The sequence below is a fragment of the Alosa sapidissima genome, chromosome 19 (genome assembly GCF_018492685.1).
Source record: "Alosa sapidissima isolate fAloSap1 chromosome 19, fAloSap1.pri, whole genome shotgun sequence".
NCBI lineage: Eukaryota > Metazoa > Chordata > Actinopteri > Clupeiformes > Clupeidae > Alosa > Alosa sapidissima.
The window spans coordinates 26,892,854-27,037,032 of record NC_055975.1 but is presented as its reverse complement, the minus strand read 5'-3'; the positions used below and the strand labels follow the sequence as shown (position 1 = coordinate 27,037,032).

Sequence of the window (144,179 nt, the reverse complement as noted above, 5' to 3'; positions counted from 1 at the left end):
AGAAACACCACCGTAGTCAGCACGGTGATCAGGAAGTAGGCATCAAATGCCTTCAGGAGTGCTGCCGCACGCTGAAACCCAACCCTGGCAACGTTGACCACGCTGAGGTGGCACAAAGCTCTTCCTGGATACGCGGCGTAGGATACCTAGCGCACCTGAGCGCCCGTCAGTGGACATAAAACAACCCTGAGCCTCCATCCTGACTCAGCTAATCAAGGGCCCGCATGGCATCTGATGAGCAGAGTGGAGTTTAACCTGGAGATTAGCCTGGAACTGGAGCCTCAGGGCTGGGACTCGGGGCAACGGGGGGGGATGGGGTTGCACTGAGGCTGAAAGAGAGTGGACGAGAGACAAGAGGCATGTGTGGATGTGTGTGTGTTTTAGTGTGTGTGTGTGTGAGAGAGAAAGAGAGAGAGAGAGAGAGAGAGAGAGAGAGAAGTGTGTGTGTTTGAAAGCGTTTGAGAGACGTGTAAGAGAGAGAGAGAAAGAGAGAGAGAGAGAAGTGTGTGTGTGTGTTTGAAAGCGTTTGAGAGACGTGTGAGTGTGTGTGTCATTAAAAGTCCAAGAAAAGACGACAAGGCTGAAGAGACTATGGACTAATAAACTGTGTGTGTGTGTGTTTATAACAGAGAGACAGAGGGGGGGGGGGGTTCTCTTACCCCTGACTTGAGGTCTTTGAGGGTGTGTGTGAGGATGATGTTGAACACGGCGTGGGACCGACTGCTCTCCTCGTTCATGTTGGTGGCGGCCACCGTGCGAGATTTGTTCCCCTCCGACATCAGGGACTCGATGTCCTGAAAGTGAAAGAAAAAGAAAGCCAAAGGGGATTTACATCTGCATCTGACCGTCAGAGTTCCTCCTTACAAGGCACCACTTCCAGAAAGAACCCTCTATAACCTGATATGAGCACGATGACGAGCATCTGGGGACAGCACAGAGATTACTCCTTAGGCACTACTACAGAAGTAGTCACTGGTGAGTTTTGATGATCTACGACCAATTAAAAATATCATCATGCGAGTGTTACCTTGTAACTGGCTACAGCAAGACGAGAAAGCCCATCCACGTACGGCCCCAACACTTTGTGTTCCCTCACTCTGAGGGCCTGTCGACTCCTGAAAGACAAATAAACCACATACAGTCAAACACACACACACACACACACACACACACACCTCTTAAGAGCACGGGTGTCATTTCATGGACTAGGTCAGGGTGCTCTATCAAATCGAACACTTTCATTCTTATTGGCTCACAAGAACCACAAATCATAGAAATCATCAAATCAACAGTCAAAACGATTAAACAACTGTTGGTAATTTTTTTTTTTTTTTTACAAGTACATTTATGTTAATTTATTTAGCAAATGCTTTTATCCAAAGCAACTTACGTCAGTGATATTACAAGGGCCATTGTCCTCGGAGCAACTCCGGGTTAAGTGCCTTGCTCAAGGGCACAACAGTGGAAGCTGGGAATTAAACCCTCAACTTTTCAGGCTACTGCATGCTAGCCCAGCTCCTTAGCCACTACGCTACCACCACCAAAATAGAGGAAATAAAGCGTTGAATAGAGAATTGAGTGATATAAGATACACAGTGTAACGCAGGTCAGGTTGTGCACAGTGGGTTTAAGAGGTGTTGTGGTGGCCAAGCTCCTAATCCTTTAGGCTCTCGGCTCTCTGTGTGGGGACATGTGTGTATGGGCAGGGTTTTGGTGTGTGTGATGGTAATCAGTTTTTACTAGCAGGAATAAAGGGGGAATTGGGCGACAGGTCACACAGAGTAACACGGGTCAGTATTGGCGTGTCCGAAGGTGTCCGTCTCCGCGTCAGTGCTGATTCCGATTGTAGTTTCTCACCCTTTGAGGTCAAGCAGATCTCACAGAGCAATACGGGTCAGTATTGGGCGGTTTCTCACCCATTGGGGTCGAGCAGGTCAGTATTGGGAGGTTTCTCACCCTTTGGGGTCGAGCAGGTCAGTATTGGGAAGTTTCTCACCCTTTGGGGTCGAGCAGGTCTCGGACCTTCTCGTTGTAGATCTCCATGTAGGACACCTCCACGGTGAAGCTCTCCTCCTCACGCTGCTCCTTCAGCGTCCGCTCAAACAGCGTGCTGCACAGCCGTGGGATCAGGCCAGGCTGGTCCACCGAGCCCATCATGGTGTACGACTTCCCCGAACCTACGCGCACACAGGCACACACGTTTGTTGTCATGTTCGACTTGGTAACTTGTTACATTCTACTTACTATCAGATAAACAAAAACGTTAATTGAGTGCAGTCTATGTTGGTGAGTCTGACGTAGGGAAAAGTATGTCTGTGGGTCACGGCCACATCCAACAACTTCTTCACGCGCTGCAGCACAGCTGGGTTCATCACCCCAGGTAGGGATATTCCCATCCAGCCAGATCACGGTCCACACTAAACCACAACTTGGTGAGGTAGGCTTAGGGAAAGTCCCTCTGCAGGGTGTCAGGTTACCCATGGCAATCTCCCTTCAACACACACCCGTCACACAGTCCATTTGATTGTTTTATACATTATTTATTCATTTATTTATTCATCAAACACACAGTACTTTTAATAGCATATTTATAGAATGCGTGTTGGAATGGACAAAAATGTTTGACGGAAAACCTAAATTAGTGGTTAAATTTCACATCTATATCAGTTATGATGATTTTCCAATTGTATCTGGAAATTGTGTTGCTGTTAGACTAAGTTTGATACATATCTGAAATGTTGCCTCAACTAAATATGTTCAACCAGGTCGGCTCTATTTTTTAACTTTGAAACTTAGAAATGTGGCCTATATTTCAAATACCGGCCATTTCCACTAGACTTCCGTTAAACATGGTAATTCTGCATTCCAGTAACATATCACAGAATGGCCTACTTTGGTCTAGTTTTTATGCCCACAGTAAAAGTGTGTTAATATGATATGTTGTACTTGAATGAAACGTGTTGAAGTGGTGTAATTTTGGATGAAAATGGTGCTTTTGCACTTTTTTCTATCGGCTAGGTGCTGCTAAGTCTAGTCTAAGTCTAGTCTGGTCAGCCTAGCCGATATTATCCAATATAGTCACATATTTCAAGGTACACAAATAATGCATTTGCAGATAATAGGCATGGGCCGGTTTCCGCTGTAAGGTATACCCCGGGTTGTAAGTCACGGTTTCAAAACCACTAAAGTTTTCGGTCATACCGTTCCTGCGGTATGAGCTGATTTTTTTAATGACTCGTCAAAGACAGAAAGTGCAGGAATCCCTCAAGCCTTGTGCAGCGTAGAGCACGACCCCTCCCCCTCAGGTTGGTGTGAGAAGTGAGTGAGCTGTGTATGACAAAAAGTTGCTGTGTTTTGTTTTTTACCCAGACATTTCAAAATAATACATTTTAGAGCTGTAATCGCTATATCCTGAAACCGTGATATGTTTGCTTAAGGTTATCATACCGTCAGAATCTTATACCAGCACGCACCCCTGGCGGATAATGTCAAGCACTTACCCCGAACACGGAACTACCCCTACAACACATAAACTATGACATATGCTGAACTGGATCACTAGCATTGACTTGTGTAGTAAAACTGAACTTGTCCCAAGAGTTACTAGTTATTGTCTATGTGTGTGTGTGTGTGTGTGTGTGTATTGCAGTGGCTAGCAAAAGTACCACGTTACCTAACTTAACTTTAGATTAAAAAGTTGTTATGGCCATAAAACGACGCTCCCAACTGCATTATGTAACAAATGCTACCCATGCTAACACAGACCAGCAAGACTGCACACACCAGCCCTGTCCCATCAGCCCATGGGTATAGCACAGCATCTGACCATTGAGCAGGTGGCACCACGTCAGCAGAAAGCAGGCAGGTATTCACACTACCTATCTGAGCGTGACTGCCATCTCTTCACAGTCCAAAGGCCATGAGAACAGGCAGAGAACAGGCCTCTATGTGACCTGGCTGTGATGGAGTACTGTGGCTACAGTAGAGTTAGGGTTCTCACTGTCCACAGTAACCAGCCCTTTTGGTGTGGCGGTCAGTTTGGTGTTTGTCGGTCTGTGAGCAGAGGATGGCGCAACGTTTTTTAATGATTTTTCATGAAACTGAAAAGTGGAAAGGTGTCGTAACATGAGCCACAGAAGAAGCTGTTAGATGTTGGAGCAGACCCCCCAGCAGACCCCAATCACAAGGCAGGATCACAAATTCAGTTTCAGATTTGCCGACGTGGCCAGATCGAGTATGTGGCCTTTGAGTTCCCTTTTAATTATCTCTGGAACTCGGATCAAGGGGTCAGATGGAGTGAATACGCTCACTCTCACACACTCTTTGGCCCACTAAGAGGACTCACCTGTCTGACCGTAGGCAAAGATGCAGGCGTTGTATCCCTGGAAGGCATTGTCCAGAAGGCTTTCACCGAGGCACTGAAACACCACATCTTGACCTGTGACACAGTCACACACACACACACACACAATCAGCGGTCATCTCTAAAAGTCGAGGTCACTCGAATGGCATTCCATGTGTACGGTACAACAACTCCTGTATACTGTATGTCACATGCCGTGACTCGGCTTCCAAAGCATAAAAAAGGCGGCAAATGGCTCCCACTCTAGGAATGTGTACCGAAGCTTTCTTAATCCTCGCTCACCTTCTTAACCTGCCTTCAGCTGGAGGGCATTTTTTAAAGGGCAAACTAAAGGTGTCTGCACATTCCACTCATTTAGAGTATCTAGTCACAGTAGCTACCGTGGCAACTGGAGGCAAGCCCCGCCTTCTCATGCTTTGTAAACATGCATATCAGGAAAGCTTAGCATCGGGTACAGAGAGAAAGGAATCTCAACTGCACGATTAGGCTTTCATACGCCAACGAAAGAACAGAAAACAAAAAGATTAGCACACGACACTCACCAGCGAATTTGTCTTTTTCTGACTCGTCCATCGACCAGAAGCAGTAATCATAGGCAAAGACCTGCAGGAGAGAGATCAGCACATGATGTAGTTTAATACAGTTTGCATGACCTGAACAAATAATAATGTAGTTGCAGAAACAGACACTCAATTGAATTGAATTGAATTGAATTGAATGTTTATCGTCATTGTATATGTATAATGAAATCTGAAAGTGCATACCCTTTATCTGAGCAAAAAAAATAAAGTTCAATAAAGAGAATTATATATTCTATCAATAAATATTAATCTTAAAAATATATAATATTAGGAGGCATCTAAAATAAATAATACATAATAATAGAGAGAACCACACATTTGCTTTAAGAACAGAACACATAGACACACAAAATCACACACACAAAGAACAATAATGCATGCATGAGGACATGTCCTACCTTTGGCTGAGCTCTGATGTAGTGGTTCACAATGAGGACATATGCCAGAGAGGGGGAACAAAGGAAACACAAATATGGGGATATTTAGGATCGTTCGCAAGATTCGAAGTTGCAACAAAACAAATGACTTCACAGAATCATTGATATTTCGGTTGAATAAAGAACAAGACATCTGTAAATAATATTTAATAGTCAGTCGTTTTTTTTGTGAGGGCTTTGTTTTAGACGAGGATGCCTTTGACACTGTTAGTGGGGCCAGTTTCATTTCACTACAGCACTGGCTTTCAGAAACGATGCCGAAGGCCAACTGACTAGTACTGAAATGACAACCACTCAAGGCTACATGCAAAATACCAGAGCATGATTATGACTTCATCGCAGAGAGAGAGAGAGAGGAACAGAGAGAGAGCAAGTGAGAGAGAGAGAGTGAGTGAGAGAGGAAAAGAGAGGGAGCAAGAGAGAGAGAGAGGAACAGAGAGAGAGCAAGTGAGAGAGGAAAAGCGAGGGAGCAAGAGAGAGAGAGGAACAGAGAGAGAGCAAGTGAGAGAGGAAAAGCGAGGGAGCAAGAGAGAGAGAGAGAGAGAGAGAGAGTGTGAGTGAGAGAGGAAAAGAGAGGGAGCAAGAGAGAGAGAGAGTGAGAGAGAGTGAGAGTGAGAAATGGCCTGACAGAGATGTGAGGGAGGAGGGAGGGAGGAGGGGGGCAAGGACATAGAGACAAAGAGAGAGAGATACAGAGAGTACCGGTAACAGATATAGAACGATAGAAGTGAGAAAGAGAGAGAGAGGTGGAAAGAGTGTGTGAGTAACAGAGGAGTGTGTGAGAACAGAGGAGGGAGGAAGCTAGGACCCTGCAGCTTAGCAGCAAAGCGCTTCCACTCTCCAACTCCAAGTCATCAGTTGTACTTTGCTCAGTGGACCTGAACACAAACAGACTATCAGTCAGAAAGAGGCAGGGAACGCACCGAGCAAACATGCACTTGCAGAGCAGACTCACGCTCTCTCTCTCTCAATGCCATCTCTCTCTCTCCCTCTTTCATTTGCTCTCTCTCTGGCTCTTGCTCTCATGTTCACTCTTCCTCTCTCTCTCCCTCTCTTTCATTTGCTCTCTCTCGTTTGCTCTCTCTCTCTGGCCCTCATGTTCACTTTTCCTCTCTCTCTCTCTCTCTCTCTCTCTCTCTCTCTCTCCCCCTCTTTCATTTTCCTCTCTCTCTCTGGCTCTTGCTCTCATTCACTCTCTCTCTCTCTCCCTCTCGAAGTAGTCCTACACAGGCAGGGCCAGCGCGAACACATTGACCCATATACATGACTCTTATTGACCAACTGCAGGAGGTAACCAGGTCAGGGAAGGAGTGTAATTATTTACAGACGGCTGTCCATTTCGCTGCCTGATTAACTCAAAAGTGAATCTCAATCTTAACAAGCCCCAGAGATGGACTACAGTCAGCCCATTCCATTTCAACTGAAGCCAATCAGACTGAGCCATAGGCCCCTCGAGGTCACAGTCTATGGATCGGAGATCCAAGAAATGGCAGTGGATGATGATGTCTAATTATATGCATTTTAATTCTGCTTTCTTAGTCATGTAAAAGATGACCATGAGAGCTGCATAGATGCACACACACATAGAAAAACAAACTCACCCATACAAATGCTCACACACATACACTCACTGACTCAAACACAGGCACAGGCACAGGCACGCACAGTTCATGTGGTGCTATTCCATCTGGTGAGCATACGTCTTTCTGTGAGTGCATGAAGGAGCTACTGAGGCATAGCAGCAGACCGACCACACTACAACCACATCACTGAGAGAGAGAGAGTGTGTGAGAGTGTGTGTGATTGTGTGTGATTGTGTGTCAAGGAGACAAGGAGCAGTAGAGAGAATGAGCAAGAGAGGGAGAGATAGACAGATAGAGATGATAGAGAGTGATAACGAGAGGAATAGAAATAACAGAGAAAGAGTAGAGTGTGTGAGAGAGAGAGAGAGAGAGAGAGAGAGAGAGAGAGAGTGAGAGTGAGAGTGAGAGTGAGAGTGAGAGTGAGAGTGAGAGTGAGAGTGAGAGTGAGAGTGAGAGTGAGAGTGAGAGAGAGAGAGAGAGCAGAATAGGGGGAGATGGAGTGACAGCACAGAACACAGAGGGGAGGATGAGTGTAGCAAAAAACAAAAGCTCCAGCTTCAGTCCCAATGACCCCGGGGCCGAGCCTGTCGTCTAAAATCAGGCCATACCACACAAAGCTCCCACTGTATAATAAGCACAACGGCAAAGACTCCCATCACATTCCAGAAATAGTAGTGTAGGATTCAACCCCCCACACACACTCACACTGGCCCCAACCACACACACATTACCCACCACACACACACTCTCCCCCGCAGCAAGTGTCAGAATGAACTTCATCTTGGGAAGCAGAGGCTTGGAGGGGGGTAGAGGGACTAGTGGTGTGTGTGTGTGTGTGTGTGTGTGGTGGTGTAGTGTCTTGATGAGGAACATGCGTTCATGTATGTGCATGTGTAAGCCAGATTCATTTCCACAATAGTGTTTGTTGTAATGGCTAAATATTTCGCTAGTACCACATGTTTGTGTATGTTTGTGTGTGTGTGTATGTGTGTGTGTGTGTGTAATGGCTAAATATTTCGCTAGTACCACATGTTTGTGTATGTATGTTTGTGTGTGTGTGTGTCTAACAATCTAACACTGGCGTGATGTGCTGGAATCTCTGAGGGTGGAGTAGGGAGGACAGGGCTACTTCATCACAGACACAGTATCAACTCTACACGATTACTGAACACACCTAGCATCTCTTTCCCACACACACACAGATTAACGTCACAAATCTCACCTGCTCATGTGCACCCAGGTGCTGGAGCAGAGCATTTTGGGACCAATTCCCACTCTCTTCTCTCCTCTCTCTCCCTCCATCTCTCATACCCTCTCTCTCCCTCCATTCTCATACCCCCTCTCTCTCCTTCCATCTCTCATACCCTCCCTCTCTACATCTCTCATACCCTCTCTCTCTCCCTCCCTGTCTGTCTGTGTGTCTCATACTTCCATGATCCTGAGAAATATTTTCTTTTCTTTGCCGGCCTGCTTGACTAATTCTCATTGGCCTGGCCTTTGATCAGAGCACAGTGTGGGCCTGGTGGTGAGGGGAAGGAATGCAGTGAGGCCTGTTGGAGGAGAGGAGAGGAGGAAGAGGAGGAGAGGCCTCAGGGTGAAACGATAGACACAGGCACAGGGTGAAGTAGAGGCATTAGGCAGCATGTTCCCAGACAGACACACACACACCTGAGGGCCAGGTTGTTTACTGTTGAAGTCAAAGGCAGTGTGTGTGTGTGTAAGAGAGAGAATGTAGAGCAAAGAAAAAAAAGAAGAGGTAGTCACACAGAGAGCAACGGAAGATCCAGGATGAGTGACAGACAAGTGTAGAGTCTAGAGTAGGGTGTAGCCAACAACAAGCAGCAGGCAGATACAGCAAGAGAGAGAGAGAGAGAGAGAGAGAGAGAGAGAGAGAGAGAGAGAGAGAGTGTGTGTGTGTGTGTGTGTGTGTGTGTGTGTGTGAGAGAGAGAGAGAGAGAAAGAAAGAAAGAAAGAGAGAAAGAAATGCAGATGCAGACACAAAGCCCAAAGGATAAGCAGAGCCCAAACCACATCAAAAGGTTTGAGACGAGACAAGTCGCAACATTCTTTAAACCAGCAACTTGCTGCAACGCTCATTCCAGGAAGCTGAAGGGGTTCACACCAGCACTACGATTCACATCACCAGTGTTTCCATAACAACGCCTTTGTCACACCACTGCTAGCCAGATGTGAATTAGATGGCTAGCCAGCAAAGCTAACCAACTAGCTGATATGGCACCAGCAAGTCAAATGATGCTTCTTTTTGTGACTTAATTGGCATGATGTGTTTTGACTGATGTTGTGCGGACACTGGAGTTCTTCAAAACCAAGTCTTTCTCTCCTTTCTCTTTGGCCAAAACTCTGACATCACGCCTCTGCTGGACTGACTGAGTAAGAACACTGAGGTAAACGTGTTCTAAAACCTTGAAAGTGCAATTTGATGACAAATCTTTTTAAAACGTCTTGCTACAGCTAGGCAACGTCTTGCAACAGCTAGGCAATGTCTTGCGACGTTTGATTCACACCACTGCAATGGTTTTGTCTCTTCGCAAATGATTGGTGTGAATTTGAACCACAGATGCAGAAGCAGAATGAGTGAGTGGAACATCTCGAGAGCGGGAGAGATGAGATGTACTGAGAACTGTCTTGGGGAGTGTGGAGTACGAGTACACACACACACACACACACACACACACACACAGAGAGAGCGGGAGAGATGAGAGATGGACTGAGAACTGTCTTGGGGAGTGTGGAGTACGAGTACGAGCACACACACACACACAAACACACAGAGAGAGAGCGGGAGAGATGAGCGATGGACTGAGAACTGTCTTGGGGAGTGTGGAGTACAGGTGAAGCAGACAGAGATAGAGACTTAAAAGGCCACGAGGAGACTCTGAGTCAGGTCCAAAGAGAGCAGGACAGTGAGGAGGAGACACTGAGTCAGGTCCAAAGAGAGCAGGACAGTGAGGAGGAGACACTGAGTCAGGTCCAAAGAGAGCAGGACAGTGAGGAGGAGACACTGAGTCAGGTCCAAAGAGAGCAGGACAGTGAGGAGGAGACACTGAGTCAGGTCCAAAGAGAGCAGGACAGTGAGGAGGAGACACTGAGTCAGGTCCAAAGAGAGCAGGACAGTGAGGAGGAGAGAGATATGAGTAAGAGCAAGAGTGCAGGACACACACACACAGGCGCACACACACACACGCACACACACACACACAGGCACAGGCGCGCACACACACAGGCACAGGCGCGCACACACACACACATACAGGCACAGGCGCGCGCACACACACACACACAGACGCGCGCACACACACACACACACAGGCACACACATGCGCTAACACACACAAAGGCACAGGCACACATACAGACACACGCACACAAACACACATACACTGAGTGAGCTATGAGCTCATGTTCCTCCTGCCTTGGCTATTTTGGCAACTCCCGTCCCAAACACAGGCAGGTTCCAGCTCCTGTGACCTCGTCCTATCACGTTAAGCCTCCTGAGAGCACGGCCAATCGGCCGGTCCCATCTCACCGTCCGCACACGCAGAACACAACACACAACACCGCTGAGACACGAGAGGCAGGACTGAAGGAAACACTGAGCAGTCCGCCAGGGCCAGGCTCATTAGAGGGTTGTGTGTGTGTGTGTGTGTGTGTGTGTGTCTCAGGGGGCTGCTGTGTGCTTTGTGCACAAGGCTTTGTTTAGAGTTAAGGCGCAGAACATACACTTTTAGGAAAGAGAAACAAACACACACACACACACACACACACACACACACAGACAGACTTCCTATCCGTGCATGGCTTAGCTGGGTGTGTGCAGCTACAGATTGCGCTGCTGTTGCTGCGGTCTTCCTGTCCTTGAGTGCATTGGCGACACCCTTCACGGAAACCTCCAGGCTCAAGTGCAGAGCATGGGGGCAGCTGCTCATCCCCCAACACACACACACATGCACGCGCACACACACACACACACACACACACACACACAACTGCTCATCCCCCAACACACACACACACACACACGCGCACACACACATGTGCGCACACACAACTGCTCATCCCCCAACACACACACGCACGCACGCTCACAGACAAACACACACACACACAGACACAACTGCTCATCCCCAAACACACACACAGACACCCAACTGCGCATCACCCCCCTCATCCATTTTAACGCATTGCTGAGAGCGAAATGTTTCGATGTTTTTGTGTGAGTGTGTACTGTGTGTGTGTGTGTTCATGTTCTGATCCTGGGCCTGCTGCTTGTACCCTGCCTGGACATGCCTGTGCCAACTGCACAAATAAAGAATGCACATCTGAGCTCACCAGAGAGAGAGAGAGAGAGAGACAAAGAGATGAGCGATCGGAGAGTGATGAGCGAGCGCAAGGGAGAGAGAGTGAGAGAAAAGGAAGAGAAATATATAGAGACAGCTCTCCTCACCAAGTACAGGCTGAGTGACCACAGTCTAGCCATAGAGAAAGGCAGGCACAAGAAGTCATGGCTGCCCAAAGAGCAAAGGACATGTGGTCACTGTATGACAGGGGAGGTGGAGTCAGAGGTGCACTTTCTGCTACACTGTGACAAATATCGGTCCCAAAGAGACAAATATTTCACCATTTTGAACAACATCATTCCCAACTTCACAAAACTGGAGGAACAGAAAAAACTTGCTGTAGTTTTGGGTGAGGACACCAGCACATGCATACTGGCAGCCAGTTATGTGTCCTCACTCCATAACCTGAGAGAAGGCATTACTTAAGATAATCACCCCACTACCTCCACCCTTCAACACAACACTGCTCCCCAGCCCCAGTCTGTTACACCATGTCTCCTGTTTGTTTTGTTTTGTTTTGTCCTGTCTTGGTTTTCCTATGCACGTGTACAGACAATGGTCTTGCATGGTTGTGATGTGCTGTGTGTGTGTGTGTGTGTGTGTGTGTGTATACAGTATGTGTGTGTGTGTGTGACGAAGTGATTTGATGTTTGTACATGTGAAGTGAAGATGTTTGTACATGTTTACATCATTTTGTATTTGTATTTTCTTTAATTATTATTATTCCTGTGAACGCTTTGGCAATGCATCATATGGTTTGTCGTGCCAATAAAGCATATTTGAATTTGAATTTGACAGCTAAATACAGAGAGAGAGGGGGGGGGGGGGAGAGAGAGAGAGGGAAAGAGAGAGAGGGACTGAAATCTGTGTGTTTTTGTGTCTGAGAGTGTGAAAGAGAGAGCATGGATGTGTAACAGAGAGAGTAAGATAGCAAAAGTGTGTGCGTGCATGTGCGTGTGTGTATGTGTGTGTGTGCATGTGTGCGTGTGCGTGTGCGTGTGCATGTGTGTGTGTGCATGTGTGTGTGTGCACACAGGCAGCATGTGAGACCCCTGACAGGCCCGTGTGTTGAGTTATGGGCCCTAATCCTCGCCAGAGTGCAAACATGTGGTTGTTTTTACCCCCAAATGCCAGCTAGACAGGTGAGACCAATCACTGAGAGATGACCCAGATCTTACAAGACGCGCAGAGCTCTGCCACAGCACTCCACTTCCCTCTTTCTCTCTATCTCCATCTCCCTCTCTTCCTCCATCTTCTCTCTCTCTCTCACTCTTGCTCCCACCATCTTCCTCTCTTCCTTCAGCCTTCACTCTCTCCCTCTATCTTCCTCCATCTTCCTCTCTTCAGCCTTCTCTCTCTCCCTTCCTCTCTTTCTTCTTAATGACGGAGTGAGAGAGCGGGCCTTATCTCCTGCGGGGGAATTTGAAGCGGCAGGCAGCATGCCAGGCTCGCATGTCGTTAACGACGGGGTTGCGTTTAAAGCAGACCCCTAAATCACGGAGGAGGGAGAGAGACGAGTCCAGAGAGAGAGAGAGAGAGAGAGAGAGAGAGAGAGAGAGAGAGAGAGAGAGAGAGAAGAGAGAGAGAGAGAGAGAGAGAGAGAGAGGAAGAGAGAGAAAAAGAGGGAGAAGGAGGGAGAGAAAAAGAGGGAGAGAGAGGCTGGATTATTTCAGATCTCTCTGCACCGCTCTCACCCATCCTCCAATCCTCTCTCTCTCTCTCTCTCTCTCTCTCTCTCTCTCTCTCAACTTCACTCGCTTTCTTTACCGCTTTCTTTCTTTCTCTCTGTCTCTCTCTCTATCTATCTATCCCTCCCTCCCTCCCTTCTTCATAGGGGCCTGGTTGCCAGCTGCTACACCTCCCTCCCCCTCCACCCACCAGCGCCCCCACCTCTCCAGAGGGGCCACACTACAGCCATTCAGCATTCAGCAGCGCCAGGAACGCTTGGCATTGCCAGGGGGGAGAGGCACCGGCTTCAGTCTTCCTCAGTGTTTCTCAAGGGCCGCTAGACCACTGCAGGTCTAATGTTTATGTTTAGTTCTTAGCAGACACTTTTGTCCAAAGCCACTCACAATGACATCTGCTAACATTCATTGTTCATTGTTTGTGTGCAACCCACAATATACCACCCCAATTTTCATGAGACTTGGTGCAAACTTCAAAAGGTGTAGCACAGACCATGAACCAATTAAAAATAAAGAGCAGCTGCTGCCACTACAGCTAACGGAGCTGCTCGGCAAATTTAGTTTCACTTTCGCTGATGTTGCGAGACACAAGATTTGGCCGTTGGTCTTGAATTAGGAGTGGAGTGGTTTCACATCGTTTCAGCTATTATCCATAACAAAACCTTACAATGTGTACATTATCAATATATATCTCTCATAGTTTAGGACCATAGGGTAAACTAAACGCTGTGCCTGGTTATGTTACGTATGATCATAGATGTTTATTGTATATTGTAAAGGGTCTTCAACCAAATCAAAAGGTAGGAGTCAGTCTGCTCTCGATTAGCTGCACAAACCAGATTCAGCCAATTAAGGGCTTTAATGGTATTCTGATGTGTTCAATCATGCAAATCACGCTGCGCTGGACAGCTCTGAGAGCAGGATAAGCCTATTTCACAGTGTCAAGGTGTCCGGCCTAGTTGATGTTAATGATGCCTTAATTGGCAGGGTAAAACGTCTTCCTGCTTTTGTCTTTCCTGTGGACTTTTCTTTTGCTGTCTATGGGACAGTGCTGTTCCACAGGAAGTTGATTTACACAGCGGCCCCATCTTGTGAAATGGGCTAATCGAGAAACACACAGAGATGGACAGAGACAGAGGGCCGCTTCTGTGAACCTCAGAATGCCCCTCCCCCAATGGGGTTCTCCTGGCCAGCAGCCAAATAGCCTAGTTGCAGCTTCGCCCATGACATTTCTGTCATTCTCCTCTGAATGCTGTAGTCGTCCCAGAAGGAAACACATGGCATTTCGGAGGGCATGATATTAAGGGGGGGTGGTGGGGGTGGATCAACGCAAGCGTGTGCCCACAACTCAGCGCCCACACATATGTTGAAGGACTGTCTAATTATCTGAAGCACATTATGTGGCCTGCCGTGAATAAACTTGGTGGTATTTCCACAGCCGAACTCCCTCCCGGACGGAAAACCCTCCCCCATTCCCCGGAGCGCTTCTGACCAATCACATGGTCAAGTCCCACGGCAAGGAATAGTAACCAGACACGGCATGTGCCAGGGGGGGGGGGCCATACCCAACCCTTCCCAATGGCACGGAGAGGGCACCAGGCTCCTGTGTGTGTGTGTGTGTGTGTGTGTGTGTGTGTGTCTACAGCCAACCAAGCCGCAGGAGCCGTTTCCATCCTCTTTACACATCTTTCCATGAGTCCTGCACATTCAAAACCAGCACAGCAAGCCCCCCCATCATCAGGAAGACAAGCGTCAGTGTTTGTAGAGAATCAAATCCGTCTGCCCCCAGCTTGATTCAGCTGTTATTGTCCGCCCTCTTCAAATCCATCTGAGCATCTCGATTCAGCTGTTATGGTCTGCTCTCCGCAAATCTCATCTGAACAGTTATTGATTTAGCTGTTTTTCTCTTGGTTCTCTCCTCAGAGAGTATGTGCGGATATTTAGGCAACACATCTTAATGACCTGCGGATTTGAAGGACTGGATCTACTGTTGAGCCCCATCTAATTACTTGTCAGTGTTGACAGGAAGACATGCCAGCCTGGGCAGTGGGGCTGTTATTCCCAGCGTGGCACAGCAGCAGCGTGTGGGCATCTGCGGCCTGAGGTTTTTGCCCGCATTCCTGCGCTGAAGCAAGAGCAAAAACAAACGGGGGGGGGGGGGGGGAGAAAATGAAAGAAAGGAAAAAAGAAAGAAAGAAAGAAAGAAAGAAAGAAACATCCACTCCTGCAGTATGACCTCTTTGTTGCCTTCTTGACATGTGCCACAGTGACAGCTGTCAACATGAGTCAAGGAGTGATCAGTGTGCATGTGTGTGTATGTGTGTGATGATGATGATGATGATGATGATGATGATGCTTCCTGTCTGACACCTCACGATCATGCCCCATGTGCCGTGACAGACGTACCAGCTGGAGGAGGGCATGGGGGTCTGGCGTGGGTACGGGGGGGATACGAGTGGCGAACAGTGATGAACATCAGCAGTAGGGCCACAGTCACCCACGCCCTCTCTCCCTCCGTCCGCCCCCCTCTCCTCCTCCTCAGCGTCCGCCCCGATCGGCATCATTTAAAAAATGTCTTTCCGCATCGGTGGGTCGAGATCTCGCCGCAGCCACCCACCCCTTGGCCCGCCTGCCCGGGCCATGATCAAGATGACGTCCTGCACACTTGACCTAAATAAGGCCGCCTCTGCCAGAGACTGCTCTCTCTCTCTCTCTCTTATGGCCCTCATGGAGGAGAGGGAGGTCACATGGTCTTGTTTTTGAACCCGGTCCCAGACCCGTAAATGGGACCGCGTTAAAAACCTGACCAAGCCATATGTTGTTCCAGCCGATGAACACAGTACTTCAGGAGCACGAAATGGATGCTTCAGGTCAGGAGAGAAGCACAGAATGGAGGTGTGACCTTTACCACTGCTGAGATCAAATGTCTACAGAATCGGCACCTTTAATTCGTTAGAAAGAGGCCCCAGTCAGAGGGTGAGTCAGAACAGTAATACCCAGGGGGTTAACACTTCACGGTACATATTATTCCCAAAATTAGCATACGCTTGGGACTCCACAAAAAACGCTTGGGACTCCACAAGAAAACCTTAATCTATTCTGTAGACCTGACCATTACCAAGTTAGCTGCATACTAGGCTTAGCTCAAACCAATTGGAGTCTCAAAACTTAAAGAATACAAGCCTCTGCCTGAAACCCCTTCATACCGAAGGGTGATGTCCAAACCATGAAACACCATGAACCAAACGGTCACTTCTACGTACAGTTCCAGCCTTGTAGTGCCGCAGAGCAAGTGGGATTTGTGTCTGTCACACGGTGTAGTGTCTACCCAAGAGCTACCGGTCCTGGAGAGGTGTCAGCCTACTGGGTCTGTCTTTCGCAACGCATGACGACTGACCCGCCACTGGTAGGCTACACCTGCATTGACATCGCTAAATTTTCAATCCAAATTTATTTAAAAATCACTCAAGACACTCTCATTTGCAGTGATTTACAGGAGAGTGAATGCACAGCCTGGATTTGCAAAAAAACAAAAGGCTAGTCACTGAAATTTAAATTTGTACTATGTCGTGTGCGTGTGTCGAGTTTCTAACATCTATATGTGTACACTTCTGTGACCTACATTAGGTTCTGCGTTTAACATGTAACTTATTAAAAGCTACATGTACCCAGTACTTCAATAAATTACCATGAGACTACTTTTCCTTTCCCTTTTCCCAGCATGCTCTTTGTTTCACCTGACACACTGCCATTTTTTACAACCGCCACAGAAGAGTCTATTGCTCCTAACAACACATATCTGCAACGTTAATGACACCCAGTAAATATGACCCCATCGCCTGCACCCAGACAACCAATGGGTCAATAAATGGACTGTTGGCACAGAGCTTCTGTGGGTAAATATCAACAGGTGTGTGTCTGACCTGCCCTTCAACAGGTACCACTGGTGGAGCCAAGACATTAATCCCCAATCTAATGTTCGTTATGAGGTAACTCATAGGTGAAAGGTTGCCGGCCCCTCCCCATCTTTTTGTGTGTGTGTGTGTGTGTTCACTTCCTGTCTGTTCCTGTGAAACAGCAGCTTAATGCTCATCATTCATATTTAAATACCTGAACAACACCCTGCCGACTCACCAATACACCATGACTCATCGCTGAGAGGGTAAAGGATTACAGCCATATTAGTGCTTAGAGACTTGTTGGACTATCAGCCAAACCTTTGGTACACAAAGCATGACTAAAAAAAAATTTAAAAATTAAAAAACATTTCATCAGACGCAAATAATTTCTGACCTGCTAGCTATGAAGAGCAACGCCCACAGAAAGCTGACTCAGAGGGCAGGATATTGGAATGCTCAAGCTTGCATGGCCACAGGGTAAGGATTTAGGGAAAAGAACAAGGATCCCTGCAACCCATCCCATAATAAGTAAGGTCACAAGGAGCGGTCAATGGGGCTCACACTGGGATTGTAAAACAGTTGGCAAGTCATGTTCCACTCGGGCACTCCACAAATATGTTCCATTGTCTTCCAATCCGGAATCCGAGGGGCACTAAGACCCATGTGGGCAGCAGAGTCTCTCAGCGGGTTCTGAGAAAGTCGGATCCAGTCACACACAGAGTGCATTCTAAGAGGAGAGCAATCTCTTCCATTGACAGACAAACATGGCATTGATATTTGTAAGAAATGTAACCATTATTTTAGGCTTCTGCAACAGTGCGTTTTCGCGTTCACTGTCTCTGTGCCAAACACAATTAAACATCAAAAGTTCAGAGCAGGCATTTCTCGCCATGCTGAACCAGAGAATTAAGAAGGAGAGAGAGAGAGAGAGAGAGGAGGAGGAGGGAGAGAGAGAGAAAGAATAGGAGACAGACAGTGAGAGAGATAGAAAGGGGGAGAGAGAGGGTATAGAAAAACCAAGAGAAAAGGGGAGAGAGAGAGAGAGAGAGAGAGAAGAGGGTATTAATAGAGAGAAGAGAGAAAATGAGGGTAGGCGAAAAAAATGGGAGACAGTGGTATAAGAAGAGAGAGATGGAAGGTTGAGAAAGAGACAGAAAGAGGAGAGATGGAGATAGGGATGGAAGGAGGGAGAGATGGATGGAAGGAGGGAGATGGGGATGGAAGGAGGGAGATAGGGAGAGCTAATCTCTCCGTGGCCGATGTGAACTGCGTCTCTCGGGGCATCTGGGTTTGCCGAGGCCATGGGCTCTGCAGGACTCATGAACTCCACGCTGCAATTAAAGTGTCTGTTGTGAGCGAGCAGCAGGCGGCAGGGGCCTTTCACTTCCAAGTTTAAAACCTGTTGTGCCCGGCTCCTTTGAGTGCCCCCTCCTGCTTCACACACACCCACAAAGAGAGAAGAAAAGAGCCAATGCACCCCGAAAAACACATAATTGTGCTACGCACGTTTGGCCCATAAAAGTCACCAGAGATGTTTATGACCGTCGACAGATGCTGAGGCAGGGCCCTGTACCCCGCTTCACTCAGCCCCTAGAGCCCTCGCCCCTCTGTCTCACACACACACAGACACACACACCCCTCTCTCTAGACCGCTCTTCCCCTGTCACACACACACACACACCTCTAGACCCCACAGAAAAGGCTTCCTTGACCACGGGTGACCTGGGGTTAACCTCCGCCCGGCGTTGCCATGCCGACGGAGCGAAGAGAAAAGGGAGGAAAGTCAGACAGGGGAGAGTTATGTCCTGACGCTGGGAAGGACAGACAGCAGGGAAGCAGGCCCTGGCCCGGCAGGCAACAGGAGGCAAGCCGGCTGGGAAGGAAAGCGACTGCATGACTTCACACTGAACAAAGACGCTGCATAACACAATACAGCAACAACACCACCACATCACAGCACAGCACACAGGCATTTCACTGCCGCTTGCCTGCCGAGTCTAAATCAGGTCTGGCCCAGTTCTGGCCTGGGTTTGGTTAGATACTGCTCCGCTACAGTCGGCCGTCATGCGGGAATGCGCTCACCGAACCGGCGCAGTTTCTCTGGCGCAGCGCAATTGCACCCAAAGAGCCGCAAATCCACCCGACGACTTCATCAGACCTACGCAAAACCGACAGGAAACCACAACTACAAAACAGATTAGCCACAGCAAATAGCATGGCCTACTCCCACAATGCAACAGATTTGTCTCAATGGAAAACATCTTCAGAGACACACAGCATAAGACTACACAACAGCACACACAGTTTCACAAACACCCCTGAAGCTATAAAACTGCAAAACACAAAATGCAACACATCAAACTGTAGCCAACCATAGCGGCCCTACAGTCCCTGGAAAACCATGCCAACTCCCTTTCGAATCATCCCAAACTCTCCACAACTAGCCAAAACAACAACAAATCGGAAAAAACAACAACATCTGTTCAAATGGCAAAAGCTTTCATTACACACTCGTAGACCCAAAACTATGAACAGCAGCAGCAACAATAGTTTCCTGCAGCCTGGACGCCATGCTGGCTTCCTCTCCAGGCCTACACCCTCCCTCTTACGACTAGTCAAAACAACAACAAATCACATTCCAGCGAACCCCTCACCTCTGACCTTCAACACAACTCTTACCTTTGACCTGAGATACTGAGCCAAAGCCCTGATTAAGCCACTCAGTGGGATTTCTGGTTGTGAAAACGAGAAGGGGGGGGGGGGGGGCTATGGCGCAACTGACTACAGTATCTGTACCCCATTCAGGTGCAAGTGCCCCCGAGGACCAGGGTTCGAGTCCGACACGGGCCATTTCCTGATCCCACACCATCTCTCTCCCCCACTCCCTTCCGGTCAGTCTCTTCCCCGTCCTATCTGAATAATGACAAAAAATATGCTTTACGAAACGAGACAGCAGGAAGGGAGAGTGATCCTCTCCTGACACAGCACAACTCTCTGGCTGTGACCATGCGAGAGCAGGAAGAGAGAGATCACTCCCTGACACAGCAGTATGAGAGTCCGAGCGTTCCGAACACTCGCTCACTCAATCACCATGCCACGCCAGGCGGACATGAGGATATGAAACCTGAACTCAGACAGGAAGGAGCGGGCAGGAACAGAGGGACCACATCTCCACAAACACCCAACCTGCTGACTGAGCTCGCCCAGGTTTGGGCTGCTGTGCCCACATTCGGACTGCAGTCTGCTACTCCGATGTGCCCACAATTAGACAAACACTCTGCAAGAGCAGTGTGTGTGTGTGTGTGTGTGTGTGTGTTTCACCCAGGTTTGTCAAATACTTAAACAATATATATATATATATTTTTTTTTTTAAAAGGCTAAAATGGGCTCCTCTTCAACCCATACCCACAAACTCCCTCACTTTGTCCCATACCTGAACATTCTAGGTCCACATCACCGTAGACCATCTACCAGCTGATGGAACGGGTTCATCCAGGTTTGTCCATACCCAAGTACTACTGACTACTCAGTTCACAAGTCTCTGCTGCTGCTGCCCATAGACTACCTGCAGTCTGCCTCCCCAGTCTGCACTGTACAGCTGTCCATGTTCCCCCAGGGCTGACCCTCATCTCTAATGGCTGCTTTTTAACCCAAACAACAACAGCCCCTTCTACATCTGGACATCAGGCTTCAACCCCTCTGTGTGTGTGTGTGTGTGTGTGTGTGTTTCTCCAGTCTGTACGGCCCTAGATAGTCTACTGCTGTGTGTTTTCCCCCAGGTCTGTGTTGCCTGGGTGCAGGAGCGCCTAACCCCGATGCAGATCTACTGCACCACTGCTTCTCTACTGCGTAACCCAGATTCCTGCTGCGTCAACCAGCTCACCTGCTGGGTGCATTCCCCATGGTTTCTGTTGCCCCAGAAAGCCTACGTCGCTGTCTGTTAGCCAGGTCTGTGCTGCTCCATGTAGCCTACCTGCTGTCTGTTATCCAGCTCTGTGTGGTTCTAGCTGATGTCTGTTACCCAGGTCTGCGCTATTCCAGACAGATTACCTGGTCTCTGTTACCCAGGTGTGTGCTGTTCAAGGACGCCTACCTGCTGTCTGATTTCCCCAGGTTCGTGCCGGCGGGTTGCAGGACCGTCTGGTTGCCCTCCATGTCCACTACACATTTTGTGTTCAGGTCCTTTTCTGAAAGGGGAGAAAGGAAAGGAGGGAGAGGGAGAGGGGGGGGAGAGAGAGAGAGAGAGGATTGAAAACACATGAATCAAACCTCAAAGCATTAGCATTTCCCTGACTGCTTAGCAAACTACATTTCCTTCCAGTTCAAACAGAAATTTATTAGGCGGCTTGTGGAAGACAAGGGCAATCGGTTCAGAGAGAGAGAGAGAGAGAGAGAGAGAGAGAGAGAGAGAGAGAGAGAGAGAGAGAGAGAGAGAGAGAGAGAGAGAGAGAGAGAGAGAGAGAGAGAGAGAGAGAGAGAGAGAGAGAGAGAGAGAGAGAGAGAGAGAGAGAGAATAAAGTGCGTGTTCTCTGCACGGTCATCTTTCTGAAGACCTGCCCAGATTCTGGCAGAGTTGGTGCCTCTTCCCAAGTGCAACCACCATCCTTGACTCACTCCTTGGCCACCATGTTTATGTATATTTAAAACAACACTGTCAAAACAACCTCTCGTATGACACAGCATGTATGCCTATAGGGAGTTCAAGTATTTGGTGAATCTGTATTTAGAAATACCAATGACTGTGTATTCCTCAACAACAACAAACAAAAAAAAAAAAAACATCCCTGTGTTGTTCAGTGTTTTTCCCTCTAAATGTGAAACTTCCTGTGTGCTGTGCTGTGGAAGATAATCCCATGTTTCATTCCCGAGAGCTGGTGGTGATGAGGGCAGGCAGGCAGACAAAGCGATCTCAATTCATTTACCAAATCTTCCTAATTGGAGCAGTGATTTCATCGCCGCGCCTAAGCACCCGTCTGCACACTGCACAGCCACTTCCACCATATGGGGAGGGTTCTAATAATAGCCGCGTTAATCACCGTGGTGTCCAGCTGCAGCTGCAGACCTAAACATGGCTTCCACTCATCGTCCCTTCCTTGGAGCAATCACAAGAGGATTTGACATCCGCGACAGCATGCCGTGCATGGCAGCGTCAGTGGCATTAAAAGGGGGCAATTGCGGCTGTTACACTGTAAAGCCCATTAAGTAGTCATTGTGATGTGTGCACTAATTAGGCCCGAGTGGGAGGAAACTAAAGAAATGCCACTGGAACAGGAGAGCAGGCCAGGCACTTCACCCTGGAGCACAGATGCATGTGTGTGTGTGTGTGTGTGTGTGTGTGAGAGAGAAAGAGAGGACCGGGAGTGTGTGTGTGTGTGTGTACAAAAAAAAAAGTCCTGCCATGTGCTTAGCAATTGGCTTACTAATGGGGGAGTGAGCCAGTGAGCAAATGAGAGAGAGAGAGATATAGAGAGGGAGAGAAAGTGAGGAAGATAAAGGAAGAGAGAGAGAGTGAAGAGAGAGAGGCTGGGAAAAGAGGGAGAAAGGATGTGACAGAGGGAAAACAGTGCTCATGACAAAGACAAAAAGCCTCAGTGAAACAGAGAGCAATAGAGGGAGAGAGAGGGAGAAAGAGAGAGAGAGGGAAAGGGGCAGAAGGATGGAAGAGGAGAAAGAGAAAGAAGGAAAGAAGTGGGAGTTCTATCTGCCGCTACGGAGAATGAAAGACAGCGGCTGGGAAAAGGGGGAGAAAATGGAGAGTACAAATTCTTACAGAGAGAGAGGGAAAGAAAGACAAAGAGAAAGAAAGAGAGATGGAGAGAGAGAGAAAGAGAGGTAGGGAGGGAGAGACGCCAGAGGAAGCCCTGCTGAAGGAGTTAACCCTTTAAGAGGGTGCATCCTGCCTGTGGAGAACCTCAGACCAGCCTTTGGGCTGGGAGGAAACACAGGCTTCCTGTTGCCTCCTACGTGACTGAACCGCGAGGATCCGCAACGCAGGCCGAGAGCAAGCCCTCTATGCGTGCGTGCGTGCGTGTGTGTGTGTGTGTGTGTGGATCAAACCGCAACGTGTGAAAGTGTGAATTAGCCACAATGAGAGCTCCGTGGTTTCCTGCCAGGCCTTGGCAGGATGATGAGAGAGGAGGAAGCAGACAGGCACGAAAATGAACCTCGTTGCCATGGTGATGGGATGAGCGAGGGTGAACCTCTCTAAAAGACCCGGCGAAGGCACAGCACGCAGACCACATCGCCATCGTCAACACATCAACCGTCTCTCGGCTCATTACATAACGTTACATACCACTTTCCGGGACACATCACATCACACCACAGTGTCTTGAGAGCAGCAAAGGCTCTGATAAAAGGCCATAATTATTGTGAGCCTAAGCGCGGTTTCCCCAATGCAGTTAGTGTAAAAATACAAAGGCGACACTTTGCAAGCTACTGTGGGAATTAAGGCTGTGTAATTGAATGCTTCTGAGGATGCCAAACATGACATCATGCTGTTATGCGAGATTAAACATCAACAATAACTTTTCCTACAGCCATCCCAATGCACTGTGTGAATTACTGTCAAACTGGAACAGAGCAGGTCTGTGCTTTAGTTTATATCAAGTGTGATTAAGCTTGGCCTACTTCGTGATGGCCCTCATTCTGGCAGTACCACACACACACAATTTCTGTAATGTCAAAGTGACAATGTGTGTGTGAGAGCAAGAGAGTGAGAGAGAGAGAGAACAAAAACACAAGAGTGTTTTCACTTTCCAAAGCCCTTTCAAGTTGGCCAGACATATTAATGTCAGTAGCTGGGGAACGCATCTGTGCATGTTTCTTCGAAGGTTCGCCGGCTCTGGTGGGCCTGGGAACATGCTCCGTTATGCAACGTTGGCAAATAGTCCATTCAGACCCCTTTCCTGCCTTTGTCTAAGGCAGTGCACACACAGAGCGCTGACGAGAGGTCAGAGGTAGCCGAGCCAGCGAAAGCAAACTAAAAAGTCGACAGGGATGGTCCACGTTAAACAAGGGTAATGCGAGAGCTCCGTGGTGAATAGAAGAATCTATGTGGCTCAAATGAATACATTACCTTACATGGGATTAAGAGTCATTTGCTTTGACAGTTGACAGTGGAGTCGTTTTTTTAAGGATGAACAAATTCACCCATCAAGAATGGTTTCTGTTCACACACGTCTTTGTTATGAAGGGCAGGGAGAGGACAAGGTTTGGTTTGGGCTTATGTCGTGGCAGACTAACCGGCAAGAGTTCATTCTGACAGATGAAAGAGTAGGCTACGGGTGACAGCATAACCCTCCGCCGTGGCAGTCTTGTGACTGAATTTTACGCTCAAGTCCGACACGTGACTTCTTTGGCTACACTGAGGCCAATATTTTCCGCTTCACGGGCAGCCTTTTCAAGGCACATGTTCTCCCACGGCAAAGACCCACTAAACACATTGGCTGTAATATAACGGTTCTTGTATATAGTCGGTTCTTTTTAAAGTGAAAATAGTTTTAACATCTTGGTATGATGACCATCACTGATTTTCAATAAAGTCAGGCTAGCATATGTTTAGGCTACACTCAATCTCAATGATTCCCACAATCTTGTTTTGTCACATAAAACGCCCCACCCAAAGTGTGCACATACCTTTCCAAGCACTAATTTATGGTGGGTTAATGTAAAACTGCTGTTGGTGACTGATAATGTCTTGTTGAGTGTAACACGATGCCAGCTAACCCTCACACTTCTGAAAGGTAGCCTACACAAGGCTGGATCAAGACAATGTGCCCCAATGAACTCAAATGACGCACACATGACTTGAAAACACCACCAAGAAACTGAAAAACAGTAGATTTCGTTCATTTAGCTAGGGCACTAATGTTTGTTTGCGATGTAAAGACACTGACTTCCAAAGTTCAATCACTCACCCCTCCTGTTCATAGGTCGGACCCTTACAGCGACCTTCACATTGGAGTCGCTCAGGCTGCTCTCGCCCATGGTGACCGACTGTGTGTTTCCGTGCTATTGTGGCTGAAATTAAACCGGCTGACAGGCTGCTTTTAATTGAGTCCAATATATGCAGGTCCAAGACACGTTAGAATCCATCCAGATATAGATTGTCCCCAAGTCTGGCAGCCATTGTCCTTCCAAAAAGCTCAGTATTTGGCTTCAGCTTGCGTTAGTTGAAATGGTTCGAAGCACAACCACATTGCATATTCCCGCTGAGTTGCCGTCCTCGACGGACTCAATGAAATCAATAATGATAAAGGTTGACGCACCTAATGTTACAGAGCGAAAACTGAGCTTCTAACACCCGAGTTGAAAATCGTAAAATGTTCAGTAAAATTATTACACAAATAATGTTAACTTCTATGATCTGAATATAGCATCAACGTTACCCCAAGTCCAGGCTATCGGTGTATTGGGTTAACGTTACCAAGTAAAATACGTTCCATTAGGCAACACAAAATATCTGTTTACGTTACCCAACACGCTACTTTCTTCAAATTACTTGCAAGACGTCATGTTAAAACTTGGATCTTTCTATCCAACATAACGTACTTGAGGAGACCAGCAATAAATGATAGCCAGTAACGTTACGATTGTCTTCACTCAGACTAAACCCAACACCAGACCATGGACAACGCGCTCTGAGACAGCGCGGCTTATTATATATTTATGGATGGCAACAAGTTTCTTTGTCATATTGTGGCACTACAATAACTCATACAGGCTATATGAACAACATGACATTAGCGGCATTGTTTTTCTAATTAAAAACAAAACTCAGATTTGCAGACTAAGCTAACAAGCTGTCTAGCCACCTTTAGCCAACGATACCTGCATGTCTCAAACAAGTAACGTTAGCTTGTTACCAAAATTGCTACAAAATACTTAAAAGTATACAGGAAGAAATGCACGCCGATTGAAAATATCAACTGTCTAGTGATGCTACTGTAAACCGACCAGCTGAAATGTGATGCACCTCTCCCCTTTCTGGTAGAAAACTAGCTATCTAATTAGCTTGGCTACCGCTAATGTTAGCAAACTAACGGGTTGGGTCAATATAGAAGTTCAGTCTCGCAAGCCTCTTGGCTGACGGTTCCAGCGACGACTCTCACAGGCGTTCTTGACAAATCCAAGGTGTGGGTCGGTGCCAATCCAACGTTCCCCCAGATTCCAAAGAATGACCGCGGAGTTTTCTCCAAACAATGAAAAAATGTCATTCCCTGAATCAGCAGCACCGCTCTCACACACTGGCAGTGGCTAGTCCTAGCATACTGCTAGCTCCCAGTAACCTGGAATAACCCTCTCCCCGCCTCTTCCGATAGAGCAGGACACCCCAAACTTGAGTCGGATAACGGGTTACGCCATTGAGATGAGGTCTTTACCCATTTTTTAAATAGATTAAAGTTAGTTGTTAATTGACTCAGAGGGTAATGAACATATGCCGCCTTCACAACAGTGCATTCGTCAGTGTCTTATTCACCAGAATAAATTGATTTAGCCTAATAGATTTCTTACGTTTGGGTTTCTTTTAAATGGTCGGATACTGCTCCCCATTATTTGTCAGTAGTAGGCCTAGGCCTATATGCTAAACTGCGAGTGGACAGTCGACATCTTTTCACGTGTATCATATTTTCTGAAGAACATATAGACAGCCCGCTTGAGTTAAGACAAATGGTGATACCTGTTCGTTTGTTTCTGAGTTTTTTTTGTTATTGCATAAAGTAAATCACTGACAACTCTTTGATTTGGTTTAGTGGTGACATCTACTGGTAGGCCAATGTAGGAGTAGCCTATATGTCAGGCCTGTACCACACTGCCTATGCTACATGTGGTAGATGTCTCGACGAAAGTAGGCTCTAGCCTACAAATCAGCGTTATCAAAAGTATGGTCTTGTTATTTACAAGATCTTTGTTATTTCTGACAGAATAATGTGACCTTTCCCCCGTTTTAAGATGCAAGAAGCAAGTGGTAACCATTTGATTGACACACTAGAGGTCGCTAGACTGCCAGTGATTTCGTGGTAAACATCAATTCCGCAGAGAGCAGACTCCGAATGAAAAGCAGTTGTTGGATATGTTCAGTTGAGCAGTGGGGCAAACAAGTTTAAATGTATTGTCATAAAAGGATTGATCAGTACTGAAATTCCTTGTGCTCAAGAGCCAGCTCAACTTTAGAGAATACATTAAATAGTTGTGATGAAAAAAGTTATATTCATTGTGTTTGTGTGCATGTGTCTGTGTGTGGAGGGGGGGGGGGGGGTATGTTGTGTGTTTTTCTTTGGGGAGGGGGGGGGGGGGGTGATGAAATGGTGTGTGTATGGGGTGTGGGGCTGTATGGTGTGTGTGTTTGGGGGTGTGTAATGGTGTGTGTGTGTGTGTGTGTGTTTGCTCCACACTGTGTGTGTGTGTTCGCTCCTGAGTATGTGCGCACGTTCATGTGTGTGTTTGTGTTCAGTTTATGAATGCATGTGTGTGTGGGGGTAATGGTATGTGTATGTGTGAGGGCAAAGTGGCAAGTGCATAAAAAGAGAGAGAGAGAGAAAAAAGGAAAAAACCTGATGAAGTGTGAGGTTGATTAAATTATTCTCTCACATTGCTGCCTGTCCCAACTATCTCTAGGATCTGTTCAGACAGTGCTCAGCAATAAATCACTCAGAGATTGTCATCAAAGTGATATTATTTTCTTCATTTTCTTTTTCACTCACCATATCACTAAAGCTCATATGTTTCTTTCTTGTCCCATCTTTTGTCACTATAACAAGACATTCATGGAATAAAGTTGATGCATTCTCTGATGTAAGAATATAATTTAAAGTGATAGTTGGATCAGCTGGTGCATTTGTTTCATTCTATGGGTGATAGATCACACACCATCACAAGAAAGACCACTATCATCTTCATCACAACAATCATCATCATCACTACCATCATCATCATCACGACTCATCATCACGACTCATCATAAGGTTGAGGCCAACCTTTCAGGTGAGGCACTTGCATAAGCAATATAAATCCATAATTCAGTGCCCCTATAACCCGATTCCTTGGAGAGATGGGTGGTCTTCTCTCTAATGTGCATGTGGTCACCAGCGCCTTAATCAGTGGCAGGCGGCGAGTGGTCTTTGAAGCTGGGTAATTTAGAGTAAATGTTACAGCCCCTCCTGTGGTCCGGCGTCATGTTTGGGTCCTGCCACAGGCCAGAGTGGGCGAGCACCAGTAGGGGTATCCCAGAGGAAAGGGCAGCAGGCTTTGAAGTCAGCACGACATCCAGTCAGCGCCCTGCAGCTTGGCACACATTTCCCACCAGCACCGAGTGCCAGCCGACCACATGGAGGATGAAGACACAGTATTAGTTTTGGGTCGTTTAAGAAGGGTCTAAAGACATTCCTATTCAACATATACTTAGTTGTTTAAGCGCTTATGTGTTATGGTTTGTATAATGTTGTTTTATTTCAATTGGGCTGTTAATTAATTTGACATTATTGTTTATTATTGATATTCTCCTTAATGCAGTCTTTGCATGTCATTGTTTGTATATTATTGATTGAATGGACATTATTGTTTTATTATTGCCTTTCCCCTTTTTTTCCATTGCTTTTTATTAGGCTATTGATTGAATTGATATTATTGTGTATTATAACTATTCTCCTTATTATATTTGACCTACATTCTAATCTGTTCCCTGTTCAATTTTAAATATTATTATGTTGTTTGTATTTATGTGTCGCTTTGGACAAAGGCGTCTGCTAAATCCATAACTATAACCATAACCATATAGGCATATGACAGTCATAGAATGAAATGTCCATCTATACATTTGGCTGTCTGGCTCTGTATCTATTCGTCAATGATCAAGATCAAAATACATCTGTTTTGGCCCCAGCAGTGGCGCCACTGGCCGGGGCACCTGCATCGTACGCCGGCGACCCGGGTTCGATTCCCGCCCCGTGGTCCTTTCTGGATCCCACCCCGACTCTCTCTCCCACTCACTTCCTGTCGATATCTACTAACCTGTCTGAAGGCATAAAAAGCCCCCCCCCCCCCCAAAAAAAAATAAAAAATATATATATGTCTGTTTTGACTTTGATCCTGTTAAAATAATTCTGGTCCAAGCCATTCTGTCTGTCTGTCCGGCTTTCCTGTCTTTCTATATTTGTCAAGTAATTGCGTCAAATTCAGTCCTCCCTTAAACAGATATACTCAACACTATATAACACCTCTTGTCAAGTACACCTTGAAAGCACAAGTTGCCGTTTCCTTTTTTACTCAATACTAGGTGCAACCTCAGAGCAAAACACTGAGAGAAGATTGGCCAATAGAAGACATTTTCTACCAAGAGCATTGTGAAGTTTCCAGCGTCCACACGACGGGCCACAGGAAGCCTGTGGAAGGTGATTTGTACACATTACCAGTGATGATGGGGGACAAAACTCCGCAGTGGCGTGGGCGCCAGGCTGTTGCTTATCATTCATTCTTTCATAGCTTGTCATTGGGTTCGTTAAGATGACATGATTAGGGTAATTGTTCCGGCCCCTGTAATCGGGAGGAAGCGTGCCAGGCAGAGGGTTCGATTTCAGGAACGACCCTTATCTTTAGCGAACCGGCCCAGCGAGGGGTGGGAGGCGGGTGAAGAGAGGGGCAGGGCGTGGGCAGGAGGGCCAGAAGTGCTTATTGGTAATCAATTGGCCCTCCCTTGCAGGAAGAGGACTGAGTGATGGTCCCTTCTGAACCATGCCAAAAAATACAGATGATCTATAGTTCCTCCACACACAAACACACACACACACACCTCACACCCTCAGGTCAATCCCAGTCTGATGTTCAGATCCAGATAGCTTCTCTCCTCGTCAGGGCCTGACATGATCCACTTCTGGACCACACGCCCCCGATTCACTCGCTGTTTAAACTCTACCCAGTTGCAGCAAAGCAAGAAGCAAACAGCACTATCCGTCTTCCAATGTATACCTGCCTATGTGCCTCTAACACAGCACAGGGAAGTCTATTAAATCTGCAGTGCTGCATTGGCTAAAAGTCTGTCACGGCGAATCTAACGGGAAGCTTTGTCGTCAGCAGTATGTGCGGAGAGGGGATACGGGGGACGCAGCGAGTGAGCGACTGGCAGCGTGTCCTTTCTGGCCCTGTTAGCCGGGCAGTGAGCGCGAGCGTGGCAGCATCTGTGTTCATGTGTTGCCGGCCGGGATGAGTCACGCCGACGCGGATTAGCGCTTTGGCAACGAGAGGCAGCAGAGGATAGTCAGGGGTGAGAGTCCATCATCTCTTCGCTGCCAGGGAAGGACTTTTTCTTTTTCACTTTTCTTCCTCGCCTCACACTCTGTTTCGTCTTCTTTTCTCCTCTTCCTGGAACACTCTCAAGAAAACAATCAGAAGTCACATTTATTGGTTGCGTAAGGATTTGTGTGGTGCAGGAACACAGAAGGGAATGTAATTGTTGCGTAATGGTCAATGTGTTCTAACACTTCTAATGGGGATGACCTTTGGCTGTGACATCTCCAGCTAAGTCCAGTTAAAAAAAAACTAAAAAAAAACAAAGTCCATACTATTGCACATACTGTACATCCACCCATTCTCCTCTTTTACAATTAACAAACCTATATTCTTCTAAAGATTGGCAATGTATTTTGGGCATAGTGTATGTATTCATTAAAAATGGACGACCAGAGATAGCATCTATGCAGAGTGGTGCATTGTGCTGGGTATTTATTGCGCTCTCTAAGTAGGCTGTGGTATTGTCTCCCATTATAGGGAATCCTATCAAGTCAAATGAATTGAAAGGGTTTATGAAGGGGAGGGGGGTACCATTACTTAGGCAGCCAAATCGAATCTGTGGTTTTTATTGTGGTTATGGCCACCTCAGCTGTGATTGAACTCGGTGCAAACCCCTCTGTAGCCGGTGAGTAGCCTCTTTGGCTTTCTCTGGGAAGTATGCATAGGTAAAGGAGAGGTTAATGTTTGCTGTCACTGAGGCATGGGTATATGCGTCACTCTCTCTCTCTTTTTCTCTCTCTCTCTCTCTCTCTCTCTCTCTCTCTTTTCTCTCTATCCAGCCACCCTGCGCAACGCAACGGAAAATCCCCACAAAGACGACATAAAGCTATAGATAGGAATGGTTGTAGGCCTGTGGGACAGCAAAAGTACAGGGTGGGTGAGGAAGGAGGGGAGGGGTATTACATTAGATTGGCAGTCACCGGGACAGTTTGTCCAATAAATACTTGGTCTGCCTTATCTCCTGGCTGCAAAGCACGGCCTTTACTTGAGATTTGTCATTCTGTGTATTTCTGCTGGTTATCGGACGCCTGCCTGAGCTGCCTTTGGTTGAAGGGCCACTGCTCACCTGGACGCCACTGCGCCCGGGTTGCTCCCCTCTATCGCTGGAGTCCAGTCCGCAACACCGGCGAGCAAGTGAGGTGGTGCCGCCCGATAAAGAAATCCTATTAGGCGCTCGCTAGTTTTCCTTAGCCATTTATCTTGTGCGGGAATGCTGAACAGGGAATGCAGTGTCAGAGGAAAAATGCAGCTCAGACCAGAGGCTTCACCAGAGAGAGAGAGAGAGAGAGAGCAACAAATTCCCTGGTTTTCTTGCTCTCGTGACAGACCTGGCCTAAGAGTGGTGTGTGTCCATCTGTTTTGCAACACTCCGTCCAGGTTGAAAGAAAGACAGAGAAAGACAGAGAAAAAAAGCATGGCGCACTCATAAGAGATTTGTGATGAATAAGAGAGATGAATGATCACTTGTGACTAATGATTCCTTTGAATTCATTTATGGTGACATAAGCAAAGGGAGAAATACATTCATTATTTTTTATTTATATTTATTATTTTTTTATATCAATATACTAATTCAGCAATTCAGCTATGAAAGAACACACAGTACATGGAACACTTACCTAACAGTAAGAGGAACTAAACACATGGAAAACAAATGTCCATAATCATTTGTTAGTTTTCTCATTCAAGATTGATGTTTGGGATTTTGTGGAAAGTTTAAAGTTAGCTGTTGTGAGTGTGGGTTTTGTGCGTCAACAAAGTAGAGCTTTGTCACGAAGCTCTACTATCGACAAAAGCCAACAAAGATGGTCTGGTATAAAATTAGTTACATGACCAAGTAAAAAGAAGACATCACTCTCGATTAACGGAATATCAAAGATTTCATCATATGACTGTGGTACGGAACCAGATAAGAGGCCAGTGTTTTTCAACTTGTAATTATGATTAATGCAAAACAATTACCCCCATAATTACTTTATTGGCAATTAGCTATGGAAAATAAACACTGGTCATTAAATGATAAATGAGAACAGCAAAAACATGAAATATGTGAATTCAGAAGAGGACGTGGGCTCAATGGCTTTAGGCCATGAAATCCACTGTGAGGAGAAACAGGGACAAGAAATTAGCACAGCAAAAAAAAAGATCAAAATAAAACCAATGGAATGAAACCAATGGAATGAAACAGGAGACAAAGTAGAAGAAGCAGATCTGAACCTTGAATGTACATATTTGCACTATAGTACACTTTCATTGATTGAAACAGTCGAAACAGTCTGACATGAAAATACCTTGAATGTACATATTTGCACTAGTGTATTTTCATTGATTGGAAGAAACAGTCGAAACAATCTGACAATATGGCATGAAAATACTGCAGTGAATGAAGTAGTGAATGTTCACAGTGAGTTTGATATGGTCATCAAAGCCATTTGTCAATCGAGTCGATTGGCATCTCTGTCCCTCCAACTGCCCTGCACTATACTCAACCATCACTGCACAACAGAATGGAATATGTAGAGTGAGACTGCAGTTATCTCTTGAATGGGTGCTATTTGGGTTGGCCAGACACACACACACACACACACACACACACACACACACACACACAGACACACACACACAGAGAGACCCACAAAGGGATGTGGAGGGAAACCCAGCGTGATGCAGAAGATGCAACAGTCGCTAGCAGGCAGCGCTGACATCCCATTGATCAGCCTTATTGATCCAACGCTATTGCTTGTGCGTCAGACCCCTAGAGGGGGTTGGGGGTTCGGTGTGTGTGTGTGTTGGGTGGGGTATCTTATGATCACCCCAGGTGCCATCCTGTGTCTCCACTTACCATGGCAGGAGGCTGTTATTGAGCTTAAATCTCCTGGTAATTCATTTCCAAATAATTACAAAGCATTGATCACAGTGGTTAAGACACACATAACTCTTCGACAGCAATCTCGCTCTTGAAATATTTATTCTTTCAGAAGCCCCGTGGTTGAGCAGATAATGTTTAACAACACAAAGGTTTAGATGGAGTTAGTCGTCAAGCCCATGAATAGGAGTGTGTGCTGGTTCCTCTCCCTGAATGAGAGTCTGCTGACTCGTGCTTCATTCAGTAACCCCAGACTTGTGCTCATGAGAGAATGGACAAGACATCCGTCAACACACACTTCTCCTTAATGAAGCAGTTTAAATGGAACAACCCACACTTCAATAAAACTGAAGAATTGAAACAATGTCCTTAATTGAATTCTAGATCCCCCTCCTCCCTATATCTTTAATACTTTATTATGGCTGCTGTGCAGATTTAGTTTGCAGGTTTAATTTAGCATGTTCTGTGTTACAGCACATGGGTCTCCCAGCAGATACCTCCTGTGTGAACTGAGAGGGATGGGGTGGCTGGGTGGGCGTTATCACAAATGGAAGTTGGGAGCCTCTTGTAGTTAAGGCTAAATTTAATTAAAAATATTCATCTTAATCCCTAGTATCAGATACGTTCAGGAACAATAGTTAAAATCCTTGAATGACTCCTTCTATCAGATAGCACAAGTTTTCACTTGAAAAGTAAAAATGACAATTAGAATTGGCTCCCTGATGTGTGACATGCCTTTGATGAAAAATGTTCCATCACAATATGTCGCATTCTGGCGTACACACACACACACACAGACGCACACACACAGGCGCGGTGGTACTTTAAATAAATATACAATTGTTTTTCTTTAAGCTGACAGCCATCGACATGCTGCACGGGGGTGCCACCCACGCTCAGGGTGAACCCGCTCGAAAGTGCCCCAGTCGTGGTGGAGGAGACTCGGGGAGATAAGAGGACTTGTCTGCCTCCCGCTCCCTCCACTGGAGCTTGTCTGACGCGCTCGGACTGATAACAGCACGGCAGCACGACACAGCGGACAGTGGCGGGGGAGGAGGGGAGAGTAATGATGACCGGCCACAGCACCAGCTCTGGGTCCGCTCTCTAACCTGACCCGCTCCGTCGGGGGGTAAATTCCATCTAATCGAGGGGCATTTTCTCTCAGGCGTTGTCCTGATGCCACGTTTAGTTTCAAGGCCACACTGTCAGGCAGATGATAAAAAGGAATCTCTCTGATCCTCCAAATTTAGTGTATTAACCCACCCAAATTGGAAACACACACACAGCATCCGTGAACAACGCTTATTCTGTTTAGGACAGCACTAGAGGGCTGTGTGCTGTCACATAAAAATGCAAAGATGCATAAAAAGATGCAGTTTCCTTGAGCGGTTGTCCTTGGATAGACCCCCCCGCCCCCTTTCTCATCAGTGTAATCCAAGGCCGAGTTCTGACCCTTCCCTGTGACGTCCAGGTCCCAACAGCCCCAGTCTGCCTCCAGCTCCCAAACCTGCGGAAACGCTTTTGACCTCAATTACCACCCCTCTCCAGCTACTGCCCCGTTACAAGTGTGACAATCCCCTCTCTCTCTCTCTCTCTCTCTCTCTCTCTCTCTCTCTCTCTCTTTCTCTCTCTCTCTCTCTCTCTCTCTTTCTTTCTTTCTCTCTCTCCCTTTCTCCTCCAAACCCTCCCTAAGAGAGGACACAGGCCAGATACAGAAATCCTCTCCTTTCCTCTTTCGTGTCCTCATTCATCTCTTTCTATTTTTGCTTTTCTTTAAATCTTTTCTTTCACCAGTTTCTGTTGTTGTCGTTTTTCAACCTCACACATCCAACAGAGTCTAGGCATAATTTATTGTGTATTCAAAGACCCAGACAAGGATTATCAGAGTAGTTTCCACTTTTATACCTTATGATATTTTATGATGTTTTGACTAGTCGATGAATCGATTTCTCTTCTATATCCATCAAACGCACAATGGTGGCTAGTGGCCAGCAGCGCCTGGCGCACTCAGAGTGTGTGTCCATAACGTGGCCCATAACACATCTGTGCCTCACCGGTTTCAATCCTCACCTCCTCTGGGTTGCACACCTGTCCTACATCTGCGCTGCTTTCTAACCTCTCAACACCTGTCCATCATTATGGTGTTTAGTCACCCAGTTAATGGACTTTTCTCTGGGTCAGTCCTCCAACCCCCCCCCCCCCCCCCTCTTTCTCTCTTCTCCTGACGTCCTCAAGGCATCCAGATGACACTTTTACTGCGCCGGGAAGAGGCTGTTAGAGGATAATTCCCTGCCTTTACAGCCACGCTGGACTTCCCAGCCCCCAAATCTTATTACCGGCAGGATGCATTATTTAAAATTACCTCCAACTTTTACTGATGGTTAAGACTCATCCAATTTAAGACTTTATGAAATGTGGGCTTAAGCACAAAGATATTAATTGCATGACTCTGCTTTGTTGTTTAATTAAGTGATACGCATCACTTAATAGCTCCAAATCCTCTCCTGGTTGCCTGCCATATGTTATCAGGGGTAATTTCTGGTCTTTAGGAAAGAGGTGATGCTGATTTGGGCTGCCTCAGATGAGTCCATATTTGGTCCTTTCATGTTGTTTTGCAACAAAGACATTGCTTCTTAGAGTGCCTCTGCAACAAATAAACAACGCTTTCACTTTTTATCCGAGCAAAACATTTTATGACGTATCCCTGTTACTGTACAACCGGTCTTCTTCTCTAGGCATTTAGGATTATCTGTTGGTTGACATGGCACGCCAACTCTCAGAAATGGCTTCTTCTTGGAATTAAATTAAATTAGACTTGCCATGCAGTGTCTTTCTGGTGCAGACATGGTACACAGCAAGCCTCCACATATGTGCTCTCAGCTACAATTAAATTAAAGTTGTAATGCAGTGTATGTCTCTGTCTGTCTCTCTCTGTCTGTCAACCAGAGCCCAGCCCATGGGGGAAACATGCATCACCAAGAGGAGTTGGCTATATTTAGAAAACTTCACTGCACGTCACAGCAGAGACCAGCAGAATGGAAGCTGACCAGGTCTCGGGGCGGGGGGTGTCTGGGGGTGGAGGGTATTTGTCTGTGTGGGAGGGGAGGGGTCATAGTTCGGGTGCAATGGGTGCGCATTGACAAACAGATAATTGCTTCCCATGGGTGTAAGCGCCCCCAAAGCAAAAAAGCTGCATCCTACGCCTCAAATGTCCTTTCTGGCTGCAGGGGCCAAATGCACAGATGAAACAATAACGTGTGGAGAGAGAATGTGTCAGTCGAGAAGGAGGCTATCTGTCTCGCTGGGACCATGTGATTAATGTAGCTCAGGCTTCATTCATTAAAACAGTAATGCACAGGCATCTGAATATAGGCATTACCCTTCTCACATTCTCGTGTATTTCTGACAGTCCTTTCATTTTGAGCAAATGCTTTATGTCTCCGCTTGGCAGTTAACAGTCAGGATCAATAACCTCAGACCAATCTCTCTCGCCGAGATGAAATTTTATTAAGGGAAAGCAAAGGTTTAACTCCTACAGCAGATCCCTTTTAATAGTGCTTTATGGCAGACCGCTGTGGTTCGTTTGACACAGCAAATATCCAATTATATTTCCATCTCTTCCAGCATCATCGGCCCCCCATTTTATGACTTATGGCTCCTAAATGGGTGAGCATAGGGAGAGCTGTCAACTGAAAAACGGCTGGCAATAAAATAGATATATATATTTCTCTATCTCCGGCATCTGGGCCATCGCAGTCAGATGTGATAGTGGCCAATGATGAACAACAAAGGATATAGGCTTTAGATAGGCTACACCAGATTCCAACCAGGCTCCGACTGACCATGCTCATCAATAAATATATATCGTTGGCGTCTATACAAACAGTTTCGAAATGGAACATCTGAGTAAGTTGTATCAGTTAGCATATCAGGGAGGTTAAACAATTTTAAAAAATTCACTTTTCATAACTTGGTCATACCTACTACCTACTAAGGCTTTCCTGTGGTTGAGACCTGAAATACGTCTTTGTTTCGTTCAGTTTTTCCTTGTGTGTCAAAATTTGACAAACAAAATTTAATGTCACAACTCACCACCAGACATTCTGCTGTTTTCTGTATGGCTTTTCATAGGTGATAGTCGGTCAGTCAGTCAGTCAGGCAGGAGGCCAAATGTCCTGAAAGATGACCGTCTTCTCTATTCTGTTCTTGATTGTCCCTCTCTGCCTGCCATACTTCTGGGCTTCAAGGAGATGAAAGGAGAGGCCCTACTGGGCCCCATTATCAGTCTGGAGATCAAACGGTGCAAGACAAGCCGAGGGCATTTTTAGACAACACAAGCGTAATTATAATTTACGCCTTGTACTAAACACTACATTTGAATCTGTTTGATATGTGTATTTCTGTAAAATAATAGTTTAATAGTTTGATTTCTCTTCTTATAAAGTAGAGTAATGCTTTAGTTGTTACAAAATAAAGATAATCGTCTAGTTTGCTGTGGGTGGGGGAACTCTGGGAGAGAGAAGGAAATTGTGAAGGGGGGGGGGGGGGAGCGTCATTAATTGTGAAAGTTTATTTCATTTTGCTGCCCTCTGAGAGAGATAAGCTTCATGGAAATTTAAGTTCAAAAGCTCTCTAATTTTATCCGGTGTGTGTTGGTGGTGAAATAATGAATGCAAAACTACTCTCTGACTCAGCAGATAGAACGGGGAAAGCCCTGTGTGTGGGTGGTGGCTGATGGGAGATCAAGAGAGGCGTTTCTCAGCTTTCTCGGTCAATTATACTCACATAATATATGACACACACACACACAAAAGTTAATTGTAAAGTTGCATTTTCTAGTACAATCTAACACATTCAGTAATGTGGGCATGGTCAGGTTGAACGAGTGTCATGGTATCGTGAGTTAATTCCACAGGAAGTCAAGGTGACAGTGTGCATTTATCAAGTCTCTCTCTCACACATACACACTCATAGTCACATGCGCGCGCGCGCGCGCACACACACACACACACACACACACACACACACACACACACACACACACACACACACACACAAATACACACTTTCTCTGGAGCAGTGCAAGTGTCTGGTCAGGCAGAGAGGTCCATTAACTTAATGGACCACCTGATTCTGGGGAAGAAATGACTGGAAATAGCTGGAGAAATGTGGCCATCACAGTGCAAGGGGCAGGGACACTAACCTTTCGGCTTCTTTACTGGTCTGTGATGGCCTCTCTCTGCCACTACTTAAATGAATCATGTCCGCTGCTTCCTCTCGCCTGAGAGCGTTGCCCTTTTCCTTGCCCCCCCCACGACAGGCTTCTGCTGCCGCCTGCACAAGCAGTCCTCCTTCTTCTCAACGTCGAACGCAATTACACGATGGAGGCAAAATACGCGTGTACCCCGTCACGCCAGTCCAATGCAGACACCTCCGGATAAAGTGCTGCCGCCTATTTCATCCATATCGGCACAGGTGAATTCACCTATGGCTGTTTTCTCCATCTCTGGACAGAGGTGGTCCACGTCTGATTTAGGATGATCACATGGCCAAGGATAAAGGGTCCTTCAGCTGAATGAACCTGTTAAACAGCGTGTTAACCGAATCAATGTTTAGCTGATAGAATTTGGGCAAACTAATTGAATTCTCAATGCAGGCCGTTTATAGTATGGTGGGCTGATGCCCATTTATCTCCACTCCACTCAACTCAATTGGGTTTGCAAGAAAGGCAACAGAAACAGACGCAGAAGAACAGAAGCAACGGGACAAAAGACAACAAACAAATGGGAGTAAAGATCGCTGCATCAAACAACAGCAACAGGCTTCCCCAACTGGCACCTTGTTTCATTAAAAACAAAAAGTTCTGTGTTTACATAATATTAATATCATACACTATATTAATGTGATGATATAAGCCCCAAGTCTAAATAATAAATCAGTTATTATTTAAAGCAGTTATTATCAGTTAAAATAATAAATGAGTTAAAATGATACTAATCCGCAGAGTTACTGCTGGAAATGTTGTCAATGTATTTTACTGACCAAAGCGACACAGTCAAGGTCATATACAACATGTCCATTATCAAACTCCCCAATATCATCATCAAAAACAATATTAGGTCTCAACCACATGGTAACCCAAAGCAGACTATCTCTGTCCCTGATCTGAATTCAGAAATGGCATAGGAGACAATTGTTTACTTTTTACAGATCGAAATGTAGAGCGGAATCCTGAGGATAGTAACTGAAACTGGTAAACTTTCACCAGTATAAATCAACATTTAATTCTGATCCTGTTCATTTGGGTGCTGAAAAAATCTATCTATCTATCTATCTATCTATCTATCTATCTATCTATATCTCTAGTGCTCAACTCTCTCCAACACTCTTCTACAAACAACACTTTAAGTAAAAGCTTCCAAAAAAGGCATCTGTATTCAGAAAACGATTTGCAATTAGCTGCATATGTAAATCAAACTCAGTGATGGTCCACAAGATGCTGAATCATTCTCAATAATTACCATTGACCAGACATTTGGCTGGAATGCGCCCAAATGTAATTATCTGTATTTTATTGCCATTATTGTCCCATTTGAAGAACATAGTGCCTATTGGCTTGCAACAGAGTTGCTGATGATGTGTAATTACTCCATCATCTTTAGTGTCGGCCCTGGCTGCATGGAGAGGGACTCTAGCCTTACAGTTCTCCGCTCCACTGCCTCCAAGGCAATTGTAGCTGTGAAATGAGACCTAAATTGCGGTTAGCATTCAAAGTTGATAACTCCCAAAGTCCTCCTTTCTCTCCTACTAAAGAGGGCGATTTCATAAATCTGCCAGAATGAGGTTGTTTTAAAGTGAGTTATCACAGGCCGACAGGCTGGATTTTACAGCCCAGCGACCGTTTCCTTCTGGACTTTAAATGACACAAAAATGCAAAGCGTTTGGCCTTTTGTACAGTGTTGCGTCACTTCAATTATAGCAAAGCCCCGATTAGGTTCATTACCTGAGGTAGTGCTGTCTACCTATTCGTGACCTCATCACTGACACTGGACTTACGTATTTATGTACAAGGAGTCAAGCCTGCATGCATGGGGAAATCTCACTTATTGAGAATTTTCAGACTTTAGTACAGTGTTATACTTTATGAGCATGTGAGGGTCCCCCACAGTCCAAGTAAATTTTCTTCATAACAGGCTCACAAGTGGCTCTGTATGAAGGTCCGTGCACCCGACAATTTATTTTGTGGCCACATGGACCCATGGCCACAACATCACAAGGGCAACTAACGGCATGGATAACAGACTCTAACTGGGGCGCGTTCCCCAAAACTATAGTTGCTAACTAAGTTAGCAACTTTGTTGGTTGTAATGCAATTATAGGGCAGCCGTGGCCTACTGGTTAGCATTTTGGACCTGTAACCGGAGGGTTGCCGGTTCGAACCCAGACCAGTACGGCTGAAGTGCCCTTGAGCAAGGCACCTAACCCCTCACTGCTCCCTGAGCGCCACTGTTGTTGCAGGCAGCTTACTGCGCCGGGATTAGTGTGTGCTTCACCTCACTGTGTGTTCACTGTGTGCTGAGTGTGTTTCACTAATTCAAGGAGTGGGATAAATGCAGAGACCAAATTTCCCTCACGGGATCAAAAGAGTATATATACTATACTAATTTCCCATTGCCAACCAACGAAGTTGCTAACAGGTTAGCAACTATGGTTTTGGGAAACGCGCCCCTGGACGACAAGGTGTAATACGTTTAACCAGGCATTCCTGCTGTCATCAGCTGTAAGTGAGTGGTTCCACAGATGAGATCAATCAAGGCCTTAAACTGCATATAGGCACCGACATGAGTGTATTGTCACTTCACGTGCACATCAGCTACGAAATGTTTAACTGAAAAGCGTTCGATAAACAATGGACTATATTGAGCGGCACTGACAAAAATAGAACTCAATAGTAATTCACCCAACGGCGGCAAGTTCGGCGCTGGTGTGCGGGGTGGTATTGAAAACAATGGAATCTAATGTAAACGAACGTTAAAAGTGGACTGTACCACACTCATGTCGGCACATATGCGCAGAGGCCTTTGCCTTGACTTGATGAAATACAGTCTCTGTTGATATGAGTCCTGGGGGGTATTCCAAGTACGTGTTTTAGTGACAAACCTGGGTAAGTTAACTCAGAATAACCTCCTACAATAAGAGACCTATGGCATTGTTTTGTTAGGAGAATGAAGCCATATACAGCTCTTCTATTAGGAGGTTTACCACTTACTCTGTATTAACTTACCCAGGTTTGTCACTAAACCACGTACTTGGAATACCCCCCTGGCAATAAACTGTATTACTGAGGTGGCATATTTTAACTCAGATGTGTACATAAAAACATATTTACAAGCCTTTACACATAGCTTTTAAAGCAGAGCTTGAAAAAGCTCTACAATATGAACCAGCAGGACTCAAACATTACTACAATCAAGTGGATCTGTTTTTGTTGTTGTTGTTGTTTTGGTTCTCCTGTCCAATACATCTTTGCGAAGTTTGTCTTGTATATTATTTGCAGTTGGTCTTGTAGATGATTTTGGTATATTATCCTTTTTCGTTTAAGTTTTTCATAATCTAAAATGACTTACACCAGCAGACACATGTGGTTGGCTCTGATTGAGATATTTGGTAACAACTGCATTGTGAAATGACCAACCCAACCTGCAACCGACCTACTAGCACAAAAGGGGAAGAATCACAATAATGTGAACACATTGAGGAGGTAATGAGTGAATTTTCTACCTGCTGAATCCTCTGTCTAGTTCAGTGTGTTTGTACTGTAAGTCTTTGTCTCGAAGAAGGAGCTTTCAAGCTTCACAAATACATCAGCACCATTTTGTCAGCTTGCAAATTTAGAGAAGATAAAAATCCCACTTCTTTTCCCCAAACATATATTGAATCAAAGAGTTCAGGAGTCAATGAATTCCTTCAGAAATGCCCTGATTGCATCAGAGCACTCAACACCTGGGAAAGCCGAGATAAGACTCTTATCTTCCTCGCAAAACCGGCCGACTGTTTTCACTTCACTTTGCGGTGGACCTCATCATCCCCCATGCACCTAGAGGAGGACAGGGGAGGGGAAGCTCTTCTTTGCATTCACAATTGCTTTCACTGCCCCGATTACAACATTGAGAACAGAGGCTTGATTAAAAAAAAAAAAACATATACCAACCACCATTCATGTCTAATAGGCCGCCTAATGTTTTGATAAAACATTTCAAAACAAAATATATTATTTAATATGCGCCATTTGTGGCTTAGTAATAGTGTAATTATAGGACTTTAGATTAGATAACAAATTTGCAAAGCACTAAAACAAAGAATCAGACACAATCCATGAAAGTAAATGGAACAATGTTTTATTTTATGATTTTCTTCTCTAAACGGGCCTAAGTGTTTTCTTTTTATAATCAAATGCCTCTCTTTAGGGCACGTATAATGACTTGGACATGTTAATGAGTAATTAGAGCCATTGATTAAATTAATGGAGGAGCTTTGTTGCATGGGTGGCTTTTTAAAGTGCTCAGTCTCATTCCAGCAAAGGCCTTGGGTGCCTGAACAGTCTCTTAGACTCTGCCCAAGATTAACACACAGACAGACCCATAGCCAGCAATCATGTCCACACCTTCGTACTTCTACTGATTCCAGGCCAAACCAACATCATTAGGGATCTGTAGCCTACCTCTGGAGTACTTTGCATTTTGGACGCAAATCAGGCCTATAGCATCGCCCGCTAGTTGCACAATGCTGAGTAATTGCTCATTTGATGTTTTTGTGTCCATGCGCGTGTATGGCTGAATGCCATGGTGTGTCATTTGTTCTCATCAAGCATTCTTGTTGAACCGTGTGAACGAGTGACGTCATGCGATGGAGTCATCAATCATCCGGAATGGGTTTGGGAAATGAATCTCTTTAACCAAGAAATGACTACCAGACGTGTAAGATGTGTACATAAAAACAAACAGCCTATCTACCTCACCATTACCACTGGACTCATACAGCTCTATACATCTGCTGATCAGCTATCATCCTGTCTCAAACAATGTGGTTTGGGTTTTTGTTTTAGTAATAATCAGGGGTGTATTGGTAAAATAAGAGGTGGGTAAACTATGAATACTGTGATAAGGTAAGGTGGACTGCGCCATGTGGTATTGGATTTTTTAAAAAGGAACATGTTTCATGATGGTGGAGGTTATTGTCCAATGTTTATAACAATACCAGTGGTATGAAATGGTTCCAAGAGTGTTGATGAGTGCACATATTGTGAATGTGGATAAAACAGTGTGATTTTTAAATGCTAAGAGGTGGATAAACTCGAATAAGAGGTGGATAAACTCTATTTCTGAAATTTCAGAGATGGGTAAACTGTGTTTAGCCTACTTGCATTTAGCCTCCACTACATCCCTGGTAATAATGTTCATTCACATAATTTCATAGTCTGAATGGAGGTGATCATTCGCAATCCCACATTATATCCTATGTTCTTAGCATCAGGCTATTGAATAAGCATTTAAGTTGTGTATCTCACGGATGTGTATATGAAAATGGGATTCTTAGTTCTTAGTTGAACTCTTGAATAGCACCGTGCGACTCCACTGCTCCCCCCCCGCCGCCTGTCAGCTGTCAAAGCAGGGCTAGGAGGGGTTGCTCACCAGCGTGATTCACGGTGACCGGCGATCTGGCACCGAGCGACGGCCGCACACGCGCACGCAGCCAGTGGGTAGGCTACCAAAAGTCCTGTGGCTGCAGGTAGAACAGTGGACAGAAGCGCCACAAGTTGGATGAGCAGGACAAAAAGCTGGACGTAGAGTTTGAGGTGAAAACGCGCCAAACCACCCATAGAAAAAGAGTTGCGACTTAAATTATAGTGTCCATTACATATTGCGAGTATAATTGATGTGCAAACATCGATCTAAAATATGTTCTTTGGTAGTTCTAACATTGAACGTTTTTTCCCTTGCTGGATATCAGTGGGTTCCTACATTTGCCTGTATCACGTGTATACTTTACTTACATTGTCAAAACCTGTTTGTGTGTGGACATTAGATCCAGTGTCCTTTCCAGTTCTGTTGGTGAGATGAGGATGAAGGTGCCCCCCCCCCCCCCCCCCCCCCCCCAAATCTACCACACAACCTTGATAATTGTAAGCCTAAGTCATAAACGTATATCAAATAAATAGCCTATATAAATGAATAGCAATCAGTAGCATAACAGCTTACATTTTAAAAGTTTGATCATGCATTAAATCTGTTCAGTTCTTTTGAAGAAATAGCATAAAGGTGGCCAGCACACAGCCTTGGTAATATTTTAAGACATAAACATGTGTCAAAAATACATAAACAAATAACAATCAATAACAACTTCAATGTGAAAAGTTTGATCAATACTGTAAAATAAGACACCCACTGTTTCAATAACACACTTGTAACTCAATAAGCCATTAACTGTTTCAATAAAACACTTATAACTCATATTTCAACTGGCTGGTAAGACTACAGCATAAAAAGGATGACTGATACATTTTAGGTTTTCAATAGATTTTTTATTAACTAGTTAAACAAGCAGCACAAAAAACCTCAAAGAACAATACCAGTATCTACTAGTACAATACCAGTATCTACTAGTACTGGTATAGGAAATACATATGGCAATTAAAAAATTGTCGTACTTTCGTCTACTTACCACTGACAATTTCAGGCAGAAAGCAATGGAAGTGAATGGGGCTGTGGATGTCAAAGTTAGGAACTTTTGAGCTCAGCATAACGCGGAAGTAGCCTGGGATGTTACTGTAAAGTAGATTGCAGACGTGCACATGAAGATCATAAACTAGCCTAGATGTACTGCGTAGCGGTACAAAATATGACCGCCGCTCCTGTAGGCCTATCCTCCCTGCAAAAATAAATCACGCTTTTCAATTTGTCTTCATCTCTTAACTTTTGTGTATGCTTGTATGTGCGTGCCTGTGTGTGTGTGTGTGTGTGTGTGCGTGTGTGTGTGTGTGTGCGCGTTTATGTGTGTGTGTGTACACTGTAAAAAAAAACCTGTAGTTTTTATGAAAATGCTGGCAGCTGTGGTTACCAGAGTATTCCTGTAAAAAATACAGCAGCACAGTAAATAACTTTACTGACAAAATATGTAAATTGATTTACAATGAATGAATGAACGGATGAATCCCATTAAAAACTGTTAAGTCTACAATGTTTTTTGTTAATTTCGCATAACTGTGATGTATATAAATAGACCATTCCCTGTATTTTTCACATGTGATAATTGCTTATTGTGCATCAATAAATGATCAAATTTACAGGGAAATATCAAACAAAGAAATAGTTTAAAATGGTAGTGCAACAGTAAAACTTTGCATTTTAAATGGAGTTGTTCTGTATATTATACATAAAATCTATTCATAATATGCTATATTTTTATGTTTTAATAATCAAGTTATAATGTAAAATTTACTTATAAACCTGCAAAATGAATTCTAAGCCTACACCAAAACATGTAAATACACAGCTTAAGAAAAGATAAGAGGAAAATGTCACTTTTGGGAATTTTATTTAACAGCCATCGTCAATAGTTGTAAACAATTGGATGCATTTTTTTTAACATACAACATGCAAAGAAGCTACATGTAATGCTTCTTTTAGCTCAACTGAATCAATTAACAAAGTTTAAAGGAGAATTCCGGTGTGATATGTGTGTGAGCAATGAGTAAGAATGAACAGGTATGATAAGGGATCAGATTCCAAAAATAATTCAGTGGAAATGCATGGATTCCAGTTTCTTCCAGTAGCAGCAACTGGAATCCATGCATTTCCACTGAATTATTTTTGGAATCTGATCCCTTATCATACCTGTTCATTCTTACTCGTTGCTCGACTTATCGTGACTAAATTCAAGATGGCTGCAAACGCTAAACTTCGTGAAGATACTGTCTGTATAAATCGTCTTGTAAGTAAACTACCAGTGCTTTTTCAAAGTTCTCAATGTCTCGTTTTAAATGTCAGGGCCCTCGGAAGTCTACCAATGAAGTGTGGAGATACATTGAGCCTCGTAAATGGGTGTAAAACAGTGATTTATTTGCATGGCTAGCCCGATGCCGAAGCACCACTACTGAAAAAGTTGTTGGTAGCATCGGCTAACTAGCGCCAGATTTTGGAGTGCAGGGAACAAGCCGAGATGGGCTATGAGACATACGTTCACACTCGGTATCATGTTTCGATACACTTTAGGTCAATATCACACCGGAATTCTCCTTTAAGTGCCAGGCGCACAACAACAGCCCACACTCTCCCTGTCTGGAATGTTCCACAGTACGCCATAAAACAGTTGGATGTTTTCTTTTCAACGTATACAAACAACATGCAAAGAACCTACATGTAATGGTTCTTTTAACCTTGACTGAATCCAAGTTGAAATAATCCAGAAGACAAGCCTCTCTAAATCTGGACATTAACCTCTTTAAATCTGAACATATTTCTGTCACACAAAGTTTAAGTGCCAGGTGCATAACAACAACACCACACTCTCCCTGTCTGGAATGTTCCACAGTATGGCATAAAACTATATCTCCATGGAGACAATCAGGTGATGCCAACAGGCCAAATTACAGATCAGATCTGTGGAGAGGTGAGCCCCCTCACAGTTTGTTAAGGTATTTTTTGCAATAAAAACAGCTCTAATTGAATAAATGAAAGGTAAATAAGTTTTATACCATACTTTGGAACATTCCTGCAAAGTATAAGATCTTCATGAAACAAGAAGATGGCAGACCCTCTACCAGAAGTTACATAGTGCACCTTGAAGACTTTAAAATAAAACTTACATATTGTGCCTTAATTACCATAATACACATCATGGATTTAAACATAGCAAAGACTAACAGTACCTCTTCTCAAACAAACAGTCAGAGTCCACAGAAAGAGTCCATATTTAGGCACACCACTCGTGATCAGAGAGTTCCTGTATCAGGGTGAGGACGCGAGGGTTCAAGTTGAGATGACGCTTGGAGTTTTTGTTCTCTACTTTGGTTCCTTTTTCTGGGTTTATCAAGAAAAAACACCTGTAGAATAAAAGCATATTAAGCATTTTAATTGATCAGTAAAAAAAAAAAAAAAGTCTGAATCCGGGTCCGAGCCCGGCCGAGACTCAAGAGCCAGACCAAGACCGAGACTCAGGCCACACCAAGAGGCAAGGCCGAGAGTCAGCTTGAGTCCGGCTCTTAGTCTGGGTCTGACTCTCAGTCTTGAGTCCCGGCCTTAGTTAAAGGAACACTCCACCGTTTTATGAAATTGGGAAGCACTGCTACTTGGACGCAGAGATTGTCCTTGCTGTAGCGAGTGAGAAAAGTACTTATGTGTAGCATGATATCTCTGCGCCCAAGTAGCAGTGCTTCACCTGTGCTTTGCCCCAATATAGTCCCAAGTCAATACCTGCCCAGGAGATCACCTCCTCTTAATCTGCATTGCCATTTGAACTCGTGAAGACGAAGGACACAAGATGTAATTAGGGATTTTTGAATAAACCCATTGTATAAAACTGTGGCATGTTCCTTTAAAGGAATTATCTGGAGTAAAATGCACTTTAGATCAATTTACAGATGATTGGGAGTACAAACATTGAGTTGACATCAAAATCATGTCATTTGGATGTGTTTTGAGAAAGTTCGATTTTACCGTTTTTAGTCAAAACTCGTTAGCCTGGAAGTGACCCGGGCATGTCATTTCGCCGCTACAAAACGCTATTTTTATACCTCTTCTACAGTTCCAAACATTACACTTACGTGGTAGTGAGTAGAGGGTCCCTAAAGCCAAACCGAAAGCCAAAAGTGTAATGTTGTTTGGAACTGTAGAAGAGGTATAAAAATAGCATTTTGTAGCGGCGAAATGACATGCCCGGGTCACTTCCAGGCTAACGAGTTTTGACTAAAAACGGTAAAATCGAACTTTCTCAAATCACATCCGAATGACATGATTTTGATGTCAACTCAACGTATGTACTCCCAATCATCCGTAAATTCTAAAGTGCATTTTACTCCGGATAATTCCTTTAAAGGGATATTCCACCATTTGGGGAATTACACTCATTTTCCACTTCCCCTTGAGTTAAACAATTGATTTTTACCTTTCTCCAGTTCATCCAGCCGTTCTCCGAGTCTGGCAATACCACTTTTAGCTCCAGCCTAGCATAGATCATTGAATCGGATTAGACCATTAGCATCTCGCCTCCTAGCATCCCGTTTAAAAGCGATTAAGATTTCCGGTAATTTTCCTATTTAAAACGTATGTCCTCTCAAGTTAGAAGATAGATAGATAGATACTTTATTGATCCCCAGGGGAAATTCAAGAAATTGTAATAAGACCAATGGAAAATGAAACATGGCGATTTTCTAGGCTTGGAACTATACTCTCATTCCAGCGTAATAATCAAGGAACACCATGGGCGCAGCAGCACAATATCATGCAGCACCTTCCAACAAGGTTGAGCTGCAGCAGATAAATTGGTTAGTGACTGGATTATCACGCCTCAATGAGAGTATAGTTCCATGTCAAATCAGCCTAGAAAATCGCATGTTTCATTTTCTATTAGTCTTATTACACTCTCTAACTTGAGAAAAGACCAGTTTTAAATAGGAAAATTACCGGAAATCTTAGTCACTTTTAAACATGATGCTAGCAGGCGAGATGCTAATGGTCTACTCTGATTCAATTATCTATGCTAGGCTGGAGCTAAAAAAAGGTGTCGCCAGACTCTGAGAACGGCTGGATGAACTTGAGAAAGGCAAAAATCAACAGTTTAACTCAAGGGCAGGTTGAAAATGAGTGTAATTCCCCAAATGGTGGAACATCCCTTTAAGGTCCAGATTAAGACCGGGACCTCAGAACCAGACTCCAGGTCTGAGAAATTAGTAAGCCAAGTTTACTCACCTTTGAAGAAACTCCAGGGTTGAAGCCAGCTCAGATGAATAATGGATGTTAAAACAGTAGTAGCTCCCGAACATGAGGCACAGTGCAGAAATGAAGGAGGAGATGTTTGTGTTGATAAGGTTCCGATCCAGACTCAGCATGTACCTTGTTGAGGAATAGCAGTACTGTCCTATGAGCAAATTATTTAATAGGTTACATTAATAAGCGTTGCACTCACATGACAAATTCTATAAACAGCGCAATTAAAAATAGTGAGATATGAAACAGACTTACCACAGACAATAATAGTGGGTGTCAGAGGTACTTGCTCCAGTTGGACCTCTTCTACCAGACATGTATCTTCTACATGGAAGAACATGGACTCCTCCTTCTCATCAAAGTAGCTTAGCAGAAGCAGGATCATCTCGATCACATCATCTGAGCAGCCACTCTGCAGTCCCCGCATCCTCTGAAGCCTTGCATAATTCAGAAGGAACCTCTTGCTCTTGTTGACACAAACTGTGGTCATGTAGTCGAGCAGCCTTTTTCCCTTCAAATCCAAATTCCGTGTGAATGTCTCTTTGAGGTCAATCCCAGTGAGTTCCTTGAAGTGGATCGACATGCCAAGTTCATCAAACCAAAATGGCCACTCCTCTCTAAGGCATTTGATACTTTTTCCCTGGTTGACATGTTGACGCTGTGTGTAAAAAGTGGACTTCATTAGACATTTTACCTCCTCTGAATTGGCATCAGACTGTTGGAACATCACTTTGAGTTTTTCCATCTTTTGCTGCTGGCTCTCTTGAGTTTCTTCAAGGGGCAGGAATTTTACATTCCATTTAACACATCCATAAGTGTCCTGCATTGCTGCTCTCTCTTCTAATGGGATCTCGTCTGTGTGGTCTGAGACATCAGTCTGATGTTTTCTTTTTCTTATTTTGGGTGTTGAAGTGCGCCTCACATTTTCAATTCTGTTTTGCAACTGTTTGACAATCGAATGGTAGCCTGTTCCAACAATATCGCCCTCTATTACATCTTGCAGAGAACTGGGATATTTTGCCACCATTTTTTTTGCAACGTCAGTTGAATGCTTTTTAACTACATGAGGGCTTTTTTCCATCATCTCAGTCACAACAATCCGGATCATTTGCCTCCTCAGTCTTGGGCCTGGCCTTTTTCCCCTCTCCAGAGAATCCATCACTTCCTCTGGCATTTTCCCCCATGGAACTTCAAAGCTGTCGTCCCCCTGTGTGTCGAGTCCTGAGCTGCTGGATGAGGTTGACGTTGAACTTCTGGGTGAAAGAGAGAGCGATGACAGCGATTCCACAGATGATAGCTGTCCTGAGCTGTTCTCGGGAGTTTGGTCTTTAAATGACAAAAAAAAATAAGATAATGAATCACACTGTACACTGTATTACACAATGTCCATGTCTGCTTTGGATTTTGAATGGTTGTGTGTTATGTGGTGTTTTTACTCACATTTCTGTTTCCAAATAGAAATAAGCTTTCTGGCTTGCACAGGTCTTAGTCCGGTCATTAAATCTGCCTCTGTTACAAAGCGTAGATCCTCAGAGGTCTCGACTCCAATGGACTGTAAGTGCTCCTCCAGGATGTTTTTGTTCACCGCTGGAAGTTCTGGTAGGGCTTCCATAATGGCAACATCTAGGAAGGTTCGCTCTGAGTCACCCATATTTCCACTGAAGAAGAAATGCCAAACAGAACAGGAAAATATACATACATATATTAGTAACACTTATATTAATGTCAAACTATTTACAGTGAGAATTAAGTGAACTTTAAAGGACAATTCCGGCGCAAAATGAACCTAGGGGTTAATAACACATGTGTACCGAATTAGTCTATTCTCTGGGATATGTTTTCATGCTAATCGAATGTGACCAGTTTTACAACAAACCGCTAATAAGCATTTAATGCTGGTCTTCAGGGCACACGCAAAGTAAAAAGAAATCGCTATTTCTATACCACTGACAAGGCTCAAAATAGCATCACACTTCCACGGTAACATAATGAGGGGCCCTACATGTAAACCGAAGCTTTGAGAACTTTGTAAGTGTACAGACAGTTTATTAAAAAGATAGTTTAGAAACCATACCGCTCACGTATTCAGGCTGGCTCCATCTTGGGAAAACAAGTCACGTGACAATTCAGCTCACGTTGCACGACGCTGGACTGGAGCAACGCAAGCTGAACGGTCACGTGACTGTTTTTCCAAGATGTCGCCCGCTTGTATACGTGAAAGTTTAGAAACATAACCGATCTTTTTATTAAACTGTCTGTACACTTACAAAGTTCTCAATGCTTCGGTTTACATATAGGGCCCCCCATTATGCTATCATTGAAGTGTGGCGCTATTTTGAGCCTTGTCAGTGGTATAGAAATAGCGATTTCTTTTTACTTTGCGTGTGCCCCGAAGACCAGTGTTAAACACTTATTAGCGGTTTGTGGTAAAACTGGTCACATTCGATTAGCATGAAAACATATCCCAGAGAACGGACGAACTCGGTACACATGTGTTATTAACCCCTAGGTTCATTTTGCACCGGAATTGTCCTTTAATTGGACTTTATTTTGCCACAATGCTGTGTTTTAATGGAATGACCTGGTATCCATCAAGAATGTATGATACCAAAGGATAGAAATCGGGCAGGTCATTAATGTTCATACACTGCAACCCAAGACTGTCCTTCGTCACAGAATACAGATGGTATTCTGAGAGGAAGATGCCTTTGTGGATATCCATCAAAACATACACAGATGTGTCATTTTGAATCAAGATGAGTAGAAGTTCACCAAACTCCATATACTCATCATTTCTGTACACAAGAAACTGTCCTTTTTTATATGCAGTGCCCTTGTACTGAATGTCTGTGGTGACTGTGGTATTGCTTTCTGAAATGGCCAACTCCCTGACTGCATGTTTAATAGTGTCACTGTAGAGGTTGAGATAAAACGCACAGCTGTCCTTCACTTGCAGTAGTTTACTGCATTCTTGCCCAGCTAAAAGATATGCCTGATACATCTGATGACGCTCTGACAAAGTTAGACAAATGTTTTTGAAGTTTTTCAAGTGTCTGGCACATCTTTTAAAATAGCTGTGTTTACTTTCAAACCTTAGCGTCCACAGCCTTATCAATGGACCAAATTTCAACAACAGTGCTGAATAATGGCGCAAATAGTGGTGCTTGGGTTTAAGTTGAATTTCAGGAAACAACATCTTTCTTAACTCCAAATATTCTTGGATCAAGTTGTCAAGATATGCTATCTGTGACAAGGAAATGTTCTGAGCACAAATAAGTTCCACAATGTCTTTTAGCTGGAGAGCTAACTGCCATACTTCATCCTCATGGTTTTGCACTTTGTCACCGATCAAAACTGGTAGCAATCTCAAAAGGTTCCAGTTTTGAATGGCTTGCCCTGATAACTTGGCTCCGTCAGGCTTGACAGCACATGGCTTTGTGAGTGCTTCAGATCCTTTGTACCTAAACTGTTTGATGCGCCTGTTTAAGAGTGAGTATGTGAACCATTTTTTCTTTTTTATAATGTTCTTTAAGTACAGTGCTAGATCATATGACATGACTCCTTCAAAGAGGTCATGACCTAAACAAGGCGGGAGACCAGGCTGGCATACGTGAAAAGACTCAAGGGTGTTAAAGATAGAGTTTACCTTTATTCCTCTGACGCCTTGGATGTTGTCAGCCTGGAGATCAGCAACCGCCGCGTCATATGTCTCTGGGGTGCGTGGAGGACCACAGGCATTCGGATCAGCCTCAAACTCACTTCTTGAGATTTCACAGTACCTGCAAAAATATTGAGAGCGGCTGAAGTTCTCTGTAAACCCACCTATGCAATGAGAACCCAAGTTATCCCCAGCAATGCAGTAAAGACCCCCTTTTACTGTTTCTCCATCTACATTTATTCCGTCTGTCTCCAAGGATTTCAGATCTGCCAACAACTCTGAGAAAACTTTGGCTATTCCAAAACGCTTAAGGTCATTCTCAACACACAACAAGACTAAAAACATATTATCAGTATTTGAACGCAAATGAATGGGTAAATTTGCTAATGAAAGATAGACTGCAAGAACTTTGTGTGTCTTTTTCGCAGAACCCAGGGGATTCACAATTTCAAATGAATCTTGGTACAAAATCAGTTTGAGGCTTTCAGGGTTTTCATTAAAGAACTGGTGACATTTGAAATTTTGTCCATCATATAAATCTGTAAAAACCTCTGCATCAGGATCTCCAAACTGTTGTGACTGTGCATTCCTCCCTAAATGTGACTGTAAAAAGCTCTTTAGAGTTTCTGCCACTGGTATGTAGTAAGCACATTTTTGTGTCATGTTTTCATCCATTCCCAATGCCACTTTCTGGGGTTCTGTGTATTTAAACATCTTTGCGAATGTCTGATTTCTGAAGTATGTTGTTCTTAAGTGTCCCTGATGACAGGCAGAGAACAAATCTGCCTCTTTAATGCAGTCACAGATTTTAGTGACTGCTTCATCAGATAGGCTCATCTCATTTTTTAATAAAGAACATACTTTAGTTATTGTGTAGGCTTGACCTAACTCGTGCACATTTTGCATTTCCTCAACAATAGTTTGTATAGTAGAGGCAGGAATAAGCAGCTGTCCTTGCAGTTTAAGGTAAAAGAGACACATGTTTCTGAGATAAGACTGACTATCATTCTCTGGCATATCACTGGCCGCACTAGATGTTGGCATGGCTTCATGTGTGTTTTCTAAATCATCTGTACTGGCAATGACATCTGGGGGCTGAGGACGAGTTTCCCTGTACATGTCATCAATACTATCAGGGGAGCATGCTTTATGCTTCCTACACATGTGAGAAGTAAATGATGACTTTTTTGTAAACACATGCTTACAACCACTTACTGGACACGACACAGACCTGCCCTCTCCGATATGATCATTTAAGTGAGACACTAGCTCTTTCACAGTGTGAAAATGGCGGACACATAATGAAACTGCACATTTCAAATCCGCAACAACGGCTGTAGGAGCAGTTTGCGATGCAGGTGCATTGTGCACACGATAAAAATGGCCCTTGAAAGCTGAGTAAGTCGTAAATGTTTGACTACAGTTGGCGCCCACACATTTGAAAAGACAACGTGGCTCATTTCTATGCACTCTGCAATGTAGTACATAGCCTCTTAATGTATACAATTTCTTTTTACAAAAAACGCAGGTGATCATTTTTAGGATTTGAAGTGATTGTCTGTGCTTTTTAGCTGAACTACTAAGTTATCACACTTTAATCAAGCTAGCTAGCTAGTAGCTAACGTTACTGATCTTAAATATCAACTGGTGCTAGTTTACACCATGTGCTTTCAGCACACTTGTTCTCGAAAAAAGTAGGCTAAATGTGAAGCTTACCGTGCCAATTGTTCTTTTTCTGATTGAACAGCAGTAGACCCTCCAAAAAACGTGTGTTAAAATCGTGGATTTATCCTAAAAAATTCAAATGTCAAAGACGTGGTCCGAAGACTTTTACCCTGCTCCTGTTTTCTCTCCAGCAAGCGCCGCTCTAGCTCGCTCGTTAATGACGTCAGCTGCAGCCTTGAACAAGGAGCTCGTGCTTCTCCCGCTTCTCCCGCCCTCACGTCCTCACGTCATTATCCATTCAGAGAGGAGCTTCAGTTGCTCACTATGAAATTCAAAATTAGGCGGACACAGTGCACAATGAGAGTACAAGGCCTACAAGTCTGTGGCTAAGGAGGCACTGTTTAACCTGTGACAATGTGCTCAAATTAGTAGGCCTAGGCTAAGTATCACATTAAAATCTAAAGACTAAAAACATACAAAATTATGGTTAGGACTGAACAGAGGTTTACTTTGCATATATCAATAATTTTAATTCATTACACACACTCTATAAATACAGTAGGCTATAGGCTACAAATAAATCATAAACAAATGTTAGTGAAGGCATGTTTGGTTGTTTAGCCTGTGATAATGACACAATGCTCAAAAATTAATTTCTTACAAACACACTACACAATATGCTACAAATAGCCTAAATTATAAAAAACAATGTTATTATAGGCTAATTGTGGCCTATATTTTTAGATATATTTTGTGAAAACATTTTTATTACCTCAATTTGCATCATTCATCAATCATCAAAAGTACAGCATAAACGTGTAAAGTGGCTTACATATATTGTTTGTATTTTTAAAAACAACTGACTAAAAGTATAATTTTTACAATATTTACATGTCAAATTAACACAATTATTTTGTTATGAGTATTACAGTATTTCTCAGTTTTTGATAGCAATATATGTAGTTTTAACAAATAAATTTGATTATAATCACATGTTATTGTTGTAAATATAAAAAAATATTCTGTTTAATAGTTTACAAAAGTTCACTGTGAGTTAAACAAAAAATATATGTTTTTGGGTTTACAATACTTTTCTGTAGGGATTTCACATAGTTTTTATGTACATTTCACGGTCATTTTTTACAGTGTATGTCTGTGCCAGTGCGTGTGGATGTGTGTGTGTGTGTGTGTGTGTGTGCATGACTGTGTGTCTGTGCGTGTGGATGTGTGTGTGTGTCCCTATATGATTTAGGGTTTTAAATGCTTCAAACTGTGTCACTCCCTGAGTATGAAGAATTCTAGCTCACTTAGTAGAACACTAATGGTCATAATGAAGCTCAGTGTAGGTGTGTGAGCATCATACAATGCAACACAGCCACACACACTTCACACATCACTTAAACACACACTTACACTGTTCTTGGAAGGCGCTAATCAAACATAATGTTATGTTCCACCGGTTCCAGTCCCTGATAACAGAGCTGCAAGACATCCCCCTAAAAGCCTGGGATGCCGGGAGGCTCTCAGTACTTAACGTTCACAGACCAGCAGCTCTTGCATGTATTCCAGTAGTAAGTCTTGTAGAGGTAAGCAAGTAGTGAACAATTACTTTTTTTTCATGTAACTCTGGCTTAAACCGGTGTTATCGGGACCAGCTGGCCAGTGGTTTAGTCAGAGTTTAAGTGGACATTTAAAATTGTTTCCTCTTCACTGCACAGGAAACTACTCTGCATATCACTGGACTCCGAACAAGTTAGTTAGACTTGCACTTGGTGAGTCAATTCACTCTGATTACCAGGCTACAAATCTGCAGCACTCACAAAACAATTGTGCACGAAGCCTGATTTGAATGTCTTCAGACAAGCCTTGATTGGATTCAATTACATTTAATAAATTGTAATTACAGACATGGCCAGATTTCACTTGTCTTTATTTGTGGCATAAGGAACCTCTTTATGTGATTGGCCTGACTGATGTAGCCTGGCCCCGCCCGCCTAGCTCCACTCATTTTCATTTCACTGAGATACTAGTCTGGCTCCTCTCAATGCCTTAATGTTTCCTTCAGCCACCAGGGTGGAGGGCCTATCATCGATGAGAGGGGAAGACATTCGTTGGGCCAATCATCGATGAGACGGGAAGGAATTCGTTGGGCCAATCATCGATGAGAGGGGAAGACATTCGTTGGGCCAATCATAGATGAGAGGGGAAGACATGGCTGTGGTAAACAGTAGATACACGAAACACTAAAATTGCAGTTGGAAGAATGTGTACATTTACACAGCAAAGGTGTTTCCTGACTGCCGATGTGTTTATTATCAGTTTGTAAATGTTAAGTGTTATTAGTAAGTAACGTTAGGGCTCCCTTATAAATGTGATTGGTTTGGCTGGACCAATGATATCAAAGTTAACGCAAAGTGTACACCCGATACAATGCTAGAGTTGGAAACGTTTCCCAATCGTTAAAGGCCAGAATCACAGAGTGAAGCGAAGTAGTGACTGGTGAAACAAGCAACGTGGTTTGGACTGAGCTCACCTATAGGAGCACGTTAGGGAGTTGTGTACAATGATTAGCTACTGAAGTCATATATGTGGGGGCAGCCGTGGCCTACTGGTTAGCGTTTCGAACTTCTAACCGGAGGGTTGCCGGTTCGAACCCCGACCAGTAGGAACGGATGACCTTGAGCAAGGCACCCAACCCCTCACTGCTCCACGAGCCCCGCTGTTGTAGCAGGCAGCTCACTACGCCGAGATTAGTGTGTGCTTCACCTCACTGTGTGTTCACTGTGTGCTGTGTGTGTTTCACTAATTCACGGATTGGGATAAATGCAGAGACCAAATTTCCCTCACAAGATCAAAAGAGTATATATACTTATACTTACAGTATATGTCAACGACCTTTCGCAAAACCGAAATGCCGACTGTATCTTTTCACAGAGCCTCACTACCACCCCTGGTGACTGGTCAAGGTCAGGGTCAGATCCATCCCTGATTGAGACTGCACAGTCTGACTGGGTCAGACTCAGAGCATATGGCTCATGACCGCCCAGCTTTCATGACACATAAACACATCATTGTCAACGGTGTCATATGGATTTAGCTTGACAAGGGCTTCTGGCGATCCGTTGAGTCTGCTGCTGCGGCCACTGCTCAGCCTCTGGATCCTCCACAGCAGTGCCCTCTGCAGAGAGTGGTTTAAAGGAGCAGATACACATAAACATGGCTCCCTTCCGTCACTGAAAGAAGATCAGTCACTGGTTATTCACTCACAAGATAATGCTTTGTGAATGCTCAGGATCGTCAAGAAAAACTTAGTGATCCTTGTGGTCCTCTTTGATGCATATATAGTTACACTAAAGTATAGAATACAGAGACACAGATGAAATGACATGCTGATTATATACAGTATATACCTTTATCAGTTGCACTATGATTTTATCCCTAATCGTGGGTGGCTATGGATGGCTGAAAAAGAGCTGTCTGAGGTATGATATTTGTTACACACAACCATGATGGAGATAACCGTGGGTTGGTGAGCAAAACACATCCCTGCATGGCCCTCTTCAGAGGGCTCCATTACCCCAGTAAGACCCCTATAAGCCCAGGAGCTCCCACTGGGCAAGCCCAGGCACAGAGCCCTCACGCAACCGCCACAAACACGGCCTGCATGCCGTCCAGCTGGGAGCCACAATGGCGGCTCATCTCAGGACCACGGGCGTCCGGGGCTTTGCCTGAAAGTCACACAGCCTGATGAGGGGGGATGTGTTTCTCGAGTGTTATCTAGAATACCCTTTTCTCCTTCTCCCTCCCTCTTGCTCTCTCGCTCTGTCCCTCCTTCTCTTTGCTTTTCTCTTTCTGTCTCTTTCTCCCCCCCCCCCCACACACACACACACACACACCACCTACATGATCTTGGTGCATGAATCGTATTGTTTCTAAGAACAGTTTGTACCTCACCTCAGTAAAACTGATCAAGTACTTTAGATCTAATGTCAGGGATAGATCTGGGATAGAAGATGTTAAGTCTCATGTAATAATTCATCTGAATATGTTAAATGATGACATGAAACAGACGCGATGAGAATGAGAACTTGTGGTTGGTTGTGAGAATTGTGACACTATATTGCCCTAGCTACTGTATGTTACTTTTAGAAGCCATTTTGCTTGGAGTGTTTACATAGGTGATCGACCAGAGGACATCCACGCACTCACTATACGATGAGCCTGAAATAGAGATCCAGAAATGGATAGCTGTGTTTACCTGGGGCCTCCTCTCCGGATGGGGTTCCTTGACGGACAGATGCCTGCTTTGGGCCAGATCCGCAGGGCTGTTTGATGTGCCGCTGGCAGGCGAGGCATCCGGATATCTGGGATGCGCTGACAGACACAATACATAATACATCATACCGGAGTGCGGTCGCTTGCCTTGCCTCCCCTCCCCGCGCACCTCCCCGCGCACCTCCCCGCGCCTCCCCTGCTGGGTGTCACTCCTGCTGTTACCTCTCCCTCCTTCCCCGTCCAGAATGATTCACATGCAGAAGGAGTCAGTGGTCCAACTGCAAAGCCTTTACTGATGTTGTGCTTTACTGGTTACTATAAAGTGAATTAAAAACTGTTACATCCATACAGTTAATTAATTCCAACCCAATGCCATGGTATTTAGTTGGCGTTATGGATGTGACAGTTTTGTGTGGAATTGCCCAGTAATCTAGAATCTACAAGTTCCCTTTTGTCAGTTTTCAACATACTGGGTACCCGTTTAGCACACTAAGGGCAAACCCATTAGACTAGAACCAACAGAGAGTGTCACACTCCTGCCAAAGCACAATAGTGCAATTCCTGATACTCCATCCTCTGTGTTTTCAAATCAGTGTACATCAAAATGAGTTTAAGCTGTTATTATAAGGTAAACAAAACTACATTGTGTTGCTTTAACTATTTTTGCCTTGCAGTTTACTGTGCAGGATCGAACCTGCCAAAGACTTTGCTGAATCCCCCCCCCCCCCCCCCTTCTCTTGAGCTTCATTCTGGTTTCATCCCGTTAGAAAAAGTGCTGTTCTTTCTATTGCCAGATGCCAATGGTTTTGGGTAACAACACTATTATTGAATACAATGTCATTTGAGATTAAAAATTTAGCAAAGATATAACTGTATTGCTATCCTGTCTCTCTGCTTGTCTGAGATCTTTATGGAATTATAGAGACAAACAATCATAGGTCATCTATCATTATCTCTAAAATCTGTGGCTGTCTTCCTTCTTCCTCGGAGTAGCTGTTGAGTCATAAACTGCTCCCTAATTGACTATCTGATAATTATGGCCAGAACTGCCCAGAACTGCCCAGGGTTTGGCTTCAGGCACTTTCTCTGGTCAGTTGGTGAGTGCTGCAATGCTGGAAATTATTTTTTAAACTGTTCATTTTGTAGGTCATCCCTAGCTATGCGAGATGGACATAAAGCCATATGGACGTCAGTGGAGGTTGAACGTCAGGAGAGAGACACTGTGAGAGTTTTACAGAGGTGTACCTGGAAAGTCTTTCCTCCTCCTGAGTCAGTGGGCCAAAATTGAGTGCATCTGTGTGAGTAAGGCTATTCTCCTCAGGAACTCGAAAGAAACTTGGTGAAGAGTTGGGGGAGGGAGGGAGGAGTTTTCTGAAAGTGGTGTGGCAGATCCCCGGTCCGTACCCGAAGCACGTCACACTTGACGCAAAAGAGGGTGTGAATATCTCACGTAGGCCCATATGATGCACTACTGTCAATCAGACTACGTAAGTACCTCTGTCTCTCTCCTCTTTCCCTCCCTCTCTCTCTTGCCCACTCACCCTCTTTCTCTCTCTCCCTCTCTCTCTTTTTTTCACTCTCTTCCCTTCTACTGCTCTTTCTCTCTTGCACCCTCTTTCCTGCCCTCCACCATCCTCTCTCCCCCTCTCTCTCCATCCATTCCCCTCTCCCTCCATATCTCTCTTGTCTCTCTCTCTCTCTCGCTCCCTCCCTCTCTCTCCCTCTCTCGCTCCCTCCCTCTCTCTCCCTCTCTCTCCCTCTCTCTCTCTCTCTCTCCCTCCCTCTCTCTCTCTCTCTCTCTCTCTCTCTCCCTCCCTCCCTCCCTCTCTCCCTCCCTCCCTCTCTCCATCCATTCCCCTCTCCCTCCATATCTCTCTTGTCTCTCTCCCTCCCTCTCTCCCACCCTCTCTCTCTCCCTCCCTCCCTCTCTCTCTCTCTCCGGTCCTGTCAGAGTTATGAGGGAGGGGGCTGGGCTTGGCCCAGAGGGAGGGGTGTGCTTATAAGAGATCTGAGCAACAGCATCTACTGAGTTCTACTAATCACAGCCTGGAGCATCAGGACACTACAGGCACCTCACACACAGACTCAGACTCAGCCTCAGCCACGCACCTGCCTGCCTGCCTGCCTGCCCGCCGCCAGGACAAGCCTCCACGTCAGCCGTCCAAACTCTTACACACAGGTGAGTGAGCGCAGGGCATGGAGGGGCTCATTCAGCCACAGCAACGCTGGGGACGATTTAATCCAGAGCTAACTTGAGTGAATCTGTCTCTTTTTACCTCTCCGTCTCTGTCTCTCTTTCTCTCTGTCTTTCTCTTTCTTTGTCCATCTTTCTCTTTCTCCCTCTCTCAAACACACACTCACACACACTCGTTCACTTTCTTTAAATCATGTTGATGTTGTAAGCAATGATTGTTACTCTGTTTTTTTTTAAAGCATCTGGGTTGTTACTTTTTGTTTCAATATGAGAAGTTTGTAAAGGGCTATATCATAATTACAGATCTATTTTTCTGGCTGTGTTTGGTTGTGCTTGTGAAGCATGTGGCTCAGTCTGTGCGATTTTAGTGTGGCATATTGGCTCGCACGTGAAGCAGATCAGAAGGCTCTCTCACTAGTAGGAACATAATTCTCACATCACTTTCAATATCATCTCATCATTGATTTTGTCAGGCTAAAAATCGATCTAACTCTAGTTTTACAACACTCTTTTCAACACTTCCATTTTTTTGGTCCTCTACTCCTTTTTTTGTAAGTAGTGTGAGAGAAGAAGATGAGATCGGAAGGAAGTACTTGGTCCCAGTTTCAGGTGCCCAGTGCGCTAAACTGCAGAGGAGATGTTAAATGACGAGCATTCATGTGCTCGGATTCCCCGTCCCATTCACTTCTATATATAGTCTCCACCCATTAAATGCCCATTTACATCCGAGAGAAGATTAAGAGCCTAATTTTCTGTGGGCGCATTTTCAAAGCAAGAAAATTCCCGATAAGAGGACAAAAATATTTAACCTAAAAACTGTTTTGCTTGTGATTAATCAGGCACATTTTCATTTCAAGTCAGTTTTTTTTTTGTTCGTTCCTCAGATTAATTAAAAGTCCAATGTTCCATTGCAGCCACTGGCTTATTTCACACCTGGTTTCTTTTCTTTTGTGACAATTGGCTAAGAGGTTGTGCTTAACGCAACACCGAGGGATTAAGACAGCACCAGGGACAGATTAAAACAAACGTTTCTTCACTGAAGTAATTTTTAAACAGCAAATTCTGTTATCAGTGTGCTTGAAATGGCTATAATTGCTCTAGGATTATTTAATCCTTAATCCTGTATAGTATTTTTTCCCCCTCAGGAAATGAGAACATATTTTCTTGTTGAAACCCATTAAATGGTGGTTATCTTTATGGAGCATTCTTTTGCTGGTGTGCTAGGATCAGTGAACAAAAAGTGTTTCAGGAATATTACTATAAACTCTGTGGTTATTACACTGTAGAGTACAAAGAGGGGGACCATATTCCAAACTCATCTCAACCAGTGAGTCACGAATCTTCTGCTCTGGAAGCTGCTGTGAAATGAACTGATGATAAGTTGCTGGCATTGCAAAAGATATATGATAAGATGGTAGTGATAAATTCCTCTTTAAGTCATGCTCAGGGCAGATTTTCCTCAGGATTAAAAATGACCACGCTTACTGAAAAGCCTGAAGATACAGTATGAGATTGTTTTTCTTATCTTGCCTAAAATAGAAAGAAAAACAAAACAAACAATGATTTTTCTAATCAAGAAATTAAGCATTACAGTGGGCTGTGGGCTATGACATGAGATGCATTCACTGACACAGTTCCCCTTACATCTTTAGCTTACAGTCAGTTCTCTTTAGGAGGCATTTCCATTTAATTATCCTGTATTTCTGTGTGTCAGACAAGCAGGGGGGTTGTGAAAGACGGAGGGGATTTTCTGTTATGTGGACACAGGTAGCCAATAGGACCTGAGTATTTCTCTGAAAAACCATAAGGTCAAGAGATAGACCTGAGTGCAGCAGAAATGCAGGAAGGAATACCCAGCGGATTAGTGTTTTTTTCCCCTCTGTTTTACTTATCATAGCCAGTGGCAGTGGTAAGAGCCATTCTGTGTGAGGAGGCTGTTTCTTTTTGTTTATCTGATGTCAAGAAGTCATGCCTTTGGATTTGGCCCCAATCTCCAAGAAATTACATCTTATTTCAATGTGAGGAAATTAGACAACAAAAGCTTCTATGATATCAACGTCTGATTATCAAGACCAATGCCAAACCTGTAGAGATAAGCGGCTTATTGGCCGCAAGATTTCTCTCAGGTTGACAAACAGGTCAATAACTGTCTTTTTGAAGGTAGTATTCTTCGAGTTGTGGGGTTGGTAGTTTCAAAGTTTTTCTTGTGACCTTAATATTCTATCTAGGAATCGAATCTGTAACTATGTGGGGCTCGCTTGATAATCATTTGTTCTTTGTTAAAGCTGATTCATTTAAGATAAAAGGAAAAATAGGAAGCCTTAACAGATCTCTCGCTTCTGGATCTCAGTGATGTGTCTATTCTTTGAAATACCCTTGCCCTGAAGCCATAAGTTCAATCCATCAGTGAAAATAAAATAAAAAATTACCCATCTAATGTGTATCACAACCATGAAACCAAACTAATGCCTTTCTGATTAGATAATCTATCGCCATGTCATGGGTGTCAGGGTGAATCGCGTCTGGCTCTCTCACTGCATTGCAGTGTGGTGAATTGTTTCTCTTCTCTCTCTCTCTCTCTCTCTCTCTCTCTCTCTCTCTCTCTCTCTCGCTTTCTCCCTCTTTCTCTTGCTCATGGTTGATAAAGGAGGAAAAAGGAGCACAAACAGAAAAGGAAAGGTTTTGTGCGGAAGTCAAACAGACAAATGTGGAGGAGGCGAGGAGGCCATGTTCACCATATTCACACTCCGCTGGCACCGCAAGGATCACTTCTGAGCTTACTGCACTAAAAAGGTGCATCTTTGCAGAGACGTCTGTCCCATCCAGCCACAAGCATTTGATTCAGAGAGGGGAAACTGAATCCACCCTACATCTGATGTGTCTCTGTGTGGCTCTCTCTATGACCTTCATGATGGTTCACGCTTGTCCCCTTTTGATGGGCTCCCGTCTAGGCAATGTCCAGACCTCTGGCTACACAATCACCATCTGGGTGTGGTGTCTGGACCTTCCTCTGGGTCCAATCAGCCTGTCCGCTGGAACAGGTGGAGGAAAAGTCAAAGTTTTGCTTTGTTACACCCCCTCCCCCACCCCACCCCACACACACACACACACACACACATTGTAAGTGGGCGTTGGCTGCCACTGTTGAATGGACTTATTTAGAGACATTATGGCTGATCTTTTATGTTCCATATGGAATCAATTACTGCTGTTAGGTTCTCAAGGTCAATTTGGGATTTATGTTTTAAATGGCTCAGTCTAATTGATCCTCCCTGTGATGTCAGTCATCATAAAGTTAATGATATGTATGGCTGTAAATGCCAGGTCTATATCAAATACATAAACTTGGCATTGAGTCAACAGAATTTTTATATGATTCCAGAGGAATGCATATAAATATAGACAACTGCAGGGTTTGTCTTATTGAAAAATAGCACCCCTTTTTTTTGAAGGGACCAACCAACTAGAAGCACAACGTAGTTTGAAACCGTGATGACAAGAATACATCTTTGTAAAAAATAAGTTCTCTGGAGGCCAGAGTGTTCTATAACCCACAAGTAGAATGAGTCACTCAAGTCAAGAGTACGTTCATGGACACTAATGAGTCTTGCTAACACAGCATTTGCATGGCTTGTCTCCGTCCCCTGGTGATGGCTGTCCAGTCCATTTGGCTGGGGGTGGTAGTGAGTGGAGAACATAGCTTTATGGAGGAGACTCAGTGTTTATTTGAAGCCACGGGCTTCTGTAATGACCGCTGTGACAAAGAAAGCAATGAGCCATTGACTTGTGGGACTGTTTGATTTCCAATCTTGATTGACCCAGCGTGTGGCTCTCAAGATCCCTCGAGATAGTGAGTCCATCATGATTGAGGAACATTGTTTTTTTTTCTCTCTCTCTCGGTGCAAGCAGGCGTTTGGGGCTTTCTTTGTAGGAAATGGACCAGGGAGGAGATCTCATCCCATTCAATTCAATCTGAGTTAAATGAAAATTGGACACTGGCTGGATGATCAAACTATTAGATCAGAGTGAGTTATCAGAACAAACGCCCCAATAACAGAAAGCCAATGCAGGTTTCCTCACCAACTCCCCCTCACACCTAATTCAGATCCAAGAACAGTCTTCTACAGCAGGTGCAATATTTTACACCAACGTGGGTTGTGGAGCCATTATGGCACTTCATATTGAGAAAACAGAAGGCCTGACTCTCATCATGAATCAAGTTTGAAGAACGATGTTTGGTTTGCACACACGTGCCGCTGAGATGACAAGTCTCCATCTCAATCTGTCAAAGGCTGGACAGATGGCTTCATGACATATAGAGGCTTGGTTGCCATGTGGCTACTGGATGGTCAGGACCACACTGCTCTGCCCTGAGTCCCGCAGAGTCAGACACATTGAGTCACACGCTTGGTTTTGGGAACATTTGGAAAAATCAATAAAAAAAAATAAAAAGTACAGTGTTCATGGCTCAAGAAGAGATGTTAGATTCATACAATCAATCGTAAGAACATTAATAACAACACAGTTCTGTCGTTTTCTTGGCCTTAAAGGTTTGATGTTACAACAAGATTAAGAAATTGGTTTCGTGAGAGACATTAGTTGATATGCTTTTCTCACTCCCTAAATACCCCCAGGCATGCCTTCCATGTCTTCTCTAGAGAGCAAATTTATTGATTTCGGGGCTTTCGATTATCTCTGTTTTGACTCATTTGTTAGTTTGCCTGTTAATTCACCAGCCTTCTGTCCTTCTTTTTTACATAGGTGCGGTCAACATGAATTTCAGCACGGAAGACACACACACACGCACACGCACGCACGCACGCATGCACGCACACACACACACACACACACACACACACACAAAGACACACACACACCTATGCACATGCACTGAAACCCACCAAGAAATCTCTTGGACACTGGCTGGAGATCTCTGAGCCCCTTTAGAAAAATACATAATTTTCTGAAAACTACTGCCGAAGTGAGCATCAAAGTCACACAAAAAAAAATAAATTTGATGACAGCATGTCTCTTGTCTCTCTCTCTCTCTCTGGGTAGCTCTCTTGGCAAAGACAGCCCTGAAACACCTCAGCTGTCTGTGAGAGCTACAGGAACTCACTTAGAGAGAGCTTCTCAGAAGGAAAAAGCTGCCTTAGTCAGAGAGTTGATTTTAAAAGCAGCAGATCAATAAGTGAAGTTAGTCTGCAATTCACTCGGCTCTCCATATTTGTACACCAGTTCTGTTTTTTCGTTTTTTTTTTTACAAATTACAAACTTACTCTAGGCAGATATTGATTCCCACATTTGGTCTTCATTGAGATGTGTTCTCAGAAAAGTGTAATGAAGTTAGTTCTGTACCAGAGAACTGATGTGTCAGTCTCGAATCTCCCTGTGTGTGCGCCGGAGAAAGGGAGAGATTAGATGTCTACGGAACAATGCTGGGTGATGGACACGAGCTGTTAATAGAATTGGCTTTGTTATAGATCTGCTCGAGAACAGACAAAGACAGCAGCCGCAGTGCCTTGTCCTGAACACTCACTCCGTCTACACAATTCACTTTAGAAGAAGTTTCTCAGGAGGCAATCAAAGTGTATGTCACAGTTCTTCATGTCTGAGATTGCTCTTGTTCATACAAGAGACACACTCAAAAAACATGGTTAACGTTGTCAGCTTTGAATTGGGAAGACTCTAATAAACTTATAAGGTTCAGGCGTATATCTTATCACAAGATCAAACTTTTTTGTCATTTTTTGCCAGCGCATATGTATAAAGCCAATGAAATTCAATGCAAACATTTGTATATCAATTACACAAGTGCAAGTACAACAGAATAAATAATATTATATTTTACTATATGTACAGGCTATGAGATGTGGTGAAGGCTTAATACAGTTACATTACATGTCATAATCATGTGTAATTCATTAATTGATCAACTAATAGCGTTACAGCAAGTGCATTATTGTTATTATTTTTATGATATTAGTATTTGTGTTGCGTTCGGAGAGCAGTTTTCATGTTGTTGCTTAAGTCTGCTTGATGACTAACTCTGTGCCAGGGTTGTTGGGTCTGACAAAACCCAAAATGGCCGCCTCGCCTCATTATGCCACAAGCGCTAATTCAAACCTCAATTAACCGAGATGATGAGTTTTGCTAATGAAGTACAACAAGATGATGAGTTTGTTTGTTTGTCAACCCCCCCCCCCTCCCCTCCATACACACACACACAATCTTTACCAGACTTCCCGAGTTTGCCAAGGTCACGATAGCGTATGACTGCCAGTATAAGGTCGTGTCTGACCAGCCATTCAGGGTCTGACAATGTGGCAAATAATACGAATAATACAAAATGCTCCAGAATTTTCATTTTGACATGTCGTAGTCTGCTGGCACTGAATTCTCTCAGAGTATATTATTATTATTATATTATTATTATCATTAATAGGCAAGAAAGCACCATCTCTCACATCTCTCAGACATCACACACACACACACACACACACACTCACACACACACACACACACACACACACATACACATACATATACACACACACACATACACACACATATACACACACACAGTCCATACATTACACATACACACACACACACACACACACACACACACACACACACACAGTCCATACATTACAATAGATTAGATTAAGTATAGACATTAGGTCAGGCATTATGGCAAGATGTCTATCTCACTGTCGGTCGTGTCATCATGTCATGGCAGTCTGCAATGTATTTCGTAGCCAATATAGCAGTCAGTCCTTCTCCTAGTAGTTGGGCCAATTTAGCAGTGTCTTTAAGGGATCTAAAATGTGGAATTTTGTCTGAGAACTGTAAAAAATATCCCTTTCTTATCTGATTACATTTTGGACAGTAAAGGAGAAAGGCATCTCTGTCTCAACCTCACCAGTCGTACAGAGTGACCATCTTTTTCTGTTCCAGAATTTCTCTGTGGCACTTAGCCTGTTAGCATTTTGATTGCTCTCTCTCTCTCTCTCTCAAACCTCTCAGTAAACCCCTCTCTCTTAGCCTGTAAGAATCTGTCTCTGCTTTGTATCTCTGACGGTGAAGAGATGGTCTGATTTTGGAAAGCTGGTCTGAGATTGGTTTTAGAGTTGACATCTTGGATTTTGATAGCTCTCTCTCTCTCTCTCTCTCTCTCTCTCTCTCAAACCTCTCAGTAAACCCCTCTCTCTCTGTGTCCTTGATAAAGGTTCCACCCAGCCATGAAGACGCCTCTGTGGATCCTGGTGTTCCTCGGTCTGTTTGCGCCTGGATACAGCGACTGTCAGGGGGACTGCCTCTCCTGCCTTGAACTCCTGCCCAAAGACCAAGCCTTCAACACACTGGTCAGATTTCACTTCACTCCTCAGCCCACGATCAATAATAATCACTAATACCACCGCTGTCAATCATACGGCTGGCAATAGTTCATCATGGATCAGTAATTAATGATATCTTTAAACAGATATTGATCAATTCATTGATCCAGTTTAATTGTCTTGCTTGTCCTTCTCATGGACGTTCACTGAACAATTAACCAGTTATTGAAGAAATACCCGGCAGTTAATGATTTCCCCAAAGCTACCGTTTTAGACATGCATTATTAAGAGTAGGCTAAAATTAGAGCAAATTAAACTAGATGTACCACATAGCGGTACAAAATATGACCGCCGCTCAGTCCTGTACATCCGTTCCGCGAAAATAAATCACACTTCAATTTGTCTCCATATTTTACTCCATCCCCCACTCTTGAAACTTTTGTGTATGCTTGTTTGGCATGCCTGAGTGTGTGTGTGCGGCTGCACAGAAAGTAGCCTACTGGTGCTGAAAAGGTGAATAGATTGTAGAATAGCCAAAGAAGATGTAGCATTGTTATAAAACCTTTAAAATCTCTAAACAATCACAAGTAGGGCAGTTCATCACAGTTCATCCATTGCAACTGGATTGATGAAAGGTCACTTACACCTGTAGGCTACATTGTATTTGGGAAAAGCAAAAGGTATCAGCATAATGTTATTTATTTATTTATTATGTATTTATAAACAAAAACATCTCTGTCAGTTCCATGCCGTTTTCAACAGCTATCAAAAACAAAGGTCATTTTTGGATGGATGGATTTTTTGTGAATGTTTCTTCTTCTACATAAGATTTTAGTCATCTTTAGTTCATGTAATACTTTATTGTCAATGCACAAATTAAGTAACAGTAGTCTGAAACGTTATTGTTAATGCACAAATTAAGTAACAGTAGTCTGAAACGAAATGCTGTTTTACATCTAACCAGTGGTGCAAATAACTGACATGTCCAAATGGGCCTTGATGAAATGCGTCGCTAGACTGTTCATACACATTTTAACGGGCCAAAGTTGAAGAGCTTTTGTCCGTTATTGTTCGTGCAAATATAGGCTGATTCATGTTCCCTTGCATTGTGTAACTCAGGTCCATGCCTAGTCTGGCTTTCATCAGACCAAGCTCAATCTTTTAAGAAATCAAAAAATAAATAGCGGGCAGATCAGGCTGGGTTCACCCAGCCTAGTCCATAGGCACCCGATATTGTTTAATTTTCCGATTGAGATATACACGCTCTGGCTATTCTAAATGCAAAAATGCATCAGGGAGTTATGACAAAACGGTAACTAACAAACTAGATCCTAATAGAAAGCTGTTAGCTTCCCTAAGCTACAGGTAGGATTATAAGGTAGGCCTATTTACAACATAAATTGTCAATAGGCTATGCTGGCGACACTAATAAAATCTCCTTTGGAAACCAATGGCTTACGCCTTACAGTATCAAGCGGACTTAACTGCCATATCGTGGCGAAAAGTTAGCCTGGCTAGCGCCACCACTTCTCAATGAGACGTGGTCTGGGAACCAAACGTTCATTTTCTCGTATTTCAAAAAAAAGCCCAGATCCGTTTATTGGGTGCCACGGATGTCTATCAAATGCGTCTGTGCATAGCTCATCATCGTCTTGCTTTCCCCCCTGTTCTGTGATTGGTTCCCTATCTCAGGCGAAAATTTGCTCCATGGTCTCCAGGCTGCCTTAGCAGCGTGAATCAAATCGCGCGCAAGGCAGCATGGGAATACCCAGGCTAGCGAAAAGTTGTAATAACATTCACGCAGCTCCATGAGTCAAGGAAAGCGCGAATGAAGTAGCCACTTCTAAATGGGACCCACTACACAGTAGCTTAAGGTGTGTTGCTAAAGCAGCCATAATGAAATGACGGTGTCATTGTTTGGATACTTCACACACACGTGCTTTTTAATTCCACAGACTACAACTACCAAGCTGGAATCAAAGCACATCGATTCTCCTCTCACACCCTGCACGCACTTAAAACAAAATAAACAGGCGTCTCAGTCTCATGCATGTATAGGCAAAACTGTATCAGACCGGTGTAACGTTGGTAAATCTTCCATTGCACAGAATGATTTTGTAGCACGTGCAATAAATGACAGTCGAAAGATACAAACAGTGCTGCTATCAATTTGCTTGGTATAACTGCATTTATAGTTTTCTACAAATGCAATCAATCAAATGGGCCTCGATCACTCAACCAACGCTAACGGTAACATTACCTAGGTCCTTATTGATATTACAAGATTAACGTACCTGCAGTAAAAACCAAGCATGTCCGATAAACATCCTCATATTTATTTCGGCTTCAAGAAGAAATGGGAATTACACTTCATGAGAACATTGTCCTATCCTTATTAGATGTTCGCTGCGGTAAATTACAGTCCTTGTAGGAAGCGTCCATTGTTTTTCCAACCCACTTTTAACTTCCAACAAAATTACGTCTCACTGCAACGATGCGCCATCTAGTGGACAAACGACTACTTATCGCCAATACTGAAAATGCAGCCATGATGATGATGATGAATATTTATTTTGGCTTTCTTTTAATCCTACTGAATTTGTAATTATGTATTGGCCGTTCTAATACCGATAGTATGTGGGTGCCTGTGTGTGTGCATGTGTATATGTGTGCACCGCCATTTACAGGCCAATGAGTGTACAGTCACTAAATGTACACATAACCTAATTTTTTTAGACCCCCCCCCATGGATGAAATTCTTCAAAACTTGGCATACCCCCAGAGAATGCCAGGTCAAACCCCCCGGGGACGAAATGAATTTTTTCCGTAAAAGTCTAGTGGGGCTACATACCCACCAAATTCCATGTACCCCGGTGGTTCGGTGTCCCGGGTATCAATGACCAAAAATTCAGGAAGTAGATGACGGGAAAAATTCTTGAATTGTGTGCATGTGTGCATGTACAAGTTTATGTTTATGTGTGTGGGTGTGTGTGTGTGTATGTGTATGTGCGTGCTTGTGTGTTTGCCTGCGTATGTGTGTTTGTGCATGTGCATGCATGTGTACATATGTCTGTGTGAGTATGTGTCATACGTATGATTACTGTAAATGTATGTGTGTGCGTGTGTATCTGTTTATGCACATGTGTGCACATGGAATGGGTTAACATGACCCCTGGAGGCAAACATACGGAAAAAATTGGTCATCCTAGGCCCTACAGTTCTCAAGATATTCACAGAGAACTGTGTCTGCCCTACCCTCCTTTCGGGGGGTCCAGTCCAGCGGGGGGGCTACAGATCAAAACGAAAAATGACGGTTCCATGCTATCCATGTGGGGGTACATGCCTACCAAGTTTTATGTACCCCGGTCTTTCAGTGTCCCGGGAATCCTTGTTGGTGTACGTCACTAAATGTACACATAAATTATTTTATTGTAAGGCCCCCCATGAACGAAAGTACACAAAACTTGCCATGCATTCGGAGGGTGTCATAATGATCCTACACTTTTAATTTCGTGCAGTTTTGACCTTGTCAGCCAGAGATATTGTGATGAAAACACCTAATTTTTTGCTTTTTAATTTTTAACTAGGTGGCGCTATACATGAAATAAGTGGTAATGGGATGGGTTGACATGCCCCCTTAAGACCAACATACATAAAAAAGGTGGACCTCCTAGGCCCTACGGTTCTCGAGATATTCACAGAAAACTGTCTCCGGCCACCTACAGGCCAGTTGGTGTATAGTAACATAAATGAATTTATTGTGTGGCCCCTCATGAACGGAATTCCACAAAACTTGGCGTGCATACAGAGGGTGTCATAATGATCCTACACTTCCAATTTCGTGCAGTTTTGACTATGTTAGGTCACAGATACCTGCAATTACAACACCTCATTTTTACTTTTTTGTGTTTAACTAGGTGGCGCTATACATGAAATGAGTGGTTATGGAATGGGTTGACATGGCCCCTTGAGATCAACATACAAAAAAAAAAAAGGTCCTCCTAAACCCTACGGTTTTCGAGATATTCACAGAAAACTGTGTCTGCCCTACCCTCCTTTCGGGGGTCCAGTCCAGCGGGGGGGCTACAGATCAAAACGAAAAACGATGGTTCCATGCTATCCATGTGGGGTTACATGCCCACCAAGTTTCGTGTACCCCGGTCTTTCAGTGTCCCGGGAATCGTTGACGGAAATTTGGGCATGCGAAAAAGAAAAAAAAAAAAAAAAAAAAATCTGACTAAACCTATATGACCGCCGCTTCGCTGCGCGGCGGTCATAATTACACCAACAACAAGATTACGTATGTTTCAGGGAAAAAAGTAAGGGATATCGGCTGCCGAGATGTCCTGTTATACGGAATTAATGGACGAGGGCAAGAGGCAAAGAACTCCCCTCCGCATAACAGGACACCTCGAAGGCCGTTATCCCGCTTATCACCCGGTTGCCACTGTAGGCAGTAGTCATGCCTTTACAGCACTATAGGCAATAGTCATGCCTTTACAGCACTGTAGGCAATAGTCATGCCTTTACAGCACTGTAGGCAATAGTCATGCCTTTATAGCACTATAGGCAATAGTCATGCCTTTACAGCACTGTAGGCAATAGTCATGCCTTTACAGCACGCAAAGAAAACGCAAGCGGTTCCGCATAGAAAGAAGCCGACTTGTTCAGTTTGTTGTACAACTTCATAGGTGTCCCGTTATTCAGAATTAATAGCCACCCCACCAGCCAATCAGAAAAGAGTATTTCTTCTCTCCGGGTGACACTATGATTTAGCTCAGAACATTTTAGTTGATAGTAATTGAATGCCCTTAGCAGCCCAACAACTAATATAGGTACTCACGTACTTACTGATGCACTTTTTTTTTGTATATTTTTTGGGGGCTTCTATGCCTTTAATGTGACAGGATAGTGTAGAATGACAGGAAGTGAGTGGGAGAGAGAGTCGGGGTGGGATCCGGCAAGGACCACGGGGCGGGAGTAGAAACCGGGTCGCCGGCGTACGGTGCAGGTGCCCCAGCCAGTTGTGCCACGGCTGGGGCCCTAGCTGACTCTTTTATTCAAAGTGACTTACAGATACCAATTGCAGGGGCCAGTCCCCCTGGAGCGATTTGGGGTTAAGTGCCTTGCTCAAGGGCACAACAGTAGCAGCCAGATACTTTCTAATGAGGAGACACAGCACTCAAAGAATCTCCCATAGAAATGTATGGGGTTAGTTCGTAACTTTTTGTGTCATCTACACAAAAGTTGACATGTGAATACATCATGCCAATTGTGCCAATCATTTGTTGTAATCTCGCAGCTGGAGCGAGGTTGGTATGTCATGATTTGTGAAGCATTGCGCACGCGCAGTTCTACCCAAAATAGATGCCCGATAAGTGCCCAAAAAGCATTGCAATACGGCCGCCGAGTGGAGGGACTTGCCTAAAAGGACTTTGAAGCAGCCAGGCCTAGCTATGACTTTATTTGTGGCTACTGCATGTTATCCAAGTTCTTTAGCTCCTACACTAGATATTAGCTCCTACACTACCACTACCATAGTACCACTACCATAGATATTAGCTCCTACACTACCATAGATATTAGCTCCTACACTACTGCTACCATAGATATTAGCTCCTACACTACCATAGATATTAGCTCCTACACTACCATAGATATTAGCTCCTACACTACCGCTACCATAGATATTAGCTCCTACACTACCACTACCATAGATATTAGCTCTACACTACCACTACCATATTAGAAAGCTAGACACCGACTTGTTCATTGAGTTCTATCAAAGTCCTTTTAGTCAAGTCCCTCCACTCGGCAGCCATATTGCAATGCTTTTTGGGCACTTATCGGGCATCTATTTCGGCAGAAATGCGCGTGCGCAAGGCTTCACGACACCAATCTTGCTCCAGCGGCGAGAACACATGATTGGCACGATGTCTTCACAACACACCACATGATTGGCTCAATGTATTCACATGTCGACGTTTTGCCACGGAAGGTGTGGGATATGTGTAGACAACTGGCATATTGGCGTTACAAACTAAACCCATACATTTCTATGGAGGGTTTTTTGAGTGCTGTGTCTCAGACATCCCGGAAGTTCCGGGAGTCTCCCGCATATTGATAGCGGCTCCCTGACGCCCGCAAATTAGATAAAATCTCCCGGAATCTAGAGTGAGCGATCTGAGTGTAGCGCGCACACGAGGGGAGCGAGAGAGAGGGGTGGTGCGTGTGTGTCTGAGCGCATCCAAGACAGAGAGCATCCTGATTGGCCTGTTTCGCTAAATCAACCAATCAGTTTTCAGTGTAGTCGGGCTTTTATGTCTTTTCTCCCGAACTTAATTAATCAGTTCAGTAGAAACAGGAGCGTCATGGTAGAGTCAGTGCCTCAAAAAAAGGAAAATGTAAGACCCATTTCAAAGTGTAGGCTACCCTTGTCTCATAAGAGTAAAACATAATGATGGACCTAGTCTTGCACGCTGCACTGTTTGTAAACAGTGACTTTAGCATTGCCCATAGCGGGTTAAATGATTGCAAAAGACATGTTAAGGTGAGTTTAACAAGTGTCAATTCATGTGCATATTATTCAGGCCTATAGCCTACTAGATGGCTAGTTGCCAAGGCTACATGAAAAGACCAAACTACCAAAATCTACATATTTTATTTCCACAATTTCTATCTATAGGCCTTCCTTATTTGTTGTACTGACATTATTGTATAGGCTAAAGTTTTTTTTTTTTTTTTTTGGGGGGGGGGCTTCGTGATACCTCCCTGAAATGACTTTTTGCAAGTTGGGATGTCTGGTGTCTCCTCATTAGAAAGTCTCTGGTTCTATTCGGTGACATATGTAAATGCGGCCGCCATATTTGCTGGGGGCAAACACCTTAGTGTCTATGGGCAACACTTGCCGGTAATCAGAGACACATATTTACGTACGCTCTGGAGCCCAATGCGGTATCTAGCTTTCTAATATCTATGCCCATTACCACTACCCTGATTGCTATAGACCTACAGCTTTACGCAGATGCAGAGCAGTCGGTTCTGGTGTCGGCCTGGTTCTGAGCTTGGGCCGGGGCAGCTCAACTTGTATCTGGGGGGACGTGGGGGATTCAATTATCCCGCCGCATAATTATCGAGCGCCACAATACCACTGTGTGGTGAGAGCTTCTGGGGGAAGTTGATGGAACAGAGCGGCCTCCTGTGGTGTTCACTGGAGACCCCCTCAGGGCTGTTCTCCATCAGTTAATAGCTTGGATGGCCAGAAAAGGGCACATTTCCTCTGTACAGCTACAAAACGGCGTCCCTGGAGCCTGGCTTTTAATTTGCATGGTCGACTAATTGAATTCCTTTGATGAAACAGAAAACATGCAAAAAAAAAGAGTTGACATTTACACATGTCGATGACATATTTGTATTGAGCGTGTATGTTTGTGTCCAGTCTGTCCTTTTTGGTTCACACTCATGATTGATTATAGAAGGACTGAAAAGTGTAAAGCTAAACTTAAAAAAAATCTAAAAAGTAAACTTCCTGACACATTAAACCATGCAGATAACTACACAACCCTCTGTGGGATAAAAAAAATCCCTCCCTCCCTCTAGATGTGGTTGGAGACAACAGTTACAGAGCCGACAGAGCTGACAGAAAAAAGATTTGGGTCACAGAGGTCAACCACCGCATAATGTCACCATCCTAAAAATTGTGAGAAGCAAAGCACAGGTTTCTTTCTATGTTTCACTAACTTCTGGTCACTTTCCGTTCGTTCCCCAATCCATGTGCCCTGCAGGTGTGTCTCGTAGAGTGCCATGGTAACGTCTCTCCAGGCCTCAACTGGGAGATGTGCCGCAAGGTTGTGGAGAAGCCACAGGTACCCTCCCAGTCCCTAGGGGGCGCCATGCTGAAACGCTCCCAGGAGGATGTGGCCAGTCTGCTGCCCCTGGAGCAGGAGGATGGTGGACTGCCCTACTCTGGAGCCTTGCAGAGGTTTGACCATGTGGCCCGGGCACTGGGTCTGGGTCAGCAGGGCGTCAGGAGCCGGACGACCCAGCTGGCGCCCGAGACCGTGGAGGGGAACCAGGAGGACGAGGACGAGGAGGAGGAGGAGGAGGCTGAGGAAGACAGGGACGAGGGCGACGGGGTCGCCATCAACCTGACCAAACGCTTCGGCGGCTTCCTGAAGGGCAAGTATGGCTACAAGAAGCTGATGAACCCAGGGAGGTCCTACCAGAAACGTTATGGTGGCTTCATAGGCGTCCGTAAATCTGCCCGAAAGTGGAACAACCAGAAACGTTTCTCTGAGTTTCTAAAGCAGTACCTGGGCATGAGCACCCGATCTAGCGAGTATAAGAGTGTCTCAGCTGACCTCACCCAACAAAATGAGGTCTAAGGCCTTTGTTGATACCTGTCCAGTCACTGTACAAACAAACAAATCCTTTCGTCCACTCCACACTGCAGTTCTTCAGTTCACACAGTGACCTTCTAAACTACGCAACAGAAAGGTCATCCATACACATTTCCTCTTGCTTCTCACACTTAGTCAACCCATCTCAACATTTTTACATGAGGACAAACCACAGCCTATTCCTCGGCCTAAAAGTAGGTCAAAGTTAAATCTGGCTATTGTTGGTAAAAAAAGAAAAATCTTGATTTACTAGCTTGACTGTATCCCGGGAGGCAAGAAGCATCTCAGTTGGAAAACATTTTATGACTAAATACTTATTTTACAAGACGACACTCAGAGAAATCCGAGATAAACAACTCTGTAGAGATAGATCAGATTAGTTTGATAAAAGGAATGAGGGAAAGTTTCTTTCTGTAAAAGTTAGGCCTATTGCCCAGAGCGATATTCGATAATAATCTGCTCATACTGTCAACTACTATCCAATAGGCTCTGTCAAACACTGCCATCTTGTGGCTAAATTGAGAAAGACAACACTTGTCTGAATGATAACCTTGCATATCTAATGAAGTCCTGTTGCTGGACTAATGTGACTTTAAAAATCCAATGGACATTGTAATATTTGGTTGAACTATACAAATATTTTAATTAATTATACAAGTCATGAAAAATCTGAGAACATATAGAGTTCAGGCACACAGGAAACATTGCCAGGTCTTCTATCTGCGATGATGATGCATTCGTTTCTCCTGATGAGATCTCTGTGGTTTAATCCAAGGCTTCTGTCACTACATAGAGATCTAATCAGCTGTGTTTGTGTATATGAAACAACCTGTACGTATGTAAAGTGTTTATTTTGATAATTTCTTTCTGTTGTGTGAAATCATTTGATTGTTCAGAATAACAACTTGTAAATAGGAACAAAGTTGAACATACCAATAAAATAGTTTACTATTTCCTTTGTGGCTTGTCATGCAGCAAATGATTGTGTCTCGAGGTATTTTGTTTGTCCATTGACTTCATGTTATCTCTTGCAATTCTGGTGGAAATGCAACTATTGTGATTACTTCATTCATCATCAATTAACATTTATTTGTTTAAGGAGGACTACAAAGCTTTCCGGTGAAGTGTATGAATTAAAGAGTTAGGATGATACACTACTTTTGACTAGGCGACTGTCAGGGGTTTCAGTACATTGACATGCTGTCTTTCTGGGAAATTCATTTTATCATTTGTCATTTACCATATGTAACTCAGATAAGACAGAACAGCACACTTGGTTTGATATATATTTTTATAAAATGTAATAAAACTTAAGAATTACAAAAAGGTTTCAGATTACACAAAGAATTTCATAATAAGGTGTTACTTTTTTGCTTTGACACAAACTGACTTTATGGAACATACAATGACACAAGATACTCATGGACTTCGGTTGGTTATGTCTCATTTGCCTGGGCAGTTAGATGACAGAAGAAATTACCGTTTTAGTACTTAACTACAATGTGAACACAAATCCTTTCACTAAAAAGTATCTAAGTATCTGACTCGCATAGAGCAGACTCCCTAAGACATTCATGTCGTCTGTAGTACAAGCAGACATACAAAGTCTTATTCCTTGGAACTTTACACGAAAAAAAGGTTGGAGGCTGATGTCTCTCAATCATACATATTATATTCCTTTCATTAAAGGACAAGACAGAATATCAAAAAGATTCAAAAGAGTGGTCTTACAGTGCGATTGCACCATAGTAAAAGAAGGAACCACAAAATGTACACTTGAGCCAACAGTTTGGTAAACTCGTGAAGGAAGTGTCAAATGATTATGGAGAAGGGGAACGTTGCTACACCAGAACTAATTTCTTTGTCATCAGAGATCTAATTTTTTTTACATCTTTTTTTGTCTCACTGGCAATCAATATAAGAGCACAATGATTATGACATAACACCAGAAACACTAGCCACCGAGTAAACAACAACAAAAAAACTCATTTTTTTATACATAAAACATCTCTTTTTGAAGAGAAAGAAAAAAGCTTCGGACGCTGTGGAATTCCACCACAGATCTGCATGGCTTTTACAGTGGACACAGTGGGCCATGAGTGCCAACACTGCTCCACCAACTGCTGTAGTCATAATAAGCTGCCGTGTTTTTTATTTATTTTTCTTTTTTTATAACTCCTCTCATTAGGTCAATCTTACGCCTGCACCACAATTGACTTCTTTCTTACTGCATGGTCTTCAATATTAAATCAGTGCTGGAACAGTAACTGCCATCCCACTTCATACACAAATGTATGCACACACACATACAGACACACACACACACACACACACACACACACACTCACTCACTCACTCACTCGTAGTGTTTGAGGAAGGGCGGGAAACCGAAGCGGCTTCTTTCATAGGCGGCCATATTTATTTCTAGACTGCCATTGAGAAACGAGTCGATTCCTAGAACCGGGGTCGTGTGGAGATGGGCCTCCGTTGACTCCTAAGGGAAATCCCCTTGGCTGATGTGGCAGTGGCTCAGAGACTGTTACACAGAAGACCCCTGTGTGTGCAGGGGACGCGTCTCATCATGTTCCAGTTTGGAGGAAGACTAGCAGAGGTGGGCACCTCGAGACTCAAGACTCAAGACTCACCTCAGACAGGTAGAGTTAAGGGGAATGGCAGTGTAATACCTCTTTACTTCCCCAAAGCCTTACTGTAAGCACCAAAAACATTTAAATCATGCTGTAACAAAGTACAATTACAGTTGTGAAATTTAAACACAAAAAGCATGCAAGTATAAAAGAACAAAAAACAAACAACAAAAACAAAAAAAAAAAACAAAAACATTTAAAAAGTAAAAAGTACAAAACAGTTTAAAAAACAAAAAAGGTGCTTCTCTGGTTTTGTGGTTAGCCTGTCCTCCTGTCTTTGGAAGAGGTGTTTCTTCAGTTTGAAAAGAAAATGTCCCCCTCTCTCTCAATCTCTCTCTCCCTTTCTCTCGCTGTCTGCACTCTCTCAGTCCACAAACCGCTGACAGGCTTTCTTCCAGCGGCATGCGGTGCACCACTGGTCCCTGTGCTCGATGCCGTACACCTTCCGGCACTTCTTGGCCTCGCCGCGGATCTTTCTGGAACGTGAGGATCAACAAGTTCAGAAGAAAAAAAAAAAACGGAAATCTCAAACATATTTTGAGACGTACACACTGACATAATCCAGTATACAGAGACTAAGAGCTAAGAAACATTACAGAGTATCAGAGACAAGCATTCAGAAGTCACTGAAAGTGAAGTTGAGCATTAAGGTGTTTTGTTCAGAGGGCAAAGAGCAAATGACTTCAGTATTATTGTGTAAATGTATGTGTTCATCCTGTATCTAAAGCCATGTAAAATTTAGTTACATGGCTTCAGATACAGGATGAACACATACATTACATTTGGTTTCACAGAAGCACATCCATTATGAATGGCTTCCTTATGCTAATTAACAATCTCTGGTTAGTTTTTTGTCTGTAAAAGCACTCATACCTGGTGTTGCAGTGATTTCTGGGTGGTGAGACACTGGCTGGGACCGACCTGCTGGGGGCACTGTGGTTCTGGAGCCACTGTTCACCAACACTCACAGAACGGTTGCGAAATGGCGCCACCTAGGAGTCAAAAGATTAACAGTATGCAGTCAACAACAACAGAGGTGGAAAAAAGAGGAAGGACAACTGCACTCTGCAACAGCTCCAGAATTCTTTTCCAAACATGCACAGCCGTGACAGCTTATCATTCTGGATTTGCTCACACTCAGTCAAATAGGGATGTCGAAATATAATGCTGGCGTCAAAACAACTCAGATTATAGACGACGGAAAACAGAAACACTACTTGACGCAGACTTGGAAGATTAAAACTATGTTTATATGATTTTACACACAATGTTGCGATTAACACAATGTTGCGAAATACGCCTCTATAAATACATGTTGAACATGGCATACACTGAGAGCCACAGGCGTGTTTGTACGACCACATGTTTACAAAAGAGAAAATGGAGTCTGCAGTGAAATTCTCCCGAGTAGCCAGTAGGTGGGACCATTGCACCAGCTGTCAGGAACAAAGGGAAGGTGGCTTGTGTGTTTATGACATCCTTTTAATGGCCACCCTGCAGGAAAACACTGCAGTATAAATCTGTCCCTCGAGACCGTCCTCTCACAAAGACAATAACCCTCAGACGAGAAGGACGATGGCTACAGGCAGGTGCATCGACTCGGACCGATCCAGTCCACTGCGCCGTCGAGGATTTCCCCGCCTCTGTGTTTATTTAGCTTGTTTATGCAGCAGCCAGAGTGGACGGCTTAGAGAAGGCATGGGTGGACGCGCCGACACACGCGGCTGTCTTAACACGAGACTGTTGGTCACCCCACTGGGATCAACAAGTGTTTATACACAAAGGCTTGGGGAGGGTATTGTGAGCGATGTTTTGCATGGGGATTTAGTATCCGAGTGACTTGAGTGACGGTGAGTGTGTGTGTGTGTGTGTGTGTGCGCGCGCGTGCGACCGTGCGTGTGTGTGTTAATCTGAGTAATCTCACCTGTTTGTTTGTGGCGACGGTCAGAGGCTGCGTCCAAAGACAGGAGGGGGAGGTGGAGGGCGCTGCAGTCACCGCCTGAGCAGGAGGAGGTGCAGGGGCCTGTGGAGATGAGGTCACAGAGTAAACAAACAAACAAACAAACACATGTAAACACACAATGGGTGTGCTAAAAAGATTAATACAAACAAACAGAGTAATGCGTCACAGCCAGGTGCTCTGAGAGGCAGAGGACTAACATTTAAATAAATAACAATAAATTATTCAGGAAATGACAGTTCACTTGTTTCTACTAAATCTCTAGTTTCCCGGCAGTGAAATGTGGCTTAATTAGTCTGGAAAAACACTGGATGCACAAATAGCCCGAGGGACTATTGGACGAGGGAGCATTTTTATTTCTGAAAATACAGAAATATATAAACACAGATTTCGATAAGAAGCCATTACATTCCCATTACAATGCATCAGTGCATAAATCTACCCCTGGCTGATTAGTAACCCAGGGAAGGCCGAGCTAGCAGTACCTCGTTGTAGGGCTGTGCCATATACCATCCTGATCATTCTTCTATATTGTATGAAGTTTCATATTGCAATATTGACAATATAGTTCTTTGATTCTTGAGTTTTTGCATAGCTTTGCTTTCTCCATTCTCCATATATGTGTGTTTTTTTTATGTTTAATGCAACTTTTAGGATGCACGACAATATGACATGTTAACTTTGTATAAACACTATTTTATAAGAATACATTATATTCATTATATCGTATCCTATTGTATATCGGCATTTCTCCTCAGCTTATCGGGATGGGCATTTCTTAGCCGTATCGGCCAGTCCTACCTGGTACGAGTGCTCGCAGTGGACCTGCCAGAAGCTCTCGGAGGGCGCAGATCGGCTGAGGGGACTGGGCTCGGTTTTGGGGGGAGAGGGGATGTGCTGGGCAGTGCTGGAGGGGGACGCACAGGAGGGCCTGGCGGGGGTGGGGGCAGGGGCCAGGGGGGGGCCCCCGCTACTGACGGTCATCTGGTCCACGTCCTGGTAGATCTCGGTGTAGTAGAAGTCCTCCTCCCTCTGGGAGCGCTCATGCTCCGTGCTCTGGCTATAAGGATCGGAAAGTACGTCAGACTCAGATGACAGCCAATAAAGTCAAATTATAGACTTTTTCCCCCACTTTATTGTACACCTTTTCCACTTAATTTCAAACGATTATTTTTTTAACAAATGTCATGTTCATATCCTGTTAGTCGCTTTGAGCAAAAGCATCTGCAAAATACCATAACCATAACTGTAAATATTATGATATGGATAATCATTGATTAACATATCGTTATGGTGCGTGTGATTTAATCCCAAAACAGCTTTGATCTGGAGGACTATGTTTCCCAAAGGCATTAGAGCACTGTGGAAAATGAATGTGCAAAATGACCATCTCTCTATAATGCGCTTATGGTAGCTGTTCAATAACGCTTTCAGGAAATGTAGCCTGGTACAGCCCAAGCTGACACTGTACCCATTCCTTTACTGGAGAGCTAGAGAGGAAGCGTGCGGTGCGTACTGCCAGCTTGAGCCAGCTGGTCCCCACAGGGCACTTACCCCAAGTGCAGTGTGCGAATGTGCCGCTTCATGCCAACCACTGAGGTCAGAACCTTGCCACAGTTGCGCCAAAGACACCGGTAAGCAATCTTAACAGAGTTCTGGAGGAGAAAGGCAAGGGTGGGAAACAATGAGCACCGCATACAAAATTATAGTTCAGTGTCTTTCATTTCAAAACTGGTTTACACGCCGCGTTATGTCTAGTGCAACTAACACAACTAACTCACATCACTTTAGAGACAGATAGAAAGGTGTACACATCAATTAGGAAACAGAAATAAATCATTTACAGCTATGATCTGCACACTTCAATAACAAACTTATATTTCATTTTTATTTATAGAGTGTTAGTGTACTTTGACGTTACACATTTACTTCAGAGTCAATAAACGACAATGACAATACCTAATATGGCCATGGTAACAACACCAGTGTGATCAGTCACCTTTCGTTTCCGTGGCGCTGGTTCGTCAAACAGAACCTGTTCCAGTTCCATGTCCAATCCCTCGTCGGTGGGTGGGACCGCACCCCTGTCTGTCTCCTCGATGGTTGGTGACGGGGCGGGGCTTGTGTTGCCATGGTCGGAGCTCCAGTAGCCGCTGCTGCCGCTGTCGGACAGTTCACCTCCGCCACATTCCACCCCACTGACGGCTGGACACATCACACCACAGGCCACAGAGTCACACACACACAACGAGAGAGTGAGAGAAAGAGAAAAAGAGGCTATGTTTAACAAAAATGATATGTACAGTATAAGACATTAAATAACAATACAGAGGGACAATACAGAACTCCACAACGTCATCTGTAATATAGCACAATCAAAACTAAAATGATGTCTGAATAAACTGTTAAATTCTACTTTTTTTATCTGCAAGTGGCATAACTCTTATCGGCTTATCCTGCGTTGACTTAATTTGGGCAGTCGTGGCCTACTGGGGTTTCGGGCTTGTAACCGGAGGGTTGCCGGTTCGATCCTCAACCAGTAGGAACGGCTGAAGTACCCTTGAGCAAGGCACCTAACCCCTCACTGCTCCCCGAGCGCTGCTGTAGCAGGCAGCTCACTGCGTCGGGATTAGTGTGTGCTTCACCTCACTGTGTGTTCACTGTGTGCTGAGTGTGTTTCACTAATTCACGGATTGGGATAAATGCAGAGACCAAATTTCCCTCACGTGATCAAAAGAGTATGTATACTTATACTTACTTATACTGTAGCTATCTGACACGGAAAAAGTTTTACCTTACTATTATGACACATTTAAAGACCACATATGCCAGACGTAAAAAATGACGTTGATATTGATGTGTTGTTGTGTTGATGTGTTACGGACTCACCTGGTTCTACCTGAGACGGGCTCTGGACCAGCGGACTGCATGACAAGCTGGTCAGCACCATGGCAGCCATCATCTCATCCATGTCCACAGACACGGGGCTTCTGTAACTGGAGTGAAAGAGAATGAGGGCAGGCACAGGAACATGAATATTTTCAATATCAATGAAGGCTATTAACTATGGCCATGATAATTTCAACAAAAAACTTCATATTATATTAATGAAAAGAATGAATATGACTGAAGAATATTGTATGAATGTATCAACACATTAAGGGAAAAAATGGTGTATTGAACATAAAATGACACGATATATTGATTCTGCAAGACACAATCCTGTTGATTCGCTGTCAGAATGGTATGGTAAGTCTGAGCCCGTGCAGACTTCACGTCATACCTTCTTGGTACGTCAATGCAGGAAGACACAGAGCGAGTGGGGTGGGAGTGAGAGGCGAGCGGAGGGTTGGGGGTCGTCCAGACGTCCTCCTGCTTGCGGACGATGTGCTGGTTGAGCTGGGGGAGGAAGATGTTCACCTGGTTGTCCACGTGGTTGTGCTGCTCGACCATGCCACAACACTCTTGGCCTCCGCAGAAAACATACACCTACAGGAGGGCAGGAGAACAGCGGCCGCCATCTTTAACACCACACAGCGAGATTCAGCGCAAACGTCCAACAAAAATATTTTGCACAAAGAGGATGTCTGCATGCAAAGCACTAAAACGAGATTGTTCACGTGTGTAGTTTCACTTCCTATGCGTCTAAAAGGGTGCAGCAAATCTGGTTTCAAACACACTGTTTATGTTTTTGTCGTATGCTTCGTCATGTCATGTATTTGATGTGCATTTACGCCTTTTATTTTGAAGCACGTTACTGTATGTCAATACTTGTCATGGTAGTGTGGTAGCTAAGGAACTGGACTAGCATGCAATAGCCAGCAGCCAACCACACCATAGTGCCCCTGGGAAAGGCCCTTAAATCGAGCTGCTTCATGGGGCAGTCCCTGCAATTGGTCTTGGTAAATCAAATAAACTTGACTAAACTTGACCTTTGAAATGAAATCTACAATCACAAACACATTCCTAATTCCTAGTCAAACATTCTTGACTCCATTCAAATTCCCAACAGTTCTCTAGTGTTTTCCTTTCCCGACAGCACTTTAGCATGGACGCGCGGCACTGATCAGCGGTGCGCTCAAGTGCATTCGGCAGACAGTGGCAAACGTTCATGGTGAATATGTTTTCTCTGAACAGCTCCCATGTTACTTTACTTTAGAGCATCTAGCCACCACTGCTGTATGAGAGACCAGCACCACCTCTTTGAGACGGCACCTGCACCATCCTGAGAGGTCTTTCAATAGAACTAGAAACGCTTGGAACTTGCGGCTACATTGCACTCTTTCCTCAATTCAGAACAGACACGGGCACTACGTGTCGATATATGGCACATGCTCCATCGCGTTTTTGGCCTCACGCCCACCTCCCCCGTCTCAAATCACCTTCTGGCCCGGGTGCAGCTTGACTCTGATGACGCCGTGAGGTCTCGGGCCGAGCCCCAGACACGGCGTGCCGGCCTCCGTCTCGCCCTGATGCTGATGCGGAGGCAGCTGCGGCGCCTCCTGGTGGCCGTCGGATGGGTGGCAGGAGCCACACACCAGCGCGCCCATGGTGGAGCGCTTTCCCAGCCTACTCTTGGGCAACATATTTCGCTCTCAACGGAATCCTCGCAGTGTCCGATCCAGTTCAACAGTGACCAGTTCCAGTCGATTCCCACAGGGCCGGAGCGGCTCTCTTCCCACAGGACGGATATGAACACAGACACACACACACGAGAGAAAGCTGTTGGTTAGAAACAGAGAGAGAGAGAGAGAGAGAGAGAGAGAGAGAAACAATATGCTGTGAGACTGCTGGTGCTTCTCCGGCTGAGTTTCATGAATATTTAGATACTCTGAATCACACAAGGAGAAAGGGACATATGGACCCTGAGGTGATGGGACACCATCATAACAGCATGAGGGATTTGGACTAGTGGAGCGAATCATCTGTCTGTGTTTTTAACACAATGTAGTTGGATCACTGGTGATGATCAGTGTATACACAAAGACTAATAGGAACCTATTAGCATGAATTAATTAAATAGCAATTAATTAATTAATTTAAGGCTAACAATGAACACAGTCTTGAGGTGTTTCTAAACAACCAATACAAATTCAATTACAGAATCTAATTACATTATTCAGATATTAGGCAGCACTTGCACTTAAGCAACACTATTCATTTGTGGCAAGAAAGAAATAATTTTGTGCAAGCTTTAATGGAATTCCAAATCATACCTCAACACACACCATCTCAAACTATAAACACTACATTAGCACAGAAACGGGCTATCTGAAGTGCAGTACAAACTTGTTTAACGTCAGTTTTAACTTCTCTTTATATGACACATCCAAATACTTGCTAAAAGTACCTTAAAAAAGCCTGATGACCTTGGAAACTTTTTTTTTTTTTTTTTTTCTATTTAAGTCCACACTGTCTCCCCTACAATCCCCTTCAGAGATATGGCAGAGCAGCAGGAGGGCCTGTTCACTGGCAAACACTTCCCGTAATAGAGGCCTGGCAACTCCCAGCCCCCACCCTTGTCCCACCTTAAGAGGACCCACATACTCTCTCTCTCACACACACACACTTAAAGGGGGAAGGGCTGCCAAAAAAATAGCCAGGAAGAAAATACCCTGCCCTAAATATTAAGTGCGTCACTATAAGGGAAATGAATCCTGAATAGCCATTAATTCTAGAAGAGAATTAACAGGAATCGGGGCCAGACCTGAGCCAAAAAAGACCAAAGTTGTTCCACGAAATAACCTACTTAAAAAGAGATACATTCTCAAGAAATCATCAAGACGTTAAACAAACTCTAATTGGCCGATTTAAATGGGTTGACTGATGCAACTCTAAACGCCTTTGTTGTAAGCTGAGGTGATTCATCGTATTCAAAGTCCAAGCGGCTGAGAAGTGACTTCGTCTTAACAACACTGTTGACAGGGGTCACACTGCATTAAACCCACTACTGCCACTGTACAGTAAGTCATTTCAGTCACATGAAAGCAAGCTGGTCTCTGGGGACTTTTCATTTGTCTTGGGATCTCTAATCACAAGCTGTGGTCACATTTCATATTTCCTCTTTTCCAGTAAGAGGTGATTCACCCACACTGTGGATAAACTGCCATTAGCCCTGGTTGTGAAACTCCCATGCCCACTTGCATCACTGCAACTGTTACCATACTGTAAACTGTTACTGTATGGTCACTGGGCCAGTAGGCTATTCAACTGGAATCTTGTGCAATGCAATCCTGGCTCGCAGTCCAGCTGGATATGCAACTGTCCTGTCAATGCTGAACTGCAGTACACAACGTTTCAAGTGAAACGAGATGATCAAGCCTTTTTACAGGCAGAAATAAAATTGCACTACAAAATGTTTGCACATATCCTCAACGGGCCACCCACCATGCACACCGTTCCACTCATTCAGTAGAGACCAGTGCTGCATATATTATGGTATAATTACATAAACACAGTTGGAAGTTATTAAACAGCAATGACACTATAGCACTGACATCTCGCATACAAACATCCGAGTGGAACAATGGAACATGCACTCGATCATTGAGCGAATTTTGGTCCATTCACAACAAGCAATATATAGCAAGGGCGGGGGGGACTTTATGTGCATATGACGTCAGTCGTTCGCTCGCGCTTCGAAAAAGCTACCACAACAACCTGATATGCGACCCTCATGCATTCAACGGCGGTGAGCTGCGTGTTGATAGCAGCGTGGCGTTAACGGTTCGAGCGGAACGCCGCATGGTAAAAGCAAAACGCCAGAACAAGAATAAGTAATCATTAATGCAACAGTGTGCTTATCCAAAGGAGAAAGAAAATGGAAGCAAAAACAAAGCTAACGAATGTTTTGATGAATGTTGACGTATGAACGTATGTAGACAATTTAGCTTTCTGTAAACACAGCACACAACCACGATATCACAATTGCTGGGTGCACAACGACCTTATTTCGGACTAACATTACCGTCACAATGTAAACTTGAATTGCTCTGTGGGTTTTCATTAAACAGACATTTCAAACATAATAGGCTACAGGAAGAAAACGGATTTTCAAAATGTATACATAAATGTTACCATCGATTTAAAAAGTTGAGTGTTCTAGCTAGCACACAGCCAAGTGTAAAACATGAGCATGCATAAATCAAACGAGTGCATCAAATTCTTAGTTTTCATACCAACAAAATGTTTAAAACATAACTTCACATAGTAAAATATGGACTGCAGCAGCGAAAAATACATTTAAACGGCACTTAGGCTTAAAAAAAACAACCAAAACTTTCAATGGACATTTCACACCTACCTCTGCCAGTTTCCAACACACCCCCTTCTGCAAAGCTTGCTCTGACCGGCTGTAACTTGAAAATGCTCTTTTCAGTGCCTAGAAAGGGATGTGAGGTTGAGGAAAACCTGTCACGGATTTCCCCCAACTGGATTCTCCTTCTGCTCGTATGTTTACGAAGTCGACGACGAAACACTTACTACTCGAAGTGATGCAAAATAATAATTCCAAAAATGTCTTTTGGTCGAAGCAACCTTATGTCCTGCGAATGTTCGGTGATGTTCTATTGAACGTCTGGAGTTAAAACGTGCATTTATGTGTTAAAGTGAAAAAGAATGGAACAGAAAACTCCACTCCAGGCTTTGCAGAATACCTTTGAAAGCGAGTTCTGCTCTTGTAGTAAACAACCGAACCATGTGGTAGGACAGTTAGCGTTCATTGGATCAGTAAGTCACACGCCCTACAGTTCCAAGTTGTTTACCCAGGAGTTGTAGGGTTGGGAAGCACAAAGACGCTATATAAGAAATATATCACAGCCCCACTTAACAGGAGTTATGGTCAGTAGTAGCCGATTCTTTCAAATGTCATATGCTATTGCTGTGGCAATATGTGGCAAACTAGAAATGCACCCTTTTGAGCAAATAGTTTAAACTGTCATATTTAACAGTATGAACTGTCATATTTAACAGCATGAAAAAACATTGCATTATTGCAATTTAAAATTGCAGCGTCAATAAATACGTCAATATTATTGACAATGACACTGAATACTGTGGACATGTTATTTGCATTTGAGTCTTGCTCAAGCTGCAGATCTATTGCAACATGATGATAGCAGCAGATAAGTAAAACTGGAAGAATGGGGAACGCCATTCTTCAGCCGAGATACAAGCTCTTTGTATATTGTTGAGGTGCCATGTTTCACAGGACAAGAATAAAAACAAAAGAACGTGAGTGCTGCATTGCCAGGGTTGGGAGGGGGTTGGGTGGACTCTATCTATGGATTACATAACATAAGCAGAAGCTTTCCAATGCCCTGGCGCGTGAGTGCCATTGGTGGGAATCTGTGACGTAGGTTCCCATGCATCCCGCGCGTGGCGGGCAGGGTACATGATGTGCGTGTCCTACGTGTCTTGGTGCACGTGGTGTAAACGGCTCCTACAGCACGTCGGCGGCAGTGTAAAATAGGAGTTTACCAAGTGACTAACTTACCGATTATTTCGGGACAGATGATGAAATGCTGACTTGTTGGTGAAATACTTTTTGAGTAGATGTACAATTATTGCACATTAAGAGAAAATCGTGCTTACATAAAATCTTGTAAATTAGTTGCACAAGTTGCTTTCAACAAACAAAACTATTTGAGCTTAACGCAGTCTAGTCGCGCACGCTTGGTGTCTTTGGTGATGACAGTGAGTTCAGTTTTAGGCTGTATGATATAAAGCATAAAATTCCTCTATTTATGAAAAAAAGATTTCCCCTTGTGGAAAGAGGAAATACAGATAAACGCTATGGTGTCAACTGTTAGCCACCGTGCTAGCCTGTTCACTCTTCCCCAATTTAAGCATCGTTGTCATCACTCTTGTTATCGTTTTTTGTAACATGGGGATTTCTCATAGAGATTTCTCCATAGTCAGTAAAAGAAATGTAGGCCTACCAAATTTACTTACCATGGGCGCGTAAGTTCTTTTCTTAATTTATTCATGTCAAAGGTCACCATGTCCAATCAAACCAGAACAGATGCTGCCCTATATATCATTTTGTGGCAAGAACATGGAACAATGCCGGTAAAACAATAGCACATCTCAGATGTAACACAATAATAATAGTTATACAAACCTAATGTTTTAACTGCATTCAATTATTATCATTTATTTTTTTCTTTTCCAATGAAAGTTGTACTTGTATGACCTCAGAAGTTAGATTTGAGGTAATACAGTCAGCCTAAGTGACATCTGAATTAACATATGTGTTTATTTAATACATTTGAATTTTATTGATGACTGGAATATGTGTCAGAATTGTAGAAACTGTGAATGATACGGAAGCCTTATATCTGAGTTGACAGGTTCCACTGATCTCATGAATTTGTGGACAGCCTGTCTCTAACGTAAGAACATGTCAACACTTCAAGTGCATTTTCAGTTTGAATTGAGTGCTTTAAAATATATATATTTATCAATAAGATATTAAACAATACATAACCCACAAAATAAAATGCTTGGAAAGACAAGATACGAATACATGCATATAAATAACAGTAGATGGTGCCACATTCAAGCTGTCTATTGAGAGATGGATTTGTCTGTGTCGAGGGCTCTGTCTGGTAGTGGAGGGGCAATTTCCTCTCCTTTCTCCCCTTCCTCTTCCTCATCCTCGTCTTCAGGTGGGGGAACTGGGGGTGGGGTGGGGCACTTGATCCGTCTGCTCACCCTGGCGTACATGGCCTTGGAGTGCCGGTCCTCCAGGTCGGCGATCTCCTCCACCTTTACGGTGAGGGTGTGCTGGGGGAGGTGGGTGGGGTCGGGGAGCGACGTGGCGTAGGGTTCCAACTGCGTCACAAACTGGTAGGAGGGCACGTCCAGCGGCTCCCCCGAGCTCTCAGACAGTTCTGGAGCCGCTTGTTTTAATATGTTGGAAATGGTCTCGTAGTCATGCTGTGAGCGGACCTCTGGAATTTGGAAGAAGCTCGGAGGATGCTCGGAGGTGACCTCGCCAGAGTGGTTGGCCCTCAGCTCGGGTTGCGCTTTTGCCCATCCTTGTAAGGACCCCTCAGGCTCGCTGTGAGTGGGACTGACCACTGAGACTGCTGGAAGAGCCGACTGCACGTGCGATTCCACTTCTCTATGAGGAGCTATCATTGGTGTGGAGTGAAGCTCGTGCCTGGTGGTAGCTGTGCCATCTACGTATAGAAAGTAATGATAATATGTAGTGAGAAAACCAGCACTTAATTTGTTACTGGCAGCTGGTTTGTAATCCCTCACACCAGTATAAACTTGGATTTGGGGGAGTGGGGATGAGGACAATCAAGAAAGTCTCAGCCATCAGCGATTTCGATGATCTCTTCGCAATCGCAAGCTTTAGGCACCCAAGGGTGGAATAATTGGTTTTGATTGCATTACGCTAAATCACAATGTTGGCCAAGCTTGTGGTTGTCCAAAGGGTTCAGTTACCCATTTTGCCGCCGCCATTTGTCACAGTGAGTCCGGCGGGTGTTCCGTTGCTCACCTGCGAGTCCTCTGGGAACTCACCTGTAAGGTGTCAGAGAACAGGTTTACCGTTAGGCAGTGGTCATCAAACAGCTACAAGGTGTTATTCAGTCATTACACCGTAGGGAAATGCAGATGTTATTCTCTTGGCCACACACGGGTAACTTGATATAATCTGTTTCTTTTGAGTGTAGTGAATTGTAACTTTAGCAGTCCATCATTTCTCTCACTACACATCAAGGGATTCGGAATATTTTGCAGAATATTTCTTTCAGTACCAGTATACAATCATATGGTTATGGTTCTTAGCAGACAGTAAACATCATCAAATGTAAAAAAAAAAAAACATTATCAACAAATCTTTTACAACATTAAAGTGTACGGGTCCATTTTAAACTCTTAAAGGCATGCAAAATGTATTCTATTCAAAGTTAGTAGACTGAATCTTTGGAATTTTTGTGACCATTAACTAGCTTACAGCTCCTGAATCACAATAGAGTTCCACTGTGGGTTCTACTCTGCGTCTATTGTACTGGCTACTGATTGTGTGCTCAGAGGGACCTACTGCGTTGTGATGTGTGGTTTCTCCAGGGCGTTAAAGCCGCGCCGTTGCCCTCAGGAATAGTGCTGAGCTCTGGAGAATCACACGTGTAAACAAACAAACAAACAAACAGACAGACAATCAGTGAACTTCAGAAGGGACTTAGGGTTCAGAGCAGGATAATGACATGATGGATGAAGAGAGCTGAGAACTAAGGAGTGAAGCCCAAAAGGGCCCCTTTTTTATTCTAGTCTGTGTTCTAGGGGTCTGCGTTGGCTGAGGGAAGGAAGGAGGAAGGCGGGCATTTCGTTCCGGCTGTTCCACTCTAGGTAGTACCGTAGAAACCTTGCCTTGTGACAAGGCACAATATCAACACATGCAGTCTTCTGGTGGTAAGGGACTCTTAGTACAGATTAGATTTCCGATACAAATGGATAAACCCATTAGAACAGCTCTGTTTTAATCCTGACGCCCCAGATCTATGGCAGAGTATAACATTATGTCTGGATTGACCAGCTTAATCCAGTTTAATGTATGTACATATGTGTATGTACAGTATGGGCTAAATGTTGTCATGCCTCTTAATACGGCAATATGTTTTATACATGGATTTGTTTCCAATAAGGTGTCGATGGGGCGGGCGGGGAGGGATGAGAGAGAGCTTTAGCGAGTGTGAATGTGCATGTGCTGTATTGTCCTTGCCTCATGTCTCGAGGACCCCCTCGAAAACGAGATGCTTCATCTCAAGGGGTTATCCTCCTAGCAATGAATTTCAATTTTAAACCGGCGTAATCCAGTGAAACAGGTACGGGGAGGTATGTTTGTGACTCTTAACTTAGTTCGGATGCCAATGACACATCATTTTAAATGTGACGAGGCTGTCACGGACTGATTCCCTGTGTCTGATACTGTGATGGCACACAAGGAACATGCACCGGTCATCATACCCTCTTCATCTCTCTTGATTTCATCAATGGCAGGATTTTCCCTTGCAGCTCGGGCGTCTTCCAGTTTAACCTGTGAGAAACATCCAGCACAATCTAGTGGTGAGTGAGTAGGTGAGAGTGGGATGACACACACACATACACACAGTGAGGCATCATTCATTTGCATGCGACTAAAACAACAACATTTTTCTGTGTGTATGTGTGTGTGAGTTGTCAGAGCAGGCAGCGCAGATAAAGCTGATTCGGACCACGCCTGGCCTGGTTACATACCACTCTAACTAGCGTGGAAGAGCTTCGTTCCACCCCTGCACTCGGCTGCTCCAGTTCAAAGGTATGCCTGCAACACATTACAAGTGATCAGCACGCATCACGCTTTTTCACAGAAAATACCAGCATAAACACTGCCACACCCTTCTAAATGTGTCAATGTTGATATCTTTCTTGCTAATTAGTGCCATACTGTGTCCAATAGCTGAGTGAATCAATAATAATTAGCCTTCAGTGAAAATAACTGAATCAAGTTAAAAACAGTGACTAGGCCTATGGCTTCCAGGATTTTATTTTGAAAATTGGCTATCTATTGCCCTCTGGTGGTGTGTTTTGTGTGTATGTTCATGTATTTGCAATTTGAGTAATCCATAATGTTTTTGGAAACATTGCTATGTTATCTCAGCACACATTGCTAAGCAGTATTATAGTTTCCTATCAGCAATAAATCATCATTTTATGAGCACCATTTCAGCTCATAAAACAGGCACACCACAGAAATGCCAAACAATCCAATGTAATTACACTTTCTCTGCGAGGAGGCCTAATGTACCTGCTCTTTTTTTTATGATTGGGTGAGCCCAGGTTAACCCTAAAAGAGACGTGGAAAGTATCTGATCTATAGTTGTCCACCGCAGTTTACTTTTGTGTGGTTTTAGTTACACCTCATTCCTAGCAAGCTCAGCGAGCTGACAAAACTTGATTGTTTTGTCTTGGAATGTGCAAGGCGGTTCTGTGACTCATAACAACCGATACTGACGCCTGCAGTCCTCCGGCTCTACAAAATGACCTACGAGACACCTCACAGAGGGAGGTTTTAACTCTTGTAAACATGACTGACAGCAGCCACAGCTCAGTATAGCGCATGTGGCATTTTGACTACATTGTTTTGAGCTTTAATGGTGTATGATGTCATGTTGGTCTGAGATGTTTGTCAGGAGGAGCGAACGCACCTCTTGTATTCTTCTCAGCAAGGTGCTGGTCACAGAGAGGTTGTGACATAAAAAAAATAAAGAAACTGCCTTTTTCAAGATGCAGTGGACGTTTTAAATTTGGCTGTGGAGCATGTTGGTTTGAGGTGTCTGCTGCTCAACAGATATCCACTAAATACACTACACATGTACTAGAGAAGCTATGGAGCCCCTAAAGGGACAAAAAAAAAAAAAAACACCAGGAACTTTTGTGTGCGCACCAGACATTTTTGTGTGCGCACCAGAAACCTTTTTTTTTGTGTACATGATCCCTTAGGGGCTCCGTAAGAAGCAGCGTACCAAATGTGGCTTATGTGGTTTTATAAGCCTCTATGGTGGTAGTGTAGTTATACCCACTTTTGGCAGGTGGTGCAGAGGTTGATGAGGTTGACGATGATGACGAGGAGGAAGATGAGAGAGAGAGCCGAAGTGAGAGTCGACCCTCCGCCCGCCACCCAGCTCTGCAGATCCGCTACGAGGGGAGCCATAGCACCTGTGGGCGAGACGGAACAGAGTGAGAACTGACAGGAAGCAGAAAGGCGAAGCGAGGAACACAGAAAGGTTCTCTGGCTCATCTCCATGAAGGAACTTGCTTTAGAATATATTTACAGGAGGCAGACTTTTCCTCTACAATTGGAATGGCTCCTTCTTCGTTAATCTGGTTAACCTCTATGGTTAACCTGTTATGTGTCCTTTCCCAAGGTTTCATTTTCAGGTCTCTCTCTGCCAATGGAATGTCTCTGTGGGTGCAATGGCACGTGTCCCTGCACAGTCTTTTTCAAGATGCAGTGGACGTTTTAAGGTGTTTGATGGCATATAGAAACCTGCTTTAAGTGGCCCAGTCAAGTTCTTCCACACCAGGCTCGCCTAGCAATGTATTTATGAACGTCTCAAGAGGGCGCCCTAGAGGTGGATACTCGTATTTATACTTTAGTGAACAAACCAATCAGAGACCTCCATTATCTCATTACCAATCACAGATGGCAAAACTACAAAACTAATACCTTTTAGTTATTTCTGTGTTCAGAACACCACATATTTACTACTCAATTCTGATATTTTTTCAGTCGTCTCATAACAGCAGTATGCCTCAATATGCCTCTCCCTAAAATCCTCTCTTGATTTTCCCCTTAGGGATCAATTAGGTATCTATTTATCTGTCTATCGATCTATCAATCTATCCCTCCAAAAGGAGGTGATGGAACAATGGCAGAGAGAGAGACCTGAAAATGAAACCTTGGGAAAGGACACAAGAAGGAGCAATTCCAATTGTAGAGGAAAAGTCTGCCTTTTCCAAAAATAGTTTCATTTAGCACATGTTTTTATCCCAAGTGGCTCAGAGTACAGATAAAAAATACATTTCTGTATTTTCTGTAAATACTGTATTAAAGTTACATCATATAGACAAAAGTATTGGGACACGTGCCATTGCACCCACAGAGACATTCCATTCTAAATTCATACAATGCAGCTGTAACAGTTTACACTCTTTCAGAAAGGATTTCCTTTCAGAAAGGATTTTAAAGTGCCCATTCATTCAGGAGAGTATTTGTGACGTCAGGATGTTGGATAGGAAGGCTTGGCTCACATTTCTTCTTCTTCTAGTTCATCCCAAAGGTGTTTGATGGCATATAGAAACCTGCTTTAAGTGGCCCAGTCAAGTTCTTCCACACCAGGCTCGCCTAGCAATGTATTTATTAACGTCACTTTGTGCACTGGGATACAGTCACGCTGGAACCAAAAAGGGCTTGCCCGAACTGTTCCCAAAAAGTTGGAAACATTTAATGTCCAAAATGCCTTGGTACTGAGGCATTAAGATTTCCCTTCACTGACCCAATCCCAACCCTTGAAAAATAACCATTAGCCATATCCTTCCACCAGCGTGACTGTAAACAGTACTCAATGCAGGGTCTATAAAAACATGTTTAAGTGATTTTGGTATGGAAGAGCTTGGCTTGCTATGCAAAAAACAGGATTATTTACATCATCAAACACCTTTAGCATGAACTAGCCCAGAAATTTAGAGCCAGGCCTTCTTGTCCATAAGTGCCTGACCTCTTAAATACTCTTCTGAATGAATGGGCAAAACTTTCCAGAGTCTTGTGGGGGGAAAAAATCTTGTCTAAAATCTTGTGTAAATCCTTCCCAAAAGAGTGGGAGATGGTGCAGCTGTAAAGATAGGACCTACTCCATCTTACATGCACATTTATTCATGTAGCAGAATGTCATATATTACAAGGGATTACATTGTCCCCGCGCAACTTGGGGTTAAATGCCTTGCTCAAGGGCACAAGTGTGGAAGCCAGGAATTGAACCCACAGCTTTCAGGTTACTACACGCTAGCCCAGCTCCTTAACCACTACACTACCACGGCCCATATAGTAGTATATAAGATTTAAGAATGGGATGTCAATGAAGTTCCTGTGGATGTACTGGCAGGCGGCCCAGTATTTTAGTGTGTTTTCTTCTCCCTTGTTTTTCATGATCTATAAAATTACTCAGAAATATTACTAAATGCAATGAATGGGTGGTGTTAGCGTACTGGTTGAGGAGCTGGGCTAGCATGTAGTAGCCAGAAAAGTTGTGAGTTTAATTCCCGGCTTCCACCATTGTGCCCTTGAGCAAGGCACTTAACCCCAAGTTGCTCCGGGTATAATGGCCCTTGTAATATAATACATTATGGAAGTCACTTAGGATAAAAACATCTGTTAAATAAATACATGTAAATGTAAACAAGACTGGTCAATACAGAGCGCAAAATAATGGATGCAGCCATTCATCACCCAATAGAAGACTGTGCTCCATGTAGTTCTGTTCCTGAATTATTATCAATGACACCAATTAATTAATTAATTATTAAACCATGAACAATTAGTTATGTACTGGCCTATCAAAAAGCAAACAGCATTCAGACTTCTTGCATGAGTGGCCACAATCAAGCAAATGGACAAGTATTTTTTATTCATTCACTTTCTTATTTGTTTATCCATGCAAATTTACAGATACATGGAAATACTGAGTGGTTTGAATTCTATGGAAATGCTGATAGGAACTGATACAGGAAAAACATGAAAGCAAAACTTTGTCAGAATGACCACACTGTGTGCTGCTAGTGCCATCGAAGAAAAGTAATTATTTTAGTGAATGATTAATTCACTATTTAGTTGTGGCTTTTGTATTGTTACAGGATACTGTACATAGTGTGCAGTGTATGTGTTATCAAGTCATCTAGATAAGTACTAAAGATTCCATGTGATAGCAGATGACGTCATGTCATCCGGTTCACATTCTTTCAGCACCTTGCAGGCACTGTCCATTGCAAAGCAGTAACTTGTTCTGGGTTCCGACCATTAGCATGGGCTAAATAGGAGCTCTGTTTAGAGACAGACGTGAATGAGGAAGAAGGCGCCTAAACACCATAAAACCTGCAGCAATGCCACCCGTCACAAATTAAACTGCCGGAGGTCACATACATGACACAAGAAACATTCCCAGTGCATGTGCTATAAAGAGGAGTCTTGTGGTCAGTTTACGGAAGATATTTTGCAAGCAGATAGCCATTGCGTGCCTTATCGATCTGATGAACGAGCAAACCTGTTCTCTCTTATGTATTTAGTGGATTTGAGTTCTCCAATAATGTTTATCTAAATACTCCACTGTTGCTGCTTGGTATGATAAGTAAATACCAGGCACCAGGTTAGGACTTTGTCCTTAGGCTAGAGAGAGAGCTGTATCAAGTTGCTTAATCAGTAAAAGTCCTGTTCAAGGTAACAGGATTAAATGTGTATCCTTAAAATGTATTTCCTAGAGGACAGATATTTACATACAATGTCCTATGTAAATAGGAATGCTTTGTTTAACAGATCTATTCAAATGGACTTTGAAGGTTTACTGTCTGAGGAGTATTTCATGTTGTTCATATGCTTCGGGCAAAGAAAAATCTTATGTCAAACATGTCACACGGATCACACCTCTGTTTGGTTTGACAGTAGGAGCGATACTTTCAACCACACCCAAAAACTCAAATCAATAAAACACAAAGCAAGCACATCACAACGCCTTCCTGCAAACTGAATGTCATAAATACATAAGTGATAATACTTAGATACTTGGTCATAATACTTTAGATTTTCCCTTCCATATTGTCAGGCAGATGGACAAATGAAAAAGGCAAAGAACTGTACTGAACTGTCCACTGGATTATACAGTATATATTTATAATCTGTAGGTCAGTTTTTAATGTAAAGTCAAATGTATGTTAGCTTTGCTCTCTGCCTCTACTTACATGTACTACAGAGTGAGGCTCGTGTGATTAGACAGAAGAGACAGGCTAACTAGCCCGGGAACTAGCCGGGAACAGGTACAGCTTGGTGAGCAAAGAGTCGCGGGAAAGAGAAACGCAGAGAAATACTCACCGGACGAGTCCTTCACTCTGACCGAGTTTGACCAGGTGGGAGATGGCTGCCCTCGGAGAGACTGAAGAGCTCAAACCAACAGCTGTAGCTTCACACCAGCATCATCCTGCATGATATACAACTGCCAACACCTGCTGCATCTGATCTCTGTCCGTCTGTCTGTCTGTCTGCCTCTCTCTCTCTCTCTCTCTCTCTCTGTTCTCTGGCTCAAACAGCTGGCATCTGTTTTACAGTAACCACCCTCTCTGTGGTTTTGGTGGTGTGTGTGTGTGTGTGTGTGTGTGTGTGTGTGCGTGTGTGTGTGCATGTGTGTGTGCTAGTGTGTTTGTTCCTTTTGCAGACTTTAAACATTCAAACATGACACTAACAGAAGTTCATGAGAAATACACACACAAAAACTTCCTTGTTCTCTCTCTCTCTCTGTCTCTCTCTCTCTCTATTATACCAATATAGCCATATATTGCAGCTTAGTATATAGATAGCATATAATAGAGGATGATATGGCATGAAATAAAAACTACTATTACTGTTAATACTATTACTGTTCTCCCCACTGTTAATCTTTTTGTCCTCTCCCCCCCCCTCTCTCTCTCCCTCCCTCCCTCCGTATGTTTTCTTGTTCTCTCCCTCCCTCCTTCCGTCTGTTCTCTTGTTCTCTCTGGCTCGTCGCCACACCTGTTTTTATGATCCTCTCGCTGAAACGACCAGAATGACTTGAACTGTAAAGCAGCTCTTGGCTTTAAAGTATCTCCCTGTCCAAACTAATTCATGAAACATGACTAATTCTCAGATATCGTGGACAGGTATCTTTTCCTGCTAGTTCAGTGGCAGGCAGATGTGTATAACAAGCAAATGATGATGTGCAATGGCAGACGGATTTAGCTTGAATTTCTACATTTGCACAATGTAAAGTCAGGATTTACCTACATTTATATTGAAATAGTTTTTTTTTTTTTTTTACCACAGCTTCCAGTGAACAGATATATATAGAGAGAGTGTATGTTTGTGTGTGCGTGTGTGTGCCTGCTCCCGTGTGTGCCTGCCTGTGCATGTGTTTATTGGCAAATTAACATCAGAATTATTGTGGAGCAGTGCAAATATTTGCTGTGGTCATCTGCAGAGCACTTAAGCATTATGTGAGTCGACAGTAAAAGAGTGCCGTCTACTCGTCAGCTGTTGTTCAAAGGAGTGCAGATAAAGGCCAGGGAAGCACTAAATGTACTGCGCTGATGCCATTGTTTACACATCTACAAAGTGATAAGGCACTGCTGCTCAAGGTATCCTTTTACTGCAAGCAAACTTTGAATCTCTTGCATTTTAGCAAATAATAATAATAATAAAACAATGTAGCCATGAAATGTTTTATAAGTTGAAATGGTATTCATGCAATTGTAAAGACATCTATGGTAAAAGACTACTTCATTGTGTGTGTAAAGTTGCTTGTACCACATTATGTTCAATGTAGACTTAGCTCCTCACAGCCCTCTGCTGTCCATCCAGTGTAAGTAGGCTACACTGGTGGACAGTCCTAGCCATAGATATTAGAAAGTTAGCTACCGCATTTGGCTCCAGAATGTGCGTAAATAGCGACGCCATCTTGGTGGGGGCAGCAATCACTGGAGGCCAATGGAGGAGCATGTGACTCTGACTGGTGTCTCTGATTGCTAGCAAGTGTTGCCCATAGACAGTAAAGGTGTTGCCCCCAGCAATATGGCGACTGCGTTTACGATGCCACCTAATAGAACTCAACGGACAATGCGGTATCTACAGTAGCTTTCTAATATCTATGGTCCTAGCACTGTAACTGAGAAACGTAGTACTGAAAAATGTAGTACACCAAGACAGCCAGTAGAGTGCGATATAGAACCATACATCATCATTGCATTTCAGGCCCATGTTCAGGAATGATGTACGCACATTGGAAAGCCAAACAGTCTCAATAGAATAGCCCTGTTATTTTAAAAATTCATGCTGTTCCACATTCTTTATCGTAAACGTGCCAATTACCAACCATTTCGTACGAAAATTCTAAAACAACAATGTTTTTTAATACTTCAAAATAACATTTAATAAATTAACCTTACATTTTTCAGTAGCCATATTGTGTAGATTTGAACAAAATCTAGTTTGTTTCTTATTGGGGGTTTTACTGCCTGAAATATCCGATTTTGTTTACCACGCTCAGAGTTTAGTGCTGAGCTGGTGGGTACCTATTCCCAACCTTTCTCACGGCACATCAACGGTTAGACCGAGAATTCTCGTCGCAAATCAAAATTCCACTGGAGCTCCAAGCGGATTTGTACACGCAGCCTTACAACACTGTTTAGATCTCACAACACTGTTTAGAGTCACGGTAAAATGTAATTTTTGGTACATGGCTAATTTAGATACACTTATGTTGTGGGTGCGTTTCTTTAGGAATACGCTGTCTTGGTTTGTATAGAAATTAATATTAAGTGACGCATACACGTAAGAAGTTGGAAATACAGGATGGTTGGTAATAGCTGACATTACGATATATTGTTATTTTTTTCATGTCAACAATATTTTATGTTCTGAGTCACCTTTGATAAAACTTGTGTTATGATTGGAATGCCTCGCTCGGTTTGGTTTCTCTCATCACTCATCTGAGGAGAGTGACATACTCACGGACGCACGCGCACACACACACACACACACACACACACACACTCACACTCATGCACACGCACGCACGCACACACACACACACACACACACACACACACACACACAGACACATAAGATGTCTACAAGTACAAGCTTATTATTACCAGTAGTCAACTCTCAGTCAATGAGAAAACAGAGAGAGAGAGAAAGCACAGACCTTTTGACTCTAGTGGTTGAAGTTTACTGTATCAAAGGAATGTAGGCCTTTACTTCTGTACAAAAATTCTAATGTTGCATAGAGAGAAATGAAAAAGATGAGATCACAATTCTAATTCTATTCTAATATTCTTATGTTTGTGTTAGCTGTAAATGAACAACAGTATTCAGGATCTTCATCACTCTGAAAGAAGGAGAACTCAAACCTTTAACCAGTTCTCTCTGCTTCCTGACTCACTGCTGCCCCCTTCAGATTAGAAAAGAAGCAACATCAGCCCTACTGAATCATTACAACTGGCTCTTTACATCAAATGTGCATGGCGGGTGAAATCAGTTCCTGCCATTCTATTATATGTACAAATTCATGAACACATGGGGTGATATGTGTATGTTTTCTTTTAAACAATAATGTCTAATAATACAGTTGCAATAATACAGTCTAACAATACTGTCTTATGCCATTGAGAGTTGAACAAATGACAACTCTATAACTATAATCATATACACATAAATCTGTGCAATGGTATAGAAAATAAGTCCAGATATTGTGGTAAAAAGTAGCAAATATTGAAAAACTTGTGCAACATCTTCATGTGCTTTCTGGGGATGCCTTGGTGTGGCTATATGGCCACCATGGTCACATATGATCATGTAAACTATTGCATTCAGAGTAGCCTAAAGAGAGAGGGGGGAAAGGGCATGATGATGCCAGTTGGGCAGAGATAGAAGATGGCATGGGGGTGACTAAAGGGGCAAAAACTGGGTTATCTAGTTAAAAGTGTCATAGCCCTGTCTAGGGTGCAGTCGTTTTGGTTTGAATATTGTTTACATGACCACATAAGATCATGTATAAGCCCCCCATGACATAAGACAGTAATGAATAATATCCTGTAGTAGTAAAGCACTACTCTAGTTCAACTTGAAAAGAGCACTGATCAAATGTGACAGGAGACGAAGGACATAATAAGGTGTTTTCACTAAACTGAGGTCTGTTATTTAACCATTTAGAATACCATTTTGCACTTTGTAACAAGTTATTATTTTGAACAACAGTGAGTGATACTACTGTAGCATAGCATTTGTCTTGGTATGGGGGTTGCATTTTGAGCATTTTTGAGTATTGGGGGAATCTATATGTCCCCCTCAAAGTATATTATGATTTCACCCTTGGTCTTCGTAATATTATAAAGCACACCAATATGCCAATATGTCTCATCTAAATTGTAACAGCATTTAATGTTATCTAAGCAGTAGTATTTTTACATTTACTACACATATTATATATATATATATATATATATATGTATTTATTTTTTTATTTTATAGTGATTGTTTTGGATAAAAGCGTGAGCTAAATGACTAAATGTAAATGTGTGTGTGTGTTTGCTCATCTAGCTTCCTGTAAATGTTCAGTCACGTTGGAGTAACCATAAATATTTCCTCCTACATGATGACCTGAATCAGGAACTAGAAAATATAAAATATATTTTTGTATAACTCAAAATAATATTTAATTATACAACCTTACATTTTTCAGTAGCGAGATGTAGAATGGGACAAAATCTGGTTTGGCTCTAACCGAGGGCATTTATTAGCCTGGCCATACCTAGATCAGATCATTTCAGGGAGATACTAGTCTGGAACACCATAGTTCACTAACATTTCCATTGATTGGCAGATTACCTTCCCAATCAGCAACGAAACTGGATGACATTATAGTTTCAAAATCGAAAGTGGCTTTGGTAAACCGTAGCAGCAACACCTGCAAACATCAAAAATTGCAGTCGGAAGAATGAATACATTTATTTACAGCAAAATTAGGCCCACATACATTGTTTCCTGAAATCTCGTCACATAATCAAAATTCCACTAGTAAGTCGTGGTTTTGTACCAGCAGTATTACAATACTGTTTACAGCACTTCGAGACCCAGTACAAAGATCATTTAGACACCTTTCTGGGAGCTTGCGTTTCTTTAGGAATCCGCCATCTTGGTTTGTATAGAAATGAATATTAAGTGGCACATTAACGTAAGGGGGGCAAAAATAGGGCACGGGCGGACATAGGTGATTATATAGGGTTGAAGGTCTGCAGCTGTCTCACTGCTCTTGTTTAGGACTGGCTCTCAGTTCTTTCCTTTTAGTGTGCTAACATATAATTTGTAATTTGTAAATTTTTGAGTAGCTCTCCAAAATATAACAAATTCACAGATATCCTGCCGAGAAATAATCTGTGTGGTGTAGACTCTTCATAACAGTAATTATATCATAACTCTATAACATAAAGACAACATGTCATGGACATTGTATGCATGTACTGTAAACTAGCAGAATGTTTACTGTCTTGTTTCAGTCTATTTCTTTCCTCCTGTTCTTGGCTCCATTAATTAGGTCTGACTTCAAGCAGGGAAGAAAAAAAATCACATCCATGTTTTGGGGGGGCATGCCTGAGGCAGCAGGTGGATTCACTTCCTGGTGAGGCATGTAAACAAATAAATAATAATTATTGACGAGTGTGGAGGGTGTGTGCGCGTATCGATCAGGGCTGTCACGGTGTGTGTGTGTGTGTGTGTGTGTGAGTGCTTGTATGTGTGTGTGTGTAAGTGCAGACTCTTCATAACACCAGATACTACAGAGGATATATTGATAAGTCGTGTAGAGTATAAAACCAGTATGACATGAAGTGATGTTTTTTAGTCGTGTAGAGTATAAAAGCAGTATGACATGAAGTGACGTTTTTTAGTCGTGTAGAGTTTAAAAGCAGTATGACATGAAGTGACGTTTTTTAGTCGTGTAGAGTTTAAAACCAGTATGACATGAAGTGACGTTTTTTAGTCGTGTAGAGTTTAAAAGCAGTATGACATGAAGTGACGTTTTTTAGTCGTGTAGAGTTTAAAACCATTATGACATGAAGTGATGTTTTTTAGTCGTGTAGAGTTTAAAACCAGTATGACATGAAGTGACGTTTTTTTCTCCAGTCAGTTTTTAATCCTTGAGCTTCGTTTTTTGGGCCTGGCTTTGAGCTTCCTCTTGGCGTAGCAGCACATGACGCCAGCGGTGAGCAGGCTGCAGAGCACCAGGGTGGGGAAGGAGGCACAAGCCCCGATCAGCCTGTCTCGCCCGTGGACCCGCTCCAGAGTGCGCCAGCGTGCCCGGAAGTCCCGGAACAGCGCCTCCTGCTGGACCAGCGTGCACAGCGCCAGGAAGAGGTGGAAGATCTGATGGCCGTGGCCCAGGACGTCGCAGCGGCCCGGGAAGAAGCACTCGGGCACGGGGCACGAGAAGAAGAGCGCCGCCAGCAGGAAGAAGAAGATCTGCAGCGCGTGGAGCGCGAGAGCGTCGTCGGCGTCGCTGCCGTCCGACGAGCCGGCGCTGGCCAGCCGGTGGGCCACGGGGCTGATGTCCAGAAGGTACGCCAGGCTGGTGGGCACCAGCTGGAAGACCTTGCGGCGGAGCGGGTATGGCCGCTGGTAGCGCAGCTTGGCGAAGCAGCAGCTGGCGCAGGTCAGCCAGCCGAGGAGCACGGCGCCGGGCAGAAAGGCGTCGGCCACGGCGGTGTTGCGCCACGCCGGCTCTGAGCTGTAGAAGTAGTGCGCCAGCGCGCAGCCGTACTGGTAGACGCACACGCCCACGTAGTCCAGGAAGAAGAGGCAGTAGTGGGCAAGCTCCGAGTGCGACTGCAGCAGGTGGGCGGCCGCACTGCAGGTCAGGTAGGTGAGGGCAGAGGTCACGTACAGGCACAGGGGCAGCGCGGTCAGGTCCAGCGGGGCAGGCCAGGTGTGCAGCAGGAGCAGGAAGCGGAGGAGGACGATCACACCGGTCAGCATGTGGCTCCACACATTGACGGACTCGTTGTGCACCTGGAAGAGGCTGAGCAGGTAGCAGGACCAGCGCTGGCCCACGGGCCGGTAGCCACCGTGGATGTACGGCTCACGGAACAGGACGGGCACATCTTTGGCCAGCACAGTGGCCTGGGGAGGCGGGGAGAAGCCACTTAGCCGTCTGCGGTGCATGGACAGGAAACTGAGACACACCAAAGCCCACCGCGGCATCCTGGGAAGGGATGGAGGATGGAGAGAGAGAGAGAGAGAGAGAGAGAGAGAGAGAGAGAGAGAGAGATCAGCACTGGAAATTAAATTATGAATGTTGAAATGAAAGACAACAAGAGCTGTTATCTCTTATCACTTTGGTGAGCACATGTTCTGGCACATAATGGCTGCTGTGCATCACCCAGGCGGGTGCTACACATTGGTAATGGTTAGTGAGGTTCCTCCTTCGCTATTAAAGGGCTTTGGGTGCAATGATAAAGCGCTATAGAGCACGATTTGTATTACAGTCGCGCATCATAGATTGTAGTACAACACTTGTGTACACTCTGTACCACAAATATCAGTCTAAAATATCAGACCACAATGCTGCTAAACAATGTCCCTAAAGAGACAGAACAGAAAACATATTTTTTATTCATGTTTTTAAAAGCAAGTGAATGTGATTTCTGTTTAAAGGATCAGAGAATGAGCTAAATAGGTAAAACACTCCATAATCAGCCATTTTGGCAGGAAAACCCAAGTGTGGAATTAGACAGAGTCTGCATTAAAGGCGTTAGGCTTTAGCAAACAACAATAATACCTCTCATATCACTCAAGATATTCTGCTTTGGTCAAACAAATTTAAAATGAATGATTTAAAACAATGGGTAAAGGATTTGTGAAATTCATTAATTCTGAGATGCTGCAAAGTATCAATGATTATCACGATTTGAATGTAAAATCATATAAGCAACAACTTTTCTCTTTTTTCCATATTTGCAAATCAATATATGTATAATGCATTACTTTGTAACATAGTAGATAGGTGAAATGATACAGTATGTGATCACTCACCTTGTCCGCACTATGGGGTCCTCCTCAGGTTAACAGTGAACGTCCATGAGTCTGCCATCATGACTTAGGTCGCAGAGGTCAGCGACAGCATACTGAGGAGGGAGAGGCCAAGTGAGGCTTCTACAGGACCTTCCTGTGCCTCACTCTGTGTGTATGTCTGTCTGTGTGTGTGTCTCTCTCTGTGTGTGTGTGTGTGTGTGACCTGGAGCAGGGACCACTCTTTGTTTCTGTTCAGATTTGCAGTTGTGTGTTCTTTAGCTAGTCTGACCTACACAGACAATGTTATAAATGTGTCCAGTTTTTGTTCTAGAGAACTTCCTCGAACATGGTTGTCTTTGTGCTATCTATCTCTATCTCTATGGACAAGCGAGTTCTCTCTCTCTATCTCTCTCTCTCTCTCTCTGGTCAAGTCTCGAACAGTGTGCTCGTGCCCAGCCTGTCCAGCACAATGAATGAAATGTGTCCAGTTCAGCTCTGGGCAGAAACAACTCAACTCAAGGATTAAGAATCATGTGACATTCTTTAGGTCACAAAGCTCAGCTCTCAGTGTTTCCCTTGCGAATGCTCTCCTAGGAGAGCCGGCGAAGTTGTTCCCAATTTTCTGTGTCTAGACGCAGCACACTAACTATTATCAGATTAGATTAAACATATTTGTTGACTGCTTCTTAGCAACATATTTTACTGATAATTTCATCTGTATATTGTTTCAGTTTATATACGTATTCCTCAGTGAACAGTGGCATGTTGACGTTCAAATGAGTGACTTCTTTGTTCTCTCTTATCTGAAATGTGCACATTCTCAAATGCTAATTATGTGTCATATTTCTTCAGCAGAGCCGCTTGATCAAATGTGAATGGAGCTAGAGTAAGACATGGAGGAACTGATATGACTATATTACTGCAGTGATGCATTTCAACATAGGTACATCACATTGAGGACCAGTTACACTGACACATTTAGTGTACACACGTATCCAAACTTACTCTCAGTATAGATGCAGTGGAGTAGAGGTATGAGTACATTTGGGTATCAGTCCTTTGCTGGCACCACCAATAACCACTTTTTTAAAGAAGAATTCTGGTAGTTCATGTTCATGAGCCCCAATGTTCATGCCCCCAGAGTGTAGCACTGTAGCTGCCTGCCGGCTCAAGTCATTGTCTGCAGCTATAGGCTGAACCGATTATTTTCCGGGGAGTTTTCATACAGCAGTTCTCAGTGACTTCGAGAAACAGAGACCTACCGGTATGTGAAAAATCATTGGGATTTTCTTTTAAGCATCTGTCTCTATGCTGCGAGAGCACCATAGATTCACAAAAACCAGAATGTAAATTGTAAGTCACTTTGTAAAGTAAGTCACGTTGGATAACAGTGCCAGCCAAATGAATTGAAGTATTGTGTATAAGTAATTAAGTATTGTGTATAAGTATACTAAATAATTAGCACAAGACATGTGTGGAAGCTCTTTATCTTGTATCGTTTATTTATTTTGTGTCCAATCTGCTAGATTTTCAAAGACATTGTCCACAGACCCACAAATAAACATGCTATCTCAGTTGTTGAAACATAAACATGGCATATTTTTGCATAGCATCTTTACAACAATTTATTTTCCCATTAATTAATGACAGCTTGCTAACAATTTGTATTAGGGGGTCAGGATCAATGTTAGAATCAGGTATGCTTAAGTGGTTGTGGGACACATTATACAGATCATAATGTTTCACATGAAGCGGAGTGTCCTTCAGTGTGAATGTTTGGCCCAGACGCACATGCAGCCCACTGCCACGCGTCTGAAATGCGCGACGTAACACCTGGGCCTGCCTCTTTGTCTCTGCAGGACCAGGTGCACCTGGTGGATGGCCACAGCGTTGAGGTTCCCCTGAGCTTCGATGTCACTCTGTGGATATTCGCAGTATGACGCATCACAGACTGCTTCGTAGATCACCTGAGGAATCCCATTCTCCACAAAGATTCTCCTAGAAGGGTTCAGGAAAGGACGTCCATTACATTACAGCACGAAGCTATGCCCAGATGGACAAATGCTTAGTCTGGCTTTCACCAGACCAAGCTCAATCTTTTTCTGAGTCCGCTATGTATTTTCTACTGCACAATAGGCGTGATCAACGGGCATAGTTCAAATGACTCAATTGGATAGTCATTCACCAATCTGACCAACGAACCGGATGACGTTTGCAGAGCGACGTGAAAACTCCAGGCTCTCCCGCTATCGTCATCGTTTTAAACATGCCAATAGCGCGCCAGGTGGATAAGCCAGTTTGTGATTGGCCCCTGCAAAAGTGTAACAGAAGCAGGAGAAAGAGATGTACAGGTTTCCAGCCTGAGCTGCAGGGTGGAATAGAAACCGCCGGCAGATCAGGCTGAGTTCACCCAGCCTAACAAATGCTTTCACTGCTTTGGTGGAGTTTTGACCCACTAATCTTTTCTCAGAATGCTTGGCAAAAATCACTCTGTGCAATTATTCTAGAACATTAAACCGGAATGCAGTGGGTAGAAAGGTCTTTAGTCGATCCTCAACAATGAACCTCCTTATTGGGACTACCAATCAATTTGGTGTATTTGTTTGCTTTGTACCTCACTCGGAAGCCATTTCTTCCAGATGACTAAAGGCAAATTGCAAGCAATTACAATGTGCTTGTAGGCCTAATCCAACTCCATGCAGTTCAATTCCCGTTCCTTCTTTGACCCATAATAGCTTCCTCTAAAAGTATGGTACAGTTTCTGAGAATGCACATTCTTTGGTCCATGCCATGACACCCATAAAGTATTTTGATTCCCAAATCCCAGAGCATTGTGACGCGTGACTTGTGATGCAGCAGATCTCTTTGACTCTAACTTCTATCCCACTTAAACAAGTAGGAGTTTACAGCCTTTGAAGTACAGAAGACAGCTTATGTCACAGTGAATGGACACAGTTGGGAGAATGTACGGCTCTTTGCCAGGTTTACATTGTGCCATACTAACTAAATCATCTTGTTTGGGACTCACTGTCCCTCTCCACTGAGCATGCCATCAGTCCCTATCTCATAGACTGTGTTAGCACAATTAAACCAAAATACTCATGTCATGTACACATTTGTGGCCTGTAGCATAATATTCTAAACCGTGACAACGCCACTCCCGGTTAGAAGGGTGGGAGAGGAGGAAATGATCTAATGTATCAGAAAAAGCGTACAAAGTGCTGCCATGGGCTGCACATTATTACATTAAACGAATGCACTAAACTAACAAATCAATCTAAGAATGGCTTTGCATAACATCACGCCACGCCACGAGTTGAAGATTTGAATGAGGCTTCCACTTACTTCCACTTCCAGGGAGAAAGTGATTGTCTGTTGAGCTCTCGGCTCCTTTTCCATCCCTCAGAGGGAGGCGGACGGTGCACAAGGAAATTCATTTTGGGGTAACAAACAGCCGAGTTGCTGCCCTCCACCAGAGAGCATCTCATCAGCAGGACCAAGCAGCAAATGAACCCCTGTACAAAGGAAGGAGGGAGAGTTCGTGTCTGGCATCTAATTTTTAAAAAGTCAAATTAAGCATCTGTTCAGTAATCTGAATACCATCCCATCTGTTTGTGGTCTTATTCACAAATACAAACTCAACAATATTGCTCAACTCATTGCATTCTCCTCACTCAAGCCACTTACTGTAGCATCACATTTCATATAGACCCTTTCAAGAGAGTTCCATTATCAGCATCATAGTTGGCCCCACAAGGCTTCCATTTTAACATTCCATATGTTATCTTAATGCAGAGGAAGTAGATTGGGAACGCTAGTTACGAATGTAACTGTGGTTATGTGAGTAGTGGATGACCGCCAGGGCAGTCTCTTTGTAGTGGATATATCTCTGTTGCGCCAGCCACAGACCGAGAGTTGTATACCAAAAACGTCACTCCGTGACCCGGCATGTGACATCACCGAAATTATATCAGCTTTTGTCACACGCCAGCATTCCTCAGGTAACTGTTCTCTTCTCGCATACTCCGAGTGACCAGAAACCCTGGCGGTCATCCACTACTCACATAACCACAGTTACATTCGTAACTAGCGTTATGTTTCGTAGTTCCTGACCGCCAGGGCAGTCTCTTTGTAGTGGATGAAGAATATCACAATGTCACAAGGAGTGACTCAGATGGAACCCAAATCTGCTGTAGACAGCACTGCTGAAGCTAGGCAGGGGGTAGATGCCACATTAACATTGTAGAAGCGGCTAAATGTACATGGGGACGACCATGTTGCGGCCGCACAAATGTCAGACAGAGGGATCCCCTTGAGGGCTGCCCACGAAGCTGCCACGCCCCTGACCGAATGCCCTTTTACAGGTGCCGGCAGTCTACGGTTAACATGCTTGTAGGCCGACTCTATCACCTCAATGAACCAGTGCGAGAGCCTCTGTTTGGAGAGTGGCATTCCTCGTTTGGCCTCAGAAAAACAAACAAACAACTGGTCTGAGCGGCGAATCTCAGCAGTAGCGGTAACATAATATCTCAGCGCCCTAACAGGGCACAGCAGGACCCGTCGAAGGTCACTGCTGTCTGTGTAGGCCAATAGCTCAATGGACTGGTTGATAAACCCAGGTGAGAGACCCTTGGGTAAGAATGTTGGGTTAGGCCTGAGCCTCACACTTGAATCATCCAAACCCCAGTGAAGGCACAAAGGGCTGACAGATAGTGTATGCAGTTCACAGGCACGCTTGGCAGATGACACTGCAAGAAGAAATGATGACTTTAAGGACAACCATTTAAGAGAAGCCTGGTCGAGGGGCTCAAATGGCTTACCACAAAGAAATTCTAGAACAGTGGGAAGATCCCAGGGTGGCAGCCTATTCATTCTAGGTGGCCTCAGTCAAGTCAAGTCAAGTCAAGTCGGCTTTTATTGTCAATTTCTTTACATGCACTGGTCATACAAAGAATTGAAATTTCATTTCTTACTTTCTCATGCAGACATAGACATACTTTAAATACAGACATAGACATACTATAGACATAGCCATAGACCATAAAACATTAAATTAAAGTGCAAGACTGAAATATAGAACATGTATGTATCAAAATAGAAATATAGGACATATATATAAAAAAAAAATAGAGGTAGTTGTGTTGTATATTTATATAGTCTTAACAGTTACATGAAGTTTAAACTTGTGCTTGTGTGACCTGTATATTTACATTGATACAGTCTCCTTGCTCCTTTAAGGAAGGCAACCATCAGGTGATGCGAGCCGAGGGATGATCCATCGATCAGGGCACGATGGCTAGAGAGTGCAGCTACATTCACCTTCAGTGTAGATGGAGATTTCCCAGATTCAAAAAGTGATTGAAGGAATTCTAACACTGATTCAACAGGACAGCGGGTCCCTGTGACGATCTTTACACCATTTCTGAAAGATCTTCCATCTCCCATCGTACATTGCACGGGTTGATGGTGCTCTAGCGTTAAGGATTGTGAGTCTGACCTCAGGTGTGCAGGACATTAACCGTGGGTTGGCCCCAGGGGCCACAACCATAGCTGGAGGAACTCCGGTCGTGGGTGCCACATCTGCCCTCCTAGTTGTGAGAGGAGATCTGTCCTTACCGGAAGCTCCCAAGGTATCCCCTGCTGGAGAGACAGCAGCAGGGGGAACCAAACTCGTGACGGCCAACGAGGGGCTACCAGGATAACCCTGTGTCCCTCCTTCTGGATCCGATCCAGCAGAGCGTGTATGAGAGGGATTGGTGGGAAGGCATAGAGTAGCCTGTCCGGCCAGCTGTGAGCTAAGGCGTCCTGTCCCAGTGGACTGTCCTGCTCCTGTTCTGAAAACCAAAGACGGCAATGAGTTGTATCTGCGGAGGCGAAAAGGTCCACTTGTGCCTCGCCAAACAAGCTCCATATTTGCCGCACCACGTCTCGGTGAAGTCTCCAGTGGCCAGGGTGCAAGGCACGGCGGGATAGTGCGTCCGCTACACTGTTGTTCACACCCGCCAGGTGTATCGCTCTTAGTGAAAGGAACCTGGGGTAAGCCCACGACCACAATTCCTGTGCTAGTTTCAGGAGATCTCGTGACCTGGTGCCTCCGTAGTGGTTCACATGGAACACAGTGGACAGGTTGTCGGAGCGGACTAGCATGTGTCTGCCCTTCAGCACTGGGAGAAAATGTTCCAATGCCAGTCGGACTGCTCGCAATTTGAGCAGGTTGATGTGTTCTTGTTCCATGGGCGATGACCCGCACTCCCCTGGGGCGCCAGACTGCGCCCCACCCAGTTTTGGATGCATCGGTTGTTAATACTTCCCTGCGTGATGGAAGCTGTCCCATGGCTACTCCTGACGAAAGAAAATCCGTCGACTGCCATTTCTGTAGAGCTGTCAAGCATTCTTGTGATATACGTACCGGTGTGCGTCTGTGGCGTACAGGGTCCAGCCCCAGATCCCTTATCCACATCTGAAGAGGTCTGACATGCAGCTTCCCTAGTGCAATTACCTGTGCTGCGGCTGTCAGCAGGCCCTGAAGCTGCAGTAATGTCAGGTAAGGTACCTGTGTTCCCAATCTAAAGCGCCCGACGAAAGCAAGGATCGCTTGAACTCGGACTTGGGGTAGGTAGGCCATCATCGTGCGGGAATCCAACCCCATCCCAATGAACTTCACCGACTGTGTCGGCGTCAAGTTGCTCTTTTCCCCATTCACAGTGAGGCCCAATGCCTGGATGTGAGTGAGCAGTCTGCGTGTGTCCATGACTGCCTGCTCCCTGGTGGGGGCGCACACGAGCCAGTCGTCCAGGTAAGGTAGGATTTTGAAGCCCTGGATCATGAGGGGTGACAGGGCTGCCTGCATGCATCTGGTGAATATTCGGGGGGCTAGGGAGAGCCCAGATGGGAGGACCTTGAATTGGTAGATAGCCCCCTGGAATGCAAAGCGAAGAAATGTTCTGTGCTCTGGTGCGATCGGGATATGAAAATACGCATCCTTTAGGTCTACTAGTGTGAACCACTCTCCTTTGCCAACGCTGCAGAACGCAACATGCGAAAGGGAAGAACTTTTAAGAACATATTCAACCTCCGGAGGTCCAGGATTGGTCTCTGGCCACCATCTTTCTTTGGAACTATGAAATAAATTGAATAAAAGCCCTCTTCGTGAACATGAGGGTGAACAACTTCTATTGCGTCCCTGTCCAAGAGGGAGGAAATCTCTTTGGAGAGGACTAATGCACGCCTTGGGTCTCGAACAACAGTGACCCTGGTCTGTGAACTGAGGGGTGGCTGGCGACGGAACTGCAGCCTGTACCCTTCTGTCATTGTACGCACGACCCATAGGTCTTTTGCAGACTTTTTCCAGTATGACAGCTGCTGGACTGACAAAAGCCCTGTCACCAGCCGGGGCCCGTCAGCGCTGAGCTTTTCTTGGCCTAGCATCAAAAGCAGGGCGCTGTGCAGGAAGTCTACGTTGCGCCTGAGCAGGTGGTCTCGCTCTGCACTCCTGGGGGCCGAACGAGGTACCAGGGTGCTGCTGGTGCCTGGTTTCCCTTGGGTGGGTGGGGATGAGAGGCCTGGGGTGGCCAAAGCGTGGGTTTGGAGGCGCTGGGGCCCGAAAACGAAAGGGCCTGTGCGTGCTCACATGCTGACGCGATTCAGATAGGGAAGCGCGGCGATCCAGTGCGTCCTTTACAGCAGGTCCAAAGACATGGCCAGGGACCAGCGGCAGTGCCCGAATTGTGGCCCTGCATGTCTCTGGCAGGGGGGTTTGTGCTAGCCAGACTTGGCGGCAGCCACGCACCAAGGTAGCTACAAGTCTTCCCATGTCCTGGGCTATGTGTCTGAAGCCCAGTGTTCAGTAATTCATCTGGGGCGGCATCGGCATTAGTGCCTGGCAGTGACACTCGCAAGGCCAGCAGAAGATGTGCCAAAGAGTTGGATAGCCGTCCTACCCGTGTTGCTGTGTTGTGAGCTCTGATGAACAACTCATCTGTACGTCTGCACTCAGCACTAGGGCAGCGTGGATCTGGACGCAGCGCCTCGCCTGGCGAAACCACTAGCGCTGCAATACATGGGTCCACTGCTGGCATATTTGCCAGGCCATGACCTCCCGCACCTGTCATGGCTGATAGTGTGCACACAGCTGGGCTCACCCAAGTCCTTTGTGCATCAGCTGCAAAGGCTGCTGAGAACTCTGCAACAAAGTCCTTACAAATGGGTACAGAAAAGTCATCATTTGTGTTCTTTCTTAAAGAAGGCACTGGGTTCCGCTGTCTGAGCAGGCGGTGTGTCCAGGGCCAATCTGGCTAAAGCCAGCTTCATAGTGCTCTGCAGGGAGGCTATGGGGCCACCCCCAATGTTTGCAGACGTTAGAGAGTCATCACTAAGGTCTTGGGACCGTGTGGCAGGTTCCATACCAGCTGGGGGCGCCAATTGCACAGAGAGTGCTGAATTCTCAGGGCATGCAGCGCTATGTTGAAGCACAGCATTTGATGCAGCTGTAGATAGGATATCATAATCATCATCTGCTTCAGATGGGGAATGTTCAGGCATGTCAGGTGAGGTGTCAAAAGGGGCTGCGCCTTTAGTCAGTGACATTAACATAGATTTTATTTGCTCCAAATCAGATGAAAGAGATTCCACCTGCTGGGCCAAGCCAGATGTGGACTTTTTCTTTTTATAAGCCACAGTGGGGGTTTCCGCAGAGTGGCGCTTAGTAGTCTTTCTATCAAGTGGCAGCAGGCAGTGTTGCTTCACATTCTGCGCTCAAGCCTGCCTCTGTGCAACCGACATAATTGCACAATTCATGCACGGGTTAATGAGAGCTTCACGGAGGTGGCCCAGCCCAAGACAGGATGGCCAGAGATCATGGCCATCCTAAGGTTCCAGTGTAGTGGGACACTGGGTACACTGTACTGATTCAAACATGGTCGCAATTAGTGTTGTCACGATACCAAAATTATGACTTCGATACGATACCTGCCATAAATATCACGATGCTCGATACTGAAACGATACTACGGCGAAATCCTAAGATATCTGGAAAAGAAAGGACTCATACCTCCTCCAAGTGTATTGAGTCATTTGTGTTGAATTCAGTGCACTTTTGTAGTGTGCAGGTCAATTCTGGGTTCTAAACTTCCTACATAATTATTATTTTTATAGTCAGTAAAATAGTAGGCCTACTTTGTGTGATTAAATCCTTTATTTTTTGTTATAGTTCATTTACATTGTGTTGTGTTTTGCCAATAAAGTAGCTTTAAATAGCCAAACTAGGCTAGATCAAGGTCAGTGTTGAAATTAATGCATGCAAATCACTGAATGCTATGCAGAGGGGCCTAATCTTTAGGACAGGGGTCTCAAACTCAAATGAACTGGGGGCCACTTCTGCCAACGTCATCTGATTGGAGGGCCGGCTATTTCTGAAAATGCAATGTTCTTTTTTTCAAATACCACACAAAACTGCAAACAGAAAGTGCAAGTGTTTTTATCTTGTTTTAGACACCTGTGCTAGCAACCTTAGCTTATAAATAAAATAATGATAAAATAAATATTAATACAAATTATAAAACAAACAAAAAGCATAAAAACGGGTATGTGTGTGTTTCACACCAAATAAAAATATTTTCCTCTCATAACTTTTCTAAACCTGGCAAACTAGGCGTCAGGGTTAAGAAAGCAACACCATTGGATTTTTATATCAAAATTTCAAAAGGCCATGGCTTGAAAGTGGTCAGAGATAAAGTCCTACTGTAAATGTAAAAATCTTTTGAGTATAAACAAAAGTTTATGAAGGGGGTAAATGTACCCATCACTGGATGGCAAGCACCTCAAATTATGCACCTTTCAGTAAATACTGGATGAACATATTTGAGCATGTTTACTTTCCTTTTTTTTCATATTACCCACATAACAAATTAACAGGAAAACACCTAATACCAACACCTAAGATGTATATGGTTTAGTGATGTATTACTAAACCACAAGGCCTACATAAAGTATTCTGGTCAAATCAGTTCCTATCGCGGGTAATCTGAGTACCCAGAAGTTCGCATAGTTCGTTTCTACTAGCCCTGCTGTCTGTACCACGTCCATTACGGACACTTTCATCACGATTACCACTGCAACCTCCAAGGTATGTTGGGCAGAGGGTCGAAATAAGCATGGTATGGTTAGTGGACACCGTCGTATACACGCAAAGATGCACCTCCATTCACAGACGCACTGTGACTATCACTGTCAATAGACGATCGATCATAATCTCCAAAAGGATATTCTCCTTAAGAATCAGAATAGGTGAATAACATAGCCTACCTAAGACTTCATCACACGTGAACGTTTTTCAACATTAGGTGTAGATCAGGGGTCTCAAACACCCGGCCCGCGGGCCAAATCCGGCCCGCGTCCTGCCCAATTCCGGCCCGCGACGTATGACAAAATAATAATGTAATCCGGCCCTTGAGGCTATTAATTGCGACAAACAACGATACTGATTAAAATAGACGATAGATCCAGGTACGGTGACAAATCTCATTTATAGGCCTACTCTGCTCCACTATGTGCAAGACATCCAGAGCTTGATTCAAACCCAAAATCGCTGCGCAAAGTTTTCAGGAAATACTTGTATTACACGCGAGAAACACAAAGACGTGCATATGTAATGACGCGGAAGCGATGCAGGCCATAGTGTTGCAGAAATAGGCCTACACCAAATGTTGAAAAACGTTCACGTGCGATGAAGTCTTAGGTAAGCTATGTTATTCACCTATTCTAATTCTGAAGGAGAATATCCTTTTGGAGATTATGATCGATCGTCTATGACAGTGATAGTCACGGTGCGTCTGTGAATGGAGGTGCGTGTATACAACGGTGTCCACTAAGCATACCATGCTTGTTTCGACCCTCTGCCCAACATAGCTTGGAGGTTGCAGTGGTAATCGTGATGATAGTGTCCGTAATGGATGTGGTACAGACAGCAGGGCTAGTAGAAATAGGGCTCTAAAGAACTACAAAGCCAACCGCAATATGATGCGAACTTCTGGGTACTGCAGATTACCCGCGATAGGAACTGTTTGACCAGAATACTTTATTGTAGGCCTATATTGTAGTAATCTATTACTAAACCACAACATATTAGGTGTTGGTATACATCTTAGGTGTTTTCCTGTTAATTTGTTATGTGGGTAATATGAAAAAAGGAAAGTAAACCTGCTTAAATATCTTCATCCAGTATTTACTGAAAGGTGCATAATTTGAGGTGCTTGCCATCCAGTGACAAATTATATGGGTAAATTTACCCCCTTCATAAACTTTCGTTTTACTCAAAGATTTTTACATTTACAGTAGGACTTCATCTCTGACCACTTTCAAGCCATGGCCTTTTGAAATTTTGATATAAAAATCCAATGGTGTTGCTTTCTTAACCCTGATGCCTAGTTTGCCAGGTTTAAAAAAGTTATGAGAGGAAATATTTTTATTTGGTGTGAAACACATACACCTGTTTTTATGTTTTTCATTTATTTTATAATTTGTATTAATATTTATTTTATCATTATTTTATTTATAAGCTAAGGTTGCTAGCACAGGTGTCTAAAACTAGATAAAAACACTTGCACTTTCTGTTTGCGGTTTTGTGTGGTATTTGAAAAAAAGAACATTGCATTTTCAGAAATAGCCGGCCCTCCAATCAGATGACGTAGGCAGAATTGGCCCCCAGCTCATTTGAGTTTGAGACCCCTGGTGTAGATAGATAGATAGATAGATAGATAGATAGATACTTTATTGATCCCCAGGGGAAATTCAAGGTCTCAGCAGCATACATACAAGACAAACACATTCTTTAACAGCAGAAGAGTAATTAAAGTATATAATATAAAAACACAACTAAGCAGTAAGGACAGTAGAAGATAAAGAATATGCTAAATATACTAAAATACAAATTATACTAACACTTAATACAATATATAAAAATATACTAAAATACAAATAACAAAATTACAAATTATACTAACACTTAATCTAAATCAATTCTAAAAACAGTATCCACATAGTGGTGATTAATAAATCAGAGGCGCTTGCAATGACTGAGGCGGGGACTGAGCCTGTGATTCTCTGTGCATAGTAAGGTATGGTAAGGTGCTCTAAGGTGCTCTGTGTGAATGAGTGAGTGTCATGGTGGTAGTGCAATGGTGATAGTGGTCATGGTGATAGTGCAAATGAGTAAGTCAACAGTGCAACAATGCAGAAATAAAGTAAAGGAAAGTCTATATATCTATATATTTAACTATTTAAGAAATGTATAAGTGTGGCCACAGTTCGGCTGTGGCATGGGGGGGGGGGGGGGGTTATGCATATGTGCTAATGTGCTAATATAAACAGTGAGGCATAAAGACAGTGGTACAAGTGGCTAGTGGACAGACAGTACCAAACATGGAGGGGATGAAGAGGCAGACAGACTATGCAGAGAAGTCTATCTCTCCTCTTCCCTTAAGTGAGGCATTGAACAGTTCAATGGCCCTGGGGACAAATGACTTTCTCAGTCTGTCAGTTGAGCAAGGCAGTGAGCGAAGTCTCCAGCTGATCAGGCTCTTCTGTTTAACAATAGTGCTGTGGAGTGGGTGACACTCATTGTCCAAGATGTTGATCAGTTTGTTCAGGGTCCTTTTGTCAGATAGTGAAGGGATACACTCCAGTTCAGCTCCCACTACAGAGCCAGCTTTCCTTACCAGCCTGTCAATTCGCCCCACATCCTTCTTCCTGCTTCCACCCCAGCATACTACTGCATAGTGTAGGCCTATTTCTGCTTCAATTTGTGCAAAACTATGGCCTGCATCGCTTCCGCGTCATTACAAATGCACGTCTTTGTGTTTCTCGCGTGTAATACAAGTATTTCCTGAAAACTTTGCGCAGCGATTTTGGGTTTGAATCAAGCTCTGGATGTCTAGCACATAGTAGAGCAGAGTAGGCTACAAATGAGATTTGTCACCGTACTTGGATCTATCGTCTATTTTAATCAGTATCGTTGTTTGTCGCAATTAAAAATAGCCTCAAGGGCCGAATTACATTATTATTTTGACATACGTCGTGGGCCGGAATTGGGCCGGGTGTTTGAGACCCCTGCTCTAGCAACAGCAAACTTCTATACAAAACATGATGAGGAGTCTCCAAGCAAATGTCAATCAAAATGCAAATCCAAGCAATATCCTCTCTAAGTATGGACAGGGTAACTGCAAGCTAAAACTAAAAAGGATTGCAAAAGCGATAGGAAGAAATACACTCACCCAACGTTTAGTAGCAGTGAATTTGTAGAACATCTCAATTGTTTTCGAACACTTTCCGTTGGTTTTGTTGAAATGATGTGCCTTTGATAGATCTGAGGCACTTAGGTTGATTGCGAGAGATTTCAATGGCCTGATAAAGGGCCTACACTGACCTGGATGATATTATCAAAGGAAGAGGTAGGTACATTTGGCAGAGTTTTGACTGTGCTGTTCCAACCATGCCCACTAATATCCGACCGCATTAATCGCAAAATCAAATCTGCACACTGTCTGTGGGTGTAGACAGGGCAAAACCTACACCAATCCGATTAAGGTCACTACCAGACTTTTTTTAGTTAATCTTATAGTACTTTTACACGTATAATCAATTTCTGACATTTTTGTATCTTGCTAGTTAATTAAATAATTTGCACAAACTGCACCGTATACTTGATAACCTGCAAAAGCGCGTATCTTGCTCAAAACGCTTAGTTTATGCTTTAAAAGCAAATATGTATGCCAATGAAACAGTCAGTGCAATCAAAAGTCATGATGCTATGTTTATGTCAAGATAGTCAAACTCTTTTGTCTTGTTGTCATTATGACAGTTTACTCTTACATGTAAGTATTTTCTTATGAGCAATGTGAAAGGCAGCACTATTTTTTATTTCAAAACTACAAAGTTACACATTATTGTGTATGGAGGGGGTTTACAGTTTTTTCTTCTGTTGACAGACATTGTAACAGTATGAAGAAAACAAAGGCTTTTACAGCATTGCGCAAATGAAATGACCAATATACAGTAGAACAGAGCTGTGCAACACTATATATCTTTCTATCCTGACGTTCCTGTCTGTCAGGTCACATATATGCTATCTAGACAGACTATAATAACTAGTTAAACACATTTGTATGTAATGACACAAGTGATGAAATAAGGCCAATTGGTTTTATGGGGTAGGACTATTCAGCATGGAATCAGTATAGTGCATTTTGACCAACATAACATTAGCTATTGAAAAAAAACAGCAGACATTTGTACAAAATCAGTTGCATGGATGTAAGAAAGCATTGCTTTGTTCAAGATGGGAAGAAACTGCAGGAACACTTTACTTGACAGTATCGACATAAAAGTGACATGACACTGTCATGAAATTATGACACTGTCATGACACATGAACCCCAACCCTAATCCTAACCTCTAACCTACAGTAATCCTAACCATAACCCTAAACCTAACTTGTTATGACAAAAACGAATGCCACTTAATAACAGAAGCGTTATGTCATAAACGTTTATGACTTGTTTATGACACATTCATGACAGTGTCATGTCACTTTTATACTGATCTGAGAAATGCGCCAAAGCAACTGTGAAAAACTGTAAATAAAGATGAATAGTTCCATTGTTCTTTAGCACACTGCAGACTATGGCACTAACTTGAACTTGAAGTTCTTTACAGCTTGTAACTACTAACGAGATCACTGATTATCGAGACTTAGATCTGTGTTGATTTGAATGATGGTTCAATCTCAAATCTGATTCTCTCTCTCTCTCTCTCTCTCTCTGTCCCTTTATTGCCAAAGGCCTTCTTGCACCATTCCACAACCTTTACAAATGCATTAGCCTACTTCATATTTGTGATAAGTGCTTTGGGAAGTTGGCTTGCTGAACCATGGATCCTTGACCCAGACAGAGATCTGTTGATAATGATGTAACATGATCAAGGTTCTCCTGGGTGATTTTCTTCTGTGTAGGTGAATTCCTACTGAATTCCTACTGCCTTTGATGGGAGCCATGTTTTTCTTGTATCTTCTGCTGAAGAGCAGCCCCAGAGCATGGTGCTGCCCCTGTCCTATAGAGTTCGGGCGACAACGTCACGTTTGTGTAGCAGCGGCCATTTTAGCGGAACGCTGTAGGAAGATATAACGATTACCAATGAGAAAGTGTCCAGAGGAGATTAGAAAAGAAAGGGACTGTGATATAAGCAAATGTGAGCTTCTTCACAAAGACGAGATGTACAAAAAGAGAACGGAGTGTTCTTTTTGCTTGTCACACAATTTTCTAAACAGGTCTTCCAAACATCATAACCCCATACCAAATCTGCAAAATCATACACTAATTCTCAGTGTTTGACTCAGTTTTCAATTTCCTAAAACACGTTCTGCAAAACACCACGCACAATTTTCACACAAAAATCTATCAGGAAGTAACTTGATTTCGTTTTTCAAACACAACCTATCAAAATGCCACACTTATATGCCACTTATTCACACTCAGTCTTCAATGTACAAACACTCATTACTTTACTGAACACCATCCAATCATTGCTTTAGTATAGGCCTATGAATAGATATCTATATATAGGTATAGACTCTTTCAATCTATTCCTAGAGGATTTATGGTTGAAATGTTCAGAACCAATGCAGATATCTTGAAATTAAAAATTAATCTGACTTTAGCGTAATGTACTTTCTGCAGTTGAAAGGGTCTATAGGCCAAGGGCGTAGGTTTGGTCTGAGCCTTGGTGGGGACAAATCAGCGCGATTTACCCTTATAGACTACTGTACATTACAAGATCTGTACGAGATGATCCGCAGCACTGAAGTGAGAAATGATTTAACTCTTTGTGTAGCGCATGTGAGCGCTTTTTTCCCCATTTCAACCTGAATATTGGTGGGGACATTTCAGTTGTAATTTGACATTGGTGTGGACATGTCCTTCGGTCCCCACGCAAATCTACGCCCCTGCTATAGGCCCTCTCAAACACACACACACACACACACACTTTTCTTTCTTTGAAAATACAGTAATTTCTGTCTTTGGTCTAATCAGTTTTTTTAAAACTCCATGTACATCTGGTGGTCATTGTGTTTTGCTTCCTTTTTTTATGTTGACTGTAACATACTGTATTCACAACAGCAAATTATTTGGGCAAAGTCACTACTTTTGGTTTCAATAGTTTACATGTTTACTGTGTATTTCAACTTCTCTCTAGATGACTTTCACTCTTGTATGGAAATATACATAGAAGCGAAGCCCATGAAAAAGAAGAGCTTTAGGTTTTGAGTAACAGTGTCTATGATGTATCTAAAATGTCATATTATGACAAAAGTGTTTATAATGTGAGGCGAATGTTTAGAGAGGTGTTTATGACATTTTGAATGTTGCGTGTCATTTTGCTGCAGATTTGAGGCATTTTTCATTTCAAAAAAGCATGTGGCATTTTTATAGGCTGTGTTTGAAAAATGAAATCAAGCTACCTCCTGTTAGATTTTTGTGTGTTAGGTAGAACATTGTGTGTGGTGTTTTGAAAAATGTGTTTTAGGAAATTGAAAACTCAAACACTGAGAATTAGTGTATGGTTTTGCAGATTTGGTGTGGAATTATGGTGTTTGAAAGACATGTTTAGGAAATTGTGTGACAAGAAAAGATTTAGTGTGTAGGCAGTTGAAAAAAAACTGTATTTGCCACTTCTTCACACTCATTGATGATTTCAGGTTGAAATGTTCAGAAGCAATGCAGATGCATCATAACATAAAACGCATCATAACATAAAACACTTTATGTAACTTGTCTTTTTTATTTTTTTGTTTGTCCTTAAGTTACCATTAGCTGAATGTTGTTTTCTGTGCCTCTGGAAATGCTTTAGGAATACAGTTTGTTTCTACAGTTGAAAGGGTCCATAGGCCTATGAATACATACACGCCCAGCACACTAATGTGTTTTAAACACTGCAGTCTTTGTGTTTCTATTTTTATTGTCATCTTCTCAGACTCAGTCTTCTGTGAATTGTAGAATTTATTTGTCAACAAAATATTTACAAAAAAACAAATATTCTTATAGAATAGAATCACAGTTATCAATGCTTTTGTTTATGCAAAGCACATTGAATGACCTCTGTGTATGAAATGCGCAATATAAATAAACTTGACTTGACTTAATTAAGGTCAAATTTTTGTGAATGTAAGTGTAAGTGAATGTACTCTAATGTACTCTGAATGTACTCTAAACAAATAAAAAAATGTAGCAACAAAACTAAAGAAAAAAGAAAAAAACAATTACTGTAGAAATTGCTATTGAACAAAAAAACATTTTTTTCTTTCATGTGTGCATGTGTGTGTGTGTGGGGGGTGTCATGGATCCTGCCTTCTGTCCAGATCTGGCCACAAGTCCTCATTGACATCGCAGGCCTCTCGGGCTAGGCAACGGAGAAAATATCACCTTGTGTGCCATATCCACCCTTGAACTGACCCCACCTCACAAACCGGTTCGCAAGCAGGTAAAAGTGTGGCCTGAGGGAGCCTCTGATGCTCTTCAAGACTGCTTTGACACAACAGACTGGGAAATGTTTAAGCAGGCAGCCACTTACAACAACCAGACAGACATAGAGGAGTATACATACACTGTAACCTCTTACATCACCAAGTGCATTGATGATGTGACCCACACAAAAGACACATTATCACTCGGGCTATTGAAAACAATCTCAATTGTTTTCAAACACTTTCCGTTGGTTTTGTTGAAATGATGTGCCTCTGATAGATCTGAGGCACTTAGGTTGATTGCGGGAGATTTCAATGGCCTGATAAAGGGCCTACACTGACCTGGAAATGTGAGCTTCTTCACAAAGACGAGATGTACAAAAAGAGAACGGAGTGTTCTTTTTGCTTGTCACACAATTTTCTAAAGGAAGAGGTAGGTACATTTGGCAGAGTTTTGACTGTGCTGTTCCAACCATGCCCACTGCCAGCCACCTCTTAGTCAAAGGGTTAATATCCGACCGCATTAATCGCAAATTCAAATCTGCACACTGTCTGTGGGTGTAGACAGGGCAAAACCTACACCAATCCGATTAAGGTCACTACCAGACTTATTATGACCGCCGCGCAGCGAAGCGGCGGTCATATAGGTTTAGTCAGATTTGTTTTTTTTTTTTTTTTTTTTTTTTTTTTTTTCGCATGCCCAAATTTCCGTCAATGATTCCCGGGACACTGAAAGACCGGGGTACACGAAACTTGGTGGACATGTAACCCCACATGGATAGCATGGAACCATCGTTTTTCGTTTTGATCTGTAGCCCCCCCGCTGAATTGGACCCCCCGAAAGGAGGGTAGGGCAGACACAGTTTTCTGTGAATATCTCGAAAACCGTAGGGTTTAGGAGGACCATTTTTTTTTTGTATGTTGATCTCAAGGGGCCATGTCAACCCATTCCATAACCACTCATTTCATGTATAGCGCCACCTAGTTAAACACAAAAAAGCAAAAAATTAGGTGTTTTCATCTCAATATCTCTGGCTGACAAGGTCAAAACTGCACGAAATTAAAAGTGTAGGATCATTATGACACCCTCTGAATGCATGCCACGTTTTGTGTACTTTCGTTCATGGGGGGCCTTACAATAAAATAATTTATGTGTACATTTAGTGACGTACACCAACAAGGATTCCCGGGACACTGAAAGACCGGGGTACACAAAACTTGGTGGGCATGTACCCCCACATGGATAGCATGGAACCGTCATTTTTCGTTTTCATCTGCAGCCCCCCCGCTGGACTGGACCCCCCGAAAGGAGGGTAGGGCAGACACAGTTCTCTGTGAAACTTTTATGGTATGTTGGTCTCAAGGGCCCACATCAACCTGGCTCATAATCACTCATTTGTGATTTGCCCCCCCCCCCCCCGGTAAAAAATGAAAATCAGTAGGATTAAAAGAAAGCCAAAATAAATATTCATCATCATCATCATCATGGCTGCATTTTCAGTATTGGCGAGAAGTAGTCGTTTGTCCACTAGATGGCGCATCGTTGCAGTGAGACGTAATTTTGTTGGAAGTTAAAAGTGGGTTGGAAAAAACAATGGACGCTTCATACAAGGACTGTAATTTACTGCAGCGAACATCTAATAAGGATAGGACGATGTTCACATGAAGTGTAATTCCCATTTCTTCTTGAAGCCGAAATAAATCTGAGGATGTTTATCGGACATGCTTGGTTTTTACTGCAGGTACGTTAATCTTGTAATATCAATAAGGACCTAGGTAATGTTACCGTTAGCGTTGGTTGAGTGATGGAGGCATTTGATTTATTGCATTTGTAGAAAACTATAAATGCGGTTATACCAAGCAAATGTATAGCAGCACTGTTTGTATCTTTCGACTGTCATTTATTGCACGTGCTACAAAATCATTCTGTGCAATGGAAGATTTACCAACGTTACACCGGTCTGATACAGTTTTGCCTATACATGCGTGAGACTGAGACGCCTGTTTATTTTGTTTTAAGTGCGTGCAGGGTGTGAGAGGGGAATCGATGTGCTTTGATTACAGCTTGGTAGTTGTAGTCTGTGAAATTAAAAAGCACGTGTGTGTGAAGTATCCAAACAATGACACCTTCATTTCATTATGGCTGCTTTAGCAACACACCTTAAGCTACTGTGTAGTGGGTCCCATTTAGAAGTGGCTACTTCATTCGCGCTTTCCTTGACTCATGGAACTGTGTGAATGTTATTACAACTTTTCGCCACGATATGGCAGTTTAAGTCCGCTTGATACTGTAAGTCGTAAGCCATTGGTTTCCAAAGGAGATTTTATTTGTGTCGCCAGCATAGCCTATTGACAATTTATGTTGTAAATAGGCCTACCTTATAATCCTACCTGTAGCTTAGGGAAGCTAACAGCTTTCTATTAGGATCTAGTTTGTTAGTTACAGTTTTGTCATAACTCCCTAATGCATTTTTGCATTTAGAATAGCCAGAGCGTGTATATCTCAATCTGAAAATTAAACAATATCGGGTGCCTATGGACTAGGCTGGGTGAACCCAGCCTGATCTGCCCGCTATTTATTTTTTGATTTCTTAAAAGATTGAGCTTGGTCTGATGAAAGCCAGACTAGCCATGGACCTGCAGTTACACAATGCAAGGGAACATGAATCAGCCTATATTTGCACGAACAATAACGGACAAAAGCTCTTCAACTTTGGCCCGTTAAAATGTGTATGAACAGTCTAGCGACGCATTTCATCAAGGCCCATTTGGACATGTCAGTTATTTGCACCACTGGTTAGATGTAAAACAGCATTTCGTTTCAGACTAGGCTACTGTTACTTAATTTGTGCTAGTTACAACTATGTCCGTTGAACGTAGCCTACCAGTTGAGTTATTCATTGCTAACATTAGCTATTGATAGGCCTACAGTAGGTGCATTAATAACTATAGCTAACATTGTGAAATTAATTGTCACTGCCGTGTTTGGCTGTCATCTGTCAAACTTGTCAAAGTTAGTTATAGTTGGTTATATAATTAGTTTTAATATAATTGGTTTTATAATTGGTTTTATGGGGTAGGACTATTCAGCATGGAATCAGTATAGTGCATTTTGACCAACATAACATTAGCTATTGAAAAAAAACAGCAGACATTTGTACAAAATCAGTTGCATGGATGTAAGAAAGCATTGCTTTGTTCAAGATGGGAAGAAACTGCGGTAACACTTTACTTGACAGTATCGACATAAAAGTGACATGACACTGTCATGAAATTATGACTGTCATGACACATGAACCCCAACCCTAATCCTAACCTCTAACCTACAGTAATCCTAACCATAACCCTAAACCTAACTTGTTATGACAAAAACGAATGCCACTTAATAACAGAAGCGTTATGTCATAAATGTTTATGACTTGTTTATGACACATTCATGACAGTGTCATGTCACTTTTATACTGATCTGAGAAATGCGCCAAAGCAACTGTGAAAAACTGTAAATAAAGATGAATAGTTCCATTGTTCTTTAGCACACTGCAGACTATGGCACTAACTTGAACTTGAAGTTCTTTACAGCTTGTAACTACTAACGAGATCACTGATTATCGAGACTTAGATCTGTGTTGATTTGAATGATGGTTCAATCTCAAATCTGATTCTCTCTCTCTCTCTCTCTCTCTCTCTCTGTCCCTTTATTGCCAAAGGCCTTCTTGCACCATTCCACAACCTTTACAAAAGCATTAGCCTACTTCATATTTGTGATAAGTGCTTTGGGAAGTTGGCTTGCTGAACCATGGATCCTTGACCCAGACAGAGATCTGTTGATAATGATGTAACATGATCAAGGTTCTCCTGGGTGATTTTCTTCTGTGTAGGTGAATTCCTACTGAATTCCTACTGCCTTTGATGGGAGCCATGTTTTTCTTGTATCTTCTGCTGAAGAGCAGCCCCAGAGCATGGTGCTGCCCCTGTCCTATAGAGTTCGGGCGACAACGTCACGTTTGTGTAGCAGCGGCCATTTTAGCGGAACGCTGTAGGAAGATATAACGATTACCAATGAGAAAGTGTCCAGAGGAGATTAGAAAAGAAAGGGACTGTGATATAAGCAAATGTGAGCTTCTTCACAAAGACGAGATGTACAAAAAGAGAACGGAGTGTTCTTTTTGCTTGTCACACAATTTTCTAAACAGGTCTTCCAAACATCATAACCCCATACCAAATCTGCAAAATCATACACTAATTCTCAGTGTTTGACTCAGTTTTCAATTTCCTAAAACACGTTCTGCAAAACACCACGCACAATTTTCACACAAAAATCTATCAGGAAGTAACTTGATTTCGTTTTTCAAAATGCCACACTTATATGCCACTTATTCACACTCAGTCTTCAATGTACAAACACTCATTACTTTACTGAACACCATCCAATCATTGCTTTAGTATAGGCCTATGAATAGATATCTATATATAGGTATAGACTCTTTCAATCTATTCCTAGAGGATTTATGGTTGAAATGTTCAGAACCAATGCAGATATCTTGAAATTAAAAATTAATCTGACTTTAGCGTAATGTACTTTCTGCAGTTGAAAGGGTCTATAGGCCAAGGGCGTAGGTTTGGTCTGAGCCTTGGTGGGGACAAATCAGCGCGATTTACCCTTATAGACTACTGTACATTACAAGATCTGTACGAGATGATCCGCAGCACTGAAGTGAGAAATGATTTAACTCTTTGTGTAGCGCATGTGAGCGCTTTTTTCCCCATTTCAACCTGAATATTGGTGGGGACATTTCAGTTGTAATTTGACATTGGTGTGGACATGTCCTTCGGTCCCCACGCAAATCTACGCCCCTGCTATAGGCCCTCTCAAACACACACACACACACACACACTTTTCTTTCTTTGAAAATACAGTAATTTCTGTCTTTGGTCTAATCAGTTTTTTTAAAACTCCATGTACATCTGGTGGTCATTGTGTTTTGCTTCCTTTTTTTATGTTGACTGTAACATACTGTATTCACAACAGCAAATTATTTGGGCAAAGTCACTACTTTTGGTTTCAATAGTTTACATGTTTACTGTGTATTTCAACTTCTCTCTAGATGACTTTCACTCTTGTATGGAAATATACATAGAAGCGAAGCCCATGAAAAAGAAGAGCTTTAGGTTTTGAGTAACAGTGTCTATGATGTATCTAAAATGTCATATTATGACAAAAGTGTTTATAATGTGAGGCGAATGTTTAGAGAGGTGTTTATGACATTTTGAATGTTGCGTGTCATTTTGCTGCAGATTTGAGGCATTTTTCATTTCAAAAAAGCATGTGGCATTTTTATAGGCTGTGTTTGAAAAATGAAATCAAGCTACCTCCTGTTAGATTTTTGTGTGTTAGGTAGAACATTGTGTGTGGTGTTTTGAAAAATGTGTTTTAGGAAATTGAAAACTCAAACACTGAGAATTAGTGTATGGTTTTGCAGATTTGGTGTGGAATTATGGTGTTTGAAAGACATGTTTAGGAAATTGTGTGACAAGAAAAGATTTAGTGTGTAGGCAGTTGAAAAAAAACTGTATTTGCCACTTCTTCACACTCATTGATGATTTCAGGTTGAAATGTTCAGAAGCAATGCAGATGCATCATAACATAAAACGCATCATAACATAAAACACTTTATGTAACTTGTCTTTTTTATTTTTTTGTTTGTCCTTAAGTTACCATTAGCTGAATGTTGTTTTCTGTGCCTCTGGAAATGCTTTAGGAATACAGTTTGTTTCTACAGTTGAAAGGGTCCATAGGCCTATGAATACATACACGCCCAGCACACTAATGTGTTTTAAACACTGCAGTCTTTGTGTTTCTATTTTTATTGTCATCTTCTCAGACTCAGTCTTCTGTGAATTGTAGAATTTATTTGTCAACAAAATATTTACAAAAAAACAAATATTCTTATAGAATAGAATCACAGTTATCAATGCTTTTGTTTATGCAAAGCACATTGAATGACCTCTGTGTATGAAATGCGCAATATAAATAAACTTGACTTGACTTAATTAAGGTCAAATTTTTGTGAATGTAAGTGTAAGTGAATGTACTCTAATGTACTCTGAATGTACTCTAAACAAATAAAAAAATGTAGCAACAAAACTAAAGAAAAAAGAAAAAAACAATTACTGTAGAAATTGCTATTGAACAAAAAAACATTTTTTTCTTTCATGTGTGCATGTGTGTGTGTGTGGGGGGTGTCATGGATCCTGCCTTCTGTCCAGATCTGGCCACAAGTCCTCATTGACATCGCAGGCCTCTCGGGCTAGGCAACGGAGAAAATATCACCTTGTGTGCCATATCCACCCTTGAACTGACCCCACCTCACAAACCGGTTCGCAAGCAGGTAAAAGTGTGGCCTGAGGGAGCCTCTGATGCTCTTCAAGACTGCTTTGACACAACAGACTGGGAAATGTTTAAGCAGGCAGCCACTTACAACAACCAGACAGACATAGAGGAGTATACATACACTGTAACCTCTTACATCACCAAGTGCATTGATGATGTGACCCACACAAAAGACACATTATCACTCGGGCTATTGAAAACAATCTCAATTGTTTTCAAACACTTTCCGTTGGTTTTGTTGAAATGATGTGCCTCTGATAGATCTGAGGCACTTAGGTTGATTGCGGGAGATTTCAATGGCCTGATAAAGGGCCTACACTGACCTGGAAATGTGAGCTTCTTCACAAAGACGAGATGTACAAAAAGAGAACGGAGTGTTCTTTTTGCTTGTCACACAATTTTCTAAAGGAAGAGGTAGGTACATTTGGCAGAGTTTTGACTGTGCTGTTCCAACCATGCCCACTGCCAGCCACCTCTTAGTCAAAGGGTTAATATCCGACCGCATTAATCGCAAATTCAAATCTGCACACTGTCTGTGGGTGTAGACAGGGCAAAACCTACACCAATCCGATTAAGGTCACTACCAGACTTATTATGACCGCCGCGCAGCGAAGCGGCGGTCATATAGGTTTAGTCAGATTTGTTTTTTTTTTTTTTTTTTTTTTTTTTTTTTTTTTTCGCATGCCCAAATTTCCGTCAATGATTCCCGGGACACTGAAAGACCGGGGTACACGAAACTTGGTGGACATGTAACCCCACATGGATAGCATGGAACCATCGTTTTTCGTTTTGATCTGTAGCCCCCCCGCTGAATTGGACCCCCCGAAAGGAGGGTAGGGCAGACACAGTTTTCTGTGAATATCTCGAAAACCGTAGGGTTTAGGAGGACCATTTTTTTTTTGTATGTTGATCTCAAGGGGCCATGTCAACCCATTCCATAACCACTCATTTCATGTATAGCGCCACCTAGTTAAACACAAAAAAGCAAAAAATTAGGTGTTTTCATCTCAATATCTCTGGCTGACAAGGTCAAAACTGCACGAAATTAAAAGTGTAGGATCATTATGACACCCTCTGAATGCATGCCACGTTTTGTGTACTTTCGTTCATGGGGGGCCTTACAATAAAATAATTTATGTGTACATTTAGTGACGTACACCAACAAGGATTCCCGGGACACTGAAAGACCGGGGTACACAAAACTTGGTGGGCATGTACCCCCACATGGATAGCATGGAACCGTCATTTTTCGTTTTCATCTGCAGCCCCCCCGCTGGACTGGACCCCCCGAAAGGAGGGTAGGGCAGACACAGTTCTCTGTGAAACTTTTATGGTATGTTGGTCTCAAGGGCCCACATCAACCTGGCTCATAATCACTCATTTGTGATTTGCCCCCCCCCCCCCCGGTAAAAAATGAAAATCAGTAGGATTAAAAGAAAGCCAAAATAAATATTCATCATCATCATCATCATGGCTGCATTTTCAGTATTGGCGAGAAGTAGTCGTTTGTCCACTAGATGGCGCATCGTTGCAGTGAGACGTAATTTTGTTGGAAGTTAAAAGTGGGTTGGAAAAAACAATGGACGCTTCATACAAGGACTGTAATTTACTGCAGCGAACATCTAATAAGGATAGGACGATGTTCACATGAAGTGTAATTCCCATTTCTTCTTGAAGCCGAAATAAATCTGAGGATGTTTATCGGACATGCTTGGTTTTTACTGCAGGTACGTTAATCTTGTAATATCAATAAGGACCTAGGTAATGTTACCGTTAGCGTTGGTTGAGTGATGGAGGCATTTGATTTATTGCATTTGTAGAAAACTATAAATGCGGTTATACCAAGCAAATGTATAGCAGCACTGTTTGTATCTTTCGACTGTCATTTATTGCACGTGCTACAAAATCATTCTGTGCAATGGAAGATTTACCAACGTTACACCGGTCTGATACAGTTTTGCCTATACATGCGTGAGACTGAGACGCCTGTTTATTTTGTTTTAAGTGCGTGCAGGGTGTGAGAGGGGAATCGATGTGCTTTGATTACAGCTTGGTAGTTGTAGTCTGTGAAATTAAAAAGCACGTGTGTGTGAAGTATCCAAACAATGACACCTTCATTTCATTATGGCTGCTTTAGCAACACACCTTAAGCTACTGTGTAGTGGGTCCCATTTAGAAGTGGCTACTTCATTCGCGCTTTCCTTGACTCATGGAACTGTGTGAATGTTATTACAACTTTTCGCCACGATATGGCAGTTTAAGTCCGCTTGATACTGTAAGTCGTAAGCCATTGGTTTCCAAAGGAGATTTTATTTGTGTCGCCAGCATAGCCTATTGACAATTTATGTTGTAAATAGGCCTACCTTATAATCCTACCTGTAGCTTAGGGAAGCTAACAGCTTTCTATTAGGATCTAGTTTGTTAGTTACAGTTTTGTCATAACTCCCTAATGCATTTTTGCATTTAGAATAGCCAGAGCGTGTATATCTCAATCTGAAAATTAAACAATATCGGGTGCCTATGGACTAGGCTGGGTGAACCCAGCCTGATCTGCCCGCTATTTATTTTTTGATTTCTTAAAAGATTGAGCTTGGTCTGATGAAAGCCAGACTAGCCATGGACCTGCAGTTACACAATGCAAGGGAACATGAATCAGCCTATATTTGCACGAACAATAACGGACAAAAGCTCTTCAACTTTGGCCCGTTAAAATGTGTATGAACAGTCTAGCGACGCATTTCATCAAGGCCCATTTGGACATGTCAGTTATTTGCACCACTGGTTAGATGTAAAACAGCATTTCGTTTCAGACTAGGCTACTGTTACTTAATTTGTGCTAGTTACAACTATGTCCGTTGAACGTAGCCTACCAGTTGAGTTATTCATTGCTAACATTAGCTATTGATAGGCCTACAGTAGGTGCATTAATAACTATAGCTAACATTGTGAAATTAATTGTCACTGCCGTGTTTGGCTGTCATCTGTCAAACTTGTCAAAGTTAGTTATAGTTGGTTATATAATTAGTTTTAATATAATTGGTTTTATAATTGGTTTTATGGGGTAGGACTATTCAGCATGGAATCAGTATAGTGCATTTTGACCAACATAACATTAGCTATTGAAAAAAAACAGCAGACATTTGTACAAAATCAGTTGCATGGATGTAAGAAAGCATTGCTTTGTTCAAGATGGGAAGAAACTGCGGTAACACTTTACTTGACAGTATCGACATAAAAGTGACATGACACTGTCATGAAATTATGACTGTCATGACACATGAACCCCAACCCTAATCCTAACCTCTAACCTACAGTAATCCTAACCATAACCCTAAACCTAACTTGTTATGACAAAAACGAATGCCACTTAATAACAGAAGCGTTATGTCATAAATGTTTATGACTTGTTTATGACACATTCATGACAGTGTCATGTCACTTTTATACTGATCTGAGAAATGCGCCAAAGCAACTGTGAAAAACTGTAAATAAAGATGAATAGTTCCATTGTTCTTTAGCACACTGCAGACTATGGCACTAACTTGAACTTGAAGTTCTTTACAGCTTGTAACTACTAACGAGATCACTGATTATCGAGACTTAGATCTGTGTTGATTTGAATGATGGTTCAATCTCAAATCTGATTCTCTCTCTCTCTCTCTCTCTCTCTCTCTGTCCCTTTATTGCCAAAGGCCTTCTTGCACCATTCCACAACCTTTACAAAAGCATTAGCCTACTTCATATTTGTGATAAGTGCTTTGGGAAGTTGGCTTGCTGAACCATGGATCCTTGACCCAGACAGAGATCTGTTGATAATGATGTAACATGATCAAGGTTCTCCTGGGTGATTTTCTTCTGTGTAGGTGAATTCCTACTGAATTCCTACTGCCTTTGATGGGAGCCATGTTTTTCTTGTATCTTCTGCTGAAGAGCAGCCCCAGAGCATGGTGCTGCCCCTGTCCTATAGAGTTCGGGCGACAACGTCACGTTTGTGTAGCAGCGGCCATTTTAGCGGAACGCTGTAGGAAGATATAACGATTACCAATGAGAAAGTGTCCAGAGGAGATTAGAAAAGAAAGGGACTGTGATATAAGCAAATGTGAGCTTCTTCACAAAGACGAGATGTACAAAAAGAGAACGGAGTGTTCTTTTTGCTTGTCACACAATTTTCTAAACAGGTCTTCCAAACATCATAACCCCATACCAAATCTGCAAAATCATACACTAATTCTCAGTGTTTGACTCAGTTTTCAATTTCCTAAAACACGTTCTGCAAAACACCACGCACAATTTTCACACAAAAATCTATCAGGAAGTAACTTGATTTCGTTTTTCAAAATGCCACACTTATATGCCACTTATTCACACTCAGTCTTCAATGTACAAACACTCATTACTTTACTGAACACCATCCAATCATTGCTTTAGTATAGGCCTATGAATAGATATCTATATATAGGTATAGACTCTTTCAATCTATTCCTAGAGGATTTATGGTTGAAATGTTCAGAACCAATGCAGATATCTTGAAATTAAAAATTAATCTGACTTTAGCGTAATGTACTTTCTGCAGTTGAAAGGGTCTATAGGCCAAGGGCGTAGGTTTAGTCTGAGCCTTGGTGGGGACAAATCAGCGCGATTTACCCTTATAGGCTACTGCACATTACAAGATCTGTACGAGATGATCCGCAGCACTGAAATGAGAAATGATTTAACTCTTTGTGTACAAAATCACTACTTTTGGTTTCAATAGTTTACATGTTTACTGTGTATTTTAACTTCTCTCTAGATGACTTTCACTCTTGTATGGAAATATACATAGAAGCGAAGCCCATGAAAAAGAAGTGCTTTAGGTTTTGAGTAACAGTGTCTATGATGTATCTAAAATGTCATATTATGACAAAAGTGTTTATAATGTGAGGCGAATGTTTGCTTTAGAGAGGTGTTTATGACATTTTGAATGTTGCGTGTCATTTTGCTGCAGATTTGAGGCATTTTGCATTTCAAAAAAGCATGTGGCATTTTTATAGGCTGTGTTTGAAAAATGAAATCAAGTTTCCTCCTGTTAGATTTTTGTGTGTTAGGTAGAAAATTGTGTGTGGTGTTTTGAAAAATGTGTTTTAGGAAATTGAAAACTCAAACACTGAGAATTAGTGTATGGTTTTGCAGATTTGGTGTGGAATTATGGTGTTTGAAAGACATGTTTAGGAAATTGTGTGACAAGAAATGATTTAGTGTGTAGGCAGTTGAAAAAAAAAAACTGTATTTGCCACTTCTTCACACTCATTGATGATTTCAGGTTGAAATGTTCAGAAGCAATGCAGATGCATCATAACATAAAACGCATCATAACATAAAACACTTTATGTAACTTGTCTTTTTTATTTTTTTGTTTGTCCTTAAGTTACCATTAGCTGAATGTTGTTTTCTGTGCCTCTGGAAATGCTTTAGGAATACAGTTTGTTTCTACAGTTGAAAGGGTCCATAGGCCTATGAATACATACACGCCCAGCACACTAATGTGTTTTAAACACTGCAGTCTTTGTGTTTCTATTTTTATTGTCATCTTCTCAGACTCAGTCTTCTGTGAATTGTAGAATTTATTTGTCAACAAAATATTTACAAAAAAACAAATATTCTTATAGAATAGAATCACAGTTATCAATGCTTTTGTTTATGCAAAGCACATTGCACACAGTTATCAATGCTTTTGTTTATGTAAAGCACATTGAATGACCTCTGTGTATGAAATGCGCTATATAAATAAACTTGACTTGACTTAATTAAGGTCAAATTTTTGTGAATGTAAGTGTAAGTGAATGTACTCTAAACAAATAAAAAAAATGTAGCAACAAAACTAAAGAAAAAAGAAAAAAAACAATTACTGGAGAAATTGCTATTGAACATGTGTGCGTGTGTGTGTGTGTGGGGGGGGTGTCATGGATCCTGCCTTCTGTCCAGATCTGGCCACAAGTCCTCATTGACATCGCAGGCCTCTCGGGCTAGGCAACGGAGAAAATATCACCTTGTGTGCCATATCCACCCTTGAACTGACCCCACCTCACAAACCGGTTCGTCAGTGACTTCTTTGCTCGCTTTGAAGCACAAAACAGCAGTTGCCCACAGAAGACCCCTCCCCCTCCACACGAGCAGCCCCTGTGCCTCTCTGCTGACAGCGTGAAGAAGACACTTGCTGCTATCAACACCCGTAAAGCAGCAGGCCCAGACAACATCCCAGGTCATGCGCTGAAGGACTGCGCTGAGGAGCTTAAGGATGTCTTCACAGACATCTTTAACACTTCCCTGAAGCAAGCCATCGTCCCATCATGTTTCAAAGCTGCCACCATCATACCTGTGCCGAAGAAAACTGCTCCATCCTGCTTCAATGATTACCGCCTCGTGGCACTGACACCCATCATCATGAAGTGCTTTGAGCGGCTTGTCATGTCACACATCAAATCCATTCTCCCCCCCACCCTGGACCCCTTCCAGTTTGCATACCGAGCCAAACGGTCCACAGAGGATGCAATCTGCTCTGCCCTCCACCCAGCCCTCAAAAAAAAAAAAAAGAGACTCATATGTGAGATTGCTGTTTATAGACTTCAGTTCTGCATTCAACACCATAATACCACAACAACTCATCTGCAAACTTGACAAACTGGGACTCAGTACCTACCTCTGCAACTGGCTACTGGACTTCCTCTGTCAGAGGCCTCAAGTAGTACGTGTTGGCAACAATATCTCAAGCAGCATCACACTGAGCACGGTCCGCTGCTCTTCACCCTGCTGACGCATGACTGCACTGCAACCTACAGCAACAACCACATAGGGAAATTTGCTGACGACACAACTCTGGTGGGTCTCATCACCAAGGGCAACGATACTCAATACAGGTTGGAGGTCGACCTTCTGAACACGTGGTGCAGGGACAACAACCTCCTGCTGAACGTCAGCAAGACCAAGGAGATTGTTGTTGACTTCCGGAGAGGTCACACCCAACACCTGCCACTGACCATCGACGGTGCTGTGGTGGAGAGAGTGAGCAGCACCAAATTCCTGGGGGTGCACATCAGTGAAGACCTCTCCTGGACCACCAACACTGCATCACTGGCGAAGAAAGCTCAGCGCCGCCTGTACTTCCTGCGGAAACTCAGGCGAGCAAGTGCTCCACCAGCCATCATGACCACATTCTACCGAGGCACCATTGAGAGCATCATCTCCAGCTGTATCGCTGTGTGGGGCGGAAGCTGCACTGAATACAACAGGAAAGCCCTGCAGCCCATAGTGAACACAGCTGGAAGGATTATTGGTGCTTCACTCCCCTCCCTGAAGGACATTTACACCTCCCACCTCACCCGCAAGGCGACCACAATTGTGATTGATGCAAGTCACCCTGCTCACAATTTGTTTGATCAACTGCCCTCTGGGAAGAGGTATAGAAGCCTGCGCTCCCGCACCACCAGACTCACCAACAGCTTCATACACCAGGCTGTTAGGATGCTGAACTCTCTCCCCCCTCCACCCTCAGCTACATAACATCCTGGACTTTTGGACCCACAATGGCTGCCTTGCACTACTCCACTTGCACTACTCCACTTGTACACTTGCACACTTTGCAACTTGTTGTTATTGTCCTGTTGTCCTGAAAACACTTCTGAACACACTTCTGCTGCTCTTACATAATTTGCACCACTATGCCACTTGCATACTTAGGTCAAACAGAACTACCTCAGCCATTTATTGGCCTGACTTTTGCACTATTATATTGACTGTCTACTGTATGCACAATTGCACAGTTTTGAACCCAAATTTAATTTTGCTGCTCTTAATTCTTCATTGTATGTGCCTTCTTATTATGACCGCCGCGCAGCGAAGCGGCCATATAGGTTTAGTCAGATTTTTTCTTTTTTTTTTCTTTTTCGCATGCCCAAATTTCCGTCAATGATTCCCGGGACACTGAAAGACTGGGGTACACGAAACTTGGTGGACATGTAACCCCACATGGATAGCATGGAACCATCGTTTTTCGTTTTGATCTGTAGCCCCCCCGCTGAATTGGACCCCCCGAAAGGAGGGTAGGGCAGACACAGTTTTCTGTGAATATCTCGAAAACCGTAGGGTTTAGGAGGACCATTTTTTTTTTTGTATGTTGATCTCAAGGGGCCATGTCAACCCATTCCATAACCACTCATTTCATGTATAGCGCCACCTAGTTAAACACAAAAAAATAAAAATGAGGTGGTGTAATTGAAGGTATCTGTGACCTAACATAGTCAAAACTGCACGAAATTGAAAGTGTAGGATCATTATGACACCCTCTGTATGCACGCCAAGTTTTGTGGAATTCCGTTCATGGGGGGCCACACAATAAATTAATTTATGTTACTATACACCAACTGGCCTGTACTGTAGGTGGCCAGAGACAGTTTTCTGTGAATATCTCGAGAACCGTAGGGCCTAGGAGGTCCACCTTTTTTTTGTATGTTGGTCTTAAGGGGGCATGTCAACCCATCCCATTACCACTTATTTCATGTATAGCGCCACCTAGTTAAAAATTAAAAAGCAAAAAATTAGGTGTTTTCATCTCAATATCTCTGGCTGACAAGGTCAAAACTGCACGAAATTAAAAGTGTAGGATCATTATGACACCCTCTGAATGCATGCCAAGTTTTGTGTACTTTCGTTCATGGGGGGCCTTACAATAAAATAATTTATGTGTACATTTAGTGACGTACACCAACAAGGATTCCCGGGACACTGAAAGACCGGGGTACACAAAACTTGGTGGGCATGTACCCCCACATGGATAGCATGGAACCGTCATTTTTCGTTTTCATCTGCAGCCCCCCCGCTGGACTGGACCCCCCGAAAGGAGGGTAGGGCAGACACAGTTCTCTGTGAATCTTTTATGGTATGTTGGTCTCAAGGGCCCACATCAACCTGGCTCATAATCACTCATTTGTGATTTGCCCCCCCCGCCCCGGTCAAAAATGAAAATGCAATATTATTCTGCTTTAATCGCCCCTATCTTCAGTTAAGATGTTCAGAACTGCACCAAATTTTATGTGTATGATTGACCTGGCATTCTCTGGGGGTCTGGGGGTATGCCAAGTTTCGTAGAATTTCATCCATGGGGGGGGGGGCTAAAAAAATTAGGTTATGTGTACATTTAGTGACTGTACACTCATTGGCCTGTAAATGGCGGTGCACACATATAAACATGAACACACACAGGCACCCACATACTATCGGTATTAGAACGGCCGATACATAATTACAAATTCAATAGGATCAAAAGAAAGCCAAAATATTCATCATCATCATCATGGCTGCATTTTCAGTATTGGCGATAAGTAGTCGTTTGTCCACTAGATGGCGCATCGTTGCAGTGAGACGTAATTTTTTTGGAAGTTAAAAGTGGGTTGAAAAAATAATGGACACTTCCTACAAGGACTGTAATTTACCGCAGCGAACATCTAATAAGGACAGGACGATGTTCACATGAAGTGTAAGTGAGGATGAAGTGAGGATGTTTATCGGACATGCTTGGTTTTTACTGCAGGTACGTTAATCTTGTAATATCAATAAGGACCTAGGTAATGTTACCGTTAGCGTTGGTTGAGTGATGGAGGCCCATTTGATTGATTGCATTTGTAGAAAACTATAAATGCGGTTATACCAAGCAAATTGATAGCAGCACTGTTTGTATCTTTCGACTGTCATTTATTGCACGTGCTACAAAATCATTCTGTGCAATGGAAGATTTACCAACGTTACACCGGTCTGATACAGTTTTGCCTATACATGCGTGAGACTGAGACGCCTGTTTATTTTGTTTTAAGTGCGTGCAGGGTGTGAGAGGGGAATCGATGTGCTTTGATTACAGCTTGGTAGTTGTAGTCTGTGAAATTAAAAAGCACGTGTGTGTGAAGTATCCAAACAATGACACCTTCATTTCATTATGGCTGCTTTAGCAACACACCTTAAGCTACTGTGTAGTGGGTCCCATTTAGAAGTGGCTACTTCATTCGCGCTTTCCTTGACTCATGGAACTGTGTGAATGTTATTACAACTTTTCGCCACGATATGGCAGTTTAAGTCCGCTTGATACTGTAAGTCGTAAGCCATTGGTTTCCAAAGGAGATTTTATTTGTGTCGCCAGCATAGCCTATTGACAATTTATGTTGTAAATAGGCCTACCTTATAATCCTACCTGTAGCTTAGGGAAGCTAACAGCTTTCTATTAGGATCTAGTTTGTTAGTTACAGTTTTGTCATAACTCCCTAATGCATTTTTGCATTTAGAATAGCCAGAGCGTGTATATCTCAATCTGAAAATTAAACAATATCGGGTGCCTATGGACTAGGAGCCTGATCTGCCCGCTATTTATTTTTTGATTTCTTAAAAGATTGAGCTTGGTCTGATGAAAGCCAGACTAGCCATGGACCTGCAGTTACACAATGCAAGGGAACATGAATCAGCCTATATTTGCACGAACAATAACGGACAAAAGCTCTTCAACTTTGGCCCGTTAAAATGTGTATGAACAGTCTAGCGACGCATTTCATCAAGGCCCATTTGGACATGTCAGTTATTTGCACCACTGGTTAGATGTAAAACAGCATTTCGTTTCAGACTAGGCTACTGTTACTTAATTTGTGCTAGTTACAACTATGTCCGTTGAACGTAGCCTACCAGTTGAGTTATTCATTGCTAACATTAGCTATTGATAGGCCTACAGTAGGTGCATTAATAACTATAGCTAACATTGTGAAATTAATTGTCACTGCCGTGTTTGGCTGTCATCTGTCAAACTTGTCAAAGTTAGTTATAGGCCTACTCAGATTTGTAATGCGTCATTCACTATCTGATTTTATCATCAATATGTGCACACAGCTTGCTATTATTTTGGACAGACAGTCCCGTATTGACCAACATCTGCATCCTCAGAAAAGCAAGCACAAATTAGCAAACAAACAATCTCCGTGGTTGATACTAAAGGGACAAAACTTAAGGTGCTTTGTGCAAACGGCCCTAAGGAGATAGCAATAACGTTAAATGAAATGCATAGTAGCCTAGGCTAGCCTACTATAGCCTAATGTGTAAATGAACCTCAGCCTGCCATTGAGTGGTTATTTTAGTATTTTAGTTTAGTGTCGCTGTTTGACTTACAATCTGTTAGATGGTGTATTTCCCTGCTATCTAAATAAAAAGGCTATGATCGGGTTTTTGTTGCTCGGATCGGATACAGATGTAAGAAGTGGCTACTCTGCCACCAGGCAGTCTTGCCATCTCCTCTGCAGCATTACTTTTGACGACGTCCACTAGCTTTAAAACTTCACCCACAGGTTCCGCTGGAGATTTTTTTTTCCTTTCTGAAGGACATCGATAAAAACCCTACACTTTTTGCTGTATATCTGGCGGCACAAAATCAAACACAACACGTTTTCGTTATTGTTTCAACTTTGATCAACAACAATGTTTTAACTATGTAAGGTCAGTGGAAGCCGCTTGCATTCTGCCACCTGGAAGGATCTTGGAGCCTATTGTTTACAAACATTCTGAAATGCCGTATTGTTTACTTATTGTTTATATTATTACCAGTTACCAGATGTGCTTGTATTTTGAATGGAAGTGTTTTTCCAAAGACAACAGGAGATTTCTAAAGTGTCTAATGTAAGAAACCGCGGTAGTGTGGTGTGTTTGCAAAATTGCAAACAATGTGCAAGCAGAAAATGTGTTTAAGCTAATGGTTAGTATAGTATAGTATAGTATTGTAATGATCTGAGCCTAGCTATTGATGACTGTGCTCCCATGATGCTGTTCGGTTGATGTGTTATGTTGAATGTTAATGTTAACCATGCAAGTTTCCAATGTTGTGCGTCCTGACTGTCGTGTTTATGTTTATAGTTGATTACAGTGTTCATAACCGGGTCTAACTAGTGTGTGTTGTAGATACAGCCTCACATAGATGTTTAGTGCTGGAGCATAAGGGCCAGGTCTGGCCCGGCATTATGCGTTCGTGTGTTTTGGTGTGTGTAACCAATAAAAGCCATTCTAAGACAAACTGTGCAGTTTGTTACTGTATAGTATAGTATAGTATAGTATATATACTCTTTTGATCCCATGAGGGAAATATGGTCTCTGCATTTACCCCAACACACACAGCACACAGTGTACACACAGTGAGGTGAAGCATACACTAATCCCTGTGCAGTGAGCTGCCCTCATCAACAGTGGCGCTCGGGGAGCAGTGAGGGGTTAGGTGCCTTGCTCAAGGGTCGGGGTTACTGGTCGGGGTTCAAACCGGCAACCCTCCGGTTACAGGTCCGAAGTGCTAACCAGTAGGCCACGGCTGCCCCAAGGTAGTGTTTAAGGTATGCTACAAGACGTATAGGTATTGAGTAGAGATGCACCGATTGCAATTTTCTGGGCCGATACCGATTTCCGATTTTTCATAGAGTTTGACCTGCCGATACCGATTTTAGCCGATTCCGATTTCATTTCTTCTAACCATTTTACAGCACACACACAAATAGTTATTTTCTATCTTTTCTTTGATAGACCATGTTAATATAGACGTGTAATCAACTTATCAATGATGAAATGGCTGTTAAAAAAAAATGGAACCGGTGAGCAGACAGATTCTTTTTCAAGTCTAACTTCAGATGCAGTATCAAATTATGGATTAAGTTAAGTTATGGAACACCCATTTTATGCTTCTCACATCCAATATCCAACTAAAGATTTAAGAACAATTTTCATGATACATTTGAACCATGTAACATATTTTCATATGCATTGATGAATTTATGGGAGGGCGAGGTAAAGGGGTAACAGCCTAGGCTATCACGCAAACACAGGGGAGAAGTGCTAATAGCGATTAGGTGCTCCACCATATGAAAACAGTGCACGTCTGTTTTGCGGTGAAAAAATTAAATCCAAATTCCGGTTAAATGCATCAATTAGGCTATAGAAACTTTCAGAGACGACTGATTTAGTATTCAGAGCATCAGTTTTCTTCATTGTAGGCTACTATGTCAAAAGCAACTTTAACGTTTGTTTGCCTTTCTAATAGGCTATCGTTTGTTCACTTTCACGACATCCACTTCTCAATCTGCTAGACTAGGGTATTTTAAGGCATAGCCCTAGTCTACGTGCAGTAAATAGTTAGAGTATTTTTTTTTCAGTGGAGTAGAACTACTAGGGCTACTGTATGTCGCTGCTTGTTGACATCTTTGATTATTTTTAATGTCGCAGTCATTTATCTCCGTTCAGCAGGCTTGTGGTTCAGCTGTGGGCATGCAATTAGCGGCAGTAATGGGTGGTGATGAGCGATGTTTACGTAGCCTAATGAAGTGACAGCTTAGTAAATTCCACGCAGTAGGCCAATGGTAAAGCACAGTGTTTGCCACATAGAAAAACTCAGTAGCCTATTAGCGCTTTCTTTGTAGCCCTACTTCCAGCCCTGAGTGTTGGCCTGGTTGCTAACTTCTTCAAACTTTGCAAACTCAGATGGGTGTTGTTACAATTGCGGCGCACGAGTGTATTTGATCGGCATAAAATCGGCATGTCTCAGACTGACCGGCCGGTCGCCGGTCATGGCCGATCACGTGAAAATCGGCCGATTCACCAGCCGATCTATCGGTGCATCTCTAGTATTGAGGCTTTGGTCTATTTCAATTTTAATTTCAATTTCAATTTAATTTCACTTATAGAGAGCCAAAACATTACATATGTCTCATGGCGCTTTACAGAGTGT

The 144,179-nt window shown here is 43.3% G+C and overlaps 7 protein-coding genes and 2 long non-coding RNA genes across 12 annotated transcripts in view; 2 read left to right on the top strand and 7 right to left on the bottom strand.

The window, feature by feature from the left end:
- The window catches only part of kif13ba (kinesin family member 13Ba), an 81,150-nt gene extending 54,929 nt beyond the window's left edge, over window positions 1-26,221 (bottom strand). The window contains 8 exon segments of the mRNA XM_042071820.1: window positions 660-794; window positions 1,028-1,115; window positions 1,997-2,177; window positions 4,346-4,438; window positions 4,906-4,966; window positions 5,343-5,355; window positions 21,000-21,093; window positions 24,826-26,221. Coding sequence (XP_041927754.1) covers window positions 660-794; window positions 1,028-1,115; window positions 1,997-2,177; window positions 4,346-4,438; window positions 4,906-4,966; window positions 5,343-5,355; window positions 21,000-21,093; window positions 24,826-24,895 — 735 coding nt within the window. The 5' untranslated portion in view covers window positions 24,896-26,221.
- A 20,018-nt stretch (window positions 26,222-46,239) lies between these two features.
- LOC121693745 lies at window positions 46,240-54,551 on the bottom strand. 2 transcript variants are annotated; one of them, XM_042073392.1, is made up of 7 exons: window positions 54,417-54,551; window positions 52,689-52,821; window positions 50,483-50,700; window positions 50,106-50,368; window positions 49,298-49,700; window positions 49,025-49,193; window positions 46,240-47,160 (listed from the first exon to the last, which is right to left on the bottom strand). In XM_042073392.1, the coding sequence occupies exons 3-7, from the start codon at window positions 50,691-50,693 to the stop codon at window positions 47,031-47,033; spliced, it is 1,176 nt and encodes a 391-aa protein (XP_041929326.1). In that variant the 5' UTR covers window positions 50,694-50,700; window positions 52,689-52,821; window positions 54,417-54,551; the 3' UTR covers window positions 46,240-47,030. The 2 variants fall into 2 exon arrangements, with proteins under 2 accessions (XP_041929326.1, XP_041929327.1); XM_042073393.1 differs by lacking the exons at window positions 50,106-50,368; window positions 50,483-50,700.
- Window positions 54,552-60,687: 6,136 nt separating this feature from the next.
- On the top strand, window positions 60,688-77,532 carry pnoca (prepronociceptin a). Its single transcript, XM_042072369.1, has 3 exons — window positions 60,688-60,819; window positions 68,066-68,201; window positions 75,959-77,532. The coding sequence occupies exons 2-3, from the start codon at window positions 68,079-68,081 to the stop codon at window positions 76,556-76,558; spliced, it is 723 nt and encodes a 240-aa protein (XP_041928303.1). The 5' UTR covers window positions 60,688-60,819; window positions 68,066-68,078; the 3' UTR covers window positions 76,559-77,532.
- Window positions 77,533-77,846: 314 nt separating this feature from the next.
- znf395a (zinc finger protein 395a) lies at window positions 77,847-88,800 on the bottom strand. Of its 2 annotated transcripts, none has more exons than XM_042071630.1 (10): window positions 88,482-88,800; window positions 85,561-85,900; window positions 84,462-84,667; window positions 84,068-84,174; window positions 83,178-83,383; window positions 82,733-82,833; window positions 81,980-82,238; window positions 81,143-81,241; window positions 80,092-80,210; window positions 77,847-79,694 (listed from the first exon to the last, which is right to left on the bottom strand). In XM_042071630.1, the coding sequence occupies exons 2-10, from the start codon at window positions 85,762-85,764 to the stop codon at window positions 79,583-79,585; spliced, it is 1,413 nt and encodes a 470-aa protein (XP_041927564.1). In that variant the 5' UTR covers window positions 85,765-85,900; window positions 88,482-88,800; the 3' UTR covers window positions 77,847-79,582. The 2 variants fall into 2 exon arrangements, with proteins under 2 accessions (XP_041927564.1, XP_041927565.1); XM_042071631.1 differs by having other exon boundaries at window positions 85,561-85,852.
- Window positions 88,801-90,121: 1,321 nt separating this feature from the next.
- Window positions 90,122-98,979, bottom strand: si:ch73-204p21.2. Its single transcript, XM_042071634.1, has 7 exons — window positions 98,811-98,979; window positions 94,753-94,888; window positions 93,428-93,494; window positions 93,158-93,227; window positions 92,235-92,303; window positions 91,634-91,711; window positions 90,122-91,362 (listed from the first exon to the last, which is right to left on the bottom strand). The coding sequence occupies exons 2-7, from the start codon at window positions 94,881-94,883 to the stop codon at window positions 90,746-90,748; spliced, it is 1,032 nt and encodes a 343-aa protein (XP_041927568.1). The 5' UTR covers window positions 94,884-94,888; window positions 98,811-98,979; the 3' UTR covers window positions 90,122-90,745.
- A 33-nt stretch (window positions 98,980-99,012) lies between these two features.
- Window positions 99,013-102,896, top strand: LOC121692761. Its single transcript, XR_006025341.1, has 3 exons — window positions 99,013-99,613; window positions 99,791-100,087; window positions 101,802-102,896. It is a non-coding gene; the product is annotated as an uncharacterized LOC121692761 (long non-coding RNA).
- A 558-nt stretch (window positions 102,897-103,454) lies between these two features.
- LOC121692758 (membrane progestin receptor beta-like) lies at window positions 103,455-106,869 on the bottom strand. The gene is made up of 2 exons (XM_042071632.1): window positions 106,536-106,869; window positions 103,455-105,705 (listed from the first exon to the last, which is right to left on the bottom strand). Exon 2 carries the CDS (start codon window positions 105,702-105,704, stop codon window positions 104,631-104,633), a length of 1,074 nt encoding a protein of 357 aa, XP_041927566.1. The 5' UTR covers window position 105,705; window positions 106,536-106,869; the 3' UTR covers window positions 103,455-104,630.
- A 902-nt stretch (window positions 106,870-107,771) lies between these two features.
- Window positions 107,772-120,002, bottom strand: il17a/f2 (interleukin 17a/f2). 2 transcript variants are annotated; one of them, XM_042071635.1, is made up of 3 exons: window positions 119,783-120,002; window positions 109,860-110,029; window positions 107,772-108,512 (listed from the first exon to the last, which is right to left on the bottom strand). In XM_042071635.1, exons 1-3 carry the CDS (start codon window positions 119,813-119,815, stop codon window positions 108,278-108,280), a joined length of 438 nt encoding a protein of 145 aa, XP_041927569.1. In that variant the 5' UTR covers window positions 119,816-120,002; the 3' UTR covers window positions 107,772-108,277. The 2 variants fall into 2 exon arrangements, with proteins under 2 accessions (XP_041927569.1, XP_041927570.1); XM_042071636.1 differs by lacking the exon at window positions 119,783-120,002 and adding an exon at window positions 110,115-110,188.
- A 14,046-nt stretch (window positions 120,003-134,048) lies between these two features.
- Window positions 134,049-136,804, bottom strand: LOC121693355. The gene is made up of 2 exons (XR_006025477.1): window positions 136,770-136,804; window positions 134,049-134,436 (listed from the first exon to the last, which is right to left on the bottom strand). It is a non-coding gene; the product is annotated as an uncharacterized LOC121693355 (long non-coding RNA).
- Window positions 136,805-144,179: the final 7,375 nt, after the last annotated feature.

What these genes read in the sequence shown, in the direction of transcription:
- il17a/f2 (XM_042071635.1), bottom strand. Translation starts at nt 119,815, where the DNA reads ATGTTCTACAAATTCACTGCTACTAAACGTTGG. An exon ending in TCACTGCTACTAAACGTTGG is followed by an intron (nt 110,030 to 119,782) that starts GTGAGTGTATTT and finishes TCCTTTGTACAG; the next exon opens with GGGTTCATTTGCTGCTTGGT. An exon ending in CTTTCTCCCTGGAAGTGGAA is followed by an intron (nt 108,513 to 109,859) that starts GTAAGTGGAAGC and finishes GAACCCTTCTAG; the next exon opens with GAGAATCTTTGTGGAGAATG.
- LOC121692758 (XM_042071632.1), bottom strand. Translation starts at nt 105,704, where the DNA reads ATGCCGCGGTGGGCTTTGGTGTGTCTCAGTTTCCTGTCCATGCACCGC.
- LOC121693745 (XM_042073392.1), bottom strand. Translation starts at nt 50,693, where the DNA reads ATGGGTGACTCAGAGCGAACCTTCCTAGATGTTGCCATTATGGAAGCC. An exon ending in TGATGGAAAAAAGCCCTCAT is followed by an intron (nt 49,701 to 50,105) that starts GTAGTTAAAAAG and finishes TTTTACACACAG; the next exon opens with CGTCAACATGTCAACCAGGG. An exon ending in ACCCTGGAGTTTCTTCAAAG is followed by an intron (nt 47,161 to 49,024) that starts GTGAGTAAACTT and finishes TTTATTCTACAG; the next exon opens with GTGTTTTTTCTTGATAAACC.
- pnoca (XM_042072369.1), top strand. Translation starts at nt 68,079, where the DNA reads ATGAAGACGCCTCTGTGGATCCTGGTGTTCCTCGGTCTGTTTGCGCCT. An exon ending in ACCAAGCCTTCAACACACTG is followed by an intron (nt 68,202 to 75,958) that starts GTCAGATTTCAC and finishes TGTGCCCTGCAG; the next exon opens with GTGTGTCTCGTAGAGTGCCA.
- si:ch73-204p21.2 (XM_042071634.1), bottom strand. Translation starts at nt 94,883, where the DNA reads ATGGCTCCCCTCGTAGCGGATCTGCAGAGCTGGGTGGCGGGCGGAGGG. An exon ending in AATCAAGAGAGATGAAGAGG is followed by an intron (nt 92,304 to 93,157) that starts GTATGATGACCG and finishes GTGATTCTCCAG; the next exon opens with AGCTCAGCACTATTCCTGAG. An exon ending in AAACCACACATCACAACGCA is followed by an intron (nt 91,712 to 92,234) that starts GTAGGTCCCTCT and finishes GACACCTTACAG; the next exon opens with GTGAGTTCCCAGAGGACTCG.
- znf395a (XM_042071630.1), bottom strand. Translation starts at nt 85,764, where the DNA reads ATGTTGCCCAAGAGTAGGCTGGGAAAGCGCTCCACCATGGGCGCGCTG. An exon ending in ATTCGCACACTGCACTTGGG is followed by an intron (nt 82,239 to 82,732) that starts GTAAGTGCCCTG and finishes CGATCCTTATAG; the next exon opens with CCAGAGCACGGAGCATGAGC. An exon ending in CCGTCGCCACAAACAAACAG is followed by an intron (nt 80,211 to 81,142) that starts GTGAGATTACTC and finishes TTTGACTCCTAG; the next exon opens with GTGGCGCCATTTCGCAACCG.